General features: G+C 42.0%; 1 protein-coding gene across 2 annotated transcripts; it reads right to left on the bottom strand.

Moving 5' to 3' along the window:
* Positions 1–16,060: 16,060 nt before the first annotated feature.
* On the bottom strand, positions 16,061–109,048 carry LOC126282119 (cytochrome P450 4C1-like). Of its 2 annotated transcripts, none has more exons than XM_049981587.1 (12): positions 108,752–109,048; positions 58,719–58,825; positions 53,566–53,656; positions 53,277–53,462; positions 49,697–49,766; positions 42,047–42,173; positions 31,727–31,799; positions 31,535–31,644; positions 29,839–29,907; positions 29,589–29,760; positions 20,140–20,319; positions 16,061–16,809 (listed from the first exon to the last, which is right to left on the bottom strand). In XM_049981587.1, exons 1-12 carry the CDS (start codon positions 108,915–108,917, stop codon positions 16,652–16,654), a joined length of 1,509 nt encoding a protein of 502 aa, XP_049837544.1. In that variant the 5' UTR covers positions 108,918–109,048; the 3' UTR covers positions 16,061–16,651. The 2 variants fall into 2 exon arrangements, with proteins under 2 accessions (XP_049837544.1, XP_049837545.1); XM_049981588.1 differs by lacking the exon at positions 108,752–109,048 and adding an exon at positions 66,736–67,016.
* Between the last annotated feature and the right edge of the window lie 27,833 nt (positions 109,049–136,881).

The following is a 136,881-nucleotide window of genomic DNA, read 5'->3' as shown; positions in this document are numbered from 1 at the left end:
ACAGCGCTCCAAGGGCGCAGGCGCACCGGTCACAGATGGACGAGCGAATCAGGGGTGAGGAGGAGAAGGGAAAGCAACGCTGCAGCCGGTAGCTACCAGAGTGAGACACCAGTCTGACTGAGGCAGTACTCTTGTTACCCACCAGTCCCTGCATGAGCAATGGTATGGCGTCTACGCACTCCCCCCCCTTTTTTCTTTTCGTTTAGTTTCAAGGTAATTCAGAGTGATTAATATGCCATCGCATTACTATCAGCCGGAAAAACATTCACTGGAACCTCGTTAGGAAACCAGCCGTAAAGATGACCAGCGGAAAAATGCTGATACAGGAGCAGTGCCTCATTCTACCTTCCTCAGCACCTTTAAGAGATTTACCCAAAATGTTGACATGCGAACATACACTATGTGATCAAAAGTATCCGGACACCTGACTGAAAACGACTTACAAGTTCGTGGGGCCCTCTATCGGTAATGCTGGAATTCAGTATGGTGTTGGCCCACCCATAGCCTCGATGTCAGCTTCCACTCTCGCAGTCATATGTTCAATCAGGTGGAAGGTTTCATGGGGAATGGCAGCCATTCTTCACGCACTGCTGTACCGAAGAGAGGTATCGATGTCGGTCGGTGAGGCCTGGCACGAAGTTGGCGCTCCAAAACATCCCAAAGCTGTTCTGTAGGATTCAGGTCAGGACCCTGTGCAGGCCAGTCCATTACAGGGACGTTATTGTCATGTAACCACTCCGCCACAGGCCGTGCAGTTTCAACAGGCGCTCGATCGTGTTGAAAGATGCAATCGCCATCCCCGAATTGCTCTTCAACATTGGGAAGCCAAAAGGTGCTTAAAATATCAATGTAAGTCTGTGCTGTGATACTACCACGCAAAGCAACGAGGGATGCAAGCCCCCTATATGAAAAAACACGGCGACACCATAACACCATCGCATCCGAATTTTACTGTTGGCACTACACACGCTGACAGATGACGTTCACTGGGTATTATCCGTATCCACACCTTGTCATCGGATCTCCACTTTGTGAACCGTGATTCGTCACTCCACACAACGTTTTCCCACTGTTCAATCGTCCAATGTTTACGGTCCTTACACGAAGCGAGGCGTCGTTTGGCATTTACTGGCGTGATGATTGGCTTATGAGCAGCCTCTCGACCGTGCAATCCGAGTTTTCTAACCTCCCGCCTAAATGTTACATTACTTGCAGTGGATCCTGATGCAGTCTGGAATTCCTGTGTGATGGTATGGATAGATGTCTGCCTATTACACATTACGACCCACTTAAGCTGTCGGCAGTCACTCTCAGTGAACAGACGAGGTCGGCCTGTACGCTTTTGTGCAGTACGTGTTCCTTCACGTTTTCACTTCACTATCACATTGGAAACAGTGGACCTAGAGATCTTTAGGAGCGTGAAAATCTTGCGTACAGACGTATGACACAAGTGACACCCAATCACCTGACCAAGTTCTAAGTCCGTGAGTTCCGCAGAGCGCCTAATTCTGCTCTCCCGCCATGTCTAATCCTACTGAGGTCGCTGATACGGAGTACCTGGCAGTAGGTGGCAGCACAATACACCTAATATGAAAAACCTATGTTTTACGGGGTGTCCGGATACTTTTGATATCACATAGTGTGCCTGTGCTTTTTTTTTTAAACATGTAACTCAACTCACACTTCAACAAGCCCCCCCCCCCCCCCCTAACTGTGACTCTCTCACACCCACTAGTCCATCGAAGTAAGTCACTAATACCCAACTACTTCCACCTGCCCTTTCTCACTCATTCACTCATCCCAACTCATCCATTATTCCTCTGTGTATCCTTGACACTGTCTCTTTATTTCACAGCCACAGTCTCCCTCGTTTTGTCCTAACACTATCTCATCTCAGTTTCACTGTCTCCCTCTTTCTCTTTCTTACTTCTTTTATCTCATTCATTCCTTCCATCTACTGGTGTCACTTCTCGCTGCCACTACAACTCTCTCCCTTATTGTCATTTCGGTCATAGACTCTGCCTCTCATTATCATTACCTCTCACTCACTTCCACTTTCTTCTTCCTTTATACCTCTCTTACTGGCACTGCCTCCTTCACATTTCTCTTGGCACTGTTCTTCCACTGTCAGATACATTCCACCGTCAGTGCTGTCCATCTCTTTCTCTCATACGGCCATTGTTCCTCCGCTCTTTCTGTAATACAGTTGCTACTTTCCAGTATTTATTGCTCTTCCGTCTTTTTCCCCAGAGCCACTCTCTCCTTCTCCCCTAGCATAAAAAAGCGCGAATACATTCGCATGCCAAACTTTGTGGGGAAATTTTTAACCGTGCTGATGAAGGTAGAATGAGGCAACTGGTACCCTACTTCTCGGGCAATCTCTTAAATAGGAACATTTTCGCCTTTTTGTGCTCCAATAGGATAACTTTTCCGCTGGTTTCCTTCTTTTACCTGTTACAGCAGGGCAGGTCACTTACCTTTAGGAATCAGCAAAATTTTGGTCGTTTACTTATTTTAAACAGAAGTAACGAAAAGATATATATTTTTACACGTCAGACTGGGTTTTTTGTCACAGAAATTTTGCATGTGCTTTAGTACTACAATAACATAGGGTTCCCTGAATCAATCTGAAGATAAAGGAGACAGCATATTTCTCTGCGCTACGTCACTTAATAAACAACGTTTTCGCTTTGCACCGAATTTTACGTGCCGGTTATACGTGTGCAAGTAGATTAACTTCTATAATTAAATTTTCAAAGTGCATGGAAATCGGGATCTTAGGAACATTTCATGAAAATTACACTAATTTCCTTTGCATAGCGCCTTGGAATCGGTGACTTGATTTTGGTACCACGAAAACCACCTTTTTTGGATTTTCTCAGGAATCGACTACGAACTAAATGGCGCATCTTTAAGCTAATTGGGGCGCACCTTAGATCACATGCAAAGTAAAAAGAACCAACCAATTTGGTCCAAAGCTGGAGGAAATGTGTAATAGTCAAACTTCGATCCTGTACTTAAGATAGGTGCAATAAAATGATTCCTCTGTTAGTTATACAAATGGTCCCTAGCCCAAGAGTTAAACCCAAAATACTTGACTTCCAATAGGACCCGTTTTTATGACGACTCTTTGGAATGTATTAGGTAGCGCATGTTGCCTGATGTGTACCGATATTATGCACTTATCTTCTGACGAAAGAGTGAATGCTGCCTAAACTTAAAAGAGTTGCCATTAGGGAAACATTAATGGTAAGTAAGCGAGTGAAAAGATCTTTTATAGTCGACATTGTATTCATTAGTCTTTTAACATAAGGGTGGAACCATTTGGAAACGGATATGGTAGAAGACATTGATGCTATCAACAAAAATTAATCCTATGGAAAAATCGTCTCGAAGTTCATGAAATGGAACGTTTCGTAGCACTCGAGTCAGTTATTTGTGGACTAGACATGATCGACTACATTTCAGTATTTGAAACATTTTATCGTGACTTCTCAAAGAGATTCAAGGATTTTGAACGATTGTAGACTGACTTCGATTTATCTGTTAGGCCGTTCTCGGTTATGGCTGCTAATGTACCTCATTACCTCCAAATTGAGCTGACAGACGTGCACTGTAGCACCCGTATCAACGACCTCTTTGTCCAGTCCAGGAATTTACAAGACATTTCCAAAACGGTACCCCAAGCGTAATGTCCTCGACGGCACAGACAAACCGTTACAGTAATTTCAGTGTTTGGTTCAACATAATTGTACGAACTTTTTTGTTTCTTACGAATGTGACAAAGTCCCGCCAGCGTCCTGGTTTAACCAGTTCTAATCTGCTTATCTCTGTGGGTATCACTGTTTCACGAACGATAGTTCCGAATAGATTACTTATAGTAAAGTAGAAATGTTTATAAAATTACAAACAATACAACTTAATGTTGAATACCTGTACGTAATGCTTTTTGCTCACCCTATTGGCACCATCTAATGTACTTATCTAACTAAGTAGCAAAGCCACAGCTTTCTAAACAAAAGTAAAAGGTTGAATATAACACTACTTATGAAATCCTGCTACAATAAATATGCTGTTGTATTTGCGTCTTAGAAATAGGCGCACTGTGGTGCAAAAACGTCTTCCATAAGTGATTGAGAGAATTGTAATTTCCATACCATAATATTACGCAAGTTGTAAGTAGAAAATTAAAATTAATGAAAGTCCAGAGGACCGTATGAAGTGATTAACTTAAGTACTCCTGAGGATGCACCTTTAAGATGCAAAATCGGTCACGGGTCTTTGAAAGGACTACAACAAACAAGTAATGCGGTCATATGGACTTTCAGTCTTTTTGATTCTAACTTGCTAATAACACGTTGCGTAGCATTATGGTATAAAAGTTGTAATTCCAGCAATCATGTATTATTTTAGTTGTGGTTGCCTGTTCTGTAGAGTAACTTATGAAATGAATTTTTCACTGTGCAACAGAGTGTGCGGTGATATGAAAGTGTCTGGCAAATTAAAATTATTTGTCGGACCGAGACTCGAACTCGGGGCCTATGCTTTGCACAGACGAAAGCTCTATCCCTTTTTTTGTTTTTTTGTACCTCCTATTTTTTTACTACGTGCCACTTGGAATTCAGTTTGTTGAACGCAAGGCCTGGCTGCAGTATCCCCGGCACCGCCATCGAGCCTGCTGGGTATAGGAAAGTTGGAGGAACAGGAACCATTACTATTCACAAAACCTTAGTATGTCCTGATAACCTTATGACTGTCCTGGAAGGAACCCGCTGCCTTCCAATCACGCAGCAGGTAAATAACAAGGTGGAGCCGCCTCCAGCATCCTTCAACAATTCACAAACATAATTAACAAATAAAAAATTAAAAAATTATATAAAAAATTTAAAGGTTCTATTGCTGGCCTCGCATCTCTTCTGTGTTCCAGGCTCGTGTACTCTCGAGGTTTCTCGTAGCTGATAGCTTAACGTGATCAGTTCCTCACCTGAGCTACCCAAGTAGGCTATACCTCCACCAGTATCTTATGTGAGGATGGATCATGAATAGAGCTTGGGTAGCTCAGTTTTAGAGCATATTCGAGCGAAAGGCAAAGGTCCCGCATCTGAATGTCAATCTGGCACTCGGTTTTGGTATTCCAGGAAGTTTCAGGTCAGTGCACAATTCGCCGGCGCAGTAGAGTAAAAATTCATTCGGGAAACGTCCATCAGGCCATGGCTAAGCCACGTCTCAGCAATATCATCTCTTGAGTGAGTGCTAGTCCCGAAAGTGAAGTTTTGGAAGTAGGAGTTTAGGTGCTGAGCGCACTAAAGCTGTGAGGACGGATCGTATATTGTAATGTTCTACTTGGGTAGCGCAGTCGGAAGACCACTTGACCCTGAAAGCCAAAGTTCTGGAGCTCGTGTTTCGGTCTGGCACAGAGTTTAAATCTGTCCGGAAATTTCACGTTGTTCTAAGGTTACCCGTGTCTATAGTCTTCAGCATATAGCCGTGTAACACACCTGCTCGGAATAGCGCAGCAGCGGGGGAAACCGGCGCGCGGAGCACATTTGTCTGCGCACACCAGGAGCATAGGTCTTAGCCTGGTCTGATGATGTAACGCATCAGTTCCTGCTCTCGACCGTCGGCTAGTACGAGTTGCTCTTGTGAACGCCAGTGCGGATTTCACCGTTCCCAGGGCACGCGGACTGATTTGCAGCCTGCTAAATGTGTGGTGGTGTGAGGTGATTCTGTTTTCTCCAAAGGTGATTGATTTCTACAAAATGGCCGGGGTTTTCTGATACACTTTGGAAAAGCGATTTCTGGATGTGCCAGCAGGAAGCAGTGCCTTACAGCAAGTGCAACGAGCTTAAGCAGGAAATGACCAAATGAAATGCCAAAGTTTGCTCTGGAGGGTGAATGACCGAAATTGATTGGAAATCAGTAGGCGACTAGCAGGCCTCTTCGTGGTGCGAGTCTACTTTGATGCCTGATGAAGCAGAGGTAGAAGGGCTGCACAAAAATATGGAAACACTAGGAGAAGTGCATGCATCAGCAAACATTCAGATTTTTGCCAGGCCTGAAAGTTGCATTGTTGCAGTTGATCACAAGCGTAGATTGTGCGATGTTCTCAAAACTTTTCAAGTGTCATTCTGTCTAGATGCGAATGCATTATGTCGGAACTAAGCGATATAAAACGCGATATGTTGTTGCTTGTGTGGCGGATGCTTCCGTAACCAACAGACCTGTAGTCCAGAATGAGATTTTCACTCTGCAGCGGAGTGTGCGCTGATATGAAACTTCCTGGCAGATTAAAACTGTGTGCCCGACCGAGACTCGAACTCGGGACCTTTGCATTTCGCGGGCAAGTGCGCAGGAGAGCTTCTGTAAGGTTTGGAAGGTAGGAGACGAGATACTGGCAGAAGTAAATCTGTGAGCACCGGGCGTGAGTCGTGCTTCGGTAGCTCAGATGGTAGAGCACTTGCCCGCGAAAGGCAAAGGTCCCGAGTTCGAGTCTCGGTCGGGCACACAGTTTTAATCTGCCAGGAAGTTTCAGACCTGTAGTGTTTGGTGTTTCAAGAGCACCGTATCGAGGATTTATATCGCATACAGGTAAAGCGGAGAACATCATTCACTTACGCATAGCGCAGGCCCAAAGTGTGAGCTGGGTAATATTGGAAACGATCGTATGGCGTCAGTGGCCGGGGGTTCCCAAGCAGGAAGTTCGGCCGCCAAGTGCAAGTCTTATTGAGTGTGACGCCACATTGCGCGAATTGCGAGTTGACAATGGAGATGAAACGACGATGAGGGCAGCACAACACCCATTCCCTGAGGGGAGAAAGAAAATCTCCCACCTCAGCCGGGAATCGAACCCGAGCTCCCGTGCGTGGCATTCCAACGCACTGACCGTTCATCTATTGGAGCGGACTGGGTGACAGTGATGGACCGTCACTGAAGAGGACGACAGCTGCAAAAGTCACTGCAAAACTCAATGTCTCACTGGCGAAAGCAGAAGCACGCAACTGCAATGCGAGCTGCAGTTTCAAACCACATATCAGCAATGCAAATGCCCGTAACATGAAAAAGTGGTCCGATGTCATAATACTTGGGCTACGGAGCAGTGGATGAAAGTCGGATGGGCATTATTTCACATTGTCTCCAACTTCTGGCCGAGTTTAAGTCCAAAGAGTGAAGCAAGGGTGGGATTCGGTGGTGATTTGAGCAGCCATGTAGTGGTATTCCAGTATTCCATGGACTCCATGGTTACTCTGCTAGATCACTTTACTGCTAAGGATTAAGTGATAAACTTTGTGGATCAGGTCCAAACCGTGATACACTATTTGGTCCCAAAATAGTGATGCTGTGTTTCAACAAGACAGGGCCGCAGTTCACACAACCGGCATCGTCAAGGACTGGTTTCGCGAACACGAGGTGAACTGTGGCATCTCCCCTCAATGTTATTGAGCCTTTGTGGTATTCTTTGGACAACTTGTCACTATTTTTCAGGAAGAATTGTATAAGATTTCCTTGAAAACCGTAAAGAACCTGTATTTACCCATACCGAGAGGACTGGAATCTGTTTTGAATGCCAACGGATTTCCTGGACCATATTAGGCATGGTAATGTATTTTTCGTATTTCCATCTTATGTCTAACAACTGTGGTGTTGCGAACTGTGATCTGGAATTTGGTAATAGTGATAAAATGGTTTGCTGTGTGTGGAAAGTTTCGCGAGAGTTTTCGATTGTGTTCCCATGCGCCCGTATAGGTTTCGTCTTAGTCGTTCGTGTATTCTGAAAGCGGGTGTTGCTGTCTTGTATGCGTACAGCAAGTCTGCAGGGAGACACTACAGAGCAGAGCGTGGCTGGAAGTGACGTTCAACGACGGTAGCTAACTTGACGAGGTCTTACAGGACATAATAAATTCTGAATTAAAGTAGATCTGCCTTCTCGCAAGAAAACAGTTTCTGTTTCGTTTAATCCCCACACATCTTTCATCACGGCAATGGCTTCGCCAGTAGTACCATTTTTAATTGCTTCTTAAATATACACACACTTTTATATAGACAAAGAGCTTATTGACACCAGATTTTGCTGGCGTTTAGATTACTTATGTAATTCTCCTTTTTCACATACGATGTGCCACGTAGCTGTCAACAGAAATCAATCAAATGTTCAAACGTGTGTGAATGCTAAGGGACCAAACTGCTGAGGTCATCGGTCCCTAGACTTAGACACTACTTAAACTGACTTAAGCTAATAACGACACACACACACACACACACACACACACACACACACACACACACACACACACACACACATGCCCGAGGGAGGACTTTAACATCCTGCGGGAGGGGCCGTGCAATTAGTGACATGGCGCCGCTAACCGCACGGCCACTCCACGCGGCTCAGAAATCAATCAAAAACTAGAGGGAAACACGGTGCGCATTGGCATTTGATGAAATAATTCCTCACAGAATAGGAAACAAAGGACATATGTGGCATAGAGGAGAAAAAACAGTACACTACAGAAAATATTAAAACCACTCAACACTACCATAGAAAAAATGTGTACCAGTTAACCTACAAAGATGGTGATTCCGTATATGTCGGACAGAAATGTAGAAATTCCAGAGTAAGATGGGTTAACATTTAACAGCATTAAAAGCAACAGCACATATTCTACACTTGCACACCACTCACTGAAAGCAGCCCCGGCCTTAGCATGGAGACAGACTTACAGGTCTCAAAATACAGTAATCAGTTGTACCACTTATTGACAACAGAGGAAAGTTATCACATCCAAGGAGCAGAGTAAAAAAAGGCGTCAAATGAAACAGCACTCTGCCACAGAACGTGAGTCACCGCTCCAAGCGAGCTATCAAATAAAGTACAATAAAACTCTCGCGCTTTTGCGTGCGCGTACACACTCACGTATTCACACATTCACAAAGAAACAAAATGGAAACACATTGGCACAAATTCAAACTTCGCGGTCCCCAATTGAAAAGAAGACTGTGCAACCAACGACCAGTGAAAAGTGTGCCTAAGTAACAAAAACGTAGTAACATTTCACATTCACCAATAATCCCGAGAAAACGTAAGTAGATGCTTCTAAAAATCCGTAACACATTCTATAAAAAGCAGAGCACACCAAACAGTCTTACGAAATTGAAACATCACGAAATTTGACTGATGTCCATATGACATTTTAGACATAAAAACAGTAACAACATATTTAGCAGGTAAATTATAACCAAGTACTGTTCAGGAAGCGTCAACCGTAGCAAAGACAAGGGTAAAAAGAATGGGCACATGCATTTATTTTAACGATATACATAGTTAGAGGTTATACTGTACACAAAAATTCAATTCCTAAACTGACCTAAAATACAGGTGTTGCAGACTACATCCAATACCAATTCAGAGTTGTGGCTGATTGTTGATGGGAACCAAATTATACAAATTCTGTAAAAGAAAGCAAAATATGTATGCAGTCTGAACAACAGCAAAATCTTATGTCAATATAGTGCTATCCTGTATAAAATTGCCACATATATAATTCAGAAACAATAAAAGAAAAAGAAAACATTGAAGAAGTGAAAACGATGCTTCTGTGGTGTAATGTGTTTGGAGATTAAATAAAAGAAAAATTGTTATTTTGCAAAAAGGCGAACCCTCTTTAGGCCCTAATTCATTATTAGTTTCAGCAAGCACGGGAACAGAGCAGAAAAATCAATTATGATAATAACAATTTCCATTTTTCTAGAGTGCAAATTTGAGAGTGGAGATCTTGTGTGTGTCCTTGCCATTTTTGCAATCCTGTGTCCTTCGTGAAGGAGATGCTGAAAACCGATTCGAGAAACCATCTGTAGAGCTCGTTTTACTATCCAGTGGTCGGATCTTGTAACACCTATACTGTATTTATACAAGGTAACATATAACATTTTTATCCATTTTTTTCTATATATTATGCTTACATAAAGATTTTGTATATTTTCTGTGATGTATTTTAATGTATTTGACGCAGTATGTTCTGAGTGTGTATATGAATCTAAAAATTATATTCTCTGTAATCTCACTAGTTCGTACTTGTGGTATCAAAAATGTAATCGATAGGAACAAAAAAGCAGGAACTCCCTCAGAGCCTGGGAAGCGAGCGTGCAATGGAAAAGTTGAAATGAAGTGCAGAGAGCGCTCCAGTTGTAGAAGAAAGACTACTAATTCCTGGCCAGCATCAGAGGGAGGATTTAACAACGGAGGCTAAACTGCTCATAAATGATTCCAAGTTGGCCTCGCGTGCAACTGATGGGAGTCCTCAGCAACGTGGCATTTAATTACATGCTCCTGATAGTATTCCGACTGTAAGAAGAGGTTAATAGAGCATATTACAGGAAGATCCTGTAATCAAGCCAACAACCGTTGCTCTTAAGCCTCCGTGTGCGATTGATACTCTGTAATTACTACCTCCACGGTGTTTCCACGAGATGCACGTAGGGGCAAGAAATGTATTTGTTGACTCAGTTGAAGAAAAGCTGAAATAAACCTCAAATGTACAACTTTTCTTGGTCGTAATATAATCAAATGTCTGAGATGGATTGATAAATTTCACACGCACAGAACTATGCTTATCACCTTCTTCTACACTATGTTAAAGAACTCGGGAATGTGACCCCCGTTAAGATATCTCCTGTCATTTAAAATACTTAAATTGGGGCTCCAGTTGCATAAAAGCGTATGTATTTTTACGGCTGTTTTTGTTAATGTAACACTTTTTTAAACGGACTGCGAACTATAAAATAATTTCTCTTAGTCCCCTACTGGTTCTTAGCTCCATACAGACAGTCCTGAAAATCTGAGCTTGTGAAGTTTTAATAGGTTAGTGGCTTAGATGAGATACTCAAGCATTGACTATGTATTACTTGCGCCTAGGTTTTCCGTTTTAAATTTTACAAGTACTTTCATATCTACTGAAATTTCACAAATACAAATTTTCTGAGCTATCTGCATGACTTCAGGAACCTGCAGGAGGCTAGGAGAAATTATTCTATACTGGTTAATCTGTTTCATTAACGTGCTATATTAAGAAGTACTTCATTTACATAATTATTTTTTGTTCTCCTGTTTCCTATCGTTGTCTCTCATACCTTTGGATTCACTGGGCCGGTATTGATACGCATCCCTGCAAATTGTGGTTTCAATACGGTAACGACAATGCCTGATATTGTTGGACAAAGGCTTTGTCGTGGTTAATGTTCACAAGACGACTCACAAATAGCGCTCTTTATTATGACAGGGACATTTTAAGGGTTTAATTAAGTACTCGAAAATTTTATATTACATTGTAATAACACGTGACGCTCAGCCTGTAATGCCTGTATACCTGAAGAATAAGGGATTGTAAGGCACTTTGTATGACAATTGTTTACACTTACTCTCCTTTGGTACAGGGGACACGATCAAGGTCACGTCCATGAACGTCATCAATGGTCTTCAATAAAAATAAAGTAGTACAGCAATACATAATACAATGCAATTCTAAACTTATTTTTTGGTGGAGTATGGACATTGTATTGTGTTTTCATAGACTACCTTGAGTAGGCGGTTAAATTCAAAAATGGTTCAAATAGCTCTGAGCACTATGGGACTTAACATCTGAGGTCATCAGTCCCCTAGAACTTAGAACTACTTAAACCTAACTAACCTGAGGACATCACACACATCCATGCCCGAGGCAGGATTCAAACCTGCGACCGTAGGGGTCGCGCGGTTCCACAGCCGGCGCTGTTAAATTCGAAAGTATGGAGTAAAGGGAAATATTCCAACAGCAAAAAATGTAGATCTCGAAATAAATGTGCTGCATATGCAAATCTTTACTACAGTCTATCATTACAAGCATTATTTTAAGACAAAAGCACCAACTTACGTTAAGACGAAAGCACCCATTCAGAATAGAAAACGTAGTCAGGGAACGAAACAGCTTTAAATCGATACTCGAATCACGTTTCGAACATGTTACATACTTAGTGTTACTAGGTTATGATGAGGACGTCTGACATTTTATCATGGCTACACCTTGCTCATATTTCTTCCGCTTTTGCTGATGAGACTCCGCTTGGCAGCAGCACAGTGAGAGAATACGTCGGGTAAGACACAGAAAGTATCTTCTTGAGAGCCACAGGGCACAGTGCTAGTAACCTTCAGTAGCCTTTGTACCGGTAATTGAGTTTCCTATATGTTGACATAATTAGGAGACCACATAAAAGGAAAGTGTCGTGTCGGCTACTGTGGGAGTGTGCACGGACACAAACAAGGAAGGAGAGAAACTTCGATGGCCGGTGGCAGGAATCCAAAATGATCTGTACACAACACTTTCAAATTAATGGAACACTATTTCTAAAAAGGTAAGAAGTATAAGTTAACTTTTACGGTGTGGCTTGATGTGCTGCCTACATGCGGTTGCTTTACACAATGTTACTAGTCGCAGCACGCAGGCTAAGTTTCGTCTTCCTATTACCCAGTATTGATACTCTCGAAGTTTGCGACCGAACTGGGGCCGACCAGCGATGGGTGGCTGTTAAGTCCGCCCTGACAGGGGGCGCTGAACTTGTTTTACTGGAGGCATGGCGCTGCCGGCTCTTTCCATTGGTGTGGGGGTCAGCTTCTTCTTAACGCCGTTTTGCGGCCCTGTGCTGGTCGGTGTACAGTCGACGCTTTACAACTGCACGTAAAGGTCTGTTCGATCGCCTCGAATAAATACATATTTTCATACATTACTAACCTCCAAACCACATCTCCCCTCTTCATGCCAACTTTTTCTTCACTATGTTGAAGAACTAGGCAATGTGACAGTCGTTAAGAGTTTCTCCTGTTTTTTAATATAGTTAAGTAGCGGCACCAGTTGCACAAAAGCTCATTTACTTTCATAACCAATTTTGGACTGCGTAGCTTTCTGAGTTTCATCTGATAGATTAGTGTACCCGATCACAATGACCACATGGAGTACACGTGATGGAAGAGTACTTGCACCAAGAGGACCTCATGCATCTAGAGCGCACAAATCGTTTCTGATGCTTAATTTCGATAGAAAATCCTTGGGCAACTGGGAGAAGGACAAAAGCCGGAAGATGCTCATTTCCGACCAGTGCAAATCACCGGTTAGCGTTTGTCCGACAGTGGGAGGTATTAGGATCAGCACTGTTGGATGGCCTACCCCACCCAATGTGTGGGGAGCTACCCATAACCTTCTAATACCAGGCGAGGGCAGCACATCAGGCATTGACATTTGATGTGCCCGTGACTTAGGCACACTACAATCAGCAAGTGACATCTGTCGCCTATGTTCGATATACGTGGTCTCAAGGCCACTGTGTCAAATGCACAGTGTTGCCTGCGCACAGTTTACTACATATGTTGTCTCTGTACTTTATGTCGAGTGCTGGATCTTGATGACCTCGAAGACCCCACAACTCGAAATGAAGTAGATCATTCAAGGGCTGACGTACATTTAGCAGGAGATAATTTGATGTGGTATTTTTCTACATAAAGACAGTTCAAGAGACGCTGCCATGCGACGTGAGATTTCGTGAAGACGTATAAACGAGAGTCACAGTGTTAGTGGGAGGTTCAGATGCATATCGTTGCTTGCCTTTACCCCTATGTATAATGGTACATGACGTTAGACAGCGCTGAAATGGCACATGGGAAACGGGGATAGTGATACTACTGTCTGTATCTTGGAGGCGGTAAGCAGCTATTAGTAATATACGTACGTCCGTCTTTGGAACGAAATAGTGAATCTACGTATCAGGGATCCGACAGTCTGTTGGTGCTTTTGTGGAGGTTTGTGTCGTTAGAAGTCTAAGCACGGGTTATTAACTCGTAATTCACGTAAATAATGGGCCGCTGATTTCCGTATGCGCTTATGGTGCACGATAAGCGATCCAGATGGGCTCTATAGGATTTACATCAGGTGAATTTGGTCGTTGAGGCATCAACGTGAGATACTCTAGTGTTCCTCAGACCATTGTAGCACTGTTCTGGCTCCGAGACTCGGACAGTTATACTGTCGAAAGAAGAAATGGCCTTCGAGGAAGACATCAAGAAGAATAGGATGCAGGTGGTTCGCAGAGGTCAGCGTGTCTTCAGTTACCACCACAGGTCCCATGCAAGCGCAGGAGAACTCCCATAGCACAGTACTGCTCCCACCAGCCTGTGTCCGTTGCGCCAGCCGCTGTTCACCTCGATGGCGGCGTTTGTGGAGACGACCATTGACCTAGTGTAGCATGTGATTCACCTAAAGAGTTGACGCGTTTCCATTGATATGCGTTCGAATCCCGGTGGTCCCGTGCCCACTGCAGTCGTAACTGACGATATCCTTGGGTCAATAAGTGGACACGTAGGGGTGATCTGCTGCTGATTTCCATGTTCAACAAAGTACGACGAACGGTTCCCTCCGAAATATTTGTGTGCGTACCAGCATTGTGGTTCTTTCGGCAGAGAAGCCACAGATCTCCATCTATACACGAACTTCTGAACCCCACGTTCTGTGAAGAGTCGTGGACGGCCAACCATTTACCGACTAGTCGTAGTTTCACTGCCCTTCTACCTCTTTCGTAGACGCACTCGACAGTAACACGTGAACATTCGACCAGCTTCACCGTTTTCGAGATACTCGTTCACAAGCTCTGCGTAATATTTATTTGCCCTTGGTAAAAGTCACTTATCTGAATGGATTTCCCTATTGGCAGCTCATATCTTCGTTAGGGTGACCCCCGTTCTTGTCTGTTCCACTTAAATATTTTTGCTACCGCGTCACGTGCCCGCAACGCCACGTCGCGGTGGGCAGTGGTCGTAATGTGTTGGCTTATACGTATACAAACGCCGATATTTTCGTATCTGGTACCTCTGCTTTGAACAGTCTTCCTAGTCACCAACTTTACGACTTGATGTATTCTGCGAGGTCTTACTGCACCTCTAAGTGGATTACATGTCTCAGTGTAGACTAACCGTTTTGTGTCCATGCGTCCTTGATGTAGCATTCATGTGTGAACTATTCCCGACTGGAACTCTTTATGTGCCCCGATCAGCTAGTCTGGTGTTTAGTTGAAAGGATGAACTTTCCATGTGCGTATTAAAATGTATTACACTTATGTTTTACACATTTGCATTTGTTGTTGTTCTTGTGGTCTTCAGTCCTGAGACTGGTTTGATGCAGCTCTCCATGTTACTCTATCCTGTGCAAGCTTCTTCATCTCCCAGTACCTATTGCAACCTACATCCTTCTGAATCTGCTTAGTGTATCCATCTTTTGGTCTCCCTCTACGATTTTTACCCTCCACGTTGCACTCCAGTACCAAACTGGTGATCCCTTGATGCCTCAGAACATGTCCTACCAACCGATCCCTTCTTCTAGTCAAGTTGTGACACCAACTCCTCCCCAATTCTGTTCAATACCTCCTCATTAGCTATGTGATGTACCAATCTAATCTTCCGCATTCTTCTGTAGCACACATTTCGAAAGCTTCTATTCTCTTCTTGTTAAACTATTTATAGTCCATGTTTCACTTCCATACATGGCTACACTCCATACAAATACTTTCAGAAACGACTTCCTGACACTTAAATCAATACTCGATGTTTACAAATTTTTCTTCGGAAGTGCTTTCCTTGTCATTGCCAGTCTACATTTTATATCCTCTCTATTTCGACCATCATCAGTTATTTTTCTCCCCAAGTAGCAAAACTCCTTTACTACTTTAAGTGTCTCATTTCCTAATCTAATTCCCTCAGCATCACCCGATTTAATTTGCATTTATCTGTCACTGAATACATTTTATAAGCTACGAGGGGTGTGATATGTACATAAGTTCCGAATATTTTTACATCATGAGGATGAACTTCCTTACATATGTGTCTTAAAGTGCGTGGCGGGGGGTGGGGGTGGGAGGGAGTAATATGTAGCCTCTAGCCGCACTCTTTCTGCAAGTACTCTTTCGGAATTTCGACTGTTGACCTCGCCACAAAACACAGCACTCATGAACGCGTTGCAATTTCTAGAGGTGCATCATGATACTCAGTTGATAGTGGAAATTTTGTTTTTATTTAACATAAAACACTATGTACAGCTTAAAAGTACTTACGATATTTCGCTTATTTGTGAAATGTTTTCGTTTATACAAAACTAGTTATACATTATAATTCATTGCTGAAGTTTTTAGTCGTAGATTTGATCTGCAGCCCTTCACTGCAAAAGTGGAGGTGGTAATCCACTTTTTCGTTTGCAGTTCTGAAGCGTCGGGAGTGGAGATTTCGCAGAGGAAGTTCCTTTTTTAGCCCAATACTCCGTGTTAGGCACTTTAAGCTGTGTTGAAGTAGTTCTTAGCTTGTCAGTCTGTGTAACAAAACAAAACATTTGTTCGTTCCCAGTGCTTGTGAACTCAGTGTGTGATATACCAAACACTGACGAGTCGCTTTGAAGCTGAAGTGTTCGTTGAAACGCCCTGTGACTGATTTACACGTAGTGTGGCAATAAAGAAGTATTAATTTATGTCCAAACAAAAAACATCTGCCATGTCGTGTTGTTAGCTGAAAGGTGCGTTGATTACAGTACTACATCTCTGGTGCCTTGTACGTGTTGTGCTGCAGTCACTTCTTCGACTCGGCTGCCAACGTCTACCGAGGAGTGAGCCTGAGGAAGACGCCTTTGAAGGGCCGCAACACCAGCTCGCCTATCAGCTTCAGGTCCTCAAGCTTTTCCACCGTCTCCACGCGGAAGTTGCGTAAGATGTACGACAGCACCGTCTTCTCTTCGAAGATGGCGAATTTCTGACCTGTAGAAACAATAAGAAAACATTTTGGATCAGGCCATATGGAGAAATGTTCATCAGAAGTACGTTAGGAGTAACAAGGAGAGATAAGATGAGGAATGAAAGGATGAGGAAATAGTGAAAAAGGAACCCTTACAGAGAAGGACAGAAATATCAAGGCTAAGGTGGTATAGGCACTTACAAAGGAACGAAAATAAGAGGACTCCCAAGAAGATACACTAAATGGAGATGAGAAGGAAACGACCAAAAGGAAGAACAAAGGTCATATGACTGAAAGGTGTGGAGGAGTACGTTGAAAAAAGAGGCGGGACTGGGAAGATGGTGGAAAAACAGGACTCGATGGCGAAGCTTATGTTCCAAACAGACCCACTCTGAGACCGGAAACTGTTCAAGATGATGACGATAACTAGATCAAGGCTTTGTATGTACACGTTTGTTTAAAATGTCATTGGAAATGAAAAAAAAAAGATGACGAGAGAAAATTATAATCACAGTATCTTTCTTGGCAGGTTAAATACTTCACGCACCTTTCGCGAATCTCGTAGTTAAAATGCAGCATAATACCAGGAAAGATATTCGGCTTTTGAGCTTAAATGTTTAAATACACAATGAAATTAATATGCGGGAGACGAATCTGAGACATTCAACTTAACCAGGGGTTTGGAAATTAGAGGGTTTTGTAGATCTCCATAAATTTCGAAAGCGAAATTTTATTTATGAAAGGAAAGGCCTTAGGGCTAACAGCTTGTGTAGCTCCATAAATAAATGGTAGTCCCACAAGTGTGGCGAGTACCTAGCCTTCGCGCATTTGACCTCTTAAAACTATATTACTGACTAGAAATCAGAAACTATAACGGGTAGTTCGATTTAAATCTTATCATCCAAATGCGAACAAAGAACACAGTTAGGAAACGACATGAAACTTCCTAACAGATTGAAATTCAATGCCATACTGATACGAGAACTGAGAACTTTGCCTCTCGCGTCCAGTGATGATGTTCTTGTTGTTGTCGTGGACTTCACTCCAGAGACTAGTTAGATGCAGCTCTCCACGCTACTCTGTCCTGAGCAAGCTTCTTCATTTCCAAGTAACTACTGCAGCTCTCTGAATCTGTTTAGTGTATTTATGCCTTGATCTCCATCTACGATTTTTAACCTCCGCGCTTCCTTCAGTACTAAATTGATGGTCCCTTGATGCCTCAGAACGTTTCGTACCAACCGATCCCTTCTTCTAGTCAAGCTGTGCCGCAAATTCCTCTTCTCCCCGAGTCTGTTCAGTACCTCCTTATTAGTTATGTGATCAACCCATCTAATCTTCAGCATTCTTCTGTAGCACCACATTTCGAAAGCTTCTATTCTCTTCTTGTCTAAACTATTTATTGTCCACGTTTCACTTCCATACATGGCTACGCTCCTATGCAAATACTTCGAGAAAAGGCCCTCTGACCCTTAAATCTATACTCGATGTTAACAAATGTCTCTCCTTCAGAAAATCTTTCCTTGCCATTGCCAGTCTACATTTTATATCCTCTCTACTTCGACCACAAGTTATTTTGCTCCCCAAACAGCAAAACACATCTACTACTATAAGTGTCTCAGCATCACCTAATTAAATTCCATTACCCTCGTTTAACTGTTTTTGATGGTCATCTAATACCCTCCTTTCAAATTGTAAATAGCCTTTCGCTGCCCATATTTGACGCCTGCCACTTTCAGAATTTGAAAGAGAATACTCCAGTCAACATTGTCAAAAGCTTTCTCTAAGTCTACAAATGTTAGGAATGTAAGTTTGCCTTTCCTTAATCTGCCTATTAAGATGAGTCGAAGGGTCAGTATTGCCTCAGCTGTTCCACCATTTCTACGGAAACCAAACTGATCTCCTCCGAGGTCAGCTTCTACCAGTTTTTCCACTCGTCTGTAAAGAATTCGTGTTAGTATTTTGCAGCCGTGACTTATTAAACTGATAGTTCGGTAATTTTCATACCTGTCAACAGTTACTTCGTTTGGGATTGAATTAATTATAACTTTTTCGAAGTCTGAGGGTATTTCGCCTGTCTCATACATCTTGCTCAGCAGGTGGTAGAGTTTTGTCAGGGCAGGCTTTCTCACGACTGTGAGTAGCTCTAATGTAATGTTGTCTACTCCCGGGGCATTGTTTCGACTTAGGACTTTCAGTGCTCTTTCAAACTCTTCGCGCAGTATCATTACCTGCATTTCATGTTCATTTACGTCCTATTGAATTTCCATAACATTGCCCCCAAGCACATCACCCTATATATATTCCTTCCACCTTTATGCCTTCCCTTCTTTGCTTAGAACTGGTTTTCCATCTGAGCTCTTGATATCCATACAAGTGGTTCTCTTTTCTCCAAAGGTCTCTTTAATTTTCCTACAGGCAATATCTATCTTACCCCTAGTGAGATAAGCCTCTACATCCTTACATTTCTCCTCTAGCCATTACTGCTTAGCCATTTTGCACTTCCTGTCGATCTAATTTTTGAGATTTTTGTATTCTTTTTTGCCCCGTTCATTTACTGCATTTTCATATGTTTTCGTTTCAACAATTAAATTCAATATTTCTTCTGTTACCTTAGGATTTCTACTAACCCTTGTATTTTTACCTACTTGATCCTCTACTGCCTTCATTATTTCAGCTTACAAAGCTACCCATTCTAGTTTATTTCTTTCCCTTGCATTTGTCAATCGTTCATTAATATTCTCTGTGAAAACACTCTAAAACCTTTGGTTCCTTCAGTTTATCCAGATTTCATCTCCTTAAATGCCCCACTTTTTGCAGTTTCTTCAGTTGTAATCTACAGTTTACAACCGATAGTTTTGATCTACAGTCCACATCTGCCCTCGAAATGTCTTACAATTTAAAACCTGATTCTTAAATCTCTGTCCTACCATTATATAATCCATCTTACACCCATCGCATCTTCTCCAAACATCTACTGAATCTTACGAATTGTTTCGCTTTAAGAATCATCACGCTTTTGAGAAAATTTGATGTAGTATCTTTGCTCAACACGTTCAGTAATCTTGCGAGAATCCGTAATCCGGCAAACACGTCGTGTAGCAACTCACTGAGCGACCGACAGGCAGCGGCTGACGCCCTGGAACGCGGGGACAAAATTAACGCATGCGCAAAAAGGTCTCTTCCTTTACTGTGTACAGTGGAGCCGCGCTATCGTCTGTATTTTGCGCAGGAAAATCAGAGGTCGGACACTTTTTAGACAGACCTCGGTTACATTGTGAGCATGCTCTGATTTCCGCAAACACTCCTACATTTGCAGGTAGGCGTTGAGTAACAACTTTCAGGAGAAGCCTTACCAATGCAGTTGCGCGGGCCTCCGCTGAAGGGCACGTAGGCGAAGGGGTGCCTGCCCTGCACCCTCTCCGGCAGGAAGTTGTCCGGGTCGAAGCGCTCCGGGTCCGGCCAGTGGTCGGGGTCACGGTGGGCGTGGTAGATGTGCAGCGTCAGTGTGGTACCCTCCGGGATGTTGTAGCCGGCTGACAACAAGAATAAGAGGTAGGCTTAGACTGCGCCCAGAGGGGAGTACGTGGTAATAAATACACCTCGTCAATATAGAATTCTGTCTCGGTTTGGACTATGGTTTCAACTGCTCTGCTAGATGTACACAGCTCAGCTCCTGATGTTCTCAAGCAATGGCTACAAAGAATGGATGGAATGGGAATCTAAAAAGAAACACTAGGTTTTAGCTTACCGTCGACAAGGAGGACACTGGAGGCAGATCACAAATTCGGAATGGAGAAGGGAGACTGACTTATCCGTTTGATAGGAACCATCTCCGAAATTATTTTGAGTGACTGAGGAAAACCAGGTAGTCGCTAAATTTGGATGACCTGAGGTCCGATCTGCTGTCCTCCTGTACGCGAGTTCAATGCCTTAACCAGTGCGTCCCCTCGCTCGATGTAATCTAAGAGGTTTTCTGACAGATCGAGGTTCTCCCTAGCTGCCAGGAAAAAATCCTCAGATACCAGAAGTAATTGACATAGCAAACAAAGCCTGCATTCACTCTTGGTTGGTTTCTCTTTCTTTCTTTCTTTGAGGCAAAAGTCTTCCGACTTGTTTGTTGCGGCGCGCCAAGAATTCCTCTCCTGTGCCAACTTCTTCGTCTCAGAGTAGCTGTTGCACCCTGCGTCCTCAATTATTTGCTGGATTTATTTCTCTTATTTACACAAATTCAACACGTTACACAACTTCATTACCTTGGAGCCTCGTACATTAAAGACGATTATAGAAATTAATACAACCTATCTGTGAATGATGATGATTCTTCGAAGAAAAATAATAATAATTATAACTTTCTGCAGAAAGCCTTGTTTAAATGTTACAGACTAAGACGAGAACATTCCAAATTGTAAATAAATGACATTAATGAAACTTGGCGGGTGTGCAGAGGTGGAAAAATAATCCAATACACACTTTTTGTTTGTCTGTGTCCAGTTTCACACACCTCGAAAGCTCAATTAGTATGTTAGGTTTAGAGGAAATATCTTCGAAAGAATAATAGGTTTTCGTATAGTATTTCAAGTGTGGTTACCTGTCTTGAAAACCGTATAATCAACTTGGAATTTTCCAAAGGCAACACCACCATTAATTTTGAAAAATGGAAACTTAAGTTACAATGCAGATTAAGTAAGCTTTAAAGGCATGTACACCGATGTGTAATACCACTGATTACTGAAACACCGCTTTTGAAGTATAGCTCTACACAATGTGCTGTCGAAGATAAGAAAATACCTAAGAAGTCAATATTATTCATCTTATTCATTTTACTTGTATTTGTTTTATGTTTTAAATTCTTACTTTGCGTTTTAAATTTATGTTTTTCTGGTTTTGTACAGTACTCTACTGTTTTACTTGCTTGTATTTGGTTAAAGAAAATAATAAGTAACATATTATTACCATGCAAAGTCGTTAAAATAATGGTAATCTGTCAAGAAATTCTTAAAACATAAATTTTCCTACAGCACATTAAATGGACGAAATTTTCTTCCATACTGTAAACGGCGGAGAACAAAATATAGAACAAAACTGCGGGATTTCAAATTGTTACGGGTGATTCTCTAAATATCCCGATTTGTATCAGGTATATTTCAGTACCTTGGTAAGCTATGGCGTCGAAAACTGATTATTTACTAGTGGATACATTATATTGTTTCTCGAGGGGAGACTGAAATCATAATCATTCCACAGAACTATATCGGAAAATCTACTCACAGAGGCCTTCCAACATCGAAAGCCGTATACATCTCACTTCCGTACTCGCGCCGTCATCCCTATTGCGATCAACAAAAAAATGTGTGTGAAATCTTGTGGAACTTAACTGCTAAGGTCATCAGACCCTAAGCTTACACACTACTTAACCTAAATTATCCTAAGCACAAACACACACACCCATGGCCGCCAGGACCAGCCGCACAGTCCATGACTGCATCGCCCTTAGACAGCTCGGCTAATCCCGCGCGGCTGCGATCAACAGATGGACAAGTTCCTTGTTCTCTGGTGCGCTGCTCTGAACTGTTCTTTCACATTGACCACGCCAACAATCGAACAACAATACAGATTGTTCTACTTCACTGGGAAATAAACCATCTTTCAAAGGTCCTTAGACCTGGTCAGGCGTTGATTTACCAGTTTCTGTCACAAGGATATGTGGGGTTTCAAGTAGAATTCTCGAATTCTCGGTCCAACTAAAATTAAGAAAACTATGAAATGGTGTGTGGCCAGTGCGAAAGAAATGGTTTGAGAGTGGTGGCCGAGGATATGGAACTTGAACTGCGTTATCCCAAAGGCTCAAGTGCACACATAAAGCCGTGGGTCATATACGGTTTTCGATGTTAGAGGACCTTCGTAACTGGATTTTCTTATCTACTTCTGTTGTAAGAGTATGATGTCAATCTCCAATTGACATACAATATAATCAAGCTTCAGCCAGTAGTACATAATCAATTCGCTTCACCAAGCCTTAACAGTGTACTGAAATACGTGTGATACAAATAAGGATATTTGGAGGATCACCTGTGACAATTTGAAATCGTGTTGAATTTTGTTTTATATTGTGTTCCCCGTTGTATATTATGTGAATAAATTTCGTTCATTTTATAACGATGGTGTAAAAAACGTTGCGTTATAAAGATTTCTGTACAGATTTTTATTACTGTAATGGTTTTATATCATAAATTTAAGTAACACATTACACATATATGAGATGGTAAACCAAAGAACAAAACGAAAGCGATGAAAGTAAAATTAAATAAAAAAACATAAACCAAATATAACTAGAATAAAAAAGAAGACCAATCATGAATATTTAGCCATTTTAATCACGTATGTTGAAAATGTTCCGATAGAACTTGTGTGCAGCTTACTTTCCAGATATGGTATTTCTGAAACCAGCTTTACTGCACTTGGGTGTATGTAGCATGTAAGCTTACTTAATTTGTTGTAACAGAAGTACATATTTTTCAAAATTAATTAATGTTGGTGGGGTATTCAGTAAAATTTCAACTTACAAAAGTTATCTGCATATAGGCTTTTATACGAAAAACATTTCTTATATTAGTGTCTTGAAAGGAGGATTAAGATGAACATCAACAAAAGCAAAACGAGGATAATGGAATTGTAGTCGAATTAAGTCGGGTGATGCTGAGGGAATTAGATTAAGAAATGAGACACTTAAGGTAGTAAAGGAGTTTTGCTACTTGGGGAGCAAAATAACTGATGATGGTCGAAGTAGAGAGGATATAAAATGTAGACTGGCAATGGCAAGGAAACCGTTCCTGACGAAGAGAAATTTGTTAACATCGAGTATAGATTTAAGTGTCAGGAAGTCACTTCTGAAAGTATTTGCATGGAGGGTAGCCATGTATGGAAGTGAAACATGGACGATAAATAGTTTGGACAAGAAGAGAATAGAAGCTTTCGAAATGTGGTGCTACAGAAGAATGCTGAAGATTAGATGGGTAGATCACATAACTAATGAGGAGGTACTGAATAGAATTGGGGAGAAGTAAAGTTTGTGGCACAACTTGACTAGAAGAAGCGATCGGTTGGTAGGACATGTCCTGAGGCATCAAGGGATCACCAATTTAGTATTGGAGGGCAGCGTGGAGGGTAAAAATCGTAGAGGGAAACCAAGAGGTGAATACACTAAGCAGATTCAGAATGTTGCAGTAGGTACAGGGAGATGAAAAAGCTTGGACAGGATATAGTAGCACGGAGAGCTGCATCAAACCAGTCTCAGGACTGAAGACCACAACAACAACAACACCGCTTAGAGGATATTCCGCCTAAACCTAATATGCCAAATTACCTTTTGGGGTAATACATACCCCAAAAGGTAATTTGGAATATTTCGCTTTTAAGGGGTAATACATAACCCTTAAAAGCGAAATTAGGCACAAACAAAACAATTTGATTGCATTATTTTGCCCCTCTACACACATGCCTAGTTTTAACATGATCGTTTATTCAAAATTCAGAATTTTCCGTTATGAGATACTGACGGTAGGAAAAGACAGGCACCTTTCAGAAGACTTTTTTTATCTTTTACTCCTGAATCTATGACCGCCTTGTAAGTAAGTCCCACTTGCAAATGTCCGCGAGGGGATTTCTGGTTCCAGCTGTGATCATAATGCGAGATGAGAAATCCTTCCAATTTAATTTTGAAAATGCACAAGGCTATTTGCAATGTGTACACAACGCACAGCCTATTTGTAGACATGGCCAGTGTACCAACGCCGCCGACAGTCGCGCGCGACGTGATTGATTGGAGCTTTCTCTGTGGTCGGGCGGATTCATATTTTGTACTTTTTATGCTCTGCTCCAAAGAATGGAGCGGACTGTTTGAGATCTGACTCATTACAAAGCAGCTAACAAATAGTTAAATTTACTCAGGTACTACAAACAGGAAAGAAATAAACGGCTGTCGATACACTGAAACCATGTATCATTGCAAAGTAAACAAAGGTAAGCAGTCAGTGTGTCCCTAAGGAGTTAGTGTCTCGCTATGCCAATACTTTTTTTCATCTAGCACCCAACACTCATTTCTATCTACACATTCACCGCAACAACTGCAGTGTAACGATCTTAAATAGGATATGACGTCTACTACAAGGCGCCGTAAGTTGGTTTGGCAAAATATTAATAAGATTTGACTATGAAAAATGCAAATAGCAGAGCAAATTAAAATAACTGAAATTTTGAAAGTAAAGAGACAATTACAGTAATATTATTGATCCATTAGCTTCCGAGCGAAAGTTCAGCGCTTGCATTTCCACCAGTTTTTATGAAAATGTGGTTGTCTCGGCCAAAGTACTCATTTTAATGCGAAAACAACAACGGTAAATAATAGTTCTCTGGCGAGAGCGAGGGGGTGTAGTTTGTCTATATGATAGAATCAGTCTCATAGATAGTGGTCTACATTTTCATCAGTTCACTTGTACGTTGAAGGACATGAGAAGTATCATTGCATTTCAATTACAACATAAGGTTATTAGACAACATTATCACCTACTGCATCGCAGCTGCCGACGTAGAGAGCGAGGGTTAGAATCACGGTGGCGGCAGAAAATTTCATCTTTGGGAATTGTAATACACTTAGTACAGTTTTTAGGGGAGACGTACCTATCACCAGACTGTGTAATTGTATGGGGCATTATCTAAGAAATATATACACAATTCTTCACGCATTATAGGCGTAATACTCAGTTGACTGGAGGCCAGATGTGACACTCGGGTGTCTCTAATGGCGCAGATGTCGACGGAACGAGAAACGTGATCATCTAGGGCTCCGTGAGGTTGAACTCCTTACTTCCTTTCAATTCTTATCCAGACAACACATACACAAGCCTTATAACTGCTATCTAGACAATATATACAGGGTGGTCCCATGATAGTGACCGAGCCAAATATCTCACGAAATAAGCATCAAACGCAAAAACTACAAAGAACGAATCTCGTCTAACTTGAAGGGGGTAAGCACATGGCGCTATGTTTGATCCTCTAGATGGCGCTGCCATAGGCCAAATGGATGACAACTGCGTTTTTTTTTTTTAAATAGGAAAAATAGGAACCCCCATTTTATTACATATTCGTGTAGTACGTAAAAAAATATGAATGTTTTAGTTGGACCACTTTTTTCGCTTTGTGATAAATGGCGCTGTAATAGTCACAAACATATAAGTACGTGGTATTACGTAACATTCCGCCAGTGCAGACAGCATTTGCTTCGTGATACATTACACGTGTTAAAATGGACCGTTTACCAATTTCGGAAAAGGTAAATACCGTGTTTATGTATGACTATTGTGATCGAAATGCTGCTCGGTATCCTGGACGACATCATCCAAATGTCCGGACCGTTCGCCGGATAGTTACGTTATTTAAGGATACAGAAAGTGTTCAGCCACATGTGAAACGTCAACCACGATCTGCAACAAATGATGGTGCCCAAGGAGGTGTTTTAGCTGCTGTCGCGGCTAATCCGCACATCAGTAGCAGACAAATTGCGCGAGAATCGGGAATCTCATAAACGTCGGTGTTGAGAATGCTGCATCAACATCGATTGCACCCGTACCATATTTGTATGTACCAGGAATTGCATGGCGACGACTTTGAACGTCGTGTACAGTTCGGCCACTGGGCACAAAAGAAATTACTGGACGATGACAGATTTCTTGCACCCGTTCTGTTTAGCGACGAAGCGTGATTCACCATTAGCGGTAACGTAAACCGGCATAATATGCACTATTGGGCAACGGAAAATCCACGATGGCTACGACAAGTGAAATATCAGAGGCCTTGGCGTGTTAATATATGGTGCAGCATTATGGAAGGAAGGATAATTGGCCCTCATTTTATCGATGGCAATCTAACTGGTGCTATGTATGCTGATTTCCTACAAAATGTTCCACCGGTGTTACTACAAGATGTTTCACTGCATGACAAAATGACGATGTACGTCCAACATGATGGATGTCCGGCACATAGTTCGCGTGCGGTTGATGCGGTATTGAATGGAATATTTCATGACAGGTGTATTGTTCGTCGAAGCACCATACCATGGCCCGCACGTTCACCGGATCTGACACCCCGGATTTCTTTCTGTGGGGAAAGTTGAAGGACATTTGCTATCGTGATCCACCGACAGCGGATTGTCAATGCATGTGCAAACATTACGGAAGGCGAACTATTCGCTGTTGAGAGAAATGTCGTTACACGTGTTGCCAAATGCATTGAGGTTGACAGACATCATTTTGACCATTTTTATTGCATTAATGTGGTATTTAGAGGTAATCACGTTGTAACAGCATGCGTTCTCAGAAATGATAAGTTCACAAAGGTACGTGTATCACATTGGAACAACCGAAATAAAATGTTCAAACTGACCTAAGTTCTGTATTTTAATTTAAAAAACCTACTTGGTAGCAACTGTTCGTCTAAAATTGTGACTTATATGTTTGTGACCATTACAGCGCCATCCATCACAAAGCGAAAAAAATGGTCCAGCTAAAAGATTCATATTTCTTTACGTACTACAAGAATGTGTAATAAAAATGGGAGCTCCTATTTAAAAAAAAACGCAGTTGATATCCGTTTGACCTATGGCAGGCCCCCTTCAAGCTATATATATAATGCTATCCGCAACAAGTGTCTCGTCCTACTGGGATTCACTGGTCAAACTAGCTATGGAAGTACAATATCAGACAAATTGCTCAACCCAGTCGAGGATATCTAGCTCATAAAATCATGGGAACCACTCATTTCACGCGTGCAATGTCAGAAGAATTGTTGTTCAGAGTCTTCCATGCTTGGCGGTCCAACACACCCATCCACCTACGTCATCAACCACATATTTCTTAAGCACTCTGTATTTGCTCACTCTGCGCTTGTTTGATTTTACCTTTGGACCGATAAAGTTTTATCTGTGACTGAAGCTCTTGTTTCCAGCTGTGTTATCGCGAACTAAGGCGCGTTAACTCCGCAACATTCTGTCAAGTTGCTTCAGTTCTGTCAGTGACTCACCTTGAAAATGGCTGTAAGATTATTAGAGCAGATATCGCGAGAGGAAATAAAACTATCCCGACTACAACCATTAAAGATGACGGACTATTCAACGCACCGGAGAAAACTGCAAGAAATGCACTTTCATTAAATCGGTGTCAGATAAAGTATGCTGATTTCCAGTTCATCCGTCATTTCCAAAATGATTGTTGTTCAACAGAGAATAATACAATAATAAATGCGCTCCCAAGTCGCAGTGAAGTTAGTCGTTCTTGAATACTAACTTTAGGTAACACCAGAAGGCTCACAGGACAATAATTGAAATGACAGGGCGCAACTTATATTACTCAGGCTGTATAGCAGTTGCTCAATAATCTACAATGAAATACGTGCACCAGTTAGTATTTCAGTGGCACAAACCATAAGCAAATTAAACTGATGCAGTGAATTCTATTTTACGCTGGAGAACCAAAGAAATTGGTACACGTTCCTAATATAGCGTAGGACTCCGGCGAACACGCAGGAGTGGCGCAACACGACGTGGCATGAACTCCACTAACGTCTGAAGTAATCCAGGAGGGAACTGCCACCATGAATCTTGCAACGCTGTCCATAAATCCGTAAGAATTCGAGGAAGTGGAGATCTCTTCTAAACAGCACGTTGCAAGTATCCCAGTGTTCATGTCTGGGGGAGTTTGGTGGCCAGCGGAAATGTTAACACTTAGAATAGTGTTCCTGGAGGCACTCTGTAGCAATTCTGGGCTAGTGAGGTGTCCCATAGTCCAGCTGGATTTGTCCAAGTGTGTCGGAATGCACAGTGGACATGAATGGACACAGGTGATCAGACGGGATGTTTGCGTACGTGTCGCCTGTCACACTTGTATCAAGACGTATCATGGGTCCCATATCAGTCCAACTGCCCAAGCCCAATACCATTACAGAGTCTCCACCAGTTTGAACAGTCGTATACTTACTTGCAGGGTACATAGATTAATGAGGTTGTCTCCATACCCGTACACGTCCATCTGCTCGACACAATTTGAAACCAGACTCATCTGACCAGGCAACATGTTTTCAGTCAGCAACAGGTTACTCTCGGTGTTGACGGGCCTAGGGGAGGCGTCAAGTTTTATGTCGTGCAGTCATCAAGGGTACACGAGTGGACCTTCGGCTCTGAAAGCCCATATCGATGCTGTTTCGTTGAATGGCTCGCAAGCTGACACTAGTTAATGGCCCAGTATTGAAATCTGCAGCAATTTGCGGGATGGTTGCAATTCTGTCAAGTTGAATGATTCCCGTCAGTCGTTGTTGGTCCCGTTCTTGCAGGATCTTTTTCCGAGCGCAGCGATGTCGGAGATGTGATGTTTTACCGAGTACCTGTTATTCACAGTACACTCGTAAAATGGTCATACGGGAAAATCCCCACTTCAACGCGACCTCGGAGATGTTTTGTCTCATCGCTCGTTCGCCGATTATAGCACCAAGTTCAAACTCACTTAAATCCTGATAACCTGCCATTATAGCAGCAGTAACCGATCCAACAACTGCGCCAGACACTTGATGTCTTAAATAGGCGTTGCCGACCGCAGCGACGTATCCCTGCATATGAATACTCTTGCCTACACCAGTTCCTTTGGCGCTTCAGGGTATTAAAATTATTATTATTATTAGTTATTATTAAAATTATATTTCATTAGAAAATTAACTGCTTATAAAATATCTGTCGTAAGTCGTCCGAAGAACATACCTATCTGTATATCTTGCGTGGCCTTACGACCGATGAATGGCACACTGGGATACAGCCTCAAGGATTCCTTGATGACCATTTCGAGATACTTCATGTTATGCAGATCCTGCATTGTTGGTGATCTCTCAGGGTCATCTTGGAATATGTCCTTCTGTTCGGAGTAAACTCTCTCCTGCAAACAAAGGAACATGGTTTATTAACGTCCATAGTCGCTTCTCCCTGCTGTCAAGTTCTCTGTAGAGGGACTCACCTGTATGCCTGGATGATGCCCCAACAGGATGAGGACCCACGACATGCCAACTGTGGTCGTGTCGTGACCCTACAACAGACATTGCTCTTAATGCGAGAGCTTGAAATAATGGAGAGCTTAGAAGAATGGAAGTGGCTTGTACATTTTCCAATTTCAAAGAGTATCGGTGGGAACACATTAGTTTCAGTAAGAGGTAGTGACAGTCACATGGTTTGTAATTCCTTACGACGAATTTCATGGCACAGATCCAATGATATCACACCTCCAGATTTGTGGGATGTTCATCACTATACGAAAAGGAGCCTGCTCACTGAATTTCTCATTTTCTGTAGACAAATAAAGCTGCCTGAAGTAAGATGAGGGTAGCGAATGGAAATGGAAAGGGGTACGATTACAGTTCACATCTCTTGTGTAGGTATATTTTCCTTTATTCAGTGTGCCACGTAGGTACATTAAAAATAACAGGCAAAACTGTGGTTCAGTGCAGAATCAGGATTAGGAAAAAGCAGGTCCTACGCTTCTACTCGGATCACGTAATTACATGTTCTTCACGACGGAAATGAAATTTTTGGTTGTTAATCGTATGGTCTATAGAAGATCTAGTAGTTTTAAATTCAAAGTGACATCAGCATGGTCAGCACTGAATGAACCAACCTCACCTCCAACAGCGCATCGTAAAGTAGGTAGCATATCTCACAGAATGATCCAAGTCATCCTTAACAAAAAGCTATGAACTGAACAGAAATATTTTAGCATCTTCATTTGCAGACTGTAATATATGCTAACGCAGCCCAAGCTGATTTCGAATGTTCGCATTAGAGAACAAAGCGAAATGTCAGTGTGTAGAGACGCCTACATCTAGCACTTCAACGATGTTCTGTGACAATGTAATCCTCGCCCTCACGCCGGGCAATGAACTAATACTCGAAACAGGTATTCAGTTAATGCTTTCGACCACACCTAAGAATTTTCAAAGGAGTCACTTACTATCTTTAAGGGAAAAGATGCCAGTAAACTATATGGATTAGCCTAAGTAATACTACTCTGCTCTGATGTTTACCGATTTTGTTGCCTTATGAACAAAACGAAAATTTTCATTGGTTCGAGACAATGGGGATACAGATCCCCAAGGAACTGGACTTCCCTAAATCTGACTAATATATTGAGCAGAATACTCTACGTAATAATATTTTGTCTGGTGACTTGTCTTTAAAACATTGCCTTGTATAGAATTTATGGTTGCTAATTGCAAAGAATGACACATTTTCAGTTGCAGTGTTCTGTGCCACCAGTCCACAGAAAACATTCATTACTAAGATAAATAGATTTAACACTGAATCAGTGAGCACTCGTTAAAATCACTGCTTCGTGTGGAAAAATATTAAACTTTTTGTTAATTTCTTCAGCAGAGGTTAATTTAATTTCGCAGTAAGTAATATGTTGGACTTGTACTACTATACACAAAAGAGGCAAGGAAAATTGCTCGCGTTTGCATAAAAGCTATTTAACGGCTCCGAGGAAAGTAGCCAGAAACATTACCATAAAACGCTGGCGAAATTAGTAGTGGTCGACAGTATATGCATATCTCAGTAGTGAAAGCTTACAGTTTTACTGGCTATGAGATCCAGTGTGTTGGAGTTGGTGACTAATTGGCTGGGAAATCCGTGTCGCGTGCCGCGAAGTACACATGACTCACCTCGAACATAAATGTGTCCACTTCCTCCTGCAGCTCTGTGTCGGTGAGTTTCTTCCCATCCTCAGACTCGACAAGAAGCATGTCCAGGAGCGCCACACGACGCTTTCTCCCTGTAAACATAGACATCGCATTAAGTGGCGATGCATGTACTGTGGCAATAAGAAATCTGATTACTTCAGCAAACCCACGCACCCAGAACATCGTACTGTGCCACCTTTTCGTCAGTTTTGCTGGCCCTCCTCGACTGCTTCTTTTGTTGAATCACCTGAAACAAAAATCAGATATTTATATATTCGCATAAAGATCAAATGTGGCTGCAAGGCTGATCATCAACTTTGTAACATCCCCTAAACGCCCAATCGATGCGAAATACCGGATTTTGTTACAAGAAAAGACGAATTGCGCTGGATGACTTCGGCTGCTCTCACCGTGCCAAAACGTCGAGCAAGCATACTCATTCTTATGAGTAAGATGTAAAGCAAATAAGCTTCACATTCAGTACTGACATGTTTAACATGACACGGAAGGTACTTTAAGGAGCATAAAGAGAGCAACTTGATGTATCTCTGATACGTATTTGCATGAAGTTGCTGGTGTAATGCCCTGACAAGCAGTTTTCAGGAAAGATTTATTGACCCCTCCACACACCCGCCAAGTTTCAGCATGACCGTTTGTTTACACTTGGTAATTTACTGACGATAGGAAACGACACACTCCTTTCAGCAGATTTTTTATCTTTCACTCCTGAGCCTGTGACCGCCTTGTCAGGAAATCCCACTTGGAAATATCTGGCACTGTACTGAACGGAAATCTCCTGAACACTTTGATCATATACGCGAAACTATAGGTCTGACAGAGCATTCACGTCTTGAGTGTAACTTGTATAAGAAGACGGGCTGCTCTGGCCGAAAGCTCGCTTCAAAAGGGCAACTAATTAGGGAAATTGAGAATACGATTAATCAACACAACACAGTACTTATAAATGAAAATAATTGTTGTTGTTGTTGTTGTCTTCAGCCCTGAGACTGGTTTGATGCAGCTCTCCATGCTACTCTATCCTGTGCAAGCTTCTTCGTCTCCCAGTACCTACTGCAACCTACATCCTTCTGAATCTGCTTAGTGTATTCATTTCTTGGTCTCCCTCTACGATTTTTACCCTCCACGCTGCCGTCCAATGCTAAATTGGTGATCCCTTGATGCCTCAAAACATGTCCTACCAACCGTTCCCTTCTTCTAGTCAAGTTGTGCCACAAACTCCTCTTCTCCCCAATCCTATTCAGTACCTCCTCATTAGTTATATGATCTATCCACCTTATCTTCAGCATTCTTCTGTAGCACCACATTTCGAACGCTTCTATTCTCTTCTTGTCCAAACTATTTATCGTCCATGTTTCACTTCCATACATGGCTACACTCCAAACAAATACTTTCAGAAAAGACTTCCTGATACATAAATCTATATTCGATGTTAACAAATTTCTCTTCTTCAGAAACGCTTTCCTTGCCATTGCCAGCCTACATTTTATATCCTCTCTACTTCGACCATCATCAGTTATTTTACATCCTAAATAGCAAAACGCTTTTACTACTTTAAGTGTCTCATTTTCTAATCTAATTCCCTCAGCATCACCCGATTTAATTTTACTACATTCCATTATCCTCGTTTTACTTTTGTTGATGTTCATCTTATATCCTCCTTTCAAGACACTGTCCATTCCGTTCAACTGATCTTCCAAGTCCTTTGCCGTCTCTGACAAAATTGCAATGTCATAGGCGAACCTCAAAGTTTTTACCTCTTCTACATGAATTTTAATACCTACTCCAAATTTTTCTTTTGTTTCCTTTACTGCTTGCTCAATATATAGATCGAATAACATCGGGGAGAGGCTACAACCCTGTCTCACTCCTTTCCGAACCACTAACCACTTCTTCCCTTTCATGCCCCTCGACTCTTATGACTGCCATCTGGTTTCTGTACAAATTGTAAATAGCCTTTCGCTCCCTGTCTTTTACCCCTGTCACCTTTAGAATTTGAAAGAGAGTATTCCAGTCAACATTGTCAAAAGCTTTCTCTAAGTCTACAAATGCTAGAAACGTAGGTTTGCCTTTTCTTAATCTTTCTTCTAAGATAAGTCGGAAGGTCAGTATTGCCTCACGTGTTCCAACATTTCTACGGAATCCAAACTGATCCTCCCCGAGGTCCGCATATACGAGTTTTTCCATTCGTCTCTAAAGAATTCGCGTTAGTATTTTGCTGCTGTGACTTATTAAACTGATAGTTCGGTAATTTTCACATCTGTCAGCACCTGCTTTCTTTGGGATTGGAATTATTATATTCATCTTGAAGTCTGAGGGTATTTCGCCTGTCTCATACATCTTGCTCACCAGCTGGTAGAGTTTTGCCATGACTGGCTCTCCCAAGGCCGTCAGTAGTTCTAATGGAATGTTGTCAACTCCAGGGGCCTTGTTTCGACTCAGGTCTTTCAGTGCTCTGTCAAACTCTTCACGCAATATCATATCTCCCATTTCGTCTTCATCTACACCCTCTTCCGTTTCCATAATATTGTCCTCAAGAAAAACGCCCTTGTATAAACCTTCTATATACTGCTTCCACCTTTCTGCCTTCCCTTCTTTGCTTAGAACTGGGTTGCCATCTGAGCTCTTGATATTCATACACATGGTTCTCTTCTCTCCAAAGGTCTCTTTAATTTTCCTGTAGGCAGTATCTATCTTACCCCTACATCCTTACATTTGTCCTCTAGCCATCCCTGCTTAGCCATTTTGCACTTCGTGTCGATCTCATTTTTGAGATGTTTGTATTCCTTTTTGCCTGCTTCAGTTATTGCATTTTTATATTTTCTCCTTCCATCAATTAAATTCAATATTTCTTCTGTTACCCAAGGATTTCTAGCAGCCCTCGTCTTTTTACCTACTTGACCCTCTGCTGCCTTCACTACTTCATCCGTCAGAGCTACCCATTCTTCTTCTACTCTGTTTCTTTCCCCCATTCCTGTCAATTGTTCCTTACGCTCTCCTTGAAACTCTGTACAACCTCTGGTTCTTTCAGCTTATCCAGATCCCATGTCCTTAAATTCCCACCTTTTTGCAGTTTCTTCGGTTTTAACCTAGAGGTCATAACCAATAGATTGTGGTCAGAGTCCACATCTGCCCCTGGAAATGTCCTACAATTTAAAACCTGATTCCTAAATCTCTGTCTTACCATTATATAATCTATCTGATCCCTTTTAGTATCTCCAGGATTTTTCCATGTATACAACCTTCTTTTAGGATTCTTGAACCAAGTGTTAGCTATGATTAAGTTATGCTCTGTGCTAAACTCTACCAGACGGCTTCCTCTTTCATTTCTTAGCCCCAATCCATAATCACCTACAATGTTTCCTTCTCTCCCTTCTCTTAGTGACGAATTCCAGTCACCCATGACTATTAAATTTTCGTCTCCCTTCACTAGTTAAATAATTTAGTTTATCTCATCATACATTTCATCACTTTCTTCATCATCTGCAGAGCTAGTTGGCATATAAACTTGTACTACTGTAGTAGGCATGGGCTTTGTGTCTATCGTGGCCACAATAATGCGTTCACTATGCTGTTTGTAATAGCTTACCCGCACTCCTATTTTTTATTCATTATTAAACCTACTCCTTCATTACCCCTATTTTATTTTGTATTTATAACCAACCCTGTATCCACCTGACCAAAAGACTTGTTCCTCCTGCCACCGAACTTCACTAATTCCCACTACATCTAACTTTAACCTATCCATTTCCCATTTTAAATTTTCTAACCTACCAGCCCGATTGAGGGATCTGACATTCCACGCTCCGATCCGTAGAACGCCAGTTTTCTTTCTCCTGATAACGACGTCCTCCTTAGTAGTCCTCGCCCGGAGATCCGAATGGGGGACTATTTTACCTCCGGAATATTTTACCCAAGAGGACGCCATCATCATTTAATCATACAGTAAAGCTGCATGTTCTCGGGAAAAATTACGGCTGTAGTTTCCCTTGCTCTCAGCCGTTCGCAGCACCAGCACAGTAAAGCCGTTTTGGTTAATGTTGCAAGGCCAGATCAGTCAATCATCCAGACTGTTGCCCCTGCAACTACTGAAAAGGCTGCTGCCCCTCTTCAGGAACCACACGTTTGTCTGGCCTCTCAACAGATACCCCTCCGTTGTGGTTGCACCTACGGTACGGCCATCTGTATCGCTGAGGCACGCAAGCCGCCCCACCAACGGCAAGGTCCATGGTTCATGGGGGGGATGTATAATTATGCTTCATAAACAGTACAGTTACACGTAAAATCGAAAGGCGAAGGCTCGTTCGAATACTGGGCGGCGCGTGGCGGGCAACAATCTTAACCATCCCTTCCTATCTTTCTTTCATTCTCTTCTAATTTATTAACATTTGTACTTAACATCCTCCGCTCATTCTACTTATCTCCAGCTTATATTTTACTTCACTTTTTTAAATTCATTCTTATTACTTCGTTTTTCTCTGTGGAAAACAATATTTACGTGTAATATGGACCAGTTTACGTTATTACGTGAAAACAATTGCAAAATATGTGACCAGTTTTAAATTACCAGGTAACAGATATTCAATAAGGCAATAAACGAAATTCAGGCCTGATAGATGAAGCCAATCTGATTCGGTTGGGAAGGGTGTCATAAGGCCGTTGTACCTTCTCCTGGCCAACTACTGTTGTAACTGGATCCTCGGTATTCTGGATACGGGGGCACTGGGACGGAGTTGACAGCGGAGCTGGTCCCACACACCTTTTATAGCGGACAGATCTGGAGATCTTGCTGACCAAGGGAACACCTCGACATCATGCAGACAGTTCTTAGCGACGTGACGTAACGTTTTGCCGTTAGAGTTTCCGTGCAGTACAACGTCGCGTCATATCTGAATCTCCCACAAACATTGACATGCATAATTCGATCAGCTGAAGAAATAGAGACCCAAAAAGAGACCCTCTCGCACTCATCAGGTGCTGATAACATTGTCTCACAGAAGTACGCGGCAGCTATGTGTCCTACTCAGTATCCAATCACACCCCTTAATTGAGTATACCTTATCAGGCCTGCTAACAATGCTGAACACGGACAACAGTAATAGAGTGTGGTGGCAACTCTAAACTCCAATCATTTACGTACCTGCCAATGCTGTGAACATGAACGAAGCTACGTTGGCATCCAACCATGTCTTTTTTTTGTCAGGCAGTGAGTTTGCTGCGTTAATTAGGATACAAAGAAACAGTTCCTGTTGTGCGCTGAACGTCTTCCCTCACAAGTGGAAATAAAGACCACAGATCGCTGCCAGCTAGAAAGTTTACGGCTACCGCTTTTGGAGGACTCAAGGATATTCGGTTGTGGGTTTTACTGATGTTCGACGATAAATGTCTCTGAACCCGAAACATATACTATGTGATCAAAAGTATCCGGACAGCTGGCTGAAAATGACTTACAAGTTCGTGGTGCCCTCATAGGTATTGCTGGAATTCAGTATGATGTTGACCCACTCTTGGCCTTGAAGACAGCTTCCACTTTCGCACGCGTAAGTTCACTCAGGTGCTGAAAGTTTTCTTGGGGAATGCCAGCTCATTGTTCACGGAGTGCTGCACTGAGGACACGTATCGATTTCGATCGGTGAGACCTGGTACGAAGTTGGCGTTCCAAAACATCCCAAAAGTGTTCTATAGGATTCAGGTCAGGACTCTGTGCATGACAGTCCATTATAGGGATGTTATTGTCGTCTACCTCTCCGCTACAGGCCGTGCATTATGAACAGGTGCTCGATCGTGTTGGAAGATGCAGTCACCATCGCCGAATTGCTCGTCAACGTTGGGAAGCAAAATAAACATCAATGTAGGCCTGTGCTGTGATAGTGCCACAGAAAACTATAAGGGGTGCAAGCCCCCTACATGAAAAACACGACCACATCATAATACCACCGCCTTCGAATTTTACTGTTGGCACTACACACGCTGGCAGATGACTTTCACCGGGCATTCGCCATACACACACGCTGCCATCGGATCACTACATTGTGCACCGTGATTCATCACTCCACACAACGTTTTTCCACTGTTCAGTGGTCCAATGTTTACGCTCCTTACACCAAGCGCGGGGTCGTACGGCACTTACCGGAGTGATCTGTGGATTATGAGCAGCCGCTAGACCATGAAATCCAAGTTTTCTCACCTCCTGCCTAACTGTCATAGTACTTGCAGTGGATCCCACTGCAGTTTGGAATTCCTGTGCGATGGTCTGGATAGATGTCTGCCTATTACACATTACGACCGCCTTTCAACTGTCTGCGGTCTCTGTCAGTGAACAGATGAGGTCGTCCAGTACGCTTTTGTGCTGCACGTATCCTTTCAAGTTTCCATTTCACTCTCACATCGGAAACAGTGGACGTATGGATGTTTAGATGTATGAAAATCTCACAGACGTAGACAAAAGTGACACCCAATCACCTGACCACATTCGAAGTCTGTGAGTTCCACAGAGCGCCCCATTCTGCTCTCTCATGATGTCTGTATACTTTTGATCACGTAGTATAACTAAAATGGAAGTAGCTACTCAGAACAGGATTCGTGAGTTCTTGGCTACCGGCGTCTGTTTATGTGGCACGTACTTGAGCCTCCACATCCTATTCCGGGCTTGACATAATTGTTTCCTCAACTCGCCTCTCTATGCGTTAACACGAACGAGGAACCATAAGAGGTTGACACGAACTGGTCGGGATCACAGTTTGCAGAATTTTATTCCGGATAGATTTTTCAGTTGCTTAAGAAATGTGTCAGATTAAACCGGACGGCACCGCTGTGACAAGGCAAGAGAGAGTTGGAGATTTAAAATTTCTCTAACAGCTTGTCGAGTCGTTTTAGTTTATAGTTTCTTTTATAGTTCGCAACATAGACGGTGGTAACGGACTGATCTGGTGTGTTGCGTTTTCTAGATCAGACTGACACGTGACAGTCTGAACTTCGGCGCCAACAGACGTGACTTCAAGAGACAATATTTAGTGTTAAGGTCCGTATTTTGTGGATGTTAAGATTTGGATGAAAAATCTATGTCCGCAGTTTTGATGGTGTCATAAGTCTAAGAAGGTGGCATGGCATCAGCAGCATCAGAATTCCCAAATTTGCTTCAAGTACTAAATTAGTTTATTTGTAACTAACGTAGTACATGGCTTATGTATTCCAATCTACTGTTAGTCATATCTTCCTGCCCCATTCTCTTTTCCAATTCCTCCAACCCTGCTCCCCGCCCCCAATCAGGCCATCTCCTCCCATCCCTCTCCATTTCCACCTCCTCCTCCCCCTCTGATTCCATGTCCACCTCCGCCACTCTTTGTCAATCTCCTCTTCCCCTCGCCCCCTACTCTCTCTATCTCCTTCGCCCCTTCACTGTCCAGCTCCTACTGCTCCATTTGCCTGTCCATCTCCAGCCCCTTACCTTCCTGCGTGCATGTCCCCCTCTCCCCTCACTCTCTGACCATCTTCTCCTCTTCCCTTTCTCTGTATTTTGCTTGCTCCCCCTTTCATATTCATCTCCTCCTCACTGCCCACCTTTTATCCTCTACCCTGCCTCTGTCCATTTCCTTCTCTTGCGTTTCTCTGCTCATCTCCTCCTCTCCTCACTCTCTGCCAGTTTCCTTATCCCTTATCTCTGTCCATTCCTCCTCCCACTCTGTCAGTCTCCTCATCCCCTCTCTCTTTCCACCTCGTGCTTCTCCTATTTATTCCTGTCTCCTCCTTCCCCCTCGCTACCTATCACATCCTGCTCCCTCCTCTCTCCAAATTATCATCCCCCCCCCCCCCCCCCCCAATGAGTATTTACACTAATGGCTATTAAAATTGCTACACCGCGAAGATGACGTGCTGCAGACGTGAAATTTAACCGACTGGAAGAAGATGCTGTGATACGCAAATTATTAGCTATTCAGAGCATTCACACAAGGTTGTCACCGATGGAGACACCTGCAACGTGCTGACGTGAGGAACGTTTCCAACCGATTTCTCATATACAAACAGCAGTAGACCGGCGTTGCCTGGTGAAATGTTGTTGTGATGCCTCGCGCAAGGAGGAGAAATGCGTACCATCACGTTCCCAACTTTGATAGAGTTCGGATTGTAGCCTATCGCGATTGCGGTTTATCGTATCGCGACATTGCTGCTCGCGTTGGTCTAGATCCAATGACTGTTAGCAGAATATGGGATCGGTGGGTATAGGAGGGTAATACGGAACGCCGTGCTGGATCCCAACGGCCTCGTATCACTAGCAGTTGAGATTATAGACATCTTATCCGCATGGCTGTAACGGATTGTGTAGCCACGTCTCGATCCCTGAGGCAATAGATGGGGACGTTTGCAAGAAAACAACCATCTGCACGAACAGTTCGACGACGTTTGGAGCAGCATGGACTATCAGCTCGGAGACTACATCTGCGGTTACCCTTCACGCGGCATCACAGACAGGAACGCCTGTGATGGTGTACTCAACGACGAACCTGAGTGCACGAATGGCAAAACGTCATTTTTTTTTCGGATGAAACCACGTTCTGTTGACAGCATCGTGTTGGTCGCATCCGTGTTTGGCGACATCGCGGTGAAAGCACATTGGAAGCGTCTATTCGTCATCGCCATACTGGCGTATCACCCGGAGTGATAGTATGGGGTGCCATCGGTTACACGTCTCGGTCACCTCTTGTTCGCATTGACGGCACTTTGAACAGTGGACGTTACATTTCAGATGTGTTACGACTCGTGGCTCTACCCTTCATTCGATCCCTGCGAAACCCTACATTTCAGCAGGGTAATGCCCTATCGCATGTTGCAGGTCCTGTACGGGCCTTTCTGGATACAGAAAATGTTCGACTGCTGCCCTGGCCAGCACATTCTCCAGATCTCTCACCAATTGAAAACTTCTGGTCAACGGTGGATGAGCAACTCACTGTCACAATACGCCAGTCACTACTCTTGATGAACTGTGGTATCGTGTTGAAGCTGCATGGGCAGCTGTACCTATACGTGCCACCCAAGCTCTTATCATCTGCGTTTCTTCGTGGTGTAGCAATTTTAAAGGCCATTAGTGTATTTCTGTGTTACAAGTAATACGTGTACAAAATTTGATTTAAATCGTTTCTGGGGCGTAGGGTGAGTTTTCTATCCGTGGCTTCGCCCGCGTATGCACATGTCACATATATTCAACATGTTTGACACATTTATACACATATTTCATCTGTATGACTAGGAATTTCGCCCTGCTGTTTCCTTTTTATGCAGCTCAATGTTTATGACGTCGTATCTCTTGAATTATGTGCTGTAGAATGACACAATTTTGCAGATACATTCAGTGTCTTACGTGGCTAATGTCTGCAAAATGTGTTGTGAACAAGTCGGTCGTAAAGAAGTAATAAATTAAAACGTCATGCTTGCTACGTCAGTTTTTCATGGATCTCACTATTTGACGCCATATCTTCTGAACTATGTGTTTTAGAATGACGTGTTTTTGCAAGTTCTTTCAATGGTAGATGTGGGTACTCTCTGCGAAATGTGTTGCGAATATCTCCTTAACTAAGTGTCGTACAATGGTATAATTTTTCTAGTACATTCAGTGATATATGTTAGTAATTTCTATAATATGTTTGACGCTTACAATTAGTCGTAAAGAAGTAACAAATTAATCATGTGGCAGTTTTACAGAATGAACAGCGAAAACTTAGTAAGCGATAAACTTTTATCCTTTCATCATTTTGCGGTTGTGGTTAGCGAGGAAAAGTTTCATAAAGGCTTGATATTATGTGTAAAGTTTGTTGAAAGTCTTAAATTGCTCTGATTGTCAAACACAGAATGACTAAAGTATGGGTATTGTTGCGTCGTGAACTACACTTCTATTTCATTTCCACCTTTGATAGGTGGGACATTCTTACCCCTACAGCGATTATTTCCAGATAGTAAGTGATATCTGTACCAAGTTTGGCTGAAATAAGTCTAATGGCTTACGAGATGTGGAATATACATACATATTCATAATTTGTATGCATTAAGAGGAGAACAATTTGCCGGTTAATCGTCGTATCTTGTTGAAAATGAGTAGCACGCAGTCCATGTTGTCAAAGAGCTATTGTTCCAAATTTCGTCAGCAACTTCAAAATTATAAAAAGTGATATTTAAGTTCTGAATCACAGAAACATAAATCCTGCTGACCGGAGTTAATGCTGCTTATTGGTTGTCACGACAACGTACTTTTAAGTGTGGATACAATGAGATATGACACATCACCGAAAGCGTCATGCTCACCTTATAGATACATGTGCTGTATGGTCAGTGCCAAGTGCTACCCTTGACACGCTGAGCAGAGACGCGAAAATGTTATTCCTATGTCGTAAATTATATCTAATTAATTCTAAAACACATTTTATGCAACTGTTCCATGTCCCACTGTATGTTGTATCCCGCTCACGTATGTTGAAGCAAAATTACCTTCCTGGTAAATCCATGTAGAACATCCAACTGCTTGTAGAACTTTTTCCCTGACGGAGACATGCGGAACATGAAGTCATTCAGCAGCCATGGGCTAACAACTCTTCGGATTGTAAGTTCAGCAATGCTGCAACAAACATCGAAACTGACATAATACATCTATGAAGTAGCGATAATTTTGTGTAGCCGTAGTTGCTATAATTGCTAGTAGTTATAACAATTTTCTCATATTCTTACGTAATTATCGTTTAAAGAAAGGATTAACCTAATTCAAAACAGTTATTGTTCTTTCCACTAAAGCTGTCGTTGTCTGTGGGAACACTATTCAATTTGCTGCATTAAGGTGTAGTGCGGAAAGTCTACAAAATTGTTTTAATTTACATCATATTTTCTGTTTTATCTGCAGGAAATGTAGGAGGCAAGATTGGAAAGGCATTGTCCAACCTAACACATAATGTGAACTGTTTGCAGACGTGTAGTATGCGGTACAAAAAGTATACTTCGAAAACCATCTATATTCACAGCTAACGTTCAGTCATAATTGTAGGAATATATTGATGTATATAACTTTCATACCGAAAGGCTTTTCATGAAACAGTATGTTTTATGACTGTATCTAAGTCTATGAATCACATTAACTCATGGTAGTTAGAATAAAATCAATATACCAAGTGCATAAACATGGAAGAAGAAGGTATTCAGCACTGAAGTCCCATTAAAGAAACACGTTCTTCTAACATGATTCGTATTCGTAGAATAATCCCAGGGCTTTACATGATTCGAAAATCTGAGCGTCGTATAGCTCTATAAAACGAAACAAAAGAGAAAACCGTAGAGGAAGATCAAAGCATGACTACAGTAAGCACGTTCAACTGCATTTAGGTTCAAAATGGTTCAAATGGCTCTGAGCACTATGGGACTTAACATCTTAAGTCATCAGTCCCATAGACCTCAGAACTACTTAAACCTAACTAATCTAAGGATATCACACACATCCATGCCCGAGGCAGGATTCGAACCTGCGACCGTAGCAGTCCCGCGATTCCGGACTGAAGCGTCAAGAACCGCAAGGCCACTGCGGCCGGCCCGCATTTAGGTTGGCGTAGTTAGGCAGAGATGAAGAAGCCTGCACAGGATAGATACACTAGCGTGCACAGTTGTATCAAACCAGTTTTGTGCCCGCAGACCACAACAAAAAGGCTGCAATTAGACACACTTATGCCATCCACCCGGTGTTACAATTAAAAATACGTGCTGGAATAAAACTGGAATTTGGAAACGTTATGCAAACTTTGGTGTAAGTTACGTGTCGTGGTGCATCAGCAGTTAGTGCTGAACGAGAGATCGCTACGACTCGTCCACTTCAAGCTATACCACTACCTACGTCAATGAGCTTCAGTGATAGTGGGTTGATGGCGTAGGTCAACATAATTGCAGCCTTTTGTTGTTGTGCTCTGCGAGCCGAAGACTGGTTTGATACAACACTGCACGCTGGTCTATACCGGTCAAACTTCTTGATCTCTGCCTAACTACGCCAACCTATAAGCACTTGAGTGTGCTTGCTGTAGGCATGGGCCGGAGTGCGCGAGCGGTTCTAGGCGCTACGGTCTGGAACCGCGAGACCGCTACGGTCGCAGGTTCGAATCCTGCCTCGGGCATTGATGTGTGTGATGTCCTTAGGTTAGTTAGATTTAAGTAGTTCTAAGTTCTAGGGGACTGATGACCTCAGAAGTAGAGTTCCATAGTGCTCAGAGCCATTTAAACCATTTGAACTGAAGGCATGCTTTGGTCTTCATCTACTATTTTTACCCACCCCACCCACACGTTTCTGCATTATCAAACTGACAGATCCTTCATGCCTCAGGATATGACCTAACATGCTACTGTATCTCTTGTTTTAGTCAAGTGGTGCCATAAATAGTTCAGCCACATTCTATGTTACTTATCCGATGTACCCATCTAATGCTCAGTATTCTTCTATAGCATAACAATTTCAAGACTGTCCACAGTTCTCTTATTTACTGGGATACACTCCGGACAAATATATTCAGGCAAAAGTTTCTAACACTTGAGGTAATCTTAGATGCTTTAACATCTGAGCGTTCGCATTGTTTACAATTGTATATTTGTGTTACGTGAGTTGGAGCGGATAATGGTTCGCATTTGCATGGTATTTTGTCTGGTAATGTAAGCATAGCCACTATGTTACCATAGGCAGTCTGATGATTGCATAATAGAAAGCCTAAATCGGTTTGCATCTGGAATATGTCAGAAATAAAAATACATCTGTTCGTTTATTTATACCTGGCGAACATGAATAAATCCGACGAACTGCATGGACCGATTACTGACTGGAAATGGAAGAAAAGAGGTCTTATAATCATGTGTCAGTTAACGCATTGTTGCCTTAGTAGACGGCGGTGACGACTGAAAGTTTCTCTGACCACGTGTCCTCTGTTCCTTGTATGTTACAGACTGCGTGATTGTCGCAGCGCACTGAAAGCAGCAGAATGATACCGTATTCATGTCGGTTACAAGCCGAGACGATGTTTGTGTACTGTGTAACAAATGGAAATGGCCGAGAGGCAGCACGGATACACCAAAACAAGTACCCTCACAGACATCAACCACATCACACAACGTTTCATACCCTTTGTGGGCGTTTGTGTGATCATGGGTCTTTGCAGACAGGCTAAGGTGCAGGGAGGCGACGGACTGTGTGTACGCCAGTTTTGGAGGACCTCGTTCTATAGGATACGGAGACGAACCCTAGCACAAACTCCAGCTAAGTGGCCCGCCAACACGATGTCAGCCAAAGTTTGATTATGTGTATCCTGAATGACAGTCGCTACTATCCCTATCATATGCAACGAGTGCCAGGATTACCAGAAACGGATTCTTCTCTACGGGAAGGATTCTGTCGATGGTTTTTGCACCAGATGATTTGTGGTAATTGTAAGCACACCGTCCATTTCGGGACACGTTCGAACGACCATTTTTGCGTCGGAGCGCTTGTCATTGCCACAGCTGCTTCTGTTTTCTCGAATAGTCTCTTTAATCTTTCAGCATGCAGTATCTAGTTCCTCATAATCATGCATGTTTCTACAGCTTCGCATATCTTCTCTAATCATTCTTGTGTTATCATTTCGCATTTCCTGTCGGTCTCATGTTTTACCCATCCGTAATGCATATCGTCTGCTTCATTTGCTATTCATATTTTCTAGTTTCCTCAAATAAATTCAGTATCTCGCATGCTATCCAACTACTTCTATTAGGAACTCTTCAGCTTTTCTTTTCTTCAATAGCTTCTTTAATCTTTCAATACGCAGCATCTACCTTCTCAGTAATCATACATGTTTGTACATCATTTTGCATTTCCTGTCCATCTCATGTTTTAGACATCTGTATTGGATTTGACCTGATTCATTTACTACTTGCATTCTTCCCTTTTTCAGTTAAATTCAGTGTCGCCCATGCTGTCCAAGTATTTCCATTAGGAACTGTTTTTCGCGTGTTTGATTCTTTACTGAATTCATTATTTCACCTCTGACAGCTTCGTCTTCTATTGCGTTCCTTTCCATGTTGGTCAATCGTGTCCAATTTCGCTCTGAAACGTTCACCGACGACTACTTCTTTCAATATACCCATAAGCAATCTCCACAATTTATTGCGTTTTCATCTGCAGTTAAATAACAAGCAATTATGTTCGGAGTCCATATGTTCCCCAGGAAATAATTTGCTGTTTGAAGTCTGGTTTCTACATTTCTGTATTGTGATTATCTAATTCATCTGAAAAATTCTGGTGGCTCCATGTCTCTACCTCCTTTTACTGTTCTTAAACCAGACTTTTGAAATGATTAAATTGTGATCCGAGCAGAATTCTACTAGGCGGCTTCCCGTTTCATTCTTTTCCCCAAGAGCATGTTCTCTTATTAAACATTTTACTTCCTACTATCAAGTTCCAATACCTCATCACCATTAAATATTCGTCTCACTAACGAAACGACTAATTCCTTATCTCTAATCTTAAAATCCTTTTTAAATTTTCACATCGTCTGCTAAGATAGTTGGTACATGAACACGTACTGCTGTGAGTGGTCTATATCGTCTGACAAGGTGATGACTGTGCTTTTCATAGCAGCTCATCACCTTTCCTGTTTTCAGTCATTATTAGATCTTCTCCTGGTTTATCTATTGATAACACTGTAATCACCCGATCAAGTATCTAGTTCCTCGTGCCATTACACTTTACAGATTCACACGACATCTAACTTCATACTATCCGAATCTCTTTCAAACTACTTGCCTGCGGTTATAAAGATCCAAGTTTTGAATCGTGCACCGCCAGATATGTTTCTCTCACGACAGCATCTCGCTGAGTAGTCCTCACCCAGTGATCCAGATTGAAATCTATTTTCCTTCTGTAATAGTTCACCGGAAAAGTTCCCATAATTATCATTAAACCATACAGTAGAGCTTCATGTCCTCGCGAAACACAGTGGCTTAGTTATCTTCTGCACTCAGCCGTTCACAGAAACAACAAAGTTAAGGGACGATGGCCAACGTCAAAATGCCAGATCAGGAAACGATTCCCGACTTGCGCCACTGCATGTACAGAAAAAAGACTGCTGCCCTTTTCATGAACTATAGGCGAGTCTGGCATTTCCACAAATAGTATGTACAGTGTCTGTTGTATACGATGCACTACACAAAGTCCTTCATACATGCATGTATCGTATTCGCAATTGCGACTACATTTAATTCATTTCATACGGCTGTCGTCCACTGCATAGCATAGTAAATCGCATAATTCAAACACTCCAAATACAATTTCATACCTAGACAAGGCCGCGACAGTAATAATGAAAGTCTCTCGCTGTGCTGGTAATCTAAGCAATTGTATAAGCACAGGTCGTAGACATACAGTGACGTATCAAAGATTCGGTAGATCCTGGAGGCGTCCTCGGTAACTTAAGTGTTTACGGCGATCTCTATCGATAAGCGGGGTATCTGGGTGCGAGTCTCGGTCCGGCACAAATTTTCATTGTCACTAATCTATTGCGGGGCTGGAGTCTAACCGTATTCGCAACCGCGAATACAATTTAATTAATTTCTTTCTACACATGATAGCATTTATGGTACAACTACGGGTATGGTTTTGGCATACAGGCAATGCTACTGCAGCGAGGTGGACACAATTGCAGCCTTTAAAACACATATTGTGGAGTAGTAGAAATGAAATTAGTGAGAAACTTATCATGAAAATTCGAGACCATGAAGTAGACAAAGTGAAAGAATTTGCATCTTTGGAAGGAAACAAGCCGGCCTGTATGGCCGTGCGGTTCTAGGCGCTTCAGTCTGGAACCGCGTGACCGCTACGGTCGCAGGTTCGAATCCTGCCTCGGGCATGGATGTGTGTGATGTCCTTAGGTTAGTTAGGTTTAAATAGTGCTAAGTTCTAGCGGACTGATGACCACAGATGTTAAGTCCCATAGTGCTCAGAGCCATTTGAAACATTTTTTGAAGGAAACAAAAGGAAAGTGTCACAACCGAAGTAAGTATCACATGAGAAGAAGGACAGGTAAAGAGTTCATTCCTGGCCAAGATAAATTTACTAGTATAAAAAATTAGCCTTGATTTGTGGAAGGAAGCACCGAGGATGAAGTCTGTATTACAGCATTGTATGGTAGTGTGACAAGGACTGCGAGGAAACAGGTAAAACAGAGAATTTAAGCGTTCAAGCTGCGGTGTTGTACAAGGATGTTTAAAACTGGATGGAAAAGAAACGAGCAGGTCCGCAGAATTAGCGAGGAAAGAAATATGCGGAAAACACTGACAAGAATAGGGAACAAGGTAATAGAAGATGTGTTAAGGAATCAGCGAATAATTTCCGTGTTACTAGAGGGATCTGCAGGGGGGGTAGAAACTGCAGAGATCGGAATGTAAACAACAAACAACTCCGGACGTAGGTGCAGGTGGTGCTCTGAAATGGAGAGTCGGATAAAGGAGAGGAAGTCGTGGTCGTGAATGAGTGCATCAAAGCGATCAGAAGTCTGCCCTCTCATCCCCCCTCCCCAGTCCTCCCCCACCTTCCCTCCCACCCTGAAGCGAGTTTGAAACACATGAGTCAAAGAGGACGTGGCACAGTGCAAGCAAAGCTTCATTCCAGTTCCTGTAGCGCGAAATGCAGACTTTCATTTGGAGCACATGGCATGTATTCACAGTTCCGAATAGGGACAACTACCGTCTATATAATGGAATGATGACGATGTAAATTTGTGCCGGACCGGCATTCCAACTCGGATTTCCCGCTTACCGCGAGCGGTCAGCACGCTATTTTGGTTCCCGAGCACGCGTCAGCGCCACACCCAAACTTCCAAATGTCGTCAACTATGTGTCTACGACCTACACTCGTACATTCATTATGTTCCTGTACAGAGAAGCATTTTAATTGAATGTCCCTTTACCCGGCGGATAAATACTGTAAGTAGGATGTTTAGGTTTTATTTATTGGTAACGCGAACGCCACGTAGCGCTCTGTAAGAAAATCACTGGCTGTGCTGGGTGCAGTCTGTGGCTGGTTTGCATTGTTGTCTTCCATTGTAGTGTTGGGCAGCGGCAGCTGGATGTTAACAGCGCGTAGCGTTGCGCAGTTGGAGGTTAGCCGCCAGCAGTGGTGGACGTGGGAAAGAGATGGCGGAGTTTTGAAATTTTAAGAATTGGTGTCATGAACTGATATATATATATATATTATGACTATTAAGGTAAATACACTGTTTGTTCCCTATTAAAATCTTTCATTTGCTAACTATACCTATCAGCAGTTAGTGCCTTCCGTAGTTAGAATCTTTTATTTAGCTGGCAGTAGTGGTGCTCGCTGTATTGCAGTAGCTTGAGTAACGAAGATTTTTGTGAGGTAAGTGATTTGTGAAACGTATAGGTTAATGTTAGTCAGGGCCATTCTTTCGTAGGGATTTTTGGAAGTCAGATTCCGTTGCCCTAAAAACTATTGTGTGTCAGTTTAAGCACAGTCGTGTATAATTTTTCTAAGGGGACGTTTCAATACCATATTGCATGTCCTAAGGAACTTTGCACCTTGCTTCTGAACAACGAAGCCACTGCTATATCGTATTTCATTTTGAGCCTTGGCTGAACATTTGAACGTTTGCCACCGTTGTGCTGTTCTCTCCCGAAGCCTACATTTCTTTTTATGTTTTACGATGTGACCAAATCAGCCATGGTTCCGACTCTTTTCTATTCCAATGCCTATCCATACGTCCCAGAAAACATTCATAATCATTCCATCGGCTAACTCTAGCATCTGGCATGCCTGAAATATCTTCAATTGACTTTTTATCATGCCCAACTGCCGATATAGTCAGCATTAATATCCATTAATTCCTCTCTGATTCTGTGTTTCGACCTGCAGACGATTGTATCGAACCACGCGGTGATTCTCGAAACACGGACTTTTGGTGGGTAATGTAGTATTACTTGTTTGCAAATTCAATCTCTTTCGTCGTCTTTTTTTTTTTTTTTTTTTTTTTTTTTTTTTTGCACCGACACTGCCCATATTGTATATGAATTACAAATTATTTTTAAATTGTAGAAAACAATATTGTATATAACACTTGATTTAAGATAACTTACTTGTACACCGCGGCTACATAATCCGATTCAGTATTGTGCTGTGCGTCTATTGAGGTCCCCATAGCAGTTTCTATTAAAAATGAAAGAAACGGCTGTAAACATCGTACTATAATGCATTTCATTCGATATTAAGAGATTTGTAAACTTAACACAAAAGCGAGTGGCAATGGAAAGGTTTGGAGCACAGTCCAGTCAAATATGAGTTACGGTAGATTTAATTTAGAGTAACTAATACAGAGATCAACAGGGAAGTATTAGTTGACGTTTAAGAGAAATGATGGACAGTGTCCACAACCATTACTACGTACGTTATGTAGCAAAATTTTTGTAACATGACCACTTACACCCATACTGATTTTAATGTGAACAGTCTACATTGTTTACTGACTTATAGCTTTTGAGTAAAATATAAACCAGTCTCAGAACATAGTATATATGATGAAATCAATATTTAGAATTTTGATGCAGAAACCAGCTAGGTCAAATTTATTTGCCCAGTTATAGAGAAATTGTGATACAGACTTAATTGGTTTTGCACCAAGACCAACAAATGTTAACACTCTTATGTAAGATATATGTAAATCACTGCACATTTTAACTACAAAATGTATTAGACACCGTTGTACTGTTGTGTTGAGTTGACACCACGGCTGACGCTTGAGAGAGTCGTGCTGTGACTACAAACTGTTTCCCTATAGTCTCTCCATAACAGTATACTTGCGCGAGTTGCTATGTCATCTTTTGTATAGAAGGAAAAGAAAAAAACCACTCACCACGATTGAAATGTTCGAATGAAGAATGAGACGGAGATAGGTGTAATGTACGTGTGCACACAAACAAGTTATCACAAATTCAGAAACACTGGATGATTTGTTCAAGAGAAAGAGCTTCATAAATTGAGCAACTCGATAACACGTTGGTCCACCTCTGGCCCTTATGCAATCAGTTATTCGGAAGTTATTCGTTCACAGAAGTGTTGGATACCTCCTGGTTAATATCGTGCCAAATTTTACCCAACTGGCTGGAGGGCTCTAGCCGTAATACTTCTAACGTTCATTAGTTAAGACTTCCGGGATGACAGGCCGTGATCGATATGTAAAACCTCTTCTACCTTTCGTTTCGTTGCCAACTGCAGGCAACATCTTTCGAGGTGAGTCAACGACTGACTGCCATGCGGTGGAGGTTTATGTAGAGTTAGAGAGGGCACCACCATACGTCACGTGGGGCCGACTGGAAGTCTATATCTGACGGAAGTCATTAGTCTCGATTGAAGGTAATCGATTGTACATCGTTGGTGCAAAGTCGACGGCCATATCTTATCTAACTTCAAGCCTTCCTCTTTTCTATAAAAATTATTGTGGTGTTTCTGAATCTCTATAGCTTCTCTATACAGGCGTGCATAATAATGCGATGCCCTGGCAAACACGCTAATTCCGTGTAGCTGTGGGAAGGTTTATATTGCAACAACGAAAAGAAGTGTCAATGCCCGCTTAACCGAACACAAAAGGAACTTTCGGCTGGGACATACCAACAAATCAGCTCTATTGGAACATGTTTTTAAAGACGGTCATCACGAAATAAAATTTAGTGAGACGAGAGTACTAGCCAGAACATTGCATTACTATGCACACGTGTATACAGAAGCTATAGAGATTCAGAAACACCACAATAATTTTAATATAAAAGAGGAAGGCTTAAAGTTAGATAAGATTTGGTAATCGACTTTGCATCAACGATGTGACAATCGATTACCTTCACTCTGCAGCGGAGTGTGCGCTGATATGAAACTTCCTGGCAGATTAAAACTGTGTGACCGACGTGAGTCGTGCTCCGCTATCTCAGATGGTAGAGCATATGCCCGCGAAAGGCAAAGGTCCCGAGTTCGAGTCTCGGTCGGGCACACAGTTTTAATGTGCCAGGAAGCTAGATAGACATACAGTTGGCCCCATGTGACGTATCATGGAGCCCTCTATGCGCTCTATATAAACGGGACCTCCACGGCATGGCAGCTAGTCGTTGACTCACCTCGGAAGATGTTGCCCGCAGTTGACATCGAAATGTCAGAAAGAAGAAGTTTTACAGATCGACTACTGACTCTCAGTCCGGAAGCTTTAACTAATAAAAACGCCAGCCGCGAAATCGTACACGCTACGATCAAACGTTCTCACTTTGTGAGAGATCAGGCGACCCTTCTAGGCAAGGTATGGTTTGGAAAGCACGAAGACAAGCAGTAGAAACTCGGTGTGCGGGCGGGCATTATTTTGCTGAAATGTAAGCCCAGGGTAACTTTCAACGAAGGACAATAAAACGGGGCATAGATTGTGCTGTAAGAGTGCCGTCGATGACAACCAAAAGGGTCCTTCCATGAAATGCAGTGGTACCCCAAACCATCACGCTTGGTTGTCGTGCCGTATGGCGGGTGACCACAGGTTGGTAGAACGCCACTTTCTGGGCGTATCCACACACTTTTTCAGCTTGTAATCTCATTAACTGTAGTCGCATTATCTCCAGTGATGCGTCCCGCTTCGAACTGGGTTCCGATGACCAGCAAAGACATGTCTGGCGAGGCTACGGACCTTTTTTTTTGTCGTCGGTGGCACAGCACAACGATACGTTGACAATATTCTACGACCCGTTTCGTTGCTCACCATGGGAATCATCTGCAGCGTTATGGGCAGTGCTTTCTAATCAGCTCGCTATTTTGACGATCTAACACACTAGTTGAACATAATTTTGTACTATGTCCCTCAGGAGGACATCGAACAACTGCTTGAATCACGGCCAATCGGAATAACTGCTTGCATAAAGGTCAGGCGTGGACAGATGAGTTATTGACTTGAATATATGGAGCTCTTTCTCTTCAACAAATAATCCAGTTTTTGTGAAAAAGTAATCATTCATTTGTCTGTATATGTACATCACATCTACCGATTTCGGTAGATTTTTTATTCGCGATTACGATACACCCCGCGCGGCATATCTTAATGGTCATCCTTGTTACGATTTATTACGGATCACTTGAGATTCCATGAACACAAACGCTATCGAAAATTAAAGCATTTTTAAACCGCTGTTGAGATTATGAATTACCTACAAATTAAAGTTTCAACAACCGTGCCAGTAGAATGTTAAACATACCTAAGATTAAGACATCCATTCATAGACGTTTTCTGAAAATATTGTATGCAAAATACCGTTTATTAAATTTATGTACCGCGCCAGATATCGATTCCATGATACTGAGCTGGTACCAAAATCTCCCAAATAATAATTCCCTACAGTGAATATGTGTAAATGCAGCACTGCTAACACAAAGCAAACGAAAGGCAAAGTGAACGCCAAAAATGATTATTGGAAATAATATCAGGACAGAGTGTGTGGTACGGTTCTCTAAAAAGCTAAAAGAACAAATAGTTCGGTATAAAACATTCGTTGTAGATCGTGACCGATTTTCGAATATTAAGACTGGCTGTGGGCTGTTCGTTGATTTTCATGGAAACCACTTGTCAGGATTTGTGGAATAAACTGATAATACATTGTTGTTTGTTTCATCTCGAGTGACATACAAAATAATTCTCACCACATATTATATCGAGAGCACAGCGTGTGATGTAGGGGTACATGTCAAAGGACTGGCCGTCAGCTTTTGTCTTCAGTAGATTTACCAAAACCTCAGATTTTTCCGCAAATACTTCAACGAAGTTGTCCAGGATACTGAAGTGGAAGGCTGGCGTTATCATCTTGCGGTGAGAATGCCACTTCGGTCCTGGAAAGATAACATATGAGAGACCACTTACACGTCTTGCTCAACTAACTGAGACATCATGGCAGCATCTATTGCAGAAGTACAATCCTGAGTGGAGTCTCACCTGTGCTAGTTAGAAGGCCGTCTCCCAGCCAGGGGTGCAGAAAGCTGTAGCTGTCCGCCTTAGTTATCAGTTCACTGCTTGTCATTATCTTCTGAAATATCGAGAAGAAATAGTTGTGACAGTTTTCTGAGTTTAGGCTGCCATTGTAGCAATTTTGCTCACTGCTCTTTGTGGAGTAGCATTTAATATTAGATTGATACATACAGACGTAAAAAAAAGTTGAAGGACTTTTTTCAACCTAAAACTTAAACTGTTAATTTGATGCAGCAATGATTTTCAATAAGGTGTTCAAAACTTATAAGGTTACAGTCCTACAGGCGATAATTTGTAACGGGATTGTTCCAAATCGGTCATACCATTACTGAACATGGTCGTTTACATGTGTGGTTGCTAACTACTTCGTGATTAATTTATGCATAACCATTCCTCATCTTCAGCCAGTTGTCTCAAATACAACTACCCACACAGACACCAATACAGCTGCAAGACCGAACATCGAGAAAGTATGAACAGTGTTCAAGTCATAAGGGACACATATCTACATAGTTAACAAATTTTCAAGAAGGCCCGTACGATCGTAAAAACGAGTTACTGTTATAGTTTTTTTACGGTTTTGTACCTTATGTCGTGGATACCGTTCATACTCGCTTGAATGTTTAGACATGCGGTGGTATTTGTCTCCATATTTGTATTTACGTGCTATGCAAGTGTTTCGTAGATATCCACGACTCCTAAGGTCTGAAAGTCCTTCCAAATCCTTGAACTACATGTACGCTGCCTCCTTTTCCATATATGTTACCTTCTCCAACATTCGCCTCAATTAATTCCCATCCCTTCTCTCCACACATATACTGACCATCTTCGAACAATCAAGACTTTATACAAAAAACAACCCCAACAACCCTGTTGTGTCTCCTCTAATTTCAAATCATTGTGCGCTGTCTCGTCTTTAGCAAGACAGTTCCTCAACTCTGCACCTATACATACTCCACATCCTCCCCAAACGAAATTTAAACCGTCTTCCTCTCCCAGACAATGTTATCCGGACCGATATTCCCCCTCCTCTTCCGCTACCAACAATAACTCGTCCTGAGCTGTCGCACCTAATTAGAGCTTCACCCTTCCTCTTTTCTTCCACATCTTTCCCACTCTCTCCCGCCCTCCCCCATTCCCATTTTTCCTTACACTTTTTTCCTTCATATTATAATCCTACCCACAGTACGAATTACACTGCTTGACAACTGCTAAGGAACAGAAACATTGCTGTACAAGAATAATCACAAGCAATAGTGGTTGACATGAAAAACAAGACGTATGTAATAGAAGTGGAGTGGTATACCTTCTACGAAATGGTTTACACTTCACCACATGGGAAACCAGGATAACACAGATAAATAAATTTCTGGTGGAATGCACATCAAACTCCCAACATAACGGTCGATATCGCACTGATCAGTAAGGAGTATGGGCTCGCGGCCAGTAATGCACATTTTGCGCCTGTTATTCATATGCTGGGTACCAAATTGTTGAGGCAGTCCAAGAGGGATATTGTCCCCTCCTCTCTCAAGGCGGTACTGAATTCTTGCGTGGTTCGGATAGGGGGTATCCGCTGAGAAACACGTCTGCCAAGAGCGTGCCAGGCTGGTTATATAGCGCCCAGGTCTGGGGAGTACACAGGCTATACCACACGTTCAGTATCTGCACTTTCCTGTGTGTCAGATTTCTGTGCGGGCTTGTGTGGTCGGGTATTGCCGTCCATAAACAGGAATTCGCCCCTAAAGCACCCGTAAAGAGACGACATGATCCAGAATAAACTCCCTGCAATATCACTGTGCTGTAACAGTACTTCACGGAAAGATATGCAACGGTGTTCGGGCATTGTGCATTATGCCCGTCCACACTGCACTGCCTAGTATCGATGAAGTTGTGAACATTTTGTGGTACATAACGTCTTCCCCTCACTCTCTACACTAACTGTTGGTAAACATGGTTTGCCACAGTGAAGCAGAATACGTCGGAGAAGATCACTCGGACCACTGTTGCTGACCCAACCCATATGCTCCCTACATCAGCGAACTCTCGATGATGGCGTGTTTAAGCGGGGTACATTTAACAGGCTACAGAGCATACAGTGCAGCCTCATTTAATCGCCGTGAAATGTTTCTGGGGCGGAGACATTTGTACCGTAGATATTGCATGGTCTGCAGTGATCTGCCAAGGGGTGAGAAGTCTGTGGCTTTTCGCCACCAGGGCTGCGTGTCGATCCTCTTGCAGTGTGGTGGTCCCTCTACGACCATCGGTCCACCTTCAACGACCTTTTTTAATTGCGATAAGACAATTTCAGACAAATCCATTACTGTGGGCACAGTGGTGATACTATGACCGCCATAGAGCCTCGATCTTAATCACTCAAATGATATCTTACAGATATATTGCCATACCACACGGAATGTCGCACTAAACGGCTCCCCAACAACCTTTGACAGACACGATACTGTATGAACCGTCGGATGTATACAGAGCGTGCGTTTACAGGCTTCCCTCTTGTTAACACGTTCCGCTCTCTATATTTCCTTTTACTATCGTTCGTCGGGTATCCATAGTAATTGTCGGTTATTCCATGGAAACTAGCAGTAGTTCCCTTGTGCAAGTATCAGTTGTTCTGTGTATTACTCTTTTTGTCAGAAGAAATTTCTCGTTTGTAGCCGGTCGCTATTAAATGTACGATACTTCGAATGAGCACCTGCCAGTCATCCTCAGGTGAGCCATTGAAGACCAACGAAGGCTTGCTCCTTTGTTCGATTCATCACCGCCGTCCTTTGTGTTCGGTGCACGAGCTATGATAGTGGTGTCGACCGACTACACTACCCAGCGGAGAGCACGGTCGCTGGTGGCATTGTGAAACTTAGCTGTCTTGATTGTTATCGCTCGCTGCGGCCATGGGCGTACTCTGATGTCTTTGATTAGAATAAAAAAATGGTTCAAATGGCTCTGAGCACTATGGGACTCAACTGCTGTGGTCATTAGTCCCCTAGAACTTAGAACTACTTAAACCTACCTAACCTAAGGACATCACACACATCCATGCCCGAGGCAGGATTCGAACCTGCGACCGTAGCAGTCGCACGGTTCCGGACTGCGCGCCTAGAACCGATTAGAATAAAGCAGGTGATGAGTTTCCATGCATTATCCAACTGATAGCCCCCGTCAAGGTTCATCAGATTTTCAGCCTTGCATTTCCTCAGATTTGTTAGTAATGGGTTGCCAGAAAGATGTTGCTGTGCCAATATTACCATTTTCTTACTCTCCATTGAATGTCCGGAGCAGATACAATGTTTACCAATAGCAGACTTATTTAGTTACAAAATGCGACAACTGTGTTAACGATCCGTGCAGCATTCTTCTAGGGTGGCACTGTCCGGCCTGTGTAAGCTATGCCATATTTGCAAGTTATTTTGTAGAATCCAGCTTTCGTAAAAACAAACTGTCTTTCACTGATCCCAGAAGATCTGCAGTCTTATATGGTGGTCAGGAAACGACGACTGTGGTTACACGTCGGAATGAGTGAGCTTCCAGCAATCTGAGTACCCCACGGACAGATAACCTTCTTCTCTACTTCCACATCGCATTGGATGTTATTATGAATGGAATTGAGGAGATGTAAAAACCATTAATTTGTCTTCTCCATGAGACCACACTATGAACGTATCATCCACTTATCATCAGAATAACAACTGTTTCAATGGCTGCTGATTCCAGTACTCTCTCCTCAAAATTCTTCATAACAGATGAAAAGAGAGCTACCCATGGCGACCTTTCTGTAAATTTCTCTCTCGCAGACTCTTTGGCCCCAAATGGTAGCTCACTGTTTGGTCCTCTTCCACAAATCAATCAACCTACCGACTAACTGGTAGTATCTCTAAGTTGGGCATAATGTAATCTCATTCGATCGTCAGTTCAACAGAAAGCTGAGTGAGGGAGCCATCTTCTAATGTAGATCATAGACGTCATCATTAACCTAGTCAGACATGATTGTTTGTGAGGTGTTGGTACCTGTGGTAATTCCATATCGCTGATACATGAGCTGTACTAAAATTATACATCTCGTTTGAGCAACTCAAACATTTGTAAACATAAACACGCCGTTTGTGTGGTTTTTTTGCCATGTCTTCTACATCAGCTAAATTTAAGCATCATCATATTTGACATATTTGAGAAGAAATGAGAGAGGGAAGTAGCTTGTATCCGATGTTATTGAATATGTACAGTGATCAAGTTGTAACGGAAATGAATGAGAAATTAGGACAGGGACTCTGGGTTAGAATGAATAAATAAAACGGTGAAGTTAGATGAAGGCACGTTATTCTGTGAGAGAAAGCAAAGAACTTGGAAGAGCAGTGAAATTGACTGGATATAACCTTGAAGAAAGATTATAAGATGATCATCAACAGAAGTAAAACAAGAGTAACGGAACGTTGTCGAATCAAATCAGGCGATACTGAGGAATTAGATTTGGTGACGAGATACAAAGAGTAGCAGATTAGTTTTGCTATTTGGGTACCATAATAAACGAAGATGGCCTAAGAATAAAGGATATAAAATACATACCTGCAGTATCACAAAAGCATTTCTCAAAAACATCTAATACAAATTTAAGTGTTAATAAGTCATTTCCGAAGGTATTTGGAGTGCAGCCTAGTACGGAAGATAAACGTGTATGGTAAACCGTTCAGGCAAAAAGGGAATAGAAGCTTTAGAAATGTGGTGCTACGGAAGAATGCTGAAGCTTAGACAGGTGAACAGAGCCGCTAATTATGAGGTACGGAACCAAATTGTGTAAAAAAAAGTTATGGCACAACTTATGAAACAAAAGGGATCGGTTCACAGAACACGTCCTAAAACATTAAGGAATCGGTGATCTGGTAACGGTGGGATGTGTAGGAGATACAAATTGTAGAGGCAGGCAAACGGATGAGAAACAGTAAGCATGTTCAAGCGGTCTGAAGACGACACAGTGAAATATGTCGGTTATCATTATTTTGTTTTTCTATGGAAGGCAGTGACCAAAAGAGCTCTGTACCTGAGGAATGGGGCTCTTTGTTACGACCAGAGTCTGCTTTGTGCAAGTCTCTGGAATTCGCATCGCTACATACCTCGAGATGCTCTGGTTTGCTAATGTGGACTTCAGGAATGGGACCAAGCCAAGATCGATGTATAGGCCAGTATTTCCTGGTTATTTTGTCCACGTGAGCGACTGCATCTGTAACAGAACGACGTCTCGTTAGTCTTTGTGCAGTTACAGCATTATCTATTTTACCTTTAATATCGACGCATATGCAATGTCCAAATTATGATATACCCGCTACTTAGGGAGACATGCTGATGTACAAACTTTACACAGTCTCACTGAATCACCGAAATAATTTTGCTTTTTCACAAAAGAAAAGGAAGATAAACCTAATGAGCAGCATAAGCTTGTGTTATAGTTTATTTTCTAACTTAAATATGATGTAGGCATATGACGGCCATGTACTTTTAGTCCAACTCATTCCGCAAACGGACTTGTCAAAAGGAGGACATGTTGAATGCGCGTTTTATTCACTTACTTATATTTGGGGAATTGCGAGGATGCTTAGACCGTATAAATAACAACGATCAACGGCATTAGGCTGCTCAAGCTATGGGAACCACTGTAAAATGGGAAATTACGGGAAAACAATACGTAAATTATTTTAAATTGCGGGATATCGCAGCCAAATTTCCACAATTTGAATGAAATTAGCCACACTGGCTGTAAACTACTTTTGTTCAGTGTCACGACCGGTTTCGCGTCAACTGCAGAAGCATCTTTAGGTGATCTGCACCAAAATTAATAGAGAAAAAATCAAAGAAATTTCAACTGTGATCTGGCGAATAGAGGGATACTGAAGAATAGTGTCATACAGCAATACTTGAAAATTATTTACAGAGAACCGCTGTGACAACATTTTATGTATTGCTATACGAGATTATTTTTCAGTATCCAGTGTTAAAAATTATTTGTAGAACAAAGTTCTCTATTAATTTTTGTACAGATTGCCTGATGACGCATCTTCAGTTGGCGCGAAACCGGTCGTGACTTTGAAAAAAGTATTTTACAGCCAGTAGTCATCATCACATTGAAAGCATTTCCCTCCAACGTTTAAACAAGAGACCTCTAAAAACAATGTGCGAAAAGTCGTACAAAAAACATAAAGGAAGTCGAGCTCAGCAGCCATTGTAAAAGAAAAATATTGCATTTGATCAGTCCAGGAAAATCGAATACAGGTACTAAGTAGTGAAGTATTTTTAGTAAAGGAAGTTCACTGTTCTCATGAAGTGTCAAGAAATAAAAGAGAGAGACTATGAATCTGAAGCACGGGACTGGTTAAAAGAAGTGGGGGCGTCTGCTGTACCAGATAACTCTTCAACAGGCAAATCGTGAAAAAGTCATAAGATAGGTAAATGGTACACCCGCTGCTAATATACAAGGCATCAGCAGCACACTAAAATGACTAACTGAAGTATTTGTTAGCTTCTGCGTAGCCATTGTAGAAACCCATTGGTCATTAAATACAATACAAACATACGTGCAGGGAACCTGTTCTGTCGAGAATTAGATTTTGACCCTGCCCCTGTTTCAAGAATCACACTACAACTAGACATTTGTCATTGGGACCATATCTTATTGGGTTGGGCAGTTTTACATCTACCACACTTCGTACTTGTTATTGTGAAAGCTATACCATTTTCTTGAGATTTTGGTTAGAACTGATTTTATGTTAATTTTGTAATGTCATAATTTGCCATATGAGTTAAGATACCGTGTCCTTTGACATTCCATTCAAATGTCACGTCCGTTATATTTGTTCTGAGTTTGTCAGTTTTGTGAATTTCCCATGTATTAAGACATACAACCATATTACAATTGCCGTAGTTTTTTTCTCGTTCGGCGTTTTAGACTTTAAATTCTGAATTATCAGAGACGTTTATGGATCAAATTACTTTTTCATAAATTCATGGTCACTTCACAGCATTTACCAGAACAACAAAGACATAACCGAAACGGTAGTTTGCACACTGGACTCTTGTGATCATAGTACCATAACTATAGAGCCTTTGAAACTTCAGTTTAACAAACAAGAAGAAGCTTTTACTTCGAATTAAAACGGCAAATCCTACAACAAGGAAAAGGTTTGAACCATCTTCACCTGAATGCTAACACGGGTTCTTTATTATGTTAACATAAGCCAAAGGCAGAACCCTAGCAGAAATTTTTACACGCAAGCTTAATGGGTATGTTAAAACTAAGAAGTGACCATACTTCCACTAAGGTTAATGAGCGTTCACACATGCTACTCCTGGCCGGCGGGTGTGGCCTTGCGTTTCTAGGCGCATCAGTCTGGAACTGCGTGACCGTTACGGTCGCAGGTTCGAATCCTGCCTCGGGCATGGATGTATGTGATGTCCTTAGCTTAGTTACGTTTAAGTAGTTCTAAGTTCTAGGGAACTGATGACCTCAGAGGTTAAGTCCCATAGTGCTCTGAGCCATTTTGAAGCATGCTACTCCTTTAACCAAATTTTTCTTGTAATTTCTATTACAAAGGTCTACCCACGCTCTGAAAACTAGGATGAAAAAATGTCTACAGTACAACATAGCTATTAATAATGATGAAGACTAACATGAAATGTAAGAGAATCGTCCAGAGAATCATTTTAGAAGGAAGTGGGATAACAAAGCACTGAGAAATGATAAGATGCCGTGTTTGAAATTTCCTAAAAAATTGATTACTACTACAAAGAACACAACAGCCAGCAGTTCAGATGAAGGGGAGTAGACATCTCTAAAAAGAGTAATCACAGATGTTGGACAGACAAACATAAATACGAGGAAGGTTACTGCGAAGAAGTCCGGGTGACAGAAAAAACACTTCAATTGATCGATGATAAAGAGAAGTACACACATGTTCAGGGATAGACAGGAATAAAATAATATAAATCCTCTAGAAACGAAATCAACAGAAATTACGGGGAAGCTGAGGTGGAAGGGCTGCAGAAAAATGTGCAGAAGTCGAAAAAGGAATGGTCGCTGGAACGACTGACTCAGCATATAGAAAAGTTAAAACAAATTTCTGTAAAATCAAAAGCAAGGCTGGCGTCATTAAGAGTGCATTTGGAATTCCCCCGCTAAACGCAGAGAGAGAGAGAGAGAGAGAGAGAGAGAGAGAGAGAGAGAGAGAGCAGATGGGTGGAAAGAGTACAATGAAGGAATTTGTGAGGAGGAAAACATGTCTGATGCTATAGAAGAAGAAACAAGAGTCGACATGTAACAGATAGGGGATCCAGTATTAGAATCCATATACAAAGGGGCTCTGGAAGACTTGAAATCAATAAGGCAGAAGCGATAAATAACACTCCATTAGAATTCCTAAAATCATTGGCGAAAGTGGCAACCAATTGACTTTTCAGGTTGGTGTGTATAATCTATGAGATTGGAGACATAGCAACAGAAATAGGAAAAATATCATCCACACAGTTTCGAAGATAATGAGGACAGACAAGTACGAGTGTTATCACGAAATCAGCTGAACCTGCCATGCACCGCAATTTATGACAAGAACTGTATACAGAAGAATGGAAACTAAAATTGAAGAACTGCTACATGATGATCAGATTGGCTTGGAGGAAAGTAAAGGCACCAAAGAGTCAGTCCTGACGTTGCGCTTTATAATGGGAGCGTGACTGAAGAAAACTCAAGACACGATCACAGTACACTACTGGCCATTACAATTGCTACACCACGAAGATGAAGTGCTACAGACGCTAAATTTAGGCGACAGGAAGATGATACTGTGATATGCAAATGATTAGCTTTTCAGAGCATTCACACAAGCTTGGCGCCGGTGGCGACACCTACAACGTGCTGACATGAGGAAAGTTTCCAACCGATTTCTCATACACAAACAGCAGTTGACCGACGTTGCCTGGTGAAATGTTGTTGTGATGCCTCGTGTAAGGAGGAGAAATGCATACCATCACGTTTCGACTTTGATAGAGTTCGGATTGTAGCCTATCGCGATTGCGGTTTATCGTATCGCGACACTGCTGCTCGCGTTGATCGAGATCCAATGAATTTCAGCAGAATATGGAATCAGTGGGTTCAGGAGGGTAATGCGGAACGCCGCGCTGGATCCCAACGGCCTCGCATCACTAGCAGTCGAGAAGACAGGCATCTTATCCGCATGACTGTAACGGATCGTGCAGCCACGTCTCGATCCCTCAGTCAACAGGTGGGGACGATTGCAAACAACAACCATCTGCACGAACAGTTCGACGACGTTTGGAGCAGCATGGACTATCAGCTCGGAGACCGTGGCTGCGGTAAACCTTGACGCTACATCACAGACAGGAGCGCCTGCGATGGTGTACTCAACGACGAACCTGGGTGCACGAAAGGCAAAATATCATTTTTTCGGATGAAGTCAGTTTTTTATACAGCATCATGATGGTCGCATCCGTGTTTGGCGACATCGTGGTGAACGCACATTGGAAGCGTGTATTCGTCATCGCCGTACTGGCGTATCACCGGACGTGATGATATGGGGTACCATTGGTTACACGTCTCGGTCACCTCTTGTTCGCATTGACGGTACTTTGAACAGTGAACGTTACATTTCAGAAGTGTTACGAACCGTGGCTCTACCCCTCATTCGATCCCTGCGAAACCCTACGTTTCAGCAGGATAATGCACGATTGCATGTTGCAGGTCCTGTACAGGCCTTTCGGGATACAGATAATGTTCGACTGCTGCGCTGGCCAGCACATTCTCCACATCTATCACCAACTGAAAACGTGTGGTCAATGGTGACCGAGCAACTGGCTCGGCACAATACGCCAGTCACTACTCTTGATGAACTGTGGTATCGTGTTGAAGCTGCATGGGCAGCTGTACATGTACACGCCATCCAAACTCTGTTTGACGCAATGCCCAGGCGTATCAAGGCCGTTATTAGGGCCAGAGGTGGTTGTTGTAGTTACTGTTTTCTCAGGATCTATGCACCCAAATCGCGTGAAAATGTAATCACATGTCAGTTCTAGTGTAATATATTTGTCCAATGAATACCCGTTTATCATCCGCGATTCTGCTTTGTGTAGGAATTTTAGTGGCAAGTAATGTAATTGTCTATACAAAAAAAGCGTTCGACAATGTAAAATAGTAGAAGGTTTTCGAAATTGTGAGAAAAATAGGAGTGAGATGTAGGAAATGACAGTAATATACAATATGCACAAGAACCAACATGGAACAATGACACTCGAAGACCAAGAAAGGTCGTATTCAGAAGACTTAAGTTGTTGGAAGAGGCAATGAAGGGAATAAAGGAAAGGCTCAAGAGTGGGATTAAAATTCGGGTGAAACAATATCAGCGACAAGATTCGGCGAAGAGAATCCTATCTACAGTGAAAGTGAAAAAGAATTACAGGATTTGTTGAATGGAATGAACAATCTAATGAGCACAGAATATGGACTTAGAGTAAACGGACGAAAGGCGAAAATAATGTGAAGTAGTAGAAATAAGAATAGCCATAAGCTTTACCTAAAAATTGGTGGTCACGAAGTAGGCGAAGTTAAGGAACTCTGATATCTTGGAAGCAAAATATCAGTGACAGACAGAGCAACGAGGGAATAACAAGCAGGTAGGCACAGGCAAAAAGGGCATTCCTGGGTAACAGTAGTCTTCATTCGAGGAAGAAATCTCTGAGAATGTATTTTTGGATCATAGCATAGTATGATAGTGAACTGTGGACCACGGGAAAGCCAGAACAGAAGAGAACTGAAGCGTTTGAATGTGTTGCAACATAAGAACGTTATAAATTAGGTGGACTGACAAGGTAATGAATGAAGAGTTTCTCCACAGAACCGGAGTTGCAAGGAACATTAAGAAATGACAGGGAGAGGCAGGATGACAGAACGTTTGTTGAGGTATCAGGGAATAACTTCCATTGTAGTACAGCGAGCTTTAGAGGGTAAAAACTGAAGAGGAAGACGGAGAATGGGATACATCCAGAAAATAATTAAGAACCTAGGTTGTGAAGGCTACTCTGAGATGAAGAGGTTGACGCAGGAGAGTAATTGGTTTTGGACTGCTACAAACCAGTCAAAAGAGTGAGGACTCACAAAAAATTCGGTTTTATCAGTTACTTTACCGAAAAGATACTACAAATTATACAATGATTTAAAAGTGAACGTGGGTCAATAAAACGAAAATTCTTTTTCCAGATATTCATTTGGAATAATCATCTAAAAAGTCTGATAAATGTTTGCCATAAACATTAATAACTTAGCGAGTTCCGTTAAAATTCCAGTGCACTCATATATGTTCTGTTTAATTGAGATTTCTTTCGCATTAACACGTTCAGTTTTTGTGAGTGATATTGTGTGATGTTCATAGTCGTCCTTAACATTTACTTAACTTTTTTATGTCCTTCTTTTGTATCTGAAACTACATAAAAGATGTATTTACTTCACTTTATTATTCAGCAAGCTGCTCGGATCTGCCGGACAACCATGACACAGCTCATTTCGCCGCACGTGCTGTCAGTGTAAACTGTTATCTTTGTTAATGTCATTTCAAACGTTATCTCCCAGAAAGAATTTTTTTTCACGTTTGTAACTCATTACACGACAGTTCACTTATTCATCTGCGAATAGTAGGCGATTTGAAGCAGCAGTTTTAATCCGTGTCAACAAATAAAGATTTACAGCACATCTTCCATCGTACACTCTTCTGTCTCGTAAGCAGAGAAATTTGTGGTAAGGACTATGGGACCAAACTGCTGAGGTCATCGGTCCCTAAGCTTACGCACGAGTTAATCTAAATTCAACTAAGTTACGCTAAGGACAATACACCCTCCCATTCCCGAGGGAGGATTCGAAACTCCGACGGGAGGAGCCGCGCGAACCGTGACAAGACGCCTTAGAATGCACGGCTCCCCGCGCCGCTAGGCGCAGAAACGCATCATGACAGTGTACCTTGCAGTGAAGATTGGGTTAATTCCTTTGTTTAGCTAGAGACACGGAAGCTCTCAAACAGTCCGACATTTCGAACCCGCCACCGTAGCCGGCATCGCCAACGCACATACCTGAGTGATGGCATTCGACGTTGAGGTAGTTGGCTCGATTTCTGTTTGGCTGTTCTCTTAGTACTATTTGAGGGAAAAAGGAAGTATGCACGATTCAGGTCTCGCCCTCTCCCTTTCTTTCATCATAATACAACCTTTAAGACAACTGTCAGACACCGCATGGAGATGGCGGAACTGTTTTTCGATTAACCGGTTGATACTACACTCCCAGTTTCCCAGTGAGGAATGGCTTTTTTTTAAGGGATTGAGATCGAGACTTCGACCTGGGCACTCCATACGTAGTGAAAAAGACGCCAAAACAGTACTACAGCTTGAACACCAGTAATATTTCTTATCTGTTGCTCTGAGTAGTAGTGTAATATTATTCAGCAATGTCAAATAAATAAGTTAGTGTAGGGGGCAGTCCAGTGTTAACGCGAGAGATGGAAAAAATAAAGTAAACTGTTTATTATTTTAAAAGTTCTTGTCATAACTGTATATACATTCATCCCTCTGTGAGACAATATGCTCAGTGCCTTCATGCAAAAATGTTTGCCATTGGTTGCGGAACCATGATTGTACCCATGCGCGGAAACCTTCGTTCGAAGAAAATCGACGGATAGAAATGGCTTTCTTCAAGGCTCCAAAATTACGCAGTGCATGGCGAGAGATCGATAGTGTATAGGCGACGTCTAAGTGCGGCCGAGCAAAACTTCTCCAGTGCACTCAGAACAACCGGGGCAGCATGCGATGTCTATTTTTTGGAGCCCTAAAGAAGAACATTCGTGGCCGCGTATTCGCTTCTGACGAGATGGTGCACGTCAGGAAACGATCGTACTTCCGTAGTCAACCGCAAACATTTTTCCACGAAGGTATTAACCATCTTCATCACAGAGGCATAAATCTATTAACATTTATGGCGACCACTTTTGAAACAATAGTTTACTTACTTCTTTTGTATCCAGCTGGTTTTCATTCGACTCCCCCTTATACGTTCGCACAGGCGCTTCAGCCACGAGCTACTCCTCTTACCTTCGCGAGCCATGAAGAGCAAGCTATAGGTGTTGCCTAGCAGCGGTATGGCCACCGCTCCAGGGAGCTTGTCTATCTCGCTCCAGAGGCGCCACTTCCTGGACACGATCGAGGCTGTGACGGCCACCGCCACGGCCGCCAGTAAGAGCGCCGTCACTTCCAGCATCCTGGAGGCTCCAGTTCCAGCGCGTCCACACCGGCAGTGGCAACGTCTTGGACTGCTCTCCGTCCCACGAGGGGCTACGTCTGCCCGGGTTGTTATCTGCCCATTACCCTAACTGCCCGACGCCTTAGCGCTTTCTACACAGGGCGCCTCTCCCGGCGTAACAACACGTTGTCCTTGGAGGCCTTACTTGTCTGACTCTCACTGCCTTCCCTTCGTCCCAGGAGTCGACTGGCGATCATAACACACATGGCATCGCGCGTGTCGAAAGGCGCGATAGCATTCATGTGTTTAACTTTAAACACGTTTCAATATCAAAAGGAATATGTTTCTTTATTAAATGAATATACTACTTTTATTTTCCGGAATAGTGTCAATGATCCCCATAAATACTGTTAACATTGTAAAGCTGCTATCAAGCGAAGGAGACCAAGGGCAGCAGCATCCCTCGCAAATATCAGTTGTGGGAATGACATCGAGAAATGACTTAGCCATTGAATAGAAAGTGGAACAAAAAAATTGTAAGCACTATCTTTCCAAATAATTACGCCCGGGTTCCCGGGTTCGATTCCCGGCGGGGTCAGGGATTTTCTCTGCCTCGTGATGGCTGTGTATTGTGTGATGTTCTTAGGTTAGTTAGGTTTAAGTAGTTCTAAGTTCTAGGGGACTGATGACCATAGATGTTAAGTCCCATAGTGCTCAGAGCCATTTTTTTTTTCAAATAATTCGTTAACGAATGGAACAGGTTTTAAACATTCTTACGTTTATGCGGATTTATATTTATTGCTTCAGTTGCATATAGTGAAAGGGATCGATGATACCCTGCTTCCTGTACCAGAAATGGTCAGCCAAGGAGAGGGGAAAGGATGTCTGAATAATAAACCGAACAATCAGAGCTCTCCCCGACTAATACACGTTGCAAGATTTCCTTTGAATAGTAACTATTTACTCTTATCAAAACTTCTGGGTGACATTTGCCGTATGTAAGTTGTAGTGTAAGTAATGTTTTATAAAGTGTCTTCAGGTTCGAGTAATCATTTATTTGAGCTATGCCAGTAGCTGCAGATATTACTTCAACTTCGTTTTACGTAGATAGTATGAGGTAGCATCTGTGCTTAGGGAAGACCACTGATTAATAATCTCAGCAAAACAGAGCTTCTAACTGATTAGTTTTCCGTTTGCAGCAGTAGAACCTCACGTAACCATTTTGAATTTAGTCCCGAATCAGAGGACTTGCTAATTACGGGACTTTTCTTCCCCAGAAATGTCTGCAGATTGCTGGATCCTGTCTCACTCTTCGTCGCAATGATGACGCATTTGTTCTCGTATCATTTGTCTTATTTCAAACAGTGAAACGTCCCCTTACAAGAATTATAAAATTTCTGTGCTGATAAACCCCTTACGTTATTTGATTTTCAAACAGTTGAGCAACCCTGAACTTATTCTGATCATTTTAGCGCAACGCAATCTGACTTTCAAAAATCCCTGCAAAAGAATGGCCCTGACTAACATTAACCTACACGTTTCACAAATCACTTACCTCACAAAATCTTCGTTGCTCTAACTAGTGCAATAGAGCGAGCCCCACTTCTGCCAGCTAAATAAAAGATTCAAACTACTGAAGGCACTAACTACTGATAGACACAGATAGCAAAAGAAAGATTTTGATAGAGAACAAACAATGTATTTCCCTTAATATTGTTCAAAAGTCATATATATCAGTTCCACTCTTTCTTAATGAGACACGTCCAGATCGTCCGCTATCAAACTTCCGCCATCTCTCTCCCCACATCCACCACTCCTGGCGGCTAACTTCCAACTGCGCAACGCTACGCGCTGTTAACAGCCAACTGCCCAACACTTCAATAGCCAACAACAATGCATACCAGCCACAGACTGCACACAGCACAGCCAGTGATTTTCATACAGAGCGCTAAGTGGCGTTACCAATATAAAAACCTAAACAGCCTACTTACAGCAGTATAACAAGCAAAATCAGTTGACAATGAGGTGCCAGAAGTTACGGGATAGCGATATGCACATCTGCAGATGGCGGTAGTATCGTGTACACAAGGCATAAAATGGCGCTACATTGGCGGAGCTGTCATTAGTACTCAGATGATTAATCTGAAAAGATATCCGACCTGATATTGGTCGCACGAGGGGAATTAACAGATTCTGAACGCAGCTAGATGCATGGGACATTCCATTTCGGAAATCGTTACCTAATCTAACATGGCTCTGAGCACTATGTGACTTAACATCTGAGGTCATCAGTCCCCTAGAACTTAGAACTACCTAAACCTAACTAACCTAAGGACAACACACACATACATGCCCTAGGCAGTATTCGAACCTGCGACTGTAGCGGTCGCGCGGTTCCAGACTGAAGCGCCTAGAACCGCTCGGCCACACCGGCCGGAACCTAATCTAAAATTCCGCGATGAACAGTGTCAAAATTGTGCCAATAATATCAAATTTCAAGGATTACAACGGAGTGACCAATGGCTTTCACTTAACTCTCGAGAGCAAAGGCGTTTGAGTAGAGCTGTCAGTGCTAACATACAAGCAACACTGCGTTAATAACCGCAGAAATCTATGTGGGATGTAGGGCGAATGAATCTGTAAGAACAGTGCTGCGAAATTTGGCGTTAAGCGGCTGTGGCATCAGACGACCGACGCGATTGCCTTTGCTAACAGCGCGACATAGGCAGCAGCGCCTCTATTGGGCTCGTGACCATATCCGTTGGACGCTAGACGACTGGAAAAGAGTGGTCTGGTTAAGTAAGTTCTGATTTCATTTGGTAAGAGCCGATGACACGGTTCGAATGTGGCGCAGATCCCATGAAGTCATGGACAGAAGTTGTGAACAAGGTGCAAGCTGATGGTGGCTTCATGACGGTGTGGGTTGTGTTTACATGGAATGAACTGGATCCGCTGGTACAACTGAAGCGATCACTGACTGAAAATGGTTAGGTTCGGCTACTTGGACACTATTTGCAGCCATTAAATGATGGAATTTTTATCGATGACGATGCACCATGTCACGGGCCAGTTGTTTGTCACTGGTTTGAGGAACATTCCGTTCAGTTCAGAGGATAGTTTGTCTATCCAGATCTCCCGACATGAATTCCATCGAAAATTTATGGGGCAAAAATCGTGCACATCACGCACAAAATTCTTCAGCGGCAACGTTTTTTTCAATTACGGGCGTTTTTAGAGGCAGCGTAGCTCAGTATTTCTGCACGGGGCTCCCAACGGCTTGTTGAGTCTGTGCCACGTCGAACTGCTGCACTACGCCCGGTAGAAGTAGGCACGATACAATATTAGGAAGTATCCCATGACTTTCGTCAGCTCAGTGTATGTGAGTGTGATACAGAACGTAATAACCCGTTTTGTTCGCACTATTCACCTACCCTTCGTGATACTGGTTTTTCAAACATGGTTCAAATGGCTCTAAGCACTATGGGACTTAACATCTGAGGCTATCGGTCCCCAAGACTTAGAACTACTTAAACCTAACTAACCTAAGGACATCACACACATCCATGCCAGAGGCAGGATTCGAACCCGCGACCGTAGCAGCAGCGCGGTTCCGGACTGAAGCGCCTAGAACAACTCGGTCACAGCGGCCGGCGCTGATGCGTCTGAAAAGGCCACATGTCAGCACTCAGTGGAAACACAGTTGCGGTACTGCCGTGCAAATGCCGTCATTCGTCACCGATGAACACAACAGCACTCAGCTGTGAGGGCACGAACCAGGTGCCTGCTGCGTAGGCCCAGACACAGCAACGTTCGCTGAACAGTCGGGGAGGGAATCTTGCTGATAGCCCTTTTGTGTATGTGGACGGTCAGTTGCTGAACAGTTGCACGCCTATTTGCCCTTACACTTCTCCGCAGCTGTCATTGGCCCCTGTCATGTATGTCCCGTGGTACAAAATGGTTTCCTCGTCGCCGGATTTCGACTTCGTTTTCTCGCCTCGCACGGTATACTTTAAGCATGGTGGTAGGCGCATAGTTTACAAACTTAGCCGATTCGGAGATCCTTCCGGTCTTGACCCGGAAGTCCATGATCATGCCTGTTTAGAGGTCAGATAAATCGCTTCATTTCCAAATAAAAACAACTGCACTGCACATCCACATCCCCCCACCCCCTCACTGTCTACTGCTAACTGCTACTGCTAACACCTGCCGTTCCTGAGTGATTATTACACGTTGACGTCGAACACAGGCGGTGGTGACTGGTCTATGTATCTTGACGAGGAAAATGCTTATGGCCGCTCCAAGATGGTGGTCTGTCACATTGTTGTCACTTTAGCATGATAACGATCAGTAAAGTTTGGCAACTTAGGCGGTCTCGATTCAGATGTAACAAAAAGATAAACTTTCTTCGAGAAAGAAAGGTTTTTCACCCACGAAAAATTTTATAACAAGCCAAAGAATGCCACCTTACTGAATTGAAATATTAGCAACTGAACTGAATTTACATTCCTTTGTCGGGTTTTCTCTCGACGCTTTCCGGCGGATGCCGAGGAAGTAGACGCGTCCGCAGCTCGCGGCCGTGCGGTAGCGTTCTCGCTTCCCACGCCCGGGATCCCGGGTTCGATTCCCTGCGGGGTGAGGGATTTTCTCTGCCTCGTGATGACTGGGTGTTGTGTGATGTCCTTAGGTTAGTTAGGTTAAAGTAGTTCTAAGTTCTAGATGACTGATGGCCATAGATGCTAAGTCCCATAGTGCTCAGAGCCAAGTAGACGGGCTCAGAGTCCGGGGTTGATGGCCGGCGTAGCGAAGAGGGGGCGGGGCACCTGGACGTTCCGGCTGCATCCGGGCGGCATTCCGCGGCGAGTCGAAATCCACCTGTCTCCGTTTCTTCCGGATATTTAACACGGTGGCTCCAGTCTTCCTCCGCTGATTCCGGATTGGTGATTGGCGGCCGTTGGCGATCCCTGACTGGTGGACGGTGATATCATAGTGTGACCATCCGCGCCGGAAAAAGTTTCGTGCGCGTGCGTAGTTCGCGGTTGATTGAGTGTTTGGCGGGAACGCCTCTAGCGCCAGCTGGCGGAACGTGCCGGCACTAAGTTGCAGGCGCCGCTTAACTCTGCCGCGGTAGCCGACCGTAGCGTTTGGGTGGCTGTGCGCGCCCCGGCACTCATTAATTAAAGGGACCACGAAAGGTTCAGTTTCATTTACGACTCTCACATGCCACTCTCAGCCCCAGCTGTAATGAAAGGAATGACATAAGGTTTACCATATCCAGGCTTCCGTAAACGAAGAATCTATCTCGTCAGGTAAGTAATTCACCACTAAAAACCACGAAAATGGAATTTTCAAGCTACTGAGGAGTATGCTATGGGTCGCTGGGCCAGGTATACAAACAGAGACGCGATGTTTGCATGATGTGATTTTCAGTGAGTACCAAATTAATCTCATGTTTAAGGCGTCCATTTCGTCTTTCTAAAATCATTGGGAGAATTAGCAATGAAACGACTTTTCACGGTGGTGTGAACAATGTGTGGGACTGATGATACACCATCAGACTTTCGTAACAATAACATTCACAGAGTTTTCAAGATTGCAAGAGACGACACATGCGAGAGTTATCGGGCAAGCAGCAAGCTGCTGCCAAGAATAACATACAGAAGAAAGTTCATGACTAGTTAGACAACGATCAGTTTGGCTTTAGGAAGGGTAAAGGCACCAGAGAGGCAATTTTGACATTGACGTTGATAATGGTTCAAATGGCTCAAAGCACAATGCGACTTAGCTTCTGAGGTCATCAGTCGCCTTGAACTTAGAACTAATTAAACCGAACTAACCTAAGGGCATCACACACATCCATAGCCGAGGCAGGATTCGAAACTGCGACCGTAGCGGTCGCCCGGCTCCAGGCTGTAGAGCCTAGAACCGCATGGTCACTCCGGCCGGCGGTTGATAATGGAAGCGAGGCTGAAGGAAAAGTAAAGATACATTCTTACGTGAGAAACTTAACGTCAGGATTAGTGACGTAGATGACGTTAAGGAACTCTGCTACCTAGATACAAATTTTTGAGACTGAACGTTTAGAGCACACCATTGTATGGTAGCGAAACACGGAATGTGGAAAAACCGGAACAGAAGAGAATCGAAGGTATTGAGAATGTTGAAAATTGGATGGACTAATAAGGAAAGGAATGACGAGGATCTCCGCAGAATCGGCGAGGAAAGGATTAGTTGGAAAGCAGTGACAAGAAGGAACAAGACATCGGGGAATAACTCAAATGGCAGTAGAGGGATGTGCATTGGGTAGAAAATGTAGCGGACGACAGATATTGGAATACAGGCAGAAAATAATTGACGACACTGGCTGCAAGTGTTACTACGAAATGAACAAGTTGGCACAGGAGAGGAATACACGGCGGGCAGCATCAAAGGAGTGAAAAATTCTATGACTTAAAAAGATTCATGTTGTGAGACCAGTAACTGACAGTGGCTAACTTCATCATGTATGTCTGACGTTATTATCTAAGACGTGTCCGGCCTTTAAAGCTACAGAAAAATGAATATGAAACTCCACTACGCAAATGATGACAAAGCGTTTCTTTCGTTACGGCAAAGCCAGCAATCAGTGTTAACAGGGACATGGTTTGTTGCAGTAATTAAGTGTGCTGGAACAACACCTGTGTAATTCAATTGTGCATCATTAAGCTGTGTGCCAAAACACACAAAGTGGTAGTGTGAATTTCAATATTATCAAAGCCTACGTGCATCGGAATCTCTCTCTCTCTTGCAATGAAATGGAGACTGGGTGTGGCACAGTGTATTGAATGGATTATGTGTAAATTTTACGAGAGATGACATCGTGACCCTTAGCGGTTTAAAAATAGGATTATCGCAGTGCTAAAAAAAAATGGGAGAGAATTAGAGACAGCCCTATCAGTGCTGACATAGGAATCTCAGAGTGTTTACATCGGCAGTCAGCTAGAAGATCGGCTGACTGGCAGTCTGCCAGATAACACAGCAGGGCAAGTGTCCTGCAATAGCTGTAGCACACAGGAAAGCTCTCTTTCGCCACCTCAAATGATGTTTTGTAACAGGAATTATCTAAGTTTTCATTAAATTACTTTTACACCTGATGTCGATCCACACTTAACAACCCCGATAACTATTAGAAGGGGTTGCCCATTGGGATCCGTATGTAAGTATCACAGAAGGAAGACATTAAGAGAAAAGTCTATGAACGTCAAAACCTAATAATTCAGTACAAAATCCAGAGAGGAAGCGTATATAGATGGAGAGAATATACGATACCGTACGAATACACACAAGTGTTAGCCATCGAATTATAACGATGAGAAAGATCAACCGTGTATGCAGCAAGTGACGTGGAATTAACTGCAAGAGATAGAGAACACAGAGAAAGACTTGAAATCGAAAATGTGGTTTAGATACCGTCAATACTTCACCTATTTTGGAACCTAACTAATGGTTCAAATGGCTCTGAGCACTATGGGACTTAACTTCTGAGGTCATCAGTCCCCTAGAACTTAGAACTACTTAAACCTAACTAACCTAAGGACATCACACACATCCATGCCCAAAGCAGGATTGGAACCTGTGACCTTAGCGGTCCCGCCGTTCCTGACTGTAGCGGCTAGAACCGCTCGGCCACTTGGAACCTAACTGTTGAGCCTTCTGGTCAATAGAGTCATTAGGTTCAAACGTTTGCAATGGAGTTACTAGGGAAATCATTTCCCAGACGTCACTTGTTAACAGTACTGTTGCGTTCAGTACGGAAAAATATTTCAAGATTTCAACCAAGAAGTTGGTAAGTATTACGTTATCTGTATCTACTTCAAGTCGTGAAAAAATTGAAGTTAAATAAGTCAATATATATTACTTTATCCATTTTGGCAACTATAAGTGTATCTGTTGAAAATGATCACAACTTGCACAAAAGAAAGTTTATTTCTTTATCGATTTCGGTAACCTAGCTCCCTTCTTCAGAAGACTAGAATTATCGTATTATTAGCAGCGTCAAAAATATGCAGGTGTATGGAGCATAGTACTGTAGTCCTTTACTCTCGAGGAATAAAAGGATCTTTGCTTAAGTAATGGACTGTCGTTTTCATTGCTGTCCCTTTCCTTGCTGTTGTGTGTATTGGGACTTGGTATGGGTGGGTGAGAACTTCGTTTACGCAAATGATTGCTGATTCTTAATCAACAATAAAATTTAATATACTAAATTCTTAGGTTATTAATGATAATAGTAATGATTAAAGATTGTTTCATCACATATTCGTATATGATAAATACATAAAATTAATAAATGCCCAGAATTAGCTCGTTTGACAAATTAGAATATTTCAGCATCTCACATAACCTGAAAATTGAGATATTTACCCAATATACGTTAGTAATCTTCTAATCGAGCACGTTCACAACTATTTATAACGTTTTATGCCATAACCATCACTTTAGCTCTGGATTCTCCGCAACAAACCCAGAATTATGCTGAGTAGAAGTTTCAGAACTAAAAACAAATAAATATCCTTGCTACACATCGAGTGGCCAAAAGCGCTAAATGTATTTGTAATGGTGACCCTTGTGGCGGTATTGGACTCGTCGCATCCTGGTCGTACAGAAAAATTGTGCACTCGTGACGGTAAAGCCAAGAAATGTGACGTCGAGCAGTTCAGGGTTAGCAGCAGTGATCAGTGTAGCGGGTCAGGCTCCAGACTTCGTACCATCGTCTTATACAACGAGGGCGTTTGATATTGTATCTATACATGCTTCCTTTGGATATGGAAGTTAACTTAGACGAACAATTTGGTATATTCTGAACCAGTTAGTTACATTCCTGCATGGGGTTTCATCCTGTCAGCCCATATTTGCCCACAGCACCAAACTGCGTCTGTACAGTGCCATAGAGGCAACAATCTCAGGAATCTGTGAGTTATGTCCTCAATACATTCACCACGATTGTGAAATTACGGATTGTTCTTAGATACTGAGGTCATGAGATGTTCAACGGCCGTAATTGAACTAAAATCTTGTCATGGTTACCAGAAAACGTGTCCTAACCTTGTTTTGGGTGAACCAAGGTTGTAGCTGAATAACACTCGGCTTGATGGTGACACACACTTTGCCTTTGAAGATGCTATAGTACTTTCAGCTTTCTTCTCAAGGAGTTTAATCCTCGATCTTCAGCAATGCTACACTCATGGTGTGTGGAACTGTTGTGTGCCAGAGAATTCATTTTCTGGTGGCGTGTTTTGGAAAACCTTTCCCTCTATGAGCGGCATCAGACAAAAGGAATTTATGTATATGCAGTTGTTTCCCAGAATATCATTCACAATGTCGACTACATAGCTATTAATTTTACTATTCAAGTTGTTTGTTGAAGAATGTCCTTCCACCAGGGGACCAAAATATATTTGTTATCTAACTAAAGATGTGCGCTATAGATCGAATATAACCACGCTTATCAGCAGAATCAGTGAAGCCTTCCAGAACACATATGTGATTCCATGTGGCATGAAAACGAAAGTCATACATGTTTACTTCGCTGCTTCATTTAGCCAACAAAAGAAAGGTAATGTCTATCACATTTTTCTTTTGACTCAGTAAAAGTAATTGTCAGGAGGAGGCTTGGAAGAGACGATACAACGTGTGTCTAAATAGGACGGTGAATGGTATCAGAAAATAAAGGTAACAAGAGTTACAAGCAAAGTATATTTACTAGCCTTCAAAACAATCACCATCATCTACAACATATTTAGAAACGTCCCCTTAGAAACATTTAAAAATGACAGTACTGGAAAACTTCTTACCTTATTTGATTTTCAAACAGCTGAGCAAAACTGAACGTACTCAGACATTTTTCTCTTTAGTTATTCTGATCATCACTAAACTGACACACAATATTTTTAGCGCAACGCAACCTGACTTTCAATAATTCCTACAATCCCTACAAAAGAATGGTCCTGACTAACCATAACCTATACCTTTCATGAATCGCTCACCTCACAAAAATCTTCATTACTCGAACTACTATAACACAGTGAGTGCCACTACTGCCAGCTAAATAAAAGATTGTAACTACTGAAGGCACTAACTACTGCTAACTAGCAAATGAAAGATTTTGATAGAGAACAAACAATGTATTTACCTTAATAATGTTCAAAAGTCATAATATATCTATCTATCAATTCATGACATCCATCTTTACAAATGTCCTTTTGCTGGTGGACTCATAGGCAGGTCGTCCGCTTATCGTAACCTCTCAAAACTCTGGCATCTCTCTCCCCACATTCACCACTGCTGGCGGCTCACCTCCAACTGCACAACGCCACACGCTGTTCACATCCAACTGCCCAACACTACAATAGCGAATATTCCAACAATGCCAACCAGCTACAGACTGCACACAGCACAATCAGTGATTTTCATACAGAGCGTTAAGTGACGTTACCAACATAAAAACCTAAACAGCCTATGCCAACCAGCCACAGACTGCACACAGCACAGTCAGTGTTTTTATTACAGAGCGGTACGTGGCGTTACCGACATAAAAAGCTTAACAGCCTACTTAAAACCTCTGATATCGGTTGCAAAACCGTTGGAAACTGGATCATATTTTTGTAAAAACGGGTGTGGGCTGCTGTTCACCCCAACCAGGAGATTATGATCTGTTAAAGTTACCCACGACAACATTTATTGTGTTAGTATCGTACAAGCTCTCGAATTATAGAGGAGAGAACATCACACAGTGACCACGATTTTTTTAAAAAGAAAATGCAGTGTTTCATAAGGAATTCTATCCTTTTACCTAATTTTCGAGTCTTATAGGTCAACCGAATTTCAGACAATTCATTATCGAACACAGCAGATTAAGATACTCGTGAAAAACTGACACGAAAAACATTACGCACGTTTCTTATAAACTTCTGAAGATACGAATAACATCAAAGGTTAACGTGTTCACTAGGGGTAGATGATTTACGGAACTACGATTTAATAAAAGATCAAATTTTTAGAGCTGCTGTTCTAATATGTCACATAGTTTTCACTACCTTTTAATCTCTGCAAAAGAACCTAATAAGTTACATGGGTACAAGCAAGTAAGATGGATAAGCAAAGGAGGATTTGGAATTGAAGACTGGTGTGTTAAGCCCTTCAAAGCTGGCGCGAGTGATACGCAAACAGATTAGCGAGCTGGAAGGCAGTATGTAAGAACCTCCTGTGGCGTGGTGAACTCTTCATATATCAATATGATATCAGTTCAGATCCGAAGATTCATCGCCTCAGCATGTGATGCACGATTATGAACCATACTTCATACAGCCCTCACAACAAGGAAATTTGAGTTTTTGATAAGTTTTAAGGTTCAAAAAACTGAGAGTAACGTTCTCAATGTCTTTGACTAATGAAATTTGTTTGGTAACCTATGACAATTTGGAATATTAAGAAAACTTCGTATTCATAACTCGTATTATTATAATGTTGCGTTTTGGATTCAGTTTTGTGTACTTTATAATGGACCTGTAGACAAGCTATTGGCCGCCCACGACCCTAGAAGCTGAACGCCCTCGCAGGAGGCAGGGAGGCGAATGGGAAACCAACCCCTCCTTCCCCTCAATTACGGGACACCCATGCTATCGTCTGCCGGATTGTTTACCTGTGCTCTTGAAACAGTGAATGGTACGTAGAGTCAAACAAATTTTAGAACTGGATATAAACATGCTTGAGGTTTGCTAGACGAGGAGTTAATGCTGCATTCCTCTGTAGGGTGTGAGATGCTAATGTGAAATGACGATATGCAGTTTGCTAAAGACGTCGTCGCTTGGACCGTGCTGTCGGATGTGAACGTTGAGCGTGCCGAGTTCAACGTGCCGCTGAACGTTCAGAAACTATGGGATTTGTGCATACACGGTACGTGTGCCTGAAGGTGGTATATGTGGTCGCAGCGTACTCCAGCTACTGCTGTCGGTTATAGCTGGCTCGCAAACCACACTGTTTCAAGAAATGGACGGACCTAAAAATCCTCCGTTATCCCAATTAAAATGCACATTTCGTGCCTTGTCCATATGCTAGTCACGCTACTCTCTCTGTAGAATTCACGAATAAAAATTTCATTATGCATGAGCATGGTATAAGGGAGACGAAAGGTACTACGTCCAGTCAATAAGGAAATAGGCTTATAAAAGTTCCATTAAAAATTGTGCGATGAAAATTTCCAGTAGTTCTCCACCTAAGATAAACAATATTTCATTTTCCTCACTTTCTGATAAAACCCTAATGTCATTCTCACTTGATTACTGTCCCTATTCAGAAGTAGAATATTTGCAACTTGTGAAACACAACCGGCAGACGTGGCCAAGCGGTTCTAGGTGCTTCAGTCTGGAACCGCTCGGACGCTACGGTCGCAGGTTCGAATGCTGCCTCGGGCATGTTCAAATGTGTGTGAAATCTTATGGGACTCAACTGCTAAGGTCATCGGTCCCTAAGCTTACACACCACTTAACCTAAATTATCCTAAGGACAAACACGCACACCCATGCCCGATGGAGGACTCGAACCTCCACCGGGACCAGCCGCCTCGGGCATGGGTGTGTGTGATGTCCTTAGGTTAGTAAGGTTTAAGTAGTTCTAAGTTCTAGGGAACTGATGACCTCAGATGTTAAGTTCCATAGTGCTCAGAGTCATTTGAACCATTTGTGAAACACAAAACTTGAAAAACGAAAGTGAAAAAGTCTTACTGCAAGTAGTGCAAGCTGTCTTGTAGATAAAGCCAATCTAACAAACTCACTCCTCAGAAAGAGCGTAGCTATATTTACACAACATCGAATGTTAATGAATACTCTTCTATTAAATTAGTAAGAAGAAGTTGGATTCTGTGGGGCGCGAACCAGCAACACATCACTCGTTACAATACTAACCCAAGACTAGTAGTTGCACTACACCTACCACCTGCAATTGACGGCCATACCTGGCATCACACTATGCCTGAAGGTTTACCCGTATATATGTGATTAACTGACATTTAATTACAAAAAATTGTACCACGAACAATGCGTTTTTGACGAGTCCTCAATATTCTGTTGCCTTGAAACGGCACACTTTCATAACAAGCAAGATACAATAATTCTTTAATCACCAACTTGACGTTTCCAGTCGTATCATTGCTACAAATAGTTGGGGTTTTAGAGAGATGCGCTCTTTGCTGGTGCTTAGAAACTGCAGGTATAAAGGCATGTCGCAACTCTGTACTGAAGAGAGATGGCATCATGTGACCTAGGGTGCATTCTTCCATCTCATAGATTATGTTCAAACGCAAGGTCACAATATCTAAAGTGTCAGACATTATCATGCAAGTTGGGAAAGACTCCTCAACGTGCTTCTTCCATGCTGTGACGTCAGAAAGTCGACACACTCAAGGTTCGAATGTATTTTCCATTCACGAACTGCTTCATGGACGTAGTGCCTGCTGAAAATTGCGTTTTCGCGTCTGCGTGTGCTCTCTTGGAGGCAGTAGTATGGGAAAACTTACTGAAGTGGGAGCAGGTTTCATCAGAGGAGGCGGTGGAAGCGACAAATGAACGGGACACAGGACATCTTTTTTTAAAATAGTGATGTGCACCTTTCCCATTAAAGGAATTCTACTCACAATATGGTCCGTGTGTGGTCCTCCCTTCTTACCTTAAGAATTTGGAAATTGTGGGAGGTACAAAAACGTTTAACTATGAAGGTGAACTATAATGTGATTGGCAAGAAGAAGAATTTGAGACAACCAATCGAATGTATCGCAACGCACAGGGACACAGCTCTGGAGGACGCAGGGAGTTAGCCTGGGAGGGACACTTGTGGTCGAGCAGGGAAAGGAGACACCTGTCGTCCAGACGGAAAAGGGGAGACCTCCTGCCGAAGTGGGAGAGATGACTGAGCCGTGGCGACTGGCGCTAGTTGGCTGGCTAGTCGCTGATATCGACACTCGTCTGGTCTTGTATCTCTGACGCCTTTGGTGTTCCGGCTTGGCGTATGGCAGAGTGCTCTCACTCCGGTCGGCGTTCAACGAGACAACATGTTTCGAAGGCAGGCCCTCGTTTGTATCCGCTGTGCCTGAGCCTCGCCGTTTTGCCGTGCGCCGGGTGGATTGCGCTGATTAGTCGGCGCGTTTGCGTGCGAAACGGTAGCGGGTCCGTCATCTTGTGCTGGACATCTTCTCATCGCGTAACTGGAACCATTAAGCTGCGTATGACTCATACTCTGCTGTTAACCTGTGAAGATTTGTGAAACTTATGATGACATGTTGAACGGAACTTGCGAAGCCTAAGGCTTCGAAGTGGTGTTTTTGCGGAGCGGAGTCTAATTCGAGTTTTACTGCTTGTTTTAAAGCTTCCTTGCAATGCTAATTTGATGTAGCATGTTAATTAATGAGTCCTTTGCCCAGTTTTGGTTTTAGACTTTATTTGACATGAAGGGCAGAGCTTTTGTTAAGTCAGTTTCATTGTGACCACTGATAAGCTTTAAAAGGCCTTTTGTAGGATTAGACATTGTCACTTGAGTCTGCCGGTCTTACTCTCACGCGCTCTTTGGATGCTGTACTGATGTAGTATTGCTTTGTGTGTATTCGGACTGTCATAGTGTATTCTAACTTTATTTATAGTTTTTTGTAGATTTCGGAAACGCTCTTTCTGGCCTGGCCAGTTGTGAGTTTACCTTGCCGCGCGGATCCGGCCGTTGCTTCCTGGGCGTGCTGTTTTGCTTCCTACTTGACAGCAACCTCACTGTGGGTCCATGTGAAGCCTTGGCCAACTAAGCAATTCGCTTAAACATTCTATCATTGCTGTATTTCAGTTGGTGTTAACGTTTCTTATGAATGTTTACAAGACAACCTCATCCAGTCTTTTTTTAACAGCTGACCTTTCCACTTGTTGATGCAGCTAACAACTGATTTAAATCAAAGTTTTTAAGAGTCTGAATTTGTTTGCTTTTACATTTGTTAAATTCATTAACTTAACGGGTGTAAATAATTTAGAATTTCAAGTAGAAGCTTCTGTCATTTGTGAAAGCCAGTTGTATACTTTCTTAAGGGGGGTAGGACGTCAAACGGGCCGACTTGGTGCAGGAGAGGCATCACAGGACATTTTAATTTTGAGTGTCTATACTTTTACAAATCAATTCATAAAACTTTGACAGCATCACCAAGAACGATTCAGGATTCACACTCGTTGCAGTGCAAGTTCAAAAACATAACAAAATAAATTTTTTTACGTGTGAAATTTCATTATTTTTTACACTTACTAATGGCTTCATTTGTTGCTATAAGTACACTTTTCTTCATAAGTTACAGAGATTCTTTGATGAATTTTCCACAGCATACATACCATACTTACAGGTGTATGAAACTCTAGAATTTATTAAGTTTATGAAAAAACGAATGAGTTGTTATATTTTAAACATAATGTTTAGAAAAAACACAAATTGTATTGTTAATTACCTCAATTTTTACCACAGTTTTTAACAGATTTTAAAAATTCTAGAGTTTCATACACCTTTAAGTATGGTTTGCATGCTGTGCAAAATTCATCGAAGAATCTCTCTTACTTATGAAGAAAAGCGTACCTATAACAACAAATGCTGCCATTAGTAAGTGAAAAAAATGATGAAGTTTCACATGTAAAAAAAAATTATATCATTATGTTTTTGAACTTCCACTGCTAAGAGTGTGAATTCTGAATCCTTCCTGGTCATGCTGACAAAGTTTTATAAATTTGTTTGTAGAAGTATAGACAGTGGAAATTGAAATGTCCTGTGGTGCTTCTCCTGCTCCAAGTCAGCCCGTCTGACGTCCTACCCCATTAAGAGGACAAAGGTCCGAATTTAATTTTTATATTGTAAGTTTGATAATGAAATTTGTTCTTTAGTTGAAAGTGAAATTACGTTTCAACCACAAGTTTGTCCATCAGCAAAGATCCCCAGCTTCCAAGGAGCTTTGAGTAGCCGTAGTTAGCAGTATCACAGCTCAATGACGCTCCGTCGCTGGGCGCCTTCCGCCGTGCGCTCCATGCGACACTCCCAGCTCCGGGAGCGGCTAGCCGCCTCGCCCTGCCACTACACGCCGCTACCGAGGCACTGCCAGCCACCTGCAGCGCGCCGGCATCGGTTCCATCACCACCTGGTTGAAAAGCGCTACAGCTCTCGCTCTCTTACCCAAGTCCACCTGCCTGTTCCCCTTCTTCATAGCAACTACAATCTAAACACTCCAGTAATGACACAGAAATTTTGTCATTGGTAATGGGCAAATTATTAATTCCCTTTCATATGATTAAACGTAATTTCTAAATATACTTGTATAATCTTCCATATATGTCCGGTGTTGTAGTACGAAATGCACCCTCAACAGCGTTGCGCACTTCTTCGTTTGTAGCATAACAACGTGGAGACAGATGCGCCTTAATGACTCCCAATAACGAGTTGTCAAGTGTGATGATGTCAGAACTTCGTGGTGACAATTTCAAAAGAGTAGGTGTTGCTGATCAACCACGACCTATCCACCGTCCTGAAATATCTTCATTGAGGCACTCGCGCACTGCAAGAGCGAGGAGGCACTCGGTCTACCTATGACCATAGGTGTTCTATAGCGCCCCTTTCCTCAGGCTGTGGTAGTTACCATATTTGTAACATGAGTAAATTATTTGCAGCTTTCGCAGTCACTTCAAAATAGTACTGTCCACGGGATGTTGTTATGTTATATCATTACATGTCTAACTCGACTGTGTAATGAGAATTCTCCCTGTCCTCAAATCGTAAGTGCCATAAATGCCTTGTTCAACTGGAGACTTGACCTTGGCACGGTTCACTACATTTGGAAACAAAATTAAACACGCACGGCATGCTAAAACCCGCTCATTCCTCTCTGTACCCGATAACTCGTTTACGAACATCGGTCGAAAAATTCTGACCTTTGGACTTTTTTCATGTGATGTCGCATTGTTGTCCACGGGATAACGAGTTCCGAAGCACGTTTACGTACCGTTCAATCGACACAGAGACACTGGCATTACTTTCTTCTGGTGTCTTCTTCCTCCCACTCTGCAGCCAGTTTTTAACACTGACAAAAGCAAAAGCACGTCATCTCCATTCTAGGGGAGTTGCCTTTCGCGATGGAGCCTTATTAAAACTCTGCTGGAGTGCTCCCATAACCTGTCTCATTGTCTTCCCTGTGCGTTGTCGTTCGTGCACCAACATACGTGTCACTAAGCGCTCTTCAACAATGCAACCATGATCTCTCATATATCGACTGCAACTGCTAGTGCGAATACACGAAACATGAATTCCAACAATTTATTGCAACAATCGATAAGATTGCATAATAACGTTTTATCTAAACAGGAGTGAAAGGGGTACTCTACTATGACTAACCTACTTAAATTCTTTCTGCTCGCACTACCAATCATTTTTACAGAATTTGCTAATGCTATGCTCAAGTGCAATTTCATGTATACCTGTGCTGTAAAATTCCCATTTTTGCCCCTCTTTTTAAACTAAAGAATCAGATGTTTACAATTAAATTAAAGTAACGGAATGGTATGACAAGTACTTAGAAGTAGAGTTACGAACAGAATGCCTGAGTGCGTGCTGTATGTTGCCGGAATGTGGTTATTATTTCAATTCCTGTTTCAGTTTCCGTATCGTTTGTGTCGTCCTGGCGTTTCCAAGCTGCATTGTCTTGATCTTTTTTTGTCCTATTTTGTTGGGCATTAGTGTAAGTGTGGTTAGTTCGCAAGAGTAGTGAAACTGACGAGTGAATCTAGTTGATCATTTTTTATTATGCCAGCAGTGACTGAAGATGGGTTCAAATGCGACCATTGTGGAAATTAATTGTGCAAAGGGGGACTTCAGAAGAAATATGAGCAATACTGAGACAGATCATAATGAGAATAGAGAAGAAAATAGCGAAAAAACAAGACAATCGAAAAACATATCATGAAACGAAATGTTAATACAGTTCCATGCAATGTTGAAGGACGATGCATATGGTGTAGACAGGCACGGTAAACAGAGCATATGAATACAATGTTTCCAGAGACGCGAGAATCTTCGTCTAACGATTTCAAACAGATGTAAGCAGAGTCTAATAGGAAATACGTGGAATAAAGGATTGTGAGAGAAGACGCGATACATGATGTGCGCTGCAATTCCGGACACACAACCAATGAAGCAAAGGATGATCAACAATTAGAAAACTTGCTAATGATAATGACGTCAGGCGCAGACGAACAAATAATGTGCGACATCTGCCAAATAGTCGCTGACAGCGGACGTGAAATTTACAAGTCCTCTAATTATGTTAATGTTGAGTTACGTCAGCAGACTAAACTCTCACCGCAAGAAGCAGTTGTGCCGCAATGCGAAGTGGCAGACGGGGATAGCAGCACCCTTGCTGCAGGATGCGTCAGTCCTGGCTCACCAGTAATTTTATGGGAGTGAGGTACCTGGCCTGGGGGTATGTGAGATCACAATTTCGCTTATTTCGACACAAATAGCGCATTACTTGATTCAGTACCTGCGACCGTTAATTGATGTAGGGAGTACGAGAAACATGAACTCTCGGAAAAGACATAAAGACAGTAACGCACTCACACAGAAAATACAGTTGTAAATTGAAATCTGCTTCTGTCACAGAACATAAAATGTTTGGATACAAGAAAAAGCGAACTGATTGATTCAAATGGCTCTGAGCACTATGGGACTGAACATCTATGGTCATCAGTCCCCTATAACTTAGAACTACTTAAACCTAACTAACCTAAGGACATCACACAACATCCAGTCATCTCGAGGCAGAGAAAATCCCTGACCCCGCCGGGAATCGAAACCGGGAACCCGGGCCTGGGAAGAGAGAACGCTACCGCACGACCACGAGCTGCGGACAAAAGCGAATTGACACCATGTATAAAGTCTGACGTTGAGAGCGTCAGTAGGGCAATGAGCTGTCTACAGGACTGAGCACTCGCTAACGATAGTTGTCAATGATCGAACGGAAAACGGAATTGGAAACAGATGTGATGTCGGAGAGTTTTTATTAGTTTTGTGTTTACTGAAAGTTTTGAGATGTGTGGAAAAATACCAGCAGAACTGTGATCGAAATCTTAAGGTCATCGCATGTGTACAACAATATCCAATAGAAACATACATTAACAAATAATTAAAGTAATTGACATTTTAAGTTAATTCAGAACATGGAAAAATTTATTTACCTCTCGTTACATGGCATTATAAAATGCAGAATTCTTATACTAGAGGAGCAATTATTGTGAACTTGGAATTGAAAGATCTTTACTAAAAGGCTAGTCAGTTAACCTTTCGCAAGAAACAAACTACTTGAAGAACTCCACAATTCAAGACAAATAATAATGGAGATGGCCGAATAGATTGTCTTTGTCATGTCTTATATTGTTATAGGAGTTATTTCGCTTGCATGAGATACTGTTGTCACATTTTTTAGCGGCTACTTAACTTGGCAGTAAGAGCTGCAACATCTGTTGACTGAACTTGCGACTTCTTGCGACGATACCCATTATCTTAATGTTGCAGTAGGAGTAGAAGTACCTTCTTTATATACGTAACAATTAATGTTAAAATACTGAAAGAAATCTAAAATTCGAAAAGCCGAGTCATTCAAACTGTTGGTTATAAGGCACTAAATTGTATGCCATTTTTTTTTAAATTGTAAAATATGATGGTACAAATTGTGTAGTAATGAAGACATTACAAATTTCAAAAGTGTACCATCGCTTTAGTTGTTGAAGAGAGCAGTGCATGAGACACTGCACTGTCCAGTTCTCATCCATAACTGAGACGTGCCTGCTGTGTTTTGCTTCAAAATGGATAACAATCTTGTCTGCCTGAGTATGGCTCTGTTGCAACCTACTTCCGCTCTGGCACACTTTTTGACCAAATATGGTCGATATGCTACAGTAAAAAAGGGCGAACCCGAAAAGATTTTGGAGGTCAATCAGGGAAAATTTCTGAGAGACTTTTTATAAGTGCCCTTGTTTTCTTGTGGATTTTTAGGGAGTAACTGCATTTTGTTTAATTTCTTACACCAGTTTATCTTTCTGTCCAGTACACATTTCTATCTGTATTGCACCCAATATATGTACGCAACAGAGCAAATGTTGACACTATGTGATGAGTGTGTGGCTTGTGTACTAGCACAGAAAATTCTACGCAACCGCCGCTTCTATCGGTCGTAAAGTGAAGTTCGGCGACCACTGCGTTGTCAGTGATGAGAGGTGACGCCCGAAATCTGGTATTCTCGCCACACTCTTGACACTGTGGATCTCGAAATACGGAATACCCTAACAATTTCCGAAATAGTATATTGCATGCCTCTAGCTCCAACTACTGGTCCGTGTTCAGAGTCTGTTTGTTTGCGTCGTGGGGCCATAATCACGTCGGAAACCTTTTCATATGAATCATCTGGCTACAACTGACAGCTCTGCCAGTAGACTGCCCTTTTATACCTCGTTTACGCGATACTACAGCACCTGTATATATGTATATCGCTAACACACTATTTTCATTACCTCAGTGTAATGATCCAATTACAATGGCGATCTCTACGGACAACTGGACTATATTTTGCAGCACCGTACAGTAAAAGTACGTTTGTAAAAGCTTGTAATGAGCAATCCTAAATCTTCATTAAACATTCATAAATTGCACTCATTGGTTAACATTGGTAAACATCACTAATTAGTGTGTACTGTGTTTCAAGGTAGAACAACCGTCGCCGATGCAGTGGGACTCTATTTACAATGAAACATCAGTAATTGAGAGACACATGACTCACATGCATTGCTCATGCAAGAGCTGATAGCTTCTGGAATATTGATTTCTTATCATTACTCATCGCAAAATAGTCATACCTACAAGGTTCTCTTTGGTTTGTATAAATTTTAAATTTTGTTATTGGATAATTATTCTTTGCTTGTGACTATCTAAAAGTAGTTACTGTTAAAAGAAGCAACGTGTGAAGACTAAGAGCTGATAATAAAGCCCGGTTTATAGAGTATATTTTCCAAAGAAAACAAAAATTTTAACCAAAATGATCGAAGAATGGCGCATAGTTTAGATTATTCACAGGAGAGTAAACGCAGAGATTCAGTGACAAAAATGTTACTGAGAAACTAAAGGTTTCTGACAGTTTTCTAAAACTATCGAGACTGAAATTTTTTCTCCGCTGCCTTAAGAAACATACATTCCAAGTAGGCATAGTTGGTTTAGGAATTTGCTTCTGCGGCTATGAACGAAAAAGCAGATATATCTTGTCTGGGAGCAAAAACAGTGAATCGAATCATTAAATTCCTGTCCTTGAAGGGAGAATTTCTTTGATTCCAGAGATAGAGTTTTCGTATCTAAGAGATAAATGAATCGATATATGGCAAGATCTGAGTTATAAGCATTCTGTAGTAATGAAAGTGCATAACGTAACTGACAGTGAGATCAATATAAACGTAACCTACAGTGTGACGTACAGTAGAATACAGTAGAGCACTAATGTGTGTGTGTGTGTGTCTGTGTGTGTGTGTGTGTGTGTGTGTGTGTGTGTGTGTGTGTGTGTGTGTGTATCTGTTTGTGTATGCGAAAAATAGTTAATAAATGCAAAGGGAAATAAATAACGGACCTTTGCAATTTGTGTATAGATGGACACTCTTATGAGAGACGGTTGTAAAATTGTAATGTGGTATTGCTGTTTGACGATCAGTAAACATTTTTCATATTCCATGCAAATGACAGGCTGCTGTGTCGTCCCAACAAGACACAGCCAAGGCTAAAGGCACCACAGACGAAAAGAAGCGAGCTGGTGTCAGCGCCACAGCGCCATACAGACTCGCCACTTGCGCGAGTTCCACCAGCGTCGTGGGTGGCGCTGACGATGAAGATATCGATTTAGCCTAGTCCAACTGCCGGTCGAGCAGGGAAAGGAGACACCTGTCGTCCAGACGGAAAAGGGGAGACCTCCTGCCGAAGTGGGAGAGGTGACTGAGCCGTGGCGACTGGCGCTAGTTGGCTCAACTTACGTCGATGATATCGACACTCGTCTGGTCTTGTATCTCTGACTGTTCCGCCTTTGGCTTTCCGGCTTGGCGTGTGGCCGAGTGCTCTCTCTCCGGTCGGCGTCCAACGAGGCAACATGTTTCGAAGGCAGGCCCTCGTTTGTATCCGCTGTGCCTGAGCCTCGCGGTTTTGCCGTGCGCAGGGTGGATTGCGCTGATTAGTCGGCGCGTTTGCGTGCGAAACGGTAGCGGGTCCGTCATCTCGTGCTGGACATCTTCTCATCGCGTAACTGGAACAATTAAGCTGCGTATGACTCGTACTCTGCTGTTAACCTGTGACGATTTGTGAAACTTATGATGACCTGTTGAACGGAACTTGCGAAGCCTAAGGCTTCGAAGTGGTGTTTTTAAGGAGCGGAGTCTAATTCGAGTTTTACTGCTTGTTTTAAAGCTTCCTTGCAATGTTAATTTGATGTAGCATGTTAATTAGTGTGTCCTTTGCCCTGTTTTAGTTTTAGACTTTATTTGATATGAAGGGCAGAGCTTTTGTTAAGTCAGTTTTTACCACAGTTTTTAACAAATTTGGAAAATTCTAGAGTTTCGTACACCTTTAAGTATGGTTTGCATGCTGTGCAAAATTCATCGAAGAATCTCTCTTACTTATGAAGAAAAGTGTACCTATAGCAGTATTTATCGACAAAAACTTTACAATAACGATTTAGCAGCTCTTTTATTAAGTACTAATAGTCAAATGAAAGGTGACAGTTTTCTGATGGGTGAAAGTTGGCTGACTTCAGGTCGCTATGGGAAGTTTACGCTCGTTGCCAACCTTCGCTACATACAGTTTTGTCTGCCGAAGGAAAAAGTATGCACTGTCAAAATAGTGTTGTATCGTAGGTGTCGCTGCGATACTGCTACTGTTATTCAGAAAAATGAGCAAAGGGGCTGTACCTGACCTTTCTGACGACTTGTTATCAAATTAGGTGTCACTTCTACAACTCATAAAGCCATCACATTTTTGTTTCTTTTAATAGCTGTAAGCCCAGGGAGAAAGAGGCAGTGCTTGCCCCAGCAGCCAACGTGCAACGAGGCGACCACGAGCTCCCAGCAACCGCGAAAAAAAGGCAAAGTGGGTGATTAGTACTTTAGGGTAGAAATAGCTATGGAAACGACTGTGGTAGGAAGAGGCTGAAAATATATATAACATATGATAATTATAACAGTAGTTTATCAGGCAACAATGAATCACCTCGTCAGTGCTGAAAGTTGCCCCACAAAAGTGATAGGTGCCTCAATCGTGAAGATTTGTTTAATTATTCACGATAACTATGCGCCTCAGAGGACTGTGAGGAACAAGTAGTACCTTTAGAGTCTTCATTACTCCTAACCACACATATTTATCGAGGATCGTTGAAGGAGTTACTGTAAGACTGTCGATCGATTTCTTTAGTAGAATGATCGTTTTTAGCGTTCCAACCTCAGTTGTTAAAAATGGATGCTTTATGGGATCACTCTATTGCCCATCTGTTAACAACGCTTTTTCTCAGGATCGGATAGATGTATCAAGTTGAAATTCATCTCATATTCCAAGGTCTACCTGCTCTTGGCGGTGAAATAAATGTAAGCTAAGTTAATTCAGCCAGAAGCTAAGGCCATTAAGGTCACATATTAAGGTACTCCCAAACTCATTCATCAAAACCTGTGGGGCACTTCCCGTTGACCTAGAATCATGAAATTTAGCAAGAAACAAAGTTTCACGGCACAATCGAAGGATAAATTTGTTATTATATCTGTCCGTCAGTCAGTTGAGACCCATTGTCTCAGGAACGGGTAGATGTACCAAGTCAAAATTGATGTCACATGCTAAGGTCTATGGTCCTCTTTCGCTAGAATAATCGTTAACTGCTAAGTCAATGCAGTCGAAAGGTACAACCATTTATATCATATATTTTGATACTCCAAAACTCACTCATCAAAACCTTTGGGACACTTCCCGATGATGAAATTTGGCAAGAAGTAACGTTTCACAGAACAAGTAAGAGAAAGAAATTCGGAAATTGTTAGTCTGCACTTATATCACACGAAAAAGTATTTCTCTTGCTGTTTGTTATCCGACTTCAAACTTGAAGTTAAAACAATCAGTAGTTCTGCTTTTATTGCAATCACAATGGTAAAAGTCAAACATCAGGCAAAAAATGACTTCATTGCCCATACGATGCGTTTCGGAACTTATCCATCATCAGATATCCAGGGGAAATTACTGCACGTTCATATGGCGTTTCAAGTTGTAAGTGAAATAGGCATCCGAAAAAAATTCACACACAACTCGACGTCCGGAAAGCGGCACTCTAGGGTTTACTAACCAAAGTAGGATTACGCAGAATATCATACGAAATATGCGTATGGGTTGAAGATATCGTGATAGACAGGTTGCGGCATGGTACGGCCTCGATGGAGACCCGTGGGGGGACGTAGGGGTAACTTCGGATGTAGGGGTAACTTTTATGTCTCCCTGCTCGACGTCAAATATGGGGTGCATAGGAAACCTCCTTACTCGGATCGCTTATTCAAACAAATTGTATTAATGAGTTTTATTGCAAAATGAAAAGAGACATTTCTTAACTTTGCAATTATACAGATGTTTCGCAAGCAAAGTGCGACATACGAAATAAGCAGTTTCCTCCATATAAAGAATCTCATAGAGTGTCCGGGTGAAGTGTGAGTTGACTCTGTTATCAAGGTGATAGTCTTAAAGCCGCAATTGAATTGGGCCACGACCAGTCAGGCGCGGCGCTTATGTCCTCTTCGCATAGGGGCACTGCTGTCGAGTTGTCCTGGAGAGGGGTCGGTCAGCGTGCGATAGGCTGTCTTCATCTAACAGCCATCTCTTCTCTGTCGTTCCCGACTGGCGTGCTGGCGCTTGACTTTACGCCGTAACAGTAACTTCATGCCTATCACTGAAAAGTGGATCCATCTTGTTCATGTTGCATGCTAATGAATTTACGTGCATTACTAAAAGCAGTCTCAGAGTTTTCATCATATTGCGGTTATTTATAATGATGAATTGTCCTTAAAAGCTGCAGATTTCAAAGTTGTGTGAAGACTGCAAACTTGCTTCATATTTAAAAAGTTTAAAATTACCACATAAAATATCGACAAATTATAGTATTCTACTATTAAGATTTCTTCTGTTTACAACGAGCATCAGTGAACTCATACAATTAGCTGAGTGTAACAATTTCCAGGGAAACAAAATTCCAATTATCATTTGGGATCACTTCCTCGACAACACATAACAAGATGCTTTCAGTGGAGAGAGAGCTGAAGAATGTGCTGCTACATTCGACGAACCCTGTTTTAAGGTAGGTAACGACAGCCGATAGACTCAAGTTTTGTGTTATCTTATTGAAAGATAACATCACGGGGACTTCGAAGACAGGAAACAGCCGCCGACTGTAACACGTCAGAAATGTTATCTGCTGCTTTCCAAACCGGCCCGAATGGCCGAGCGGTTCTAAGCGCTTCAGTCTGGAACCGCGCGACCGCTACTGTCTCAGGTTCGAATCCTGCCTCGGGCATGCATATCTGTGATGTCCTTAGGTTAGTTAGTCTTAAGTAGTTCTAAGTTCTAGGCGACTGATGACCCCCAGAAGTTAAGTCCCACAGTGCTCAGAGCCATTTGAATCATTTGAGCTGCTGTCCAGATCAACTTCTATGTGAAACGGGCGTTTTATTGTTGTCTACCTAACGCAGCACCATGCCATAAGGGCATAACAATGACGAACGCAATCCGGCAACTTTGGTTCTCCTTCAAGCCTCCACACACGTACGCGTCCATAGTGATACGATATGCAGACAACGTGGTGCCACTCCTGAGTTTAATGAAGTCTTTAGGAGTGGCTCTCTCTACTGCCAAGTCAAGAGAAGACGCAACAATGATGGTCATGATGCTCCAGACGTTGCCGCACTGCCCATGTAGATCTACCAGAGACTTTCAGTAAGTAACGCAGCAATTTTTTATTTTTTTTGTCGCCCAGTTTCGGTTGAAAACATCCGGAATTTGTTGTGAGGCATCGTGGAATATTCACGCTTCTGCCCCTGTAGTTTCACGAACTTCCGATAGGTGGTGCCGCGAAGCGTACCCTTCAAAATGGCGTCTGTAACTGATGTCCGTTCGAAGCAAAGAGCTGTCAATGGCGAAAAACAAGAGCATCGAAGATATTCATAGGCGCTTGCAGAATGTATATGGAGACCTGGTAGTGAACAAAATCACTGTGAGTCATTGGACGGTGCTTCTGTTATCATCGCAACACGGTTGCGCAAAACCTGTCCGATCTCTCGCGTGCCAGTCGGCGGCAATCAGCTGTGGCCCCTACGATGTTGGAACGTGAGGACAATTTCAATCGAAGTGATCAACAGATCACCGTCAAACACCTCGCTGCACAACTGGACGTCTGTATTGGTAGAGCTGACACACTGTTCCATCACTTGGGAAGGCAAATTCCTCGCCACCTAACTGAAGACCATATGGAGCAATGAAGAACCATCTGTACGGTATTGCTTGCGCTACAAGGCTCCTCGTGACATTTTTTGTCGAACATCGTCGCAAGCGATGAAATATAAGTACATTACTTCGAACCAGAAACGAAACTGTGGTCAGATACTCAGATTGTGACTTCGCAAGTTATTATGGGATAACATTTATTGCTGTAAGATATCTAGACGTGAAGCCCGAGGCTGCAAGCTTGTGTCTCAGCCATGACCCATAGCACATCCGTCGCTACTAGCCAGCGTGAGAACGGGCTTCTGTGTCACTTAGGATGACCGTATATTGATACCCCTACCAATCTAAATAAAACATATTAAGTATTAACCGATTATTTTCAAACTTGGCAGACTATTTGTTGTTATTCGGAAGAAGATCTCCTCCAAATTTCAAAGCTGCACATATAATAGTTTCGGAGATTCAGAAAATTACCTAAAACCCACCAAACCGACACGTAGGGTAAAAAATTCAGTTAGGAACGATTACAGTTTATCTTTTGTTACCATTTGAAATCATTCACAGAGGTCTCAGTATATCAAATCAATTAGTTTGGATGTTTATTTTCAAAACTTTCATTATTCATTTCATAGTATAAAAATTCAGAAAAAAATAGTATCTGTTTAAAAAATGGTTGAAATGGCTCTGCGGAATATGAGACTTAACATCTGAAGTCATCAATCCCATAGAACTTAGAACTATTTAAACCTAACTAACCTAAGGACATCATACACATCCTGTTTATTATGTTGTTGTGTGAATAAATGAGAATGAGTGAGAGTGTGTATGTAGGACATACGAAAAAATTCAATATTATATTATGTACAACATTACGTAATTGGAACGTGGGAAGGATGTAATTTGCTGATGACGTATGTCTTGGGGTGACTGCTTCTGTAAGAAGGCGGCCAGAATGTCACTTTAAAGTGCAATCGTTTTCTAAATTATTTTCAAGATTAATTTTATTTATTTTTGTTTTATTAAACAGAGTGTTAGTATTTGCATTTTGGGATGACGTAAATTACTTTCTGAAAGGGATTGACTTAAGCGAGTTTTTCCGCGAGAATGATCTCGAAGGATCATTCTCATTAGTTCATTAGACTGATCAGCCAATCATAATGAAGTAGTTCCAGCGCAAAGCTAGTTAGATATGCTGTGAGTGAGGCAATATCGAGAGAGTCGCTCGGCAGCTTCGGACGCAGAAGGACATGTTAAATGTAGTGGTTCTTCTTATGTGTAAAATGAAGTAATATTGAGTTCCTCGCAATGAATACGTGTCGTGACTAACGCTGATGTAGTTGTGAACAGTTTGATGAAAGTTTGGAGTTTTGAGAGTGTTTTGTTGGAAAGTTACTCGCGTGTGAACTTTCGGCCTTTACGAAAATTCTGTGTGGCGTATTCTGTATTCAGTTATGTAGTATTAAGCGAGCAGTTTCTTTTAAAGAAACTCACTGAAAAGGACCGAATGTGAAACTCACTTACAGTAGTGTAGCTGTGACTGAGAGATCGCGCCATCAATTGGGTCGGAATCGTATAAATATGTGGCCGTTTTGCGTGTGAAATTGGTTCTTTGAACTGTGAACCCAGAACTGTAGATACGTTAGTTAGGTAAATGCGGACTTGATAGCCTATTTTCATGTGTGCTAGAAGAAATAAAAAGGTTTATTTACAAATTTTTTGAACATTTAGTATGAGAAAAAATGCACCATATCACTACCCGAAATCTTGATGTATGTGAGATTGCAGGAACTGGAATACTACTAGGGTTTACGCGGACTTTGCAGGACAGATATTACGAGGCGTTTTCTTCAACGCTGCTTTCCCGCCGTCTAGTAAGTATCTCCGCTTGCAGAGTGAAGAGACGTCGAGCAGAAGCCGTACTGAGGTAGGTGGACTTTTATTTTGAACAGTACGACGAACGATTTTTTAACCCGCCCCGCCGCCAGATGTTCAGATGTGTCTGAATTCTTAAGGCATCAAACTACTGAGGTCATCGGACCCTAGACTTACACGCTACTTAAACTAACTTACGCTAACAACAACAACACACACACACACACACACACACACACACACACACACACACACCCGTGCCCGAGGGAGGATTCGAACCTCCGGCGGGAGGGGCCGCGACATAGCGCATCTAACCGCATGGTCACTCTGCGCGGAAAAAAAAAGTGATCAATCGAGTGGCGCCACACCATCTCTCCTCCGAAGAAAAACTTCAAAGCTGCACCTTCAGCTCGTAAAGTAATGGCAACGATCTTCTGGGATCTCCCTCGTCGTGCTACCCCCAGGAAACTGAAGAAATGATTTCAGCGTTTTCGTCGCTACAGAAATTCAGAGAAACTTCTCCACGGCAACGCAAGACCCCAAGAAAGACTGCATTGGACTGTTCATCTTCATCCACCCCACGGCCCAGATCTCGCACCTTACGGCTTCCATCTGATGGATCAATGAGTAACGCATTTCGCGGGAAGCGGGAAGTGGATGATAGGGAGGTTACTGGTGCAGCATTGCGTTGGTTCCTATGACGATGTCGACGTGGTACCACGCGGGCGTACAGGTTACCGATTAAGATGGCGTAAGGCCATCGCTCTGAACGGAGATTATGCTGAAAAATAGGATTTTTAACGAAAGGAGTGGGGGAATTATATGGTGTAGTGGAATCCTGAATATAGAAAAGAAATATGCTTCAATACTCGTTGAGCGCCCATCCTCGTACTCCTACAAGCAGTCCCATTTTCTGACGCAAGGGAAGTAACGTCGTTGTACGATTCAACTCGCCTAACGAAAGGTCTACATCTGCAGCTACATATAGCCGGCCGCGGTGGTCTCGCGGTTCTAGGCGCGCAGTCCGGAACCGTGCGACTGCTACGGTCGCAGGTTCGAATCCTGCCTCGGGCATGGATGTGTGTAATGTCCTTAGGTTAGTTAGGTTTAAGTAGTTCTAAGTTCTAGAGGACTAATGATCACAGCAGTTGAGTCCCATAGTGCTCAGAGTCATTTTTTTTTGCAGCTACATAAACACATATGATGCGAAAATGATTGTGAAATGCATGACAAAGAGTGCCACACATCGCAAGTTCTTTAATTCTAATCGCGTATGGATCGCGGGAATAACGACTGCTTAAATGCAGAGGGTTCTAGAATATGTACAGATTCTTCGCTTAATGAAGGTTGCATTTTGTAAGTAGGCTTCCGATGAATAGCTGGCCTCTGTCTTCAAGAGTCTGTCAGTTCAGGCATTTTAACTTTTTCGTGACGCTTTGTTGTGGGTCAAACAATCTTGTGAGAATCCGTGCCCCCTTCAATGTGTTTGTATGTTCGTGTGCGTTCAACACACCTGAGAAATATTCTAAGATGGGGAGCACATGTGATTTGTAAGCGGTCTCCATTGTAGATTTACTACGTTTTACCAGTATCCTGCAGATGCATCGAAGTTTATCACCTGCCTTACCTGCGACTGAGCCGCTCAGGCATTGAGGCATAAGCAGCGTGAACTGTCATACCCGTTTCTCTCACGGTATACAACGTAATAACGATCCTGATGTAACCAAAGAAGTGCCCGGTGATTGGTCAGCGGTCGTAGTACACAACCATGAGTGTCGTTACGCTATTGGAAGTGGACACTAATTATGCGTTAGATATTTTGTCATATACTACCGCTAATGAGACTTTAAGAAGTTCTAAAGCATTAACAGCAATGCTTTTTCTGTTCAGTATGCTAGATATTTAGACCACGTATTTCTTATTTCAAATCTCAATGTACAGTCCCTTTCTCTCAACAATCCTGTGCACGAAGGTATGGCTAATTCTGATCGTTACATGTCGGTATTTTCGCACTTCTCTTTTGAACATGAAATGTCGAAACTCTTAAGTTTTCACTATATTTTAATAAATATGACGGTGCGAGGCGCGCAATGGTTAGTACATTGGACTCGCATCCGAGAGGACGACGGTTCATGCCCGCGTTCAGCCATTCTGATTTAGGTTTTCCGTGATTTCCCTACATCGCTTCAGGTATATGTCGGGATGGTTCCTTTGCAAGGGCGCAGCCGACTTTCTTCCCCATCCTTCCCCAATCCGATGGAACCGATGACCTCGCTGTTTGCTCCCCTCCCTCGAATCAACCAACCGACCTAATGAATTTGAGATTAATGGTATAGTATCACTACAAAAATATCATCACGTCAACACAGTTATAGTGGCGGCTGTGGTAACTAGTTTGTATACGCAAAGATGGGGTTCGGTTCAATTCGAAGTTAATTTTTTAAATTTTTACCGAAATGAAGTGCTGTGTTTTACATTTGCGAGTAAACCTAGTGTGCCGAAGAAAACCAACTTCTGTTTGTGACAATGCACAGCTTACCATTCCACAGTTTGTCAGTGGTAATCTTTCTGTACAAAAACGTTCAGTTTCATACATTATTCTGAAAAAACATCCGGAGGGTAGGAGGCTGCAAAGAGCCTCTCTCGTTGTTAGTAACGAAGAAACCCGGGAGAAGTTTCCTCCTACCCCCCCCCCCCCTCCCTCTTCCCCCCACTGCTGCTAAAAACCACGCGGGCATTCACTGTGGCGCTCCTCACTCGTTCGCGTTTCCCATGTGTACGGTGAAAATGGATGAAACTGTGTGGAGTTCTTTGGTTAAACATGGAAGAAGAACACCGTTCAAAAGTGGAAAAAACCTCGTAGTTCTCAATATTTATGAGAAGTTATCACAGAAACATCCGTCGATACCGGTAAAGGAACTTAATGCAGTAACATCCTACTTTACTAGTGATTTTGTACGAAGTGCAACGTGTGCACGTAATCTATCAACTCCAGGAAAAAGAAGAAAACGTCTATCGTGTGTCTTACGAACGTATCAGCAACGAAGCGCCTACAGTACAAAAGTTTGTTGAGGCTGTAAATAATGACGATGATTTGCCACCTTTAAGAAGAACGACATTTTATAAACTGATAAAAGATACTGGATTTCAGTTCGAAAGTAGTAGCGTGACTGCAGATATAATGAATATTTCTTTTTTAGGAGGGGGATTCAACGGTTCACTGGTGAGGAACGGACAGTTTATTACCTTGACGAAACGTGGGTTAACGCAGGAGATGTGACACAAGGAGTGTGAACTGACAAAACCGTGACTGACAAGAGACAAGCTTTTCTTGTAGGTCTGTCACAGGAGTTAAAACTATCCGACGCAAAAAGGGAAAAGGCTAATTATAGAGCATATAGGAAGCAACTGTGGTTTGTTGTAAGGCGCTGAATAGATTTTGAAGTAAAAAAAAAAAAAAAAAACTGGATATTTTCATAAAGACACGAACGGTGAAGTGTTCCTAAAATGTTTCAAAGATGTTCTACCCAAGGTAGAGCACAACAATGGTATAACTATGTGCAATGCTAGTGTTAACATTGAGGATAGTCCACAAAAATTTTGGAGGAACGAACACATTGTAAACTGACTGATGGGAAATGTCGATGTACGTTACCAAAACAAGTTGAAGCTTACGTTGTAGATCAGTACATTCGCTGAAAAGTAAGTTGTGACATAAAACCTGAGGTAATTATTGTATGCGACTACACACAGCTGAAGCTTCGCTGGAGTTAAAATCCAGCGAGATAATAGCAAACTCAGAGGAATGTGCAGGGTAATGTTTGCATCAGAATTGTTCTTATGGTGAACAGACTATACCTCACTTCCAGTGCCTACAGCAGGGGTGCCCAACCCGCGGCCCGCCTTGGGCCCCCAATTGTCAATGTGGTCCAAGATGTAAGCATCTATCACACGATTGGTAAAAAAAAGAAAACCATAAAAATTTCGTATTTTTGTGAAGTTACGATAAACTGAATATCTTGAATCTGAAACTCCGGCCACACATTGCTATTATGAAATACTCGTCTTCTTCCAATTTCGTACACGTAATCTAGAAGGTTGGACGCCCTGGTCTACATGATCAAGACTCAGCTAGATCCCATTGATGCTGCCAGACGATGATGAGTTTGTTTTGTGGGGCTCTGATCTGTGCGGTTATCAACGTCCGTACCAATTCGCAATCTTTACACAGTCCAATTCGCCACGTTCACGAATGAATTGCTGCCAGAGATGACAGTACCGCGTATTGTTTCGCAACCCGATCACCTCCACATCAACTATAAACTGGAACATGTAATCCTCCTAGTATATTGCATAGGCACAACAAAATGTTCTTGGTGTTGAAACTTTAATGTCCGGTAGTGTCTTATCATCTTAAATAAACAGTTTACACATAAAACAGTTGGTTATAAACGATTTATAAACCCGGATCAATAAGGGACTGATGTGTCACAAAACGCATAGAGAGGTCATGGTTAAGGATCTTAATTTGCATTCAGGAAAATCTGGTTTCCAACCTCTCTCCGATCATTTCAATGTAGAGTTGTGCGCGTCACTAATTAAACATTCTAGTGTAGCGATGCTTGGTTTGAATATGCTATGGCTTAATTCTTGCCTCATCCTTATCTGTTCGAGGTTGCATTCAGTCTTTGATTAACTTATTGCCGACTAGACGTTACAGACTTTGCTACAAAAAGGACTTCGAACATTTCAGTCGAACGAGAGGCAACGTGTCGCAACTGGACTTCCAGTTGGCGTGATCGACAGCGGCGCGATAACAGTAATTGACGTCGAACGAGGGGGGGCTGGTCGTCCTTGAACGAGATCATCGCGCGTGACAGCGTGTGCGTGACCAAGTCTAGTGTGTGTGTTTCCGCCAGAGTCCTGCTCTGCAACTGCCTGATGTACACTGAGAATGGTAGTAGCGGAAAACTGTCTGTAATCTTTTTAATTTCATATTACGCTCATGCTGGAGACGGAAAGCAGCAGCAGAAAAACATGCGTCTGCACGTACTGTACTTTCAGTATTTTCGAAAATCCGAAATATCGTCGTTGTTACATAGCATCATTTTTCGGGTATGCATCCGGGGCACCATTATTACCTCTTTAAATATTTCAGCTGATGACCTTCCGTCCACTCTCAACGCCAGTCTGTGACCGACTTCTGATAGGGTAGGCGTGCCAATTTATTCTTTAAGACTTGGTGCAGATAACAAGTCAGCGTAACAGCGCCTGATACAGATAAAATGTTTGTGTAAGAGATAACATGTTGCAAGCACCAACTGCAAACACAAATCTGCTCGAGAAGCCCCAAATTCAAAATGAGTCTCGTGGTTCATCGTTCAAATTGCTGGCGGACGGCACACGGCAAAAAATAAAGACTTAGAGCAATAATTGCTGCAAGGGCGAAGATCTGTAAAAGGCCGAATACCGATGCCGTAGCACTGCGGGACACAGCCCTGTGCTCGTGTGCATCGAGAATACATTCTGTAAAATAGAACCAGTAACAGTGATTATAACTCACAAACATAAATCATTAGTAATAATGGCAGTCTTCTGGGATCTGGGGAGGTATGTGTTACAGTAAAAAGAATGATTTCTCTGAAATGGTCCTAGGTCTATTAGAGGAAAGCGTCATGTATAATAAGCTCTAAAGCCATTTTTATTTTTCACCTAGATTTTCTGAAACAACAGTCAAAAATCTTATGCAGATATGCCTACTGACAATGACATCCAAATTACCTTCTTTTCTAACCATTCTTTGTTGTTAGCTCCCTTCTTGTAGATGACACCAAAAGAAGATTTATGGATGATACAAAATTAAATATAAGGCAAGGAATGAAAAGTGTAGTTGGCGAATATGTGCAAACATTCCTTATTTGTAAAAGATGGATTACAAGTTATAATATCCCTCCTATATGCTCTACCGCGTCTTACGAACACCGCTTTGAATTGGCTTACATTGGCGTACTGTGCATTAATGACTCTTTATTAGTAACATCAGCAGCTGCTTAGTTGTAGTTAGTATTGTTTGCAAATGACAAACACAATGCTGTAAATCACAAATCGTGTATAGTTCTAGAAATTTTTATATAATTTTCATGTATGTTAGTAAATGGCCCGTAGCCCATTTTTTGTCACTAAATATTCAAAACTCATTATATATAGTTTAACTTCTAGAGGTTTCCTCCCAGTATCTGTGCAAAATATGTCGACCGACAAGAGGATACCGACAGCGTCAAGTTCTTGGGATTAAAAATTGATAATAGATTCAGGTGAGAGGAGCGTATCCAGAAATGCTGCAGCACTAAAATAAATCTGTATTTGCAATAAGGATGTTATCAGACGTGAATAAATACAAAATCAACGACAAATCGCTTACTTTCTATCCATAGTACTGAACGGGATTATTTTCATTTTCTTTTTTTGGAGTGGTAAGGGTGGGGTTGGAGGGGCGCGCGGAGTGTAGCTCATCAAGCAAAGGTGAAGCTTTTCCAGTAAGAAAGCTAGTAATATGAATTACTTTTTATCTGAAGTAACAAACATCTTCAGATAGCTGACCGAGCGCGGTGGCGCAGTCCTTAGCACACTGGACTGGCATGCGAGAGTACGAAGGTTCAATCCTGCGTCCGACCATCCTGATCTAGGTTTTACGTGATTTCCCTAAATCACTTCAGGCGAATACCGGGATGGTTCTTTTGACAGGGCACAGCCGACTTCCTTCCCCATCCTTTCCTAATCTGATGAGACCGATGACTACGTTGTTTGTTCTCTTCCTCTAAATCAACGCTCAGATACCTGATCAGAATATTTACTCCCTGATGAAACCTGTCATAAATAATATAGTTGTCCAAACCAACACCACTGTTCATGGTATAAAAACCAGTAAAGAGAATAATTTTCATAAACATTTAAAGTCTCTTACTTTGATCCGTAAATCTGTCCGTTAATAAAGCGAATACATCATCAATAACTTTTCAACAGCCATAAACAGCTTAACTACTATTAAAGTTTAGTTTGAGAGGGTCCTAAAGGATATATTGGTGGATAATTGCTTCTGCTCCGTTGACGAATTTCCTATGTAGAACCGACTGATGTGTACACATTACTAATAGTAAGTACTGAAACTTCCCCTTTGAATGTAAAGAATGACTGTACTGGTAAACTTCTACGTTGCTTGACACTGAAACAGCTGAGCAAAAATGAACGTAATAAGACAGTTCTCTCTTTTCTTATTCTGATCATCACTAAACTAATGCACAAAATTTTTAGCGCAACGCAATTGACTTTCAATAATTCCTACAAAAGAATGGCCCTGACTAACAATAACCTATACCTTTCATGAATCACTTACCTCACAAAAATCTTCGTTACTCGAACTACTGCAATACAGCGAGCGCCAATACTGCCAGCTAAATAAAAGATTCTAAATACTTAAGGCACTAACTACTGATAAGTATTGTTAGCAAATGAAAGATTGTGGTAGAGAACAATGTATTTATCTTAATAGTGTTCAAAAGTCGTAATATGTCTTACAGATTTCCTTTTTGTGACGGACGCACGTCCAGATCGTCTGCTCATAGTAACCTCTCAAAACTCTGGCATCTCTCTCCCCACATCCAACACTGTTGGCGGCTCACTTCCAACTGCCCAACGATGCGCGCTGTTCACATACAACTGCCCAACGCTACAGGAGGGAATATTCCAACAATGAGTCCAACCAGCCACAGACTGAACACAGGGCAGTCAGCGATTTTCATACAGAGCACTACGTTGCGTTACCAACATAAAAACGTAAACAGCCTACCGACAGTATGAGAAATCGTGAGTGTTACCAAAAATCTGGCTTCTACACATAGTCAGTGCAGTAATGTGATCTATGTAAGTAAGTGTTGTAAACTGATTTTCTCTTTGATGATGTATGGTTATAATAGCCTAAAAATTATCGTACGCACCTCAGTGGTTGCAAATTTAAATGTTTTAGAATACATTTGCAACTAGTAATTTTTGACAACATTTCTCTTGGTGTGTAATGGCTTGTTTATTACTTAAATTGCCACTTAAATGGAAATATGCTTAAAATCTGTTGGTTTATCTCACATCAATGAGGATCATTTCACGCAGGATCCGTAGAAGGGCCGCTAGCATATTATTTTATTGGTTACTACGTGTTACGGACGCTTATTTATGAGCTATTCTACATCTCTGAGGATCTCCTCACAATCAATCTATGGAACAGAAAGTACATCTAACCCGTCACTCCTCCCTGTGTGCACAGTTCAGAGCACAGACCTGTTGCATTTAAGAAAAACTGAATCATTTCCTTCTGTCTATTTCACAGCTTTTCCTAAAAAAAGAAAATTAACGTATATGGCTAGTTTTCCTCTCTGAAACGGTAAACCAAAAGCTCCCATAGTCCCCCAGTTAGGTTTCTCTCCCATTTCACTTCTCAATCAATCACGCTGCTTTTTTTCCCTTAACTTCGGTACCTGCACTTTACTTTACGATCTATTTCGTATATTCCTCTGACTTACCTTTCATGTCCATTGCTGCTAACACTCATATTGAGTCGGAGCGTAAGTTCATAGCGTTTGACCATAAGTTTAATCAACTCAACAGTGACTTTAGGCGGTCAATAACATATTTTCCTTCACTATTTACAACAGGCTGATAACGCTGGAGTAACTTCACGATTCCGCTTCTAGAAATCACGCAGTTTTGAGGCAGGGCACTCGTCTAGCGATGTTCGGAGTCAGTTTTTATCCGGAAAGGTAGGTCCTTGAAGGTTATTCGATACAGAGCGAGAAAGGTGAAAATCTGAGGGCGCAAGATCAGGTGAGTAAGGTGGGTGCGGAATGACTTTCCAGCCCAAATCCTATATATTGTTTTTGCTGGTCTAGGAGGATGCGGGAGGGGGGGGGGGGGGGGGGGAGCGTTATTCTGGAACAGCATCACCACGGAGTCTTCCTGGAGGTTGTTTTGGATTGCTTCTGCAAGACATTTCAGTTATTGAAAATAAATGTCAGCAGTGATAGCTACACCTTCGGGAAGCAATACGTAGCACACTATATAGTCGCTTTTCCATCAGATGGATAACATTATCTTTGTTCGGGGAGTCGCTGCTTTGTTTGGGATCCACCATGACTTTCTTTTCCTTATGTTACCACATAGACACCATTTCTCATCACCAGTAAAGATACTGGACGTGACTGGTCGGTGATCACCATGAGACAATTGATAACGGTAAATCAGAGATGCACGTATTCACCAGCTGATTTTTGTGGTTTAGAGTATGAGGTACAGACAAACCAGATTTTTGAACCTTCCCCAGTGCATACAAATATTACACAATGTTGGAACGATCACTGTTCTTCATATGTGCCAGTTCTCGAGTACACTGAGGCAACTCATTGATGATTGATGCGTTTAAAGCAATTCGGCAAAACCTGAAGGTCTTGCTGAAGGCGGAGTGTCAATAATGACAAAACGATCCTCTTTAAGACGAGGATATGACATTACCTGCATACACGGGGCAAATGTTTCTGGGTGCCTCCAGTGCTGTCAACCCTCAGTTGGTCTCAAGTAGAAGAATAGATCGTAAATGTTCCGATTTCTTCACTTGGCATTCCTTTTCGTAGCGTCCATACCGCCACTCACTATTTACAAATGTTATAATGACAATATTTAAACTCAAACAGCAACAGTTAACCATAAATAAAAATGGTAAACGTTAAGTAAACCCATAGCAACCGAAATACCAACATTCAAAACAAAAACGCTACCAACATATGCACCAACCTGCTAGTTTAAGTCAACAAGTCTTTAACTCGACTCTGTTATTGTGCTGTGTTTCTTTCTGTTCTGTTTGCTACTAGTGGTACATTAACCAATATGACCTCTTTTTATGTAAGTTTGTTCGTCACGAAAATATGAACATCAGCTCCCTATATTTAGCATTCGGTAATCGGATTCGTCTCCTCCAGACCTGTAAGCGCATCATAGAGTACCATTCACATAAAAAGAAAGTTATTAAAAACATGACACAGAACGGACTTTGTTCTGTACTAGCACAAGTGCTGGTACCTGTGGAACATTACACGTACAATTGGTGATGCTGGCGGTAAACAAATGGAAACACAAAGATATAGTATGCCAGTCATTTAGATACACATCTTCAGTTGAAGGTTTGTGTGGGTCGACGAAGAGCAGATAGAAATACTACTCGCCTATGAAGAACGGAAGTTAGCAGATCAGTAACTGCAACAGCATTTTATTTGTTTACAGTACTGATACGTTTTTACAGTTCAATAGTGCTTTTAAACAATATGTCGCGCACTGTACGAGGAGTGCACTGGGTGCTATTACAGAAGAGTGAGAGACCAAGCGGATTACCGATCACAAAATATAGGGTGATATTTAAAAAAGACGCACTATTTCACATCCTCGTCACGAAGTAAGCTACAACAACGGCAATCACATTGATTAATGTTCCCCTGGTAGGTAAAGCACATTTGTTTAATAGATTTTATGTTTCACTTCTGGACAAAATGTTACTCTGGATGATCAAGATAAACAGGACACAAATACACATGCTTGTCTTATTAAATGTATTATACAACATTATATTATATTACATTACATCAGTACTTGTTCCATAGATCAAATTTACTGATATGTTTATCACTAAAATTTGCAGTTACCCTAACTGTTTCAGTAGATTATGAATGTCTTTCTTCCAAATCAATTTCAGATCAATGCCCACACACAGAAATATTGAACATTCAACCTTAGCAATAGACCTTTGTCCAGAGTCTATATTTATCAATGGTGTTATGACATTTACTGTACAGAATTGTATGTACTGTGTTTTATCAAAATTTTATGAGAGTCCATTTACAGAGTACCACTTAATAATTTTCTAAAAGACGTTATTTACAATTCCCTCAACTAACTCTTGTTTGTCGGGCGTGATTACTATACTTGTATCATCAGAAAAATAACCAGTTTTGCATCTTCATAAACAAGAGTGGCAAGTTGAATGTCAGGTTAGAAGTAAGAGAGAGTCTGATTACCCAAATATGGCCAGATTTAATGAATAAGGAAATTAAATTTACGTCTTTACAAATAATTTTCTTAATTGTGAACGGCATGTGCGTATGATCATTAATGGAGGTCGTGTCGCTATTTCGTATTGCAAAAAGTTACGTTACTCTCTACTGTGTCTTGCCTATCCTTGTAAACATTTTCGGCTTAAGAACATAACACACATTACCAGCCAGAAAAAGAATTTCTACAAGTAATTTTTAATACAGGTGTCACTCGTGCTGCAGTTTCAGTATTCTGCCTTCTAAAATCAAAGGATTGCAGGGAGTCGGTCGAAATGTCGACAAATAAGCTGTTTTAGCAATTGCAATGATGAGACTCAGTGACCAAAATTATTTTATCCAAAATGTTTAGCAAAGTGTTTGGGGACAAGTCGAAAATCAATAAGTTACAGCCCATATTTCTCAAGTCTATTGACGTGGTCAGTTCTAGTGTCCGATTCCACACATCGGCTTTGAGCAATGACGTCATACCTGAAGCAGAGAAGCTACATAGAGGCAATCTCTGAAAGGGACTGATCACATTCATAAACAAACGAATGTAGCGTACGATAAAATTACACAGTTTACGTGATTAATTACTTAGACATAAATTGTACCAACAAGAATAAAAGGTAACGAAAATAAATAAGAATAGCAAAAGAGGAGCATAAATGTAAGAAAAAAATAATTTTCGTAATATATGTAAGAAAAGCACAGAGAACCTTTAAATCCAGTACAGCACAGCGCATGGTGAGGTCATAATATTATGAATCGGCGTTAACTTTTAATACTAGTTGTTAAATCTACACATTAATGAAATTTGACAAAAGTATGGTCTAACAAATATGAAATCGGTCATTGGAACTGACCTATATAGGTTAATTCTAATTACTGATTCCAACCATTCCACGGTTTGTTATTTAGATCGTTTTAACAACGAGTGTGTACACTAAAGTGTTACAGGATTTCTGCATATGGTATTAATATCTTCATTACTATCAAATAGAGAAAAATTTGGAAGCTGTACCTACAATACTTGTTAATTTTCGCAGTAGTTCTGAGATCAATAAGAAATCCTACAAAAACGTAGTCCACAAATTTGCTGCAAAAATGTCCATAATTACAAACCATTGAAAAGCTGGAATCGATAACGAGAACTGACTTCCTATATACGCCAATTCTTATTATCGATTCCAGCCAGTCGATTATTCCTGAATTAGATCGTTTTTTCACCGCGTGTATCCATTACAATATAGGCTAATATGCTTTCTGCATTTGTAATGGCCTTCTGAACTACTGCAAAAAAAGTTACTAATATTGTAATCGGTAACTAGAATTGACCTTTAGCCTATAGAAGGTCAGTTCCAGTTATCTAGTGCAGTTTTTTTATACTCCGCAGTTGTTTTAGAGAGCAATTACAAATACAGAAATAGTATTACGTTTCAGTGCATATAATTGCAAAAATAATTTACATGTGAATCATAGACGGTTGGAATCTGTAAGTGGATTTTACCTACAGGGGTTAATTCTTGTTATCGATTCCAACATTTTTCGTTTTTGTAGATATTTGTTTGTCATGTACTGGTTTTTGTTGTACAGTTTAGTATGTCGGTTTCTCTCCATTTTATACTACTCTTTCGAATTTGTTGTGATTCGTTTAATTTTACCGTTTCTCCGATACATTCTATTTTCTCCCCACACAAAACCCCAACTTTCCTGCGCTTCCCCCGTTATATTCAATAATTAATATAAAATTAACGCTATTTTATAACAATATGACTTCACCGTGTGCTTTACTGTAAAGCAATTTAAAGGTTCTCTGGCCGTTCTTAGTCGCATAAATTACGAGAATACTTCTTACCAGAAATGAAAATTTGTTTTTAATTCTTGTTCTTAATTGTTTTCGTTATTTACAGTTAGTTTCTATGTAATTTATGACTAAGTAAATAACCGCTTGAATGTGATTGTAGTTTTAACGTATGGTACATTTGTTTGCTTACAAATATGACCCGTTGCTTGCGTAGATTGATTATACATAATGTCTTTGCCTTAGAAATGACGTCATTACTCAAAGCCGACGAGTGGAATCGGCCACTAGAATATATCCCATCCACGTGTATTACGTAAGATATACTTTCATGACTGTGGCTATTGCAGCATCCTCTATTCAGCTGCAAGGGCAGAGAGATTTAACTAGACTAAGGCTCCAAATTTCGTTTACAATCTCCATTTACTTTCTGCAGCCGTGAACAATCCTTTAACCCCAGTGCCAGATATGTGCGCAACAATGCGCCGCTCGCCTTACCTTCCCGAGCGATGAAGGGCACCTTGTAGGTGTTGCCTAGCAGCGGTATGGCCAGCTCCCCCGGCAGCTTGTCTATCTCGCTCCAGAGGCGCCACCTCCTGGACATGTACGCCGCGGTGAGCGCCGCCACGACAGACACCACCAGCAGCGCCGTCACCTCCAGCATGCTCGAGCTTCCAGTTCCAGCACACTAGCACTCAAACACGTGCTCACGGCCTGCCGCCGCACGCCGCACTGCGCGATGCTCCTCGGCGGTCGCAGTACGCAATGCCGAGCTCAGCGCAGCCCGCTATCTGTCCGTCCGGATCCAAAACTGCGACGTGACTCGGCACTTCTTTATGACGCTCGTATTTGAACATTACAACATTACAGTCCAAAGCAGCGAGGCTCACCAAATCAATACCCATACAATCTACCGTACTTATTTATTCTTTGTTACTTTTATTAGTTTCAATCAGGGTAATTTCCATGGTTCTCCAACTGTGCGGCTTCGTAATAGAGGAAGAGGTACAGATACGGGATAGGGGCAGTAATATGAAATACTATGGTTTACCACCAGTGATCTCTATACAACCTGGATGTAGAAGTCTGGGGTCTGAATATAGAACTGCAGCGTGTCTGAAAATACACGTGCTTTGCATTGTCCTCCATATTGTAGTAAGGCAAACAAATTTCCATCGGTCCTCATGTGACAAAGAACTGCAGACTGATTTCTTGTTTTGAATTTTATGCCAACATATGAGGTAATAGGCTTATGAGGGAGAGGAATTGAAAAGTATTTGCGTTTCGTGTTCTAGTGACATTTCATAGCAGCCATGTTGTAGTTTGGAAAGAAACGAAATATGAGCATCTATGGCTAGCATGATAGAATGTCTTAACTTCAACATCCAGGTAGCATAGAGATCACTGTTTACCACCTTGTAAGTGCTGTACTCTGGTGGGCTGCTTGAAAACTACGTTCGGCAACAGTAAACTACTTTTGGATGCCTTAAAATTGCAGTTTGCAGCCACTGCGAGTGAGTGGAGCTGTTTTAACGAATTCACCAGGAGGCGTAATTGTAGCAGATTGGTGGTTTACAATTTCATTCTTATCATAATACGTAAATTATTTATATATTTTCTAAATAGGCTTTTAGTTATTACATTAAGCTATAAAATAGTGTTTGTTACCTATTTAAATTTAATTTTCGATTTTATTTCCGTTTTTTTTATTTCAAGATGGAATTCTAGTGTTCCATATTTGTACCGAACTATGACAATCAGTTTCATTTATAAATATTGCTTCAGAAATGACTTCACGAGCTCGAAAATTGTAGAATGAGTCTGCTAAGCAAAGAGCAATTAAAAAGGTTAGAGAAAACAAATGGCTACTTGAAAGCAGCAAAAACTTTCCAGGTTCTCAGGGACACTCTGTGTATTCTAGTAAAATCACATTTACCAGCTAAAATGTAAATTTTGTGTGACTAGGGCCTTCCATTGGAAAGACCGTTCGCCGTCTGCAAGTCTTTTGATTTGAAGCCACTTCGGCGACTTGCGCGTCGTTGGGGATGAAATGATGATGATTAGAACAACGCAACACCCAGTCCGTGTGCGGAGAAAATTTCCGACCCAGCCAGGAATCGGGCTCGGGACATTTAGAATTGAAATTCTGTCGTGCTGACCACTCAGCTACCGGGACGGATATTTACCAGTTGTTTTAGCCAGAAAGGCCGAACTTGAGCGAAAAAATGTTCTATCTAACCAACAAGAACAATAGCTGATTAAATACATTCAGTTCGCCAAAGCCAACAATATCCAGAACCCGTATTTGGGTGAACATGCTGGGAGATTGTGGTTATGCCTTTCTTGAAGTGGCACAAAAACGATAATTCGATTCGAAAACCCACATCAACTTCATTTAATAAATCTCTAAGTTTCACAAGAGAAAATGCGACAATATTCAACAACTGATAGTGGTATATTTCGTGTTTTCCAATTGTGTTGTTATGTTTTATAGTGAATTATTGGATTCTCCATTATTTCTTTTAACTTTAACAAACTCGAAATTAATGAACTATTCTATACTTGTACCCAAAATCTGAAGAGCCTTAACGCAAACTTTGTATTAAGCCTAATTTAGTAATGTCCCTACCGCAGAATGCATTTGAAAATACAGGAAGCATTAAAGTACACCCCACAGTATGAGCTACAGATATTTTATTTGCTTAATATGAAAAAGTGAGAAATTTTTGAACGGAAAAACAGAATGGTATTCCGTATTTGCAACACATCCTCTATCATTATATACATTATACACAAATGAGGAATCAGCACGGGAAATATATGCTTAAACATAAACGCAGATTCCAGGCAAGCCTGCAGATTACGCTGTTCTATTTTACCACAAACGGCACCTATGCAATAACTTCAGTACATTCCAAGTGTCAGTCGTGGTCAAAACATTATTCTGTGTCGTTATGACTGCATTACGTCGACGTTATGTGAATTAGAACGTGCGAAAATTGTTTGTGCTAGTACACTGGGTACTTCGGTAACCAAGGCAGGCGATGTGTTCGGTGTCTCAAGAGGCACCGTATACATAGATACCGCATACGTGGAGAGAGGAAAGACGTCAACCGCTAAGTCACTACGCGTATGAAAGTGTCTCTTGACTGGTGTGACAGACGCTCACTGAAAAAGGTTCTGGCGTAAAGTAATATGATGTCGACTCCAAAAGCCACTGCAAAGTTGAATGCTACATTCACGAATCCTGTCAGAACCAGAAACAGACGAAGGAGACTCCAGAAGCAGTGAATTGGAGGGCAAGCTAGAATTTCAAAACCATTCATTAATAGTACAAATGCTCTAACAGGTAAACAGGGTGCGAAAGCGATAAAACATGGACTGTAGAGCTATGGAAGAAAATAATTTGCTCAGATTAGTCTTGTTTCATACTGTTTTCAAGTTCTGATCGAGTTTACGTCCAAAGGGTGAAACGTGCAGAGGGTACGATGATGATTTGGGCAGCCATATTGTGGTATTTCGTGGCCCCCCTGGTTACTCTGCAAGCTCACAATCATTCCCTAGTGGTGATGGTGTTCAAAAAATGGTTCAGATGGCTCTGAGCACTATGGGACTTAACTTCTGAGGCCATCAGTCCCCTAGAACTACTTAAACCTATTTAACCTAAGGACATCACACACATCCATGCCCGAGGCAGGATTTGAACCTGCGACCGTAGCGGTCGCGCGGTTCCAAACTGTAGTGCCTGGAACTGCTCGGCCACTCTCGCCGGCGGTGATGGTGTGTTCCAAGACAACAGCGCCCCTTCTCATAAAGCTCGCATCGTTCAGGACACTTTTTCTGAGCACGAGGAAGAATTTTCGCATCTTGCCTGGCCACCACAGTCAACAGGCCACAGTGCTATTGAATCCTTATGGCCTACTTTGGAGAGAAGAGTGTTTGATCTTTATCCGCCTTCGTCAGCGTTAAAAACATACAGGACCCGTATTTATCCATTCCTTGATTCCTAGCAACGCAAGACGGTTGGGGGTCGATACAAACGTCATCGCAGTTGTTTTTTGTCTTGGGAATGATAACGGATTAAAAAATTCTGAAATATGTAAATGGAGGGTCAGTTCATTTGTAACATTACATGAAGGGAGATGGATGAGCACACATACTACCATAAAGATATAGTACAAAAAAATACAAAACAAAGCTTGACAGTTCAAAAGTTTTACTGTCAGTTAACAACAGTGGACATAAGACCAGGGCAGGAAAACTGAGCTGTGATATCTCGGAGTTCCTCGAAATAGTCTTCTAACAAATCCATCGCACAATGCCAATACTGTGGAAAAGGCAGAATACCCGTGGAGTCCCCATGAACGAAACCTCGGATCCCACGCGTCATGTGTTCGAGAGCGTGTTCTGTACAGTTTCTCTTTCAGTTTTTGTGTGAGGTGGGAACTGCAAGGTGATAGCTTGGCGAATATGGTGGATGCTCCAGCATTTCCCGTCGCCGTCCAGCTAGCAAATTACGCACACACGCTGGAGTATGGACTCTCGCACTGTTCTGAAGTATTAATGCATGGCGTAGACGTTTAGGATGTTTCTCCCGAATACCCCGCGGTACATGTCGTTGCAGGAAACTGCGACGTACATTTACAGTTCGTTCATGTGGGACGAATTAGTACAAAATCAGTAATCTAATGTCATAAGCTATGATGACGATTGACTAGACAAGGAGAGGAATCGAGACGCAATTTCCACCTTCGCGGGTACCTGGATGACGTGATTCCACGGACTGGAGTTTCAGTTCTGGCCCATAGGCCCTGACCCAAAATTCATCTATGTTGACGATTCTCGCAAGCATATTGTCTCCCGCCTCCTCGTAAGGCGCTACAAACATATGAGAAGTTTCGTAACAACCTCCTTGTAGCGTAGCCGCACATTCCTTCCATCATGAACTTCCATCTTTACGTAAGAGAGCTTTTCAAGTCGGGTAACGTCCATCCCGAATGGCTGCTCAACTCACACTGTGGTCTCTGTTCACGCTTCATTCTCCTGGAAAGAGCTGCCATCTAGTGTCACCTCACACTATTGTGACTTCTTAGCGACTCCTGGTGTCGAGCTATGCGCATAGTTCGTAATGTAATATTGAGTACTATTGCAAATGACAGTAAAACACGTGTGCAGCAGCAGACATTGCTTCGTCTTTTTTCTCGTGCTACATTTTTATGGCAGTATTTGTGTTCATCCAACTGCCTAAGTGCAATATTTACATGTGAACTAACCTTCCATTTGCTTGCTTCACAATTTTTTAATTCGTTTCCATTGTGGAGATAAAAAATAAATCAAAAAGTTTGGCATCACCTCGGTTCCGAGAGTTCCGGAACCTGAACGGAAAGTTCGAATAGAGATCAACATAAACATCATTTCCGCCCTTTTTATTTCTAATGAAAACCACACATTGCACGTTGTGCCACCATACAGCGACACCTTCAGAGGTGGTAGTCCAGATTGCTGTACACACCTATACCTCTAATATCCAGTAACACGTCCTCCTACATTGAAGACTGCCTGTATTCGTCGTGGCATACTATCCACAGGTTCATCAAGGCACTGTTGATCCAGATCGTCCCACTCCTCATCGGCGATGAGGCGTAGATCCTTCAGAGTGGTTGGTGGATAACGTTGTCGATAAACAGCACTTTTCGATCTATCCCAGGCATGTTCGATAGGGTTCATGTCTGGAGAACATGCTGGCCACTCTAGAGATGAGCATGATTAGGGCGCGAACTGCCCGTGGAGGCGAATGTCTCGCCAGTATGTTACCGATGTGGTTGCACTATCGGTCGGATGAAGGCATTCACGTGTCGTACAGCCGTTCCATGTCTACCAGCGGCGTACGTCGGCCCCACATAATGCTACCCCAAAACAGCAGGGAACCTCCACCTTAGTGCACTCGCTGGACAGTGTGTCTAAGGCGTTCAGCTTGACCGGGTTGCCTCTAAACACGTCTCAGACGATTGTCTGGTTGAAGGCATATGCGACACTCATCGGTGAAGACAACGTGATGCCAATCCTGAGCGGTTCATTCGGCATGTTGTTTTGACCATCTGTACCGCGCTGCATGGTGTCGTGGTTGCAAACATGGACCTCGCCATGGACGTCGGGAGTGAAGTTACACATCATGCAGACTACTGCGCACAGTTTTGAGTCGCAACACGACGTCCTGTGCCTGCACGAAAATCAGTACTCAACATGTTGGTGTACCTGTCAGGGTTCCTCCTTCCATAATCCTTTGGTAGCAATCATCCACTGCAGCAGTAGCCTTCGGGCGGCCTGAGCGAGACGTGTCATCCACAGTTCCTGTCTCTCTGTATCTCCTCCATGTTCGACCAGCATCGCTTAGGTTCACTCCGAAACTTCCCCTTTGAGAGCCCTTCCTGGCACAAAGGAACAACGTGGACGCGATCAAACGGCAGTATTGATCATCTAGGCATGGTTGAGCTACAGACAACACGCAACACGAGCAGTGTACCTAATGTATCGACTGTCGGTCCCCCTCCGTCTAAAAGGCGCTGCTTATGCGTCGTTGTTTGCATGTTTGGGCGGGTTTAGTGACATCTCTGAACAGTCAAAGGGACTGTGTCTGTGATGCAATATCCACAGTCAACGTCTGTCTTCAGGAGTTCTGCCAGCCGGGGTGGCCGAGCGTTTCTAGGCGCTTCAGTCCGGAACCAAGCGACTGCTACGGTTCGAATCCTGCCTTGGGCATGGATGTGTGTGATGTCCTTAGGTTAGTTAGGTTTAAGTAGTTCTAAGTTCTAGGAGACTGATGACTACAGATGTTAAGTCCCATAGTGCTCACAGCCATGTCAAAAGTTCTGGGCACCGGGGTGATGTAAAACATGTTTTGATTTGTTTAGTTGCCATGAATTTTGCAATGACCCTTGTTTATATAATTAAAAGTAATATTTAGAAAAACCGATTTCTTCAGTTTTGCAGATTGACTCCAAGAGTCAGCAGTAATGCCATAACTTCATCTCCAAGTATGATTCAAAAGACCCGTTTGATACAATTCTGCTGGAACAAGAGGATAACTACCCAATACCTCACTCCAGTAGCAGCACTTGTCCTGAGATCATATCTCGACGCCATGAAAGAAACTTTAATGAATATAGACCGGCTCGACAATGGATCACGGTAATAAACTACTAATAATACTAAGTTCTTTGTTTACCTTTATCTTTATTTATAATGGTTTGGTGTTGTGTTTACGATACATGTAAATACATCAAAGCTCGAGTACCAAACCGATAATCTACACATTTCTTCACACAATATTAGGAATAACAAGTGCTGCCAGAATTTATTCTGCTCGTTAGCGCATCCGATCCAAGAAGAGGAATGACCCAAGATAGAATACCTCCGCAAGCAAGCGCTGCCACTTGGATTCACTTACCCAAATTCATAGCATTGGCGCACAGAAAATTTGCCTTCAGGGTACTGGAAGTACTTTAGTCATTTTTGCTATCGGTTTATCAGAATACCGTTCCGAATCACCTCGATGTCGACGGCACATTAAACCCAATCCTCCTCCTTTCCATTATGAGAAAATTTGTGATGCATGTTGATGCGCAGTTAATAACTTGGCTTCATTGTGATGAAGTTGATGATGTGAGTATTTATTAACAGTTTCTGTTGCTAAAGTACTTACTATCACGCTTCATTTATGAGCTTATTGCTAGTTGCTACAAAATTATCGTTCGTTGGCAAGCAGCTGTAAGATCTACTCGTCCTCCTCCGTTTCAGAGTGATCGGCGTAGGTGGTTGCCATGCGCAACTCTTGGGTTATCTACCAGGTACTTTATAAAAAGGGAGACAGGGATAATATTGACAATTATGGACCTATTTTTATGCCATCGTGTTTGCTGAAGTTATCGAGAAGGTTGTGTATACAAGGTTACTGCAGCATTTAAATTCGCATAATTTGCTGTCAAATGTACAGTTTGGTTTTAGAAGTGGCTTAACAACTGTAAATGCTATATTCTCTTTTTCTCTGTGAGGTTTTGGACGCATTAAATAAAAGGTTGCGAACGTTAGGTGTTTTCTTTGATTTCACGAAGGAGTTTGACTGTGTTTACCACAAAATACACTCCTGGAAATTGAAATAAGAACACCGTGAATTCATTGTCCCAGGAAGGGGAAACTTTATTGACACATTCCTGGGGTCATATACTTCACATGATCACACTGACAGACCCACAGGCACATAGACATAGGCAACAGAGCATGCACAATGTCGGCACTAGTACAGTGTATATCCACCTTTCGCAGCAATGCAGGCTGCTATTCTCCCATGGAGACGATCGTAGAGATGCTGGATGTAGTCCTGTGGAACGGCTTGCCATGCCATTTCCATCTGGCGCCTCAGTTGGACCAGCGTTCGTGCTGGACGTGCAGACCGCGTGAGACGACGCCTCATCCAGTCCCAAACAAGCTCAATGGGGGACAGATCCAAAGATCTTGCTGGCCAGAGTAGTTGACTTACACCTTCTAGAGCACGTTGGGTGGCACGGGATACATGCGGACGTGCATTGTCCTGTTGGAACACCAAGTTCCCTTGCCGGTCTAGGAATGGTAGAACGATGGGTTCGATAACGGTTTGGATGTACCGTGCACTAATCAGTGTCCCCTCGACGATCAGCAGAGGTGTACGGCCAGTGTAGGAGATCGCTCCCCACACCATGATGCCGGGTGTTGGCCCTGTGTGCCTCGGTCGTATGCAGTCCTGATTGTGGCGCTCACCTGCACGGCGCCAAACACGCATACGACCATCATTGACACCAAGGCAGAAGCGACTCTCATCGCTGAAGACGACACGTCTCCATTCGTCCCTCCATTCACGCCTGTCGCGATACCACTGTAGGCGGGCTGCACGATGTTGGGGCGTGACGGAAGACGGCCTAACGGTGTGCGGGACCGTAGCCAAGCTTCATGGAGACGGTTGCGAATGGTCCTCGCCGATACCCCAGGAGCAACAGTGTCCCTAATTTGCTGGGAAGTGGCGGTGCGGTCCCCTATGGCACTGCGTAGGATCCTACGGTCTTGGCGTGCATCCGTGCGTAGCTGCGGTCCGGTCCCAGGTCGACCGGCACGTGCACCTTCCGCCGACCACTGGCGACAACATCGATGTACTGTGGAGACCTCACGCCCCACGTGTTGAGCAATTCGGCGGTACGTCCACCCGGCCTCCCGCATGCCCACTATACGCCCTCGCTCAAAGTCCGTCAACTGCACATACGGTTCACGTCCACACTGTCACGGCATGCTACCAGTGTTAAAGACTGCGATGGAGCTCCGTATGCCACGGCAAACTGGCTGACACTGACGGCGGCGGTGCACAAATGCTGCGCAGCTAGCGCCATTCGACGGCCAACACCGCGGTTCCTAGTGTGTCCGCTGTTTCGTGCGTGTGATTATTGCTTGTACAGCCCTCTCGCAGTGTCCGGAGCAAGTATGGTGGGTCTGACACACCGGTGTCAATGTGTTCTTTTTTCCATTTCCAGGAGTGTATTACTGCAGAAGTTGGACCATTATGGACTAAGGGGAGTAGCTTACAATTGGTTCGCCTCTTACTTTAAGAATAGAAAGCAGAAGGTAAATCTCCGCAATATTGAGAGTGGTAGTGATGTTCAGTCCCAATGGGGCTCTGTTAAGTGGGGCGTTCCCCAAGGGTCGGTGCTGGGGCCACTGCTGTTTCTTATTTATATAAATGATATGCCTTCCAGTATTACAGGCGATTCAAAAATATTTCTGTTTGCTGATGACACCAGCTTGGTAGTGAAGGATCTTGTGTGTAATATTGAAACATTATCAAATAATGTAGTTCATGAAATAAGTTCTTGGCTTGTGGAAAATAATTTGATGCTAAATCACAGTAAGACTCAGTTTTTACAGTTTCTAACTCACAATTCAACAAAAATTGATATTTTAATCAGACAGAATGGGCATATTATAAGCGAGACGGAACAGTTCAAGTTCCTAGGCGTTCGGATAGATAGTAAGCTGTTGTGGAAAGCCCGTGTTCAGGATCTTGTTCAGAAACTAAATGCCGCTTTATTTACCATTAGAACAGTATCTGAAATAAGTGACATTTCAACACGAAAAGTAGTCTACTTCGCATATTTTCATACGCTTATGTCATATGGTATTATTTTTGGGGTAATTCTTCTGATTCAAAAAGGGTATTTTTGGCTCAAAAACGGGCTGTTCGAGCTATGTGTGGTGTAAGTTCGAAAACCTCTTGTCGACCTCTGTTCAATAATCTGGGAATTTTGACATTGCCCTCACAGTATATATTTTCTTTAATGTCGTTTGTTGTTAGCAATATTAGCTTATTCCCAAGAGTTAGCTGCTTTCACTCAGTTAATACTAGGCAGAAATCAAATCTGCATGTGGAATGCACTTCCTTGAATCTTGTGCAGAAAGGATTGCAGTATTCTGCTGCATCCATTTTCAATAAGCTACCAAAAGAACTCAAAAATCTTAACAGTAGCCCAAACACCTTTAAGTCTAAACTAAAGAGTTTCCTCATGGCTCACTCCTTCTATTCTGTCGAGGAGCTCCTGGAAGAGTTAAAAAGTAATCAAATTCCAGTGTTACATTCTTGATTTTCTTTATTTAAACTAACGACTTGTCGCCTGAAAATGTTTCTTACATTTCATTTTATCAGTTTGTACAATCTACAACTGAATATGTTTCTTATATTTCATTTTATCTGTTTCTACAATCGTGTTATAATTTTATGTATTGACTCGTTCCATGACCATGGAGACTTCTCCATAATGAGGTCCCACGGAACAATAAATAAATAAAGGGCTCTCAGCCTCACGATACCAACTGAGGAATTACTAGACCGAGTGTTAGCAGCAAATCCTACAACGACCGGGAGTGCGGTATCATGACCCGCCCCCTAACCCCTCTCACCACACCGCATCCATGTGAGGGCGTTGGCAGATGGATGACACGGCGGTCGGTCGGAACCGACTGATCCGTCAGTTGCCAAAAAAGCGATGATTGTATTATAGAATCTACTAATTCTCACAGACATGGATTTCTACGCTTTAAGTCGGAGGTCTCCAAACTTTTTTGTCTCGTAGACCTCGTGGAATTTTTTTTCTTTTTTATGTGAATCGCCTGACTTTCATATAAGGAACGACCAGAAAGTTTCCATTCGAAGGACGCGCAACTCGGAATCGGTATGCCAATCAGGCAAAATCGCAATGAAGATTGAGGCAACCAACCCACCGGCGCACCACGTTGAAGATACCTGTTCACTAAAACTCCGTGTCCTGATGTGTATCGGTAATTGTCTGCTCCATATACTTGTACGACAAGCATCGCCAACCACTCCGAGGCATTATTAAGGGATCGAAAGCGTGCTAATCGCGTGGGGCGAAATCAAGACTATAGGGTGGGTGCTCGGGAGTCTCCCGTTTCAGTTGGCGTAACTTCTGCTTTACATTTGCGATATGTAGACGTGCGTTATCATAAAACAGCAGCGCCTCTTCTCTCATCATTCCACAACGTTGGTTTTCGACAAACATGATACCTCATACATGTTCTTCATCCTGCGACGCATGTATGCCGGTGTTGTCCTTCGGCAGCTAAGGAAAGAATAACAGGACGTTGGTCTTGTTTGGACACGTTTGATAATTACGTCAAAGTTCAAGTTTCTGTGTTTACTGCCCACACGTCGGGAATACGCAAATGGCACACTAATTCCCTACCCACACGTCGGTGCTTATATACCAGCTTTGAACTTGCACTACCTTGTATATACACTACAGGAAAACGATAAAATGGAAACTGTTTCATCGCCACTTATACAAATTCATCAACTACAATTCTGTTTTTTTATAGCACATCCAGTGACAGTCACTTTGCTCGGTTTAACTGTAGAAGTGTATAGAGAAGAACATAAAAAAACATGTTTACTATTAAATGTTTATTTCTTCGGACGACACAAAATCGAAATTTAGAAAAACTCAATCATAAAAGCTTTTAATGGGAGGGATGAGCTTCATGCTTTATTAGCCGCTTTCAGTATTAGGCTTCAATTTAATCAGGTTTTTTACTTTAAATCTTCTCGATCAGTGATTTCAAATCTGTTTCTTATTTTTCTGTTATAAGAAGATTGACAATCATGCTTAACTCACTTTACACAAAGTACGAACATGGAAAAGCAATCAAAAATTTTCTCACGGAAGTCCATAGTACAAGATAAGCACAAGTTATGTCGCTCTGAAGCCAAAACTGCCTTTCTAAACTATAGCTATGGTTCTTCGTTACTCATTATTCCGGTCAGTTCTGCTTGTGAAATGACATCTGTTTCTTCAGTATCGGATGTGTGGATTTATAAAACATGGTCCTGTTCCCATACTCAAAACATCTTTATACCGCGTTTCGAAGTCTGTGTGAGGGCATTTAAATTCTCAACGTAGGATGAAGGGTCATCACCGTAGCACTTTGTCTGTGACTAATTGGGAAACTTGGAAAATTCGCACTCTCCTGCGTTTTGCCTTATTAGTTCAACTATGGAAAGAGAAGCCGAAGAGACGGATTTTTTTGTATTTAGACTGTCACCTTGTAACTGCATGTTAACCACCTTAGATTTAATAAATAAATCAGCTAAGAAAGCAATGTACGGTTCCCTTTTGATTAAACTGTGTTTTAAAACCGGATCCTCTGCATCAAAAACTTCTGTAACAGTATCAAGAACTGAAGAGAAATCATGTCAGATGTAAGCCTTTGTTCAGACGGTTAGCTTTAGTCTGAGTAATGGATTAAAGTGCTTGTCATTTACTCCACACAAATGCGCAAATAATCTAAAATTTAATAATCGGCTTGAAATTTGTTTACTGACGTAATAATACGAGGGTGAGTCAAATGAAAACCTCAAATTTGTAATAAGAAATCGAAATTTCGCGCCTTTATGCTGTAAGTTGGTAGGCGTGCTACAAACAGCGTGCAGAATGGCGTGTAGGTGGCAGCATAGTGCAGATGCACACGTCCCGTCGCGGTATCAGTATAAAGATGGCCGCCCCACTTGCGACTTGCACCAGGGAAGAACAGCGTTCTGTTATTCGGTTTTTGCGTAGTGAACTTGTGAAACCCATTGAATTTCATCTAGGAATGGAGGTTCAGTGCGGTGATGCATGTTTGTCACAGCAGTAACTGTACGAATGGAGTAGGATGTTCGCAAATGTTGTGACTTCAGTGGAAGATGCTCCTCGTCCAGCTCAAGCACAACGAGTTCTGACTCCACAGAACATTTGCAGCAGTTGAAGTCATACTGAAGAAAACCGCCGAGTGACACTAAATGGCAATGCAGCATGTTTACAGATTAGTCATGGTCAGCACACCACACTATGCATGATGTGCTCCAGTTTCACAAAGTGTCTGCAAGGTGGGTGCCACGGCAGCTGACTCCTGAAATGAGAGAACGACGTGTTGATGCTTGTGAAGAACTTCTCTGGCACTTTGAACAAGCTGATGGCTTCCTTAAAGAATCGTTACTGGGAACGAAACCTGGGTTCACTTCCACCAACGGGAAACGAAGAGAGCGAGTAAGGAATGGGGCCATTCCTCATCACCAAAACGAAAGAGGTTTCGAACAGAACAAGTGATTTCCATATGTTTGGAGCACTCAAAGACGCAATGGGAGGGAAGAAGTTCCGTTCTGATGAAGAGATACACCACGTGGCACAAGAGTGGCTGCGCGGACTACCAAAAGAATTTTTTTCTAAAGGAATTTATACACTTTGTAAGCGCTGGAGGACTTGCATTGAGCGTGGGCGAGATTATGTTGAAAAGTGATATAGATTTGTACCACTTCTGCACAATAAATAATATTTAAAAGATATTTAAGGTTTTCATTTGACTCAACCTCGTAAATTGAAGGCACTGATGCCATCTACCACTAAGATTTTGAGCAGCTGCATGTTGTCTACGGTTGACGCAGCGCATTAAAAACATCCCGGGTACATTTTGTTTTAAATGACTGAATTTACGACAAACCCAAACATGGCAGGTGTACCATCTACTGCCGCTGATGGCATTCACTGGTGTGCAAACCTTGCCGCTGAAAGTAACTTTTGCGTGGTGTATCACTGCCAAGTTACGAAGCCCGATGGAACTTGGACCGTGCATTGTAAGAACTGCTGCAGTGTTTTAGAGAAAGTAACTAAAAGATATACGCAATGAGGAGAACAGATATAGCACTTCCATTCTAAGACAGTAATTACACTGAAGTGAGCTCGAGTTATGATGGTTCCTGGACATTAAAAAATGTGGGTCATGGTTTGTAATAGGGTGTACGATCACCAGGGACGGGAGTGCGTGCGCTACAACCCGCTGTAATGCTGGCCACGAGGTTGGTTATGTTCTTGTTGTAGAGCTTTCCATTCCTCCGCCAGCGCCTTTGACAACCGTTGGCTGGTCGCTGATGAATGTACACGTGCTGCAGTACGCATCCTCTTCGCGTCTTACACGTGCTCGGTGGGATTTTAAGTCCTGGGTAAGCAGCAGGACAGACCATTCGCCAGATATCCTCTAGTTCCAAGAGCTCCTCTACTCGCTGTTCGATAGCGTGAATGTACCGTCTTCAAGTGCTTGGAGCTCAGTAGGGCCACGTAACATTTCCTCTCCACACCATAATACATGGACCACCAAAAAGATCATATCCGACAACGTTCATGGGAGCGTTACCTGTTCCCATCCCTCGCCATAAGAGGGTACTTCTTATGGTGTGAGGAGGAATAATGCACGGGCGAGTGAGATGGAAGTGAGTGAATAAGTTTCATTTTGTTACTCGTCATTGATTGATAATATTTTAGTAATTTTATCCACATTCTTTTTTTTTTAAATATTTGTAAGACAGCTGATATCGCTGCCGTTGAGTGCCCTTAAACTCCAAACACACGTTGTGGAAGGAGCTTATGGGCGCTCAACGCCAAAGCTATCAGCGTAGCACACACTGTTGCATCGGCGTACTAACCTACTAATAGTAACACGGTATATTCACTGATCACGGTTATTATGACACTGTTTCTTCCCCAAGTCCGCATCGAACTGCGGAGATGGAGGAACACTTGGAATGAAAGGATATCCGTCAGTGGGACTGGCATGATCCTTCCATCTATTTAAATCCCGTCTAGCACGTGTGGGATAATCTGGGTGGATGTACTGCAGACCGTCCATGTTCACCAATGACTATTCAGCAGTTATCAACCGAGCTGGAGGAGGAATTTAACATTATGCTACAACAACGATATACCAACCTTGCGGCATACATAGATGCACGTTGCAGAACAAGTATAGTTGTTCGAGACCGATTACCATAGCAGTCTGATCCCTTTAATCCCCCAAACCAACCAACCAACCAACCATTGTTGTTCGTGGTGATCGCACACACTGTTCAAACAATGTCCCACCTTTTGTATTGTCCAGCAAAACATCATATAAATGACCTAGTAGATAGTGTCGGAAGTTCCATGCGGCTTTTCGCAGATGGTGCTGTAGTGTACAGAGAAGTTGCAACATTAGAAAATTGTAACGAAATTCAGGAAGATCTGCAGCGGATATGCACTTGGTGCAGGGAGTGGCAACTGACCCTTAACATAGACAAATGTAATGTATTGCGGATACATAGAAAGAAGGATCCTTTATTGTATGATTATATGACAGCGGAACAAACACTGGTAGCAGTTACTTTTGTAACATATCTGGGAGTATGCGTGCGGAACGATTTGAAGTGGAATGATCATATAAAGTTAATTGTTGATAAGGCGGGTACCAGGTTGAGATTGATTGGGAGAGTCCTTAGAAAATGTAGTCCATCAACAAAGGAGGTGGCTTACAAAACACTCGTTCGACCTATACTTGAGTATTGCTCATCAGTGTGGGATCCGTACCAGGTCGGATTGACTGTGGAAATGGAGAAGATCCAAAGAACAGCGGCGCGTTTCGTCACAGGGTTATTTGGTAACCGTGATAGCGTTACGGAGATGTTCAGCAAACTCAAGTGGCAGACTCTGCAAGAGAGGCGCTGTGCATCGCGGTGTAGCTTGCTCGCCAGGTTTCGAGAGAGTGCGTTCCTGGATGAGGTATCGAATATATTGCTTCCCCCTACTTATACCTCCCGAGGATGTTTAGCAACCTCAAGTGGCAGACTCTGCAAGAGAGACACTGTGCATCGCGGTGTAGCTTGCTCGCCAGGTTTCGAGAGGGTGCGTTCCTGGATGAGGTATCGAATATATTGCTTCCCCCTACTTATACCTCCTGAGGAGATCACGAATGTGGAATTAGAGAGATTCGATCGCGCACGGAGGCTTTCCGGCAGTCGGTCTTCCCGCGAACCATACGCGACTGGAACAGAAAAGGGAGGTAATGACAGTGCCACGTAAAGTGCCCTCCGCCACACACCGTTGGGTGGCTTGCGGAGTATAACTGTAGATGTAGATCATAAATGCCAGAGACAACTTACTGTGTAGGAATAAAAGTATTATTTCTGTTCGTCTAGCTGGGTATCTCTTTACTACCTATTGTAATATACTGCAGCAGTTCATTCTATGATTCTAGTTTCAACGATATATGTTAGTGGGCTGTGACACACCACGCGGAAGTTGATTCTTCCTTGCTACTGTAGTGTTATCTTGAAGCTGTGAGAAAGGAAGACTGGCGCTCCAAGGCGCGGAACCAGAGACGATACTTGATCACAGATGAAAGTAGGAGAGATGTTGTTACAAGAGGTAGACCGTAAGGGGAAAGCCTTGGCGAAAATGCAGACGCCCCCAGACGCGGTCCCAGAGCGCTAGTTACTCTTCAAGGAATTAACATGTAACTTCATATGTCGTCTAAACGCTGTGGTAGGTTGCAACCGTAGAACTTTGTAACCAACTGGCACGTATTAGCGTATAAAGCCACCTTGATACCAGCCCTGAGAACAGCAACGTAAGTGGGCTCACAAGGGTTAGAAAGAGATCGAAAGCGCCAAAAAACTGTTGACCTAGCAGTCCCTACTCCGGGGAGCCCGAGGGGCGGGGCTAAATGACGTATAAAAATAATGTTGCAAGCCTTATTTGGCACAACAGTTAGGTTTAGCTTTCAACTGAACAATGTTGATACTAAGTACGGACTTAATTAGTGCAACTGCATTAACATCCTCGCCTTACGAGCTGTAGAGGGGACCTAACTAAACCGTGATTGGCAGGCGCCTGCAAGAGACCTGCGGAATTGTCTGGGTTGCTTTAAGTGGGTAAGTGGGAAAAACAGTGCCCCACGCGACTCTTTAGAACCCCTAGATTCTGCATTTTGGCGGAGTTCTCAGTCAAAAGATCTGGGCGCCGAATACTCGTCCATCCACTCCAGCCTCGGTCCAGCTCCGCGTTAAGCCGTCTCTCTCACTTGGAGTGCCTCAGTGAACAGTGTCGCATTCAGTATGTTTTGTTTTGCAACCAAGTTGTTGCCTTAAGATGCTGCTAGTGTTTGCTACTGTGGTTAGTATCCATTCCTGTGACTCCTGCACTGGCTTCTGTTGTAACAGTGTTATTCACGCTTTTTCTAATCTTAGAACTAGCCTCCAGTGTACTAGTTAGTCGTTTCTGAAATAAACAACTATTTCAAAATCCTGTTTGTCCAAGAGTCTCCAAAACGAGTTCCCTACCGAGTCTCACCACCTGCATTTCTAGTAAATGCCTGTACCAGTGTCGGCTCAGATAGAAGAAAACAATCAAATGCCTTCACTGTGAATCGTCCTGCTTTCTGCTCTGTACCGCTCGGGAGCGCAGACTCACCAGTAACCCCTTTCTCCCTCTCCCAACTATGTCAGGTCACGATACTGCACGCTAGTCTATTTGATTAAGGGAATTGCTTTTTCCATGAAATAATCTTTCAAGACGTACTATATTGATTCATCTTTAGCGTCTGTTGTTATAGTACTCGCAGCGAGCAATTCTTCGTGGATTATTTGCTCTATAATAAAACGAACATGTACCAAAATCATTATTCAATGTCGCTTGAAATTGATTAAAGCTGAATCAACTGGTGCGTTAGGAGATAATTACGCATGAGCTTTCAATACCGTAACTCATTTCATGAATACGTTTGTGACGTGCGTTGTTGACTATATCATTAGCAGGTTCGTGAGCAAGAGTTTCTGGAACCTCTTCAGTGACTGGCAAATTTAACTATTCCCAAGAAGTGTACGGTTTTCCAGATTTTGCTGTAGGCAGCGATATATAGTGAAGCGCCTGCAAACCATCATCGTCTCTGTGACGTCGATGCGAACATAGTGTTCACCACGGATCTCTGTCAAAGGTTTTCCTCGAGCGTCTGAAAGGTAGATGCCGTGTTTGTTGACTTCCGCAAGGCGTTCGATACAGTTCCCCACAGTCGTTAAATGAGCAAAGTAAGAGCATATGGACTATCAGATCAATTGTGTGATTGGATTGAAGAGTTCCTAGGTAACAGAACGCAGCATGTCATTCTCAATGGAGGGAAGTCTTCCGAAGTAAGAGAGATTTCAGGTATGCCGCAGGGGAGTATCATAGGACCGTTGCTATTCACAATATACATAGATCACCTGGTGGATGACATCGGAAGTTCACTGAGGCTTTTTGCAGATGATGCTGTGGTGTATCGAGAGGTTGTAACAATGGAAAATTGTACTGAAATGCAGGAGGATCGGCAGCGAATTGACGCATGGTGCAGGGAATTGCAATTGAATCACAATGTAGACAAGTGTAATGTGCTGCGAATACATAGAAAGATAGATCCCTTATCATTTAGCTACAAAATAGCAGGTCAGAAACTGTAAGCAGTTAATTCCGTAAATTATCTGGGAGTACGCATTAGGAGTGATTTAAAATGGAATGATCATATAAAGTTGATCGTCGGTAAAGCAGATGCCAGACTGAGATTCATTGGAAGAATCCTAAGGAAATGCAATCCGACAACAAAGGAAGTAGGTTACAGTACGCTTGTTCAACTACATCCTGAATACTGCTCAGCAGTGTGGGATGCGTACCAGATAGGGTTGATAGAAGAGATAGAGAAGACCCAACGGAGAGCAGCGCGCTTCGTTACAGGATCATTTAGAAATCGCGAAAGCGTTACGGAGATGATGAATAAACTCCAGTGGAAGACCTTGCAGGAGAGACGCTCAGTAGCTCGGTACGGTCTTTTGTTGAAGTTTCGAGAACATACCTTCACCGAAGAGTCAAGCAGTATATTGCTCCCTCCTACGTATGTCTCGCGAAGAGACCATGAGGACAAAATCAGAGAGATTAGAGCCCACACAGAAGCATACCAACAATCCTTCTTTCCACGAACAATACGAGACTGGAATAGAAGGGAGAACCGATAGAGGTACTCGGGGTACCCTCCGCCACACACCGTCTGGTGGCTTGCGGAGTATCGATGTAGATGTAGATATGTATAATCTTTTCCCTGTTCTTCAGGTTGACACTTTCTCATATGATCCTCCAACTTCGATGGTTTCATAGCGTCATTGCTTGACACTTCGTTTCATAAAATGCACAGAGGTAATCGTTTGTCTCTTAATGAAGGAATAAAGTTAAACATTGAATGACGAAAACTGTATGGTCTACATCTCTTTTTAAATTAGGTCATGTTTCGTAACAGAAAAATAACGCTAATTAGGTAATTTGATGAGATGGATAGATGAACTGGGGAAGAACAGTTCCAATTTAGATGAGAAAGAGAAGCAAAATACGCTATTGACCTGTTAAGAATCATAGGATAAGGAAAAACGGGCTGTTCCAATTAGTCTCTAAAAGCCGAATGTTATTGTTCAGCAGCACTGAATGTCTGTAACACGTTTCAGATAGGTACTCCATTTGCTGAGGTGAGTAGCTAGAGCGGACCTGAACGTGCTGTGGCTATGAAGGCCTTTTAGAAAAACGGCGACTGTGTTCCTGCTTTTAAGACGGATATGTTGTCATTTACACCTGAGACTGAATGATGTTTTACCATCGCCACATGCAATCAAGTTATGGGTGGAAAACTTTGAAGCAACAGGAAGTGCCCTTAAACTGTAATTGGTAGGTAGGCCCAAACGTTGTCGCTGAGGGGACGAACAGAGGAGGAGGAAAATGTTGTAATCAGTAGGTCAAAGCGTTCTGTGAGCCACACTGCGGTATTAGTTGGAATGTCCAGTCGTAGTATGAACAGAATTTTAACGAGTGATTTAAAGTTGGAACTGTAGAGGGTAAAGGTTGTGCAGTACATAAGTGAGAGTGATTATGAAAAGCAAAATGACACTGTCTGTTGAACTACTGACTAGAACTGCGGGCAATAAAGGATTCTTAAATTTGCTAAGGATGAGTGACGAGGCACAGTTTCGTCTCAGTTGTTATGCTAATTAACAAAACTGCCGTTAATCATACGAGGATAATCCTCACGAACTCCATCAGTGGCCCAGTGTGGAGCGCTATCTCTTCAGTGGGCATTACCGGCCCTTTCTCTTTTTAGGGTGAACATGGACGAGCAACCACAGTCACATCTCAGCGATATGCTGCCATGGTTGATTCTTCCCTCGTACCTGATTCTTGAACAGTAAATGTGTATTGGTTTCAGGCAGATGGTGCTACGTCTCATTGTGCTCAAATTTCTACATCACTAGTGCACAGAGTGTTTGGCAACCAAACAATTTCAAGGAATGGAGACCTTTCGTGCACTCCCAGATCTACGCGAGTGCTTTCTCTGGAGGGCTCCCTGAAACACAGTGTGTATGCAGACGCACACAAACAATTGCGGAACAGAAAGGCGCCACTCGTGCAGAAAACAGGAAATATCCTATACAAATACTTGATCGTGCGGTGAACTATCTACGTAGCAGACTGACTGTGTGTCAACGTAACAGTAGTGCCTACCAGTGTAAGACATCATTCTCACAACAGGAAAAGTGTGTGAAGTGGCAATGCGCAGGGGTTTCGTTGTTAGAACTGAAAAATATTTTACGATGTAATCCTCACCCTGTTTCGCTACATCCAAATCGACCCGTTTTTCTACCACAGCCTGTATAGTGGGAAAGGTGGAGAGATTTATGCTGTTTTTAACAATCACAGAAACAAACTGGTGGGCGTCTTGAAGAGCGAAGGAGCAGATTAGAAAAAAAGGTGAGTGGTACAGAATCTAAATGTGAAGCAGATAGTGGGACTGAGGATAGGAAATGTAATGTCGGAAAAAAGCAGCATTGGAAGGGATATTAGGCAAAGTTTTTGCCTCTCCAATTAATTGTTTAACTTATACCTGGAAGACTATATTGTGAAATACTTATATGGATGTATAAAATTTGTTGATGACACAGTATTAGTGGCATAAAGTGACCGAACTGTAAATGGAATCCTAAAATATATAAATGATGGTTACGTGGAATATTGGATTAGAATCAATATAACAAAAAAAAGCTATGGTGATGGGCGTATGAAGGATATTGGCAAATATTAAGATAGGTCAATTTGTTATCAGCCAAGTAACAGAATTTAAGTATTAAGAAATGAATAGCAACATATTGTGTATTCAGATTAATCGGTTTTCCGCATATAAGGCCATCATTAAACTTTAACTGATTATCGTCGTCAGAGAAGTTACAGTGTTTGTAAACAATAGTGGAAAACAATAATGTAACACCACAGCTTGGACACTACATAGCTTTTGTTGCTTCATTTTGCTTCCTCTTTTGTTCAACATTCCATCGTTGAGCTTCTGTAAATGTTGTTTGATTGAATCGATAACACAAAATTGTATACTCCTTTCTTTGTAAAATCTTTGATGTCATGGTTTGATTCTATGCAATGTACTGCATCTATCGTTTAAATTGTTTGTCTCATGTGGAGGGAACAAAACTTACTGTATGTAATTGTAATTTTGTTTAAATAATTTTTTGTAGAAATGTCAATTGGTGCAAATTTTCTGTTTTGTTTAATATGTTTGGTTACTGTTATGTAAACTGCTGACCTTCACTTAGGGTTCTTAGTTATTTTGTATGTAAAAGGCGTTGTGTTTCCCCTTGGGAACGGATCTGTGTTAGGCGCAAAATGTGGTGGGCACGGATAGAAAGGTGGAACCAAGAGTCAGTTGGGGACGAGCTACCAAAACTGTCAACTGCTCATGTAATATCTGCATATTGTGCTGGTGCCGAGATAGGCTTTCCGTGTCGCTTTCCAATGTCTCGGATGGATGGATAAAGAGCTTGAACTATTCTGAAATTGATATCTATCATCGCCACCAAGAAATGACAGATCGCAGCAATTCTATGCGCAAATCCACCTACCAACATGCAATCGCCACCACATTGCGCAATCACTGAAAAGGAACCATGGAATAGTAGAAATGTACATTGAAGGATCAGCTCATTAGATGTTTTAGTGTGCGCAAATATAAGGTAACTTAAACTCGGACTCTTATACCTACCTTGATTTTTTATCCCTTGTCACACAACCATTTAGACTCCTTCCCATATCAAAATTGCTTACCTAGTGTCCATATTGAGAAAATAGGAAAGCCCAGTGTTTTACTAATTAATGCCACTTGAACATAGTAAAAAGAAAGTTAAAGTTTATGTAGCAGAACTGAGTACTATAGTAAATGATGCTTGTTGAAAACAATTTTTCTATTAAAACTGCGTATTAATATTTGTTGCCAACTTCTAAAGTGAATTTTCTCAAAACTGTGGCTTATTAAGTTTTGCTTAGTTACTGATCATGGTCCTGCCTGTTGTAAATTATAAAAGGTGAGTTAGTTTCTTACAGGTATGTCAATATTGTGTCTTACTGTAGTAAAAGTCGTGAATTGCATTTGTTATATACTCATGTTTGCTAAGTGCTTGTCTCTCTTGTGTATTGGAAGTGAGTATTAATTGTGTAACAGGATCCACAGTTTGTCTATTGTGTTTATGTTAGGTAACAAGTAACAGAAAAACCACTGTCTATGAAAACAGTAATTCGTTATTAAAAAGACATTGAGAAGTAATTTGTTTGTGAACATTTAATTTTCATTCTAAGTAGAAAGGTATTTGGTAGTGAGGGAATTAATCTATGCTCAGTAACTGAATTTGCTGTGAACCATATCCATATTTCATGTCAGATGGGAATTTGTTTGAAAAGTAACACTAAACCTTTGCCCAATTTACGATTCTAAAGTGAATATTAATAGTAATGTTATAGAGACCATTCAATTTGACTAAGTCCTCAAGGTAATAGTGTGTTTTGTTATCTGTTATATTTATGCACATAGTTTGTTCTGATCTGTTAGCTCCAACCTTAACGTGAACATACTATATTCAGATACCAGAGTTCATTGCACTCACGTGTGGCAAAGTATAGGCTGTGCTTGTCCTTTAAAGTTACTCATACCTATGTTATTGAACAAGAATATCAATCATTCTCTAGCCTAGTTAGGCTGGCGACCGTTTTATTTATTCTTTGAACTGTGTAGATAGGTAAAATATTGTTTGTTACTGTTCAAATATTTACGTAATTCTGACTTTAACTTCCGATAAGCCACCTCCGTTAGGTACAACACGGTCAACATAACGACATTCCTCTTAGAAGGTAACACTGTTTTGTTTCTTTATACCATAATTGCTTTAACAAGATTTATTTCAGGACCTGCGTCCCACTCTAAGGTTATGTTATAACATACGGTAGTGTTATGAGATGTTACTCGTTTAGACTGAGGGACAGGCACACAGTAAATGCCTTTCTTTGGCAGTGTGGTGGTAATGCAGTTTATAAGATAAAATGTTGAACAATAAATAAACACACGAGAGCAAACCAGAAAAGGAATATTAACACCAAACCATTCCCTTATAATATTTTACCTTGAGTAAACAAACCCAGTAAAATAAAATAAAATTAGTACTTGACAAGACTGCTTCAGTGAAGTATTACAGGTGGAAGGTGATACAATAATCAAAAACAAGAAAGGGTTAACAACTGCAACAGTACAATATTTGAAATACAAGGACAATCACAATAAAATAAAAAAAGATGAATAAATGCAGGAAAATGGAGAAATACGCAGGAACAGACAGTAAAAAGTAATGGGAAACAGACGATAGTGAGAAGTTTAGAAGAGGTCATTTAAAGTTAGATCGTTTGAGTTTTAATTACGACTGTAGGCTAGCCGTTTATTGAGTACCAGAGCGTCCAGCGGTTGAACTTTCTGCTTTTGTTTTCAAGGTGAAGGACAAGCAACTGTGGCTTGCAGTTGTGGTCCTCACTCATAACATGCTAAGCAAATGTAGTGTCATAATACTGCAACCTCCAGCTGCGTTTATATACAGCCAGCCTAGTTTATGTGTCTATGCATGACTGACCAGCATAAAACCTATCGCAATCAGGACAAGTAATTTTGCATACCACACTCTTAGCTAGTATTTCGGTATTATCTTTGCTATTGAAAATACACAGTGCTGTGGAATTCTTTACGTTGTACGAAATTCTACAGTTAGAGGATTTCAGTGTTTGTGTTACACGGTGTGGTACCAGTTACAGGTGTAGTGAAACGTCCGCTTAGAAAAATTGTACATGATTGTGCTTAAACTGACACACAATATTTTTTTAGCGCAACGCAGTCTGACTTCAAAATAATCCCTACAAAAGAATGGCCCTGACTAACATTAACCTATACCTTTCACAAATCACTTACCTCACAAAAATCTTCGTTGCTCGAACTACTGCAATACAGCGAGCGCCACTACTGCCAGCTAAATAAAAGATTCGAACTACTGAAGGCACTAACTACTGATAGGCATAGTTAGCAAATGAAAGATTTTGATAGAGAAGAAACAGTGTATTTACCTCATTAGTGTTCAAAAGTCATAATGTATATAGCAATTCATGACATCCAGTTTTACAAATTTCAAAACTCCGCCATCTCTCTCCCCAAATCCACCACTGCTGGCGGCTCACCCACAACTGCGCAACACTACGCGCTGTTAAGAGCCAACAGCTCAACACTACAATGGCAGACAACAATGCAAAGTAGCCACAGACTGCACACAGCACAGCCAGTGATTTTTCATACAGAGCGCTACATGACGTTACCAAGAAGAAAACCTAAACAGCCTACTTACATAGCCCCCACGCTACCCACATAAAATTTTACAAATTGTTTTGGGCAGTGGCCAAAATTGCAGTGTTTTTCTTTTTTTTAAAAAATGTCTGAGCAGTAAAAGAATAATGCACACGGAAGTAGTGGATTTCCATGCATCTTGAAGAAGTAGTGTTGTCCTTCCAACGGAAAGACAGTGCTGACTCTCGACATGCAGACAGGTACTGGGCCACAACAGAGCAAACCAACAGCAGCGTCAGTCGAAGTTTTGAAGAATATTGGTAGGTAGGTCATCGCAGAACAGATCCACTGTCGTCCTGGTAGAGATTACGGTATTGGTGGGCCACCAGAGGTGCAGACCCACTGCAGTCCTTGTAGAAATAATTGTATTGGTGGGTCATCAAAGGTGCAGACCCACTGTAGTCCTTGTAGAGACGGCCAGCAAACATCTGTTGCGACTGTGCAGGTGCACAATCACCATCGAAGAGTCTTGCGGACAATATAGCAAGTTCATAAACCACCACTTGTGCACTCACAAAGTTTTTTTTAATTGTCCTTAGAACCAGCAATGCTGTTATTCAGTCCCTTGCTGAATTATTAACACATGTGTAAACACTATCAGTCCCTACTTCTCACATATTGTCCACATACTATGTGAAATGTAACTTACAAGTTACTTAATTTGATGAACTGCTGTCAATTACAATTTTATAACATGAGAATACAGTAACAAAGATACAAAATACATCATTAAAGAACACAACAATACAGATAACTTTGTAGTAGTACAGGCTTTACAAAAGAATATAAATAAACAGATACATCAGTGTTACAGGAGTTATGATATGAGTGAATATATAAAATAATGAGAATAGTTTTCGAAACATTAATTTCACACATGAGCATTAAAACAGTACAGAATAAATAATGTCTAAACATCTTTACAAAGAAAATAACATAGTATTTGAAGAATTCTACAACATAAATCTTATTAGCTAAACACATAAACACAGGAAAAAGACAAATACACAAGGATACATAAACACATAGTGGAATAATACAAAAGGTAAGACAGGTTTCGTTTTCAGGCTAACATTTAGTACTGCAGCCCAACCCAAAACTTTGTTCTGTAAATCTTTCTCCTTATTTCAAAATTTGTTTCCACAAAAAAAAATCCTATCCAATCATGCTTTCTGTATTCTGTTCACATCCTCTTTCAAATTTCTTTTTTGGCCATACCATTTTCTTATAGCTTCCCAATGCATTTCTTCCAATTCATCATAGCTCGTTCTCACATATAGCCTACCCCATCTTAAGCTAACTTAAATCTGCTGAGATCAGATGCTAAACTAAGGGACCAGGCAATGCAGCAGCACAAAACAATTAACACAAACAGCAATGACAAAAAAATTGAAATTGGCATAGCAAGCTACAGTATGCTGTATGGGTTTGACATGTACTGATTCTTGTGCAACATGTCTTCAAAATATTTCACAAGACTGGAAAGTTCAGATTGTTCGAAATGTTTCATCATTATGATGATATGTTTGACTCGGTTTGTGTGGCTTGAGACCCATATGCTGAGAGGAAGGCATGGTAAAATTCTCCTTCACTGTGGAAATCGTGAATGACCGATTACATTCTTACAGCTGGTTGATTCTCCAAGTAGCCACACATAAATTTTAATCTGTGCTCCAATGACCAGTTGGGAGGAAAACAATGAGAGAATTGATGAAGCCATGCTTGTGGATGAATGTCGTTGTCAGAATTCTTAAATGTTTTGAATTTCCTTGTAGTAATGAACAGGTTATAGTCAAAATCATCGTGTCGGCGAGTCGCATATCGGTCATTGTTACGTCGTGTCGGTGCACCTTGCCAATTTCTTTCATAATTTCCGAAATACCCTGTGTTATTATTTTGTGGCTTTTCCGTATTTCTAAGTCCCTCTTCCCGTGTCGGAGAGCGAGTGCCCTCTGAAATATGTAATTTTTGTATTACCTACGTCAACTGATCTTGTACTTCCCGGATTTCTCTTTTGTACTGTGTATTGATTTGATTTTGATTTTGTTTGAATTTTCTAATTTGTTCATACTCTTCTGTGTCAGTGATGGCTACAGGTCTTGTGTCATTCATAACATCATCTACCTTTGTAGATAAGTTAGTGAACTGATCCGAAAGTTCGGCTACTTTCTCCGATAGTGAACACATTTCCTCAGTGTGGTTTGCTGAACCAAGTTGCAGAGTGTCCATTTGTGTGGAAATCGAATCTACTGTGTCCTTCAAGTTTTCCTGAGTTCTTGCAAGTTGCGTAACCGAATTGGTGGATGCAACTGAGTCCATTTTAGCTTGCTAGGTGTAGTGATTTTCACGAACAATAGTTTGCAGTTCTTTTATGGCTGTTTCGTGATTTTGTAATGCATTTTCATGTCGATTGAATGTTATGTAACTCAGTAGTTAAATCTTCACGTGTTTGTTCAAGTATGGTGTCTAACTTCCGAAGATTTTGTTCCATTGTGTCTAACGTTTGAAGCTTTTGCTTTGTTTGTCTCTGATTTTGTTCCATTGTGTCTAACTTTTGAAGCTTTTGTTGTGTTTGTCTCTGATTTTGTTTCATTTGTTGCATTAATTGCAGTAATAATGTATTTGTGTCTGGAATCTGTTCCTCTATGCTTTTCGGCAGTGCATTTGCACCGGTCACATTCACATTTTGACAAGCAGAAAATGTGTCTTGACTTATTTGAGAAAACGGCGAGGACGCAAAACCTGAATGTACAGTATTTGCAAGATTGTGTCCTGTGATTTCGGATTCCTAAGGCGAGCTGTTGCCGACCGATCGATCGATAATGCTTCCCTCTTCACAAATTGTTTCACTGCCTACACCATTACTTGCAGCCCGCTCGATTTCCCTATGCACAATTACCAAATTACTACTTTGAACATTAGTTAATTCATTACTTTCGTCTTCACTGTCATTTCTTAGTTTACTTTGGAGCCTAGTATTACGTTTTTCACACGCCATTATTGTCACAATATTTTACACGATAACACAGAAAACCACAATTTGAAGAGCAAAATAAGAAAACACATTAACATAGCACTGAAAATAGTATCTCGTTAATTTCAGGCGCAGCTTCGAAATACTTGGTGCAAATCTACATGCATGCCACAACTGTTCTAGTGTACAGAAATGAAAGACTGCAACTACAAAGGAAATTCTCTCTGTGATTACGCCCCAGCAATAAACAAAAACTACACTAATTACACAAACTACAAGAAAAAATCAGAAGATTCCAGTGAGGTATCCTCGGCTAAGGGTCGACATATGAAACGTCCCCTTAGAAAAATTGTACATGACTGTGCTTAAACTGACACACAATATTTTTTTAGCGCAACGCAGTCTGACTTTTAATAATCCCTACAAAAGAATGGCCCTGACTAACATTAACCTATACCTTTCACAAATCACTTACCTCACAAAAATCTTCGTTGCTCGAACTACT

Source organism: Schistocerca gregaria, chromosome 7 (assembly GCF_023897955.1).
Source record: "Schistocerca gregaria isolate iqSchGreg1 chromosome 7, iqSchGreg1.2, whole genome shotgun sequence".
In the NCBI taxonomy this organism is placed as follows: domain Eukaryota; kingdom Metazoa; phylum Arthropoda; class Insecta; order Orthoptera; family Acrididae; genus Schistocerca; species Schistocerca gregaria.
The sequence above is the reverse complement of the archived record's forward strand: the minus strand, read 5'-3'. Positions and strand labels throughout refer to the sequence as shown.

Bases quoted from the DNA above. Each gene is read 5' to 3' on its own strand.
- LOC126282119 (XM_049981587.1), bottom strand. From the start codon at position 108,917: ATGCTGGAGGTGACGGCGCTGCTGGTGGTGTCTGTCGTGGCGGCGCTC. The intron at 49,767-53,276 runs GTGAGAATTATT...CATTTTTAATAG, and splicing joins TGCTCTCGATATAATATGTG to AAACTGCTATGGGGACCTCA. The intron at 16,810-20,139 runs GTAAGGCTTCTC...TTGTTTCTACAG, and splicing joins AGGCCCGCGCAACTGCATTG to GTCAGAAATTCGCCATCTTC.